The following is a 144,179-nucleotide window of genomic DNA, read 5'->3' on the forward strand; positions in this document are numbered from 1 at the left end:
ACCGACACATCATTGGTGGTCTCGGCCCCTTGAGGAAGCCCGTCGATAGACGGGATATCGACGGGGATGAAGGTGAGATGGGCAGGGAAGTGGTTTTGAGAAGCTAATTTAGATTGGGTTTTAGTTGGGATTAAAAATGAGACAGTATGACCTTTCTCTGCAAGTTTGTTGGCTAATCGAAGGAAGGAGGTTATATGGCCCAGAGCTAGCCATGGGTAAAATGCTATATGCATAATAGAGCTCTCTTTTTGGTAACCCATTTTTGATTTACAACTTTTCTTTGCTTCTTTGGTTTGGTGTTTTTGCCTTCATAACTTAAATAAGGTGAAACATTTGACTAATATATACTCCCTATGAGTATGCCAGAATCATAGCGTGAAAATAAATTATGGTCGGCGTTGTAAAAGTTTTAAAAATAAATAAACTGATATCAAGAAATATCTTATGATTTACAGATATTTGAGCATTATAAAACTGCGCATTACTTCCATTACCGCATCATTGTTCCCTAACCATAATCGCAATTGTTCCAGCATTTATACATGAACTATAAAATAGCTTTGCATGCATGTACATTAAGAAATTATAATAGTGAAAAAATTAAAATAGTGTAGATAAAAATATAGGGAGAAAATGAAAGAAAATATAGGATAAAAATTAAAGAAGGAAGTAAAAATCAATATACCCGAAATACAAAATGTAAATTAAAAAAACGAATTAAAATAAAATTGTTGCATTCTTATTTAAATAGATAGAGTATTAGTTACGATTCTTTTCAGAGTTACAAATTAAATTTGATGGAGTGAACATAAGTGTTTTATCATAAAAATTTCAAGTTTTAAGATCATAGTGTCATACTGTCCTAGTGTCATTGCTAAGTAGTAGATTTTCAGTTATAGGTTGTAACATGACTTATAAATATACGACAATTTTTAGTTATTGGTTGCATACTCTGGGTGGGTGCATAGTACATACTGAGAGTCACATGAGGGAGTAGATATTTTTTTTTTTTTTTAAAAAAAAAAGTAGCAGATTTTTAAAACCAAGCTATGCACAGAGCTGTAGCCTGTATATATTGTCGATGGAATCTTTGATGATGAGGAGTATCCATCAACTAACTTAAAAAAAAAATTTAAGTTAATGGTTAACGCCTCTTTACATGAGAATCGTTTAGATAAAAATGTGGATGAAGTACAGATCTTACTCATACCTAACAATAATATTTCACTTTAAATAAGGAATGGTTGAGATTTAAATCCGTAATCTTTTGTCACTAGAGTTTTTACTATTATGTCAAAAATTCAACTTAAATAAAAGTTTAAACTAATTATTGAAGCACTCGTATGAATCTTGACTTGAGGCGGAGTCCATGAGAAAGCAAATTCAAAACGTTTAACTGAACAAAGAAAAATTGAACAGTCACAACTCACAGCACAATCGGATTTTAGTTTAATTTGATATCTAAATTAGATTAAATTCTAAGTTTCTCTCACAGTCTTATATTTAATTTTATTAGAAAATCAAATTAAAATTTTTTATACCATTCATTCATAAAAGATATAAAATTTCTACTTTGATTAATATATAAAATCTCTTATTTATAACAGTTCGGTGAAGTATAAAATCGCCGCACCATGCATTAACTAACTACTTTTGTGTTCTAATAAATTTATCTCATTTTTTCTTTTTACTTTATCTCATTAGTCATTATAATTGTTTCATTATTATATTTTGCTTATAATTGTTTTTAAAAATTATTACCTATTCATTCGAATTGCCTTCTTTATTTCATCTATATGTTTCCTCTACTATGTATCAAATGCTTATAAAACAAATTTAATGCCAAAAAAAATACTAGGTCACTGATTAGGTCTGTGCTTTCAACATTTTGATTTCTCGATAGATCCACATTCACAATATAATAAAGTATATTTACAAAAATATAATATTAATACTTACTCTTATGTCCCAAAGAAGCTATATTTGACTTTTCAAATTTTTGGGGACAAATGCAGTTTTCATGAATGAAAAGGAGTAATATTTAAATGAGTCGTTATTCTTCTCAGAAATCGTCTCTCGGTAAGAAAACCTTAAATTAAGGAGATATTTGCTAATAATTGTTTTTGTTGCATTATTCAGCATATATATAGATAAGTCTTACCGTAAGACATCTCATATAATAATTTGTATATTTAAATATACTAATATGAATTATTTAATAGAATTATTGTATCATAGGGTGTTTAATTTGTTAATAATATACGATTGGAATATCGTGATCAAATCGAGAGTGTATAGGTATTTTATTATTTTATCATTAACATCAAAGATAAATTAAAATAGTTATGAACAAAACAAAATAATAATAAAATATTATTTTTGATTTTATAGAATCAACAACATCACACAACATAAATAGATATGAGATATTCGTAGTATCATATTTAATACTCCCTTCTATTCTTTTTACTTGGGACATTTTGGTTGGACATGAATATTAAGAGTAGGAGGGGGTCCACCAAAAGGTGGTAGTTGGGGTATTTTAAGTGATGGGATTAATTGTTAATGATTTCCTTCTTTTGTTAAATAAAGTAGATAGAATTGAATTTTGTAAGGAAAATTGGGTTTTACATTTCCAATAAAATTAATTGACAATAATACATTTTCGGGTTTTTTTAATTAGCAAAGCATAAAAGTACTTAACTTAAATTACAAAAAATTACATAAACTAAATTACACATTATAAATTGAAAACATAAACTAAATCTTCAATTCTTGATTTCTTTAACGTTTTTTGAACGGCAACCGAAAATGAACAACCCTCTCGCCACATACGCATATGGATATTAAATCTTTCATTGACTTCAGATTTTAAATAAAAACAAACACGGTATGCATTCAGTGTTCAAAATTGATTAGATAGCTACAAAGAAAATGAACATTTTGATTTTGAAACAAAGTCATCAAACACTGGAATCAGCAATGATACAAAGAACACAACGGATGATTAACATCATAAGGCAGTGAAGAGGCGCCAATTCCAAACAGGAAGCAAGAGTAAACAAAAACCCAAAGTTTAAGGGACTTGAAAAAGCGAAAAAGACAAATCAAACCGTAGTTGCAAGGGCCATGGGGGTTAGCCAAAGGTGGATCAAAGTACATTTGAGGTCATCTTATTTTACTTGGGAATCAAAGATGAACAATTTTTTCATCAACAACAGTTAACAACAGCATCAACAGAAACACCAGCAACAACAGAAACACCAGCACCAACAGAAACAACTGCACCAACAGAAACACTAGCAACAACAGAAACACCAGCACCACATAAACAATAGCACCAATAGAACAAGCAACAGTGGCATACGCATCAACATCAAAACAACCAGCACCAGTAGCATGAACACAAGTATCATGTATATATGACAGATATGAGTATACTTTCGGGTTACATATTTATACTCACTTTTGTGTGAACTATGTTAGGTAAATGTTTAGGTGTAAACATGATGTAGCAAAAAAATCATCAAGTTGTTTAACTATAAACATTTAAATGAAAATGGCAGCTTCAACAGATTATTGATGGCTTCAAAAACAAATTTGAAAAAATTTATCTCAAAGATCAAAATGTTCTCATCACAGATACCCCATAAACCATAGTAATTGCCCCCTGAATCTGGTAAGAATATAGTCTCTTAAACATGATGTTTGGTGGCTTATGAACTGAAAACCCTAGATTGGTGGCAAAATAAGTTGATTTAGGGTTTTTGTAGCTATAATCAAATGTTTACCCTAAAAAATCATAGGGCAAAAAATCAGAATACCAACACAGACATGCATACCATAAAAAACACATACACAAAATCATCATAAGTCAAAAAGGAAAAATGTATCCATACGAGAGAATGGTCCTCCAACATCAAAACCAGATACCAAGTCATCATCATCCTGTGATTCTTCATCTGAGGAAGGGAACAAGTTCTCAATATAAAGATCTTGCGAATCTAATTGTAAATCAAACAAATCCTAAATTTCTTCATCCTCAGAAGTTAAAGTTCTTCTCCAGTTAGGATCCATTTCAATAGAGCTCGTAAGAGATGGAGGAGCTCGATTGTAGAAGTCAAACCAAGGATTAGGATGACCAACTAAATCACTGTCTTGGGATGAAGACAACCACAAAAGACAAGAACTTGGTGACTCCATATTCGAAAACCCAGAAACATACACAAAAAAACCCAAATCTGAAAAAACACCAAACATATTAGGGTTTCAATCGAACACCATATTAGAGAGAAGAGAAAGGGAAAGGGAGATGATAACGGAAAATCGACACACAAAGTGAAGAAGGAGGAAGATGGAGAATCGAGACACATAGTAACAATGGAGATGAAGGAGGAAGATGAAGATGAAGATGAAGATGAGACACACAGGGACGATGAAGATGTAAACTAGGGTATTTAAGTAAAAAAATCAGTGACAAAAAAGAAAATGAGACAAGTAAAGTGACTTTACCCAATAAGAAAATGGGACAAGTAAAAAAAATAGGAGGGAGTAGAATTTATCGTAAATTATATTATGCTCCTTTGAAAAGAAAATACACCTTGTTAATGTTAGTAGTCTTTTAATTATTTTTTAAAGTTCAAGGGTATCACAAAACATTATAAACTCAAGAGGATCTATTTGAAAGGATTATTGTATCATAATTGCAAATGAACATTCTACTAATGAGAAGTTAAGTGATTATTTAATCTTGTAAAATTATAAGTCTTGTATGAGAATGTCTCAGCATGAGACGAACCCATATAAGCAGTCCATTATTAAAAAAACATAAGAAAAATTTGATATCTAAATTAACACTTGTATAAGAAGCAGTTTTTTTAAATAATTTGAGCTACCCAATTAAAGTCGTCTCACTATGAGTCGGCCTCAAGGCCCTCAACAAAGGAGTGATCTTAAATAGGAATCAAATAATGGACTGCTTGAAAGCATAAGAAATAAAGACAAAATGACAAAACAGTAAAAATCATTTAATGAGAAACTAAAAAATGAACATGAGTAACAATAAGCACTCATCATAAAACTCTTTGCAGTACAATACCCCTAACAAATACAAATGCCACCTACTACTAAACTCAATTATCTCAAATCTGGCTACCCAAATCAGCAACCCAAGTCAAGGTCCAAGGGCTTCATCACAAGTTAGGAAACAACGATCAGCTTTCAGGCCCCTGCACGAATAGGGACCTCGAACTTTCATTACGTTTATCTCGAACCTCATTCATCTAACAGGCATTTAAATACACGACACATTGTATTTACAAATCACCCAAACAAGTAGCTTAATGTGTTTTTAATCACTAGTTATCCGCTCGCCAAGTCAATGTCAGTGCAGGGATTCTTTAGATCCAGTCCTTTAGAACAAGGCCATGAGCCAGAGCCACCAACATTTTGATTAGAAGAAGCATCGATCTGTGCTGAAGATTTATCGCTCGAAGGTTGCTCGGATCTCATTTCGTCTTTTGAATCCGATTCCTTGCTCTTTCCCTTTATAGTACCGTAAACAAAACTGAACACCATAACCTGATACAAGACAACGGTAAGCCAGCGTCACGATATCAAACATTCTCTAACTTGCACAAATTTGATAATAATATTGCAATCACGAAAATTAAAATCGATCCGGGTTGCCATTGGCAAGCATGACAAATGAAGCCTTTTTCTGACAATAAAATGAAGATTTAACAAGGTCATAAATCATGTTTTTCATTCACCATAATTCACTACTCCAAAGCCGAAACGACGGTAGTCATTGAAACTAATTTACACTTATGTGCAAGCCTAAATGTGTTGAAACTAGAAACTCATTGTAGTTTTGGATTTTACTAGGTTAGTCCTTATTGAAACTTGAAGACCTATAGGAGAATTGATTGACCAATATTTAATGTCTTTGAAACTTATTATACCCTAAACTCAACTTATTACTAGGTTAGTCCTTTTCAATGTTGGAATATTTATTTCAATGTACAGAACCTCATCTCATAGTGTAAAAAAAGGTCGCATCGCATCGGTTACATTGTAAAGGTTTACAAAACAAACAAATCGATATTTTTCGTGTTGTAAAGGGGTAAAAAACCGCTTTTTGGAACCTCTCAAGAGATATCCTATGCTTCAACCAATATTTGGCTTTACGATAACCGCATCACTCTGGTTTCCGTATCATAGTTATGTTACCGCAATCGTGACTGTTACCGCATTTCTACTTTTCCGTCCAAATCCACTTTCTTTCCCTCTATTTTTTCCAACCAAACATAACATTGGGGTAAAAGGAAGCACCCTTTGCATAAATCACATGATTGTTGAATCCTACACTACAACAGAGATTTTTTATTTTAAATACTCGCAAAAAACAAATTTTGACCAAAATAAGTTCATCTCAGAAACCAATGCATCGACAACATCAACTAACCACTACTAATAGAGGTAAAATAATGGCAAGCCAATCAAATTGTACAATAGAGACACCTATGTTGCCCCCAAGAATCAATGTGCCCAAAGGCATGGCAAGAAAAGTACTCTTTTAAATAGTTACTCCCTCCTATTATAATCATATGTCCCATTTGGTTTTACACATTCGTCAATGCACTCCCTCCTATTATAATCATATATCCCATTTGTCGATGGACTATTTAAAAGTTCATATTAATAAAATTTACATTGAGACAAATCAAATAAGATTACTTGACTATGTTTTAACTTATAGATTGAGAATAAAATATAAACTTAGAGTAATATTGCCATTTGAAAAGAATAAGAGGGAGTAATTAAGTTACCCAGAATAGGAGCATCGACACAAAGATTTTTCTTTACATTATATCGTCTGACTTAGCCATTTGATACCAGGTATAATCTTTGTTAGAGGCTTAAAGGTATCCCTGACTGAATCACTCAATGCAAAAATGATACAAATCCATTTGACAACATTTCACTACCCCCAATGCTATTAAATAACTCCCACCTAAGCTCCCATTTAGACGGGTTTTGGGAAGGATCGTATACACGCAACATTACCCTCGTGATAACAAAGAAGTTATTTCCAATAAACCTTAATGGTAAACATCATCCGCAATTTTACATCAAAGTCAAAATGGTTTAATGAGCAATCAAACTATGGCCAGAAACCAATGAACCAAAAAATCTATCAATCCAAGGAATAAATTCAAAGTACGAGTTGTTGCAAACAATGTTTTGATATAACTTAAAAAGACGATAACTATAACCACACGAGCACAATGCAAGCAAAAAAAATGGTAGAGAAATGTCAAGAGTGTCATCGATACTTAAAAGAAAAGTAAAAGGATAAGATAAAGCAAAAAAAATAACGAACCACTCCGGCAAATTACAAATGACTAATTGGGTGACAATTGTGGAGAGAACATAACCCATACTCAGGTACCCTATAACAAAACACTCCCAATATACACCCCTCTAACAACCAAAGACCCTCTTCTTATGCTTCGTTTATTGATGTCATTTCATGACACCTAAATAAACAATAAAACAAAGCCTCAAACACACCTCTGGTCCCCCCCCAAAAATAATAATAATAAAACTGATAATCAAAGAAAAAAATCATCTGTGTCCTTCTGGTCCACCCAAATCTAGGCACGAGTCAAAAATGTGTTCTTCGTAGAGTCAACTAAAAGTAATGTCTTCAGATTAAACGGATAACATCACAACAGAAACTGCAATCTTAAAGTTAAATTTTTACCTTGACGGCCCTTGAAGCAACAAGCCTTCCACCAATTGCGCCACCAATCACACGCCCATCAGGGCTATAAAGGGAAACATTAACACCACCGATCCGGTTACGAGATCCACCAGTTTCATTAACCAAGTACAAGCCCGCTAAGCATATAATTTCAAAATGGCCCTACAAAGATATCAATACAATTCAGTTAGCTCAGGGCTACTAACAAGTAACAGAAGGTCCTGCACAATATATATGCAAGATCAATATCCAACCTATGAATTCTTCATGATCTCAACTATTGGTAAAGCTTAATTGAGAAGTAATTATGATAGAGCTTCTTGGTTGTGGTAAATTTCATGAATGGATTCATCTCCTATATTGGTAGATACTCCCTTCAACCCTTTCAATTAGCAACACTTGCTTTTTAGGTAAAAATTAGATGAAAGGGGAATTGGGTTGGACTGTTGAAGAATAAGATAAAAAAAAAATAAGTGGATGACAAAAATTAACAATTAAGATGGAGAGAACAAGTTTTTAGGTGAGATCAAAAAAAATGTGGGACCACTGCCAAAAAAGGAAAGGGTGCAATATCAATTGGACGGACTAAAATCAGTTTTACATGATTCATTAAATAATGACATAGGTTGTTTTGAGCTATTTTGGGGCCATTCTTAGCGAATAGCAAAATTCAAAAAGCAAATTTTCTAGAGACAAATAGAAAGTGCTACTAATTAAGAGGGGCAGAGGGAGTATATGTTTCTTTCGACAATTAAGACCTCCAAGTTCATTAATGAATGTAAATATGTAATACAACATTCCATCAATCCAATAATAATAAATACTTTTAAAAAATATACCGAAAATATTCCACAGCGCGATAGTGTACAGCCTATGATAGTATGATGTGGGCAACGACTACACTTTCAAAAAACACTAGACTTTTTAAGCGATGAAAAACATAGGGATCTTACAATAGGGATAAACACCTCTGTAAGATGATTGCTCCTAAGATGTGAAAATGCATAGTTATGATTATAGCTAGAATTGCAAGATGGTAGAAAACTAAAGCAGTTAAATGATATACCTTAGGGATCACATTAATAATTTAAACGTTAGTATGACATTTGAAGTTACCCGGTTACTTGGTTAGCGACACATTAAATACAAGACAAATTTGTAAAGACACTCTACTTTGATCTATAAATAATTGCAATATCAAACTTTTGTTTAATTTGATGATTAATATTGTTAGTTACGCATTACTAAGAATTAAAAGTATAAATTTTAAAAATACTAATCAAGACAAAGCTAACATGATAACATATGATATTAGATTTTTTTTCAATATATACTAACAAAAATTCAGTCAAAAAAAAAATGTATTATAAAACAAGGGAAGTATATCATCAAAATTCTCATAAAACTTGCTCATAATGTTTACCTCAAAAGTGACAGTTCCCGTTGGTGATGCAGGCTTACGTAATGTAACAGAGGAAACACCACCACTTCCAGATATAATACAGAGCGCTCTCGGCCTCTCTTGCGAAAATGAAAGTATTCTGGAGGCAATGTCCTGAAGTTGACACAGTAAACAGCTTTGTATTTTAAATAATAGCTAACCAAAAAGGACGGGATATTAACATAATCACAAAATCTTGCAAAAAAGAACAGTGTTAAGCTCCAAGAACCTAATTTTCAATTACTAATCTATTGCAAAGACATCGAAAGATTGCTACAGTATCCCAAATTCTGATCCACAATTTTTGAAATCACTATACTGGAGTTGTACTTGTTTAGAGTTTGGAACCTTTTGACCTCCCAACTTACAAAACAAAAATCATAAGTAGATGCGGAGGGGGATGAGACTCGTGACTCATGAGAGTGCGCAATATTAATTTAATCATGAAAAAATCTGAGGATCTGTTTTCCTAGACTTATTACAGCTGAACTGAACTTATTAGAGCTTATTGAGTAATTAAAATATGAGTGGAAGTGGTGGGCTAAACTTATTGGAACATGACTGAAAATAGTAGCATGCAACTTGGGCCTAGAAGTGTCCTCTTACTTCAAAGAAAAAATAGAGCCTTTTTTTTTTCCAGTGCTACTGTTCCAATAATCAATCATTTCAGAATGAAAGCATCATTTGCATTATCAGCATATGATAATGATATTAAAGTTATACTATCATTGGAATATATATAAATTTGGACTTTACCATGGATAAGTTGATGATAGTGTCAATTCTTCAGTTAAGAATAAATTACCTTAATGTGATGCAAAGAACTCATTGTGGTTGGCCTAAGTGAAGTACAATGGAAGCTCAATGTTATCTCCTCTAAAGTTGAAGGGAAATTCGGTCGGGAGCCATTAGACAAGTATCACCATAAAGATCGGAATGATGGGCCTTTAAAAGATCATAGTATAGTTGTAGGGATAGGGGTGTTGAGATGCGTATGTTGCAGTGGATGAAAACATTCGAGAAAGGAGTATTTCAGATTCGTATGCAAACATACAAAATAAGATGAAGAAAAATCACCTTCAATGGTTTTAACATGTGCAACGAACACTGAGATAAGCCCATTGAAGAAAGGTGAAAGGTTGGAACGAAAGAGATTTTAAAAGATGAATAGAGACCAAAATGACATGAAAGGAAGACGTGAAAAAAGATTCGAGACATTTAGGCTTAATAATCAATATGATAAGAGACAAGAATGCATATATGAAGAGAATTATATGAACCAAAAGCTAGATTATTGTTTCATGTAGTTGACCCTATTTTATGAGATCAAGACTTCAGGTTGTTATATCTTAAGAAATTAACAAACAAAGCATGTGGCATCTTGTGAGACCAAGAAATGACACAATCAAACAAAATGCACTTACTTTAAAACTTGGACAATCAAAACATTAACGCTTCCAAGACCAAGCATTAAAACAACGCATCTAGTGTCCTTGTTAACATCTAAACCCAAGCCTAAGGACTAAGAAGCATTACATAAAATTATCTTCCATAAACAATATAGATGTTCAAGGAACTTCTATAGAGATAGAATTTTCCACTCACAATGTAGGACTTCTAGTTCAATGTATTATACGTGTCAACAAAATACACGATCATCGTTCACATCAAGTGAACACATATAATATCATATACAATGTCACATACAAGCTTTAAAGCTTTTTAGAAGTTAGCAACTTAGCATACCTCTCCAGCTGCAACGTCAATAACATGAGGTGTAAAAGCAAGGCCAGCTGTATTATTCATCCACTCACCTGAAAGTAGTCATAAAGCAATTTGAATGTAAGTTCCCATGTCATTCTTGACTGATATGAGTTATCAGATTTAGTGAAACAATTACACAAGGAAAAATAAATGAAAATTAATGACTTGATTTATTAGAGTGAACTAATTTGCATGATTCCAGTATCTAAAATTGAGCAAAGATCACAAAAACAGATAGTAAGAGTTACTGAGTTAGACATAAGAAATTCAAACTATGAACACCAAATCAACTAACACTAATTTCAACATATTATTTTCACACAAAACAACACTTACCACATTTCTCCTCTCATCAAAAAAGGTCATTTGGTGAAAGGAGGCATGGCCAAAAATCGATAATCAGGTATGATTCTTAGGTCAGCCTTGGGTTTCAGTCTTTCAGAGCAGCTTACGATGGGAGCTTTTACACTATATATGATATGATATGGTTCTTAGTTTTGAAAAGTGTCCCTCGTTTTGCGAGCACCTCGAGCTCAGGCTCGGCTAAAAACACCTCAGCTAGGTGAGGCAAAACCCACTACAAAAGGCGTGTGCGTTGGGCGCCTCGATGCGCTTCACACTTTGTGCGCCCGGTGCGCCTCCTTGTTGACTAGGTAATTAACTTATGCATGTTTGTTAGAAAAAGAAATAAAACTCGAAACCCAAATTTACTTGAATATGAAGTTCACAAAACCGTTGCTTTAAGAAAAACAAAAGGCATACAAAGAAGAAAATAATTGTGGAAATTCTTTATATTCTCATTATAACAGTTTTGTGCTAAAGTGGTGTTAACCGCAAGAATAATGAATGTTTTCAAACTTATTGATACTCAAATATGAATATCATGTTGTTTGAGGAATTATACATGTTTTAAAATTGATTTTAATGCTAAAGCAAAAAAGTGTGTTTTGCCAACAAAAAGCCCACGCCTCTGCCTTCATTTTGCCCCTAGGCTCTAAAGACCTTTTGCGCCTCGGTGCGCCTTCGCTTTTTAAAACTGAAATATGATTTTTTATTTTTAAAAATGGAGAAATTTTGTCCAAAATTTTAACTAAATTAAGTCACTTTAACAAAGATACAAACTATATATGCTTTAATTCATTCCATGCATATAAAACACATAACATGAAAACAAAATCCATGCAAGCAAAGAAATCATGCCCCCAAAGAGTATCCAATTAATATTTTAAATAATGCAAGACCAAAAATGGTGATTGGTTTATAATATGCAAACAGCAAACAAAGTTAACAGAATACAACTCAATCAGTTATAAATAACCAAACTTTGACAGCAAAAAGGCAATTAAATCAAATATGAACAAACTCAGACAAACAATTAACATTACCAACTGAGGACAATCTTTGCTTCCTCCCAGAGCCACGTGGCCTTCCTCTCTTCTTCTTCTCCCAGGTGGTACCTGAATCCTGGGTGCACGGCGAGAGAGCCAACGACACCGTCCCCGACCCGGAAGCTCCACCCCCTGGGCCAGAACCGTTTGGCCCATATTTTCTAGGCCTACCCCTCTTCTTCTTTACAGGTTCACTCAATGTACCCCCAATAGAGGGCTCATTTATGGTGAATCCTTGAGGCGCATTAGGCTGAGACTCTTCAACATTAAATGTAGGACCCACAGAATTATTTGCCATAACAATTGGCTGAGCAGAAAGATTAGGGTTTGAAGAGAGTCTAAACCCTTGAGGTAGTGTATTCAATCCAGATTGCCCAGCGCCTGACCCAACTGCCCCTGGAAATGTTCTATGCATAAAATAAGGACCTGAACCTTGCAATGTCATACCTTCTCTCCCTTCCATACATTAACTTCACCCAATTCTTCACAAAAATCACTTACTTATCCAACAAATACTAAACCCTTTGAATTTCTGACGAAAAGAAATTAACCCAGATGTCCAAGAACAAGTCACAATACTAAACTAAGATTTCTCAACGGTTTAATGAAGATAAAATGAAACCCTACCACCAAAAGTACTAATCTTTATGCAGGTAAAAATTTTGAAATCCCTAATTACTTCAAAAAAGAAATTTTTAGCCTAATTAGAAATTGAAATACAGAGTTGTACTAGGGTTTTTTAGGGATAAAGAAACCCCAGATCTCAAAGATTGAAACTATCTACCAAGTGTAGTTAGTTCACTCAACAGCAGGCAAAGTTCTTCAAATACCCAGGATGTTGAAAATTAAATAAAAAGTTGAAATCTTTTTTACCCATCCTAATCTCTGGAAAAACAGAAAATGTTGAAAGAAAAAGGAACCCAAGATTTAAATAAAGGAAAGGGGGAAATTGCACTACTAGTTTGGGAGGGAGGACGAAGAGAGTGAAAGTGAGTTCAAAGAAAAGGGAGAGAAAGTCTGCGTCAAAGAAAAATAAATTAAAAAAAAAAATCTAGAATAATCTTATTCTTTTAATAATCTCATCTTGAATAATTCCAACTTTAGATGTATTTGCTTTAAGTAAACTTAAATAAATTGATAATCTGATACAGTAGATAATTCAAAAAAAATAAAATATAAACTGAAAATTAATTTAAAATTATAGAAAAATTTTGAAAATTTTATATAAAAAATTTTGAATAATAAAAAATCATAATTTTTTTAACATTTTAAAACATTTTTTCAATATTTTTATTTTAATTTATCTTTTTTTTAAAATCATAATTTTATTTTTATTTTTAATTTATTTTAATTTTATATTTTTATAGCTAATCAATAGGTGAGATTATTATAGAAAAATCATGAAAAATTTGTATTATTCTAGATAATTTTCCTAAAGAAAAATGGTAAAAGAACCATTCCCTCTTTACGAAAATATTCTCTACCCCTTCTCCGTACAACTACTTCCACAACACTTCGCAAAAAATTATTAAAATAACTCAACTTTTCTTAATCAGGCCGTCTTTTAATAGATTGTGTCTCGTTAAGACGCCTCTCTTAAGCTTCAACTCAATACAAAAATTATCAAAAAAATACGCTTAAATTGCATCCTCAACTAACGGCCATATATATATATATCTCACGAAATTTTTTTTAAAAAACAAAAAAAAAAAAAAACACGTCCAAATTCTGCTTTAAAAAATGAAATCACAAAACTGCAAACAAAATTTCTCTACGATTAATCACAAAACTGAATTTAAGTGGATGAAATAATGCAAGAATATCACGTAATTAAACAATCAATATACAAATGATGATACTGCTATGTTGATTTCTTTTTTCGAATCATAATGTATTTTTTTTTTTGAATATTTTTGAAATAATATTATTGATTAATTTGATTATAAGATTGTGATATATTGGTGAATATTGATGCAGTTTCAATAAGGAAAATTTCACATGGTAGTATCCAATTTATGCACAAACTAATTGCCGTAGCATTTTCCGTTAAGTTCTTGTTAAATTCCGTTTAATTCATCATTTTGTAAGTTTTTTCCACAAGGTAGCATCCAGTTTTTGTTTAATTCACAATTTTAACGTTTAATTCACCAATTTAATGTTTAATTCACCGTTTAATTCATTAACGCCCATAAATGTTGTAATAATTTTGTTTTCATTCAAATTGTTGGCATTATAAAGTTCAAAAGGTAAGTAGCCAAGCACTAATACTAATACATATTTCAAGCAAAATTAGAGATAATTCTAATAATAAAAGCAAGTATTTTCCTGCTAAAAAAGATTTGCTACAAAAAATTTATCTATTTATTTATCTTTTTCTTTACAATTTATGAAAAAAATGTATAAACCAATATTACAAAAAGTTAATGATTAATGCCGTTAACAAACAGGAAAATGGCAAGTAGGATTTGGTGTTGATGGAGACGATGGAACCAGTGTTCATAACCTCTAACAAAACCTTAGCCTTTTATTGTATCCACTTGTGCATCATTTTATTATTATTAGAATTATCTCTAATTTTGCTTGAAGTAAATATGTATTAGTATTAGTGCTTGGCTACTTACCTTTTGAACTTCATAATGCCAACAATTTGAATGAAAACAAAATTATTATAACATTTATGGGTGTTAATGAATTAAACGGTGAATTAAACATTAAATTGGTGAATTAAACGTTAAAATTGTGAATTAAACAAAAACTGAATGCTACATGTGGAAAAAACTTACAAAATGATGAATTAAACGAAATTTAACAAGAACTTAACGGAAAATACTACAGCAATTAGTTTGTGCATAAACTGTATGCTACCATGTGGAATTTTCTTAAAAAAGTGCTGCCACTGTCATTTCATGAAAACTTGATGCTACCATGTGGAATTTTCCTTTCAATAATCGATAATCATATAAAGGAATTTGATAAACAAAATAGCTTTGAACATCAACATGGGAATACAATTAATATTTTTAATTTCTACTTACACTATACTTAATGCCTACTTACAAATCTTTCGTGTCTAATACTTTGTGCATAATTATAATATCTTTAATGCCTACTTACATTATATTAATGCCTACTTACAGTATCCTTAACGCCTACTTGTCGTATCCTTAATGCTTACTTATAATATCCTTAATAACTACTTATAGTTATCCTTAATTAATGCCTACTACATGATTAAATATGCTCAAACACCGACGTGAACGTACATTCTAATGTTTACCTCGTTTACAGGTCGCATGATTAATGCGACTTGACTTAGCCCTCATAATTGAATTTTGAGCCTGATGACTAAATTTGTTGACAAAAATAGAAAAACCATCAAACTTAAACCGTTAAACACTACTAATAACAATGCCAAAACCTCATTCTATTTATACAGACAAATATTACAAGATATTCTATTATAGTACAATACTTAACTGTGAAGTACATAAGTGGAAATAAACTACATTTTTTTGGGAGATACACCTTTAAGCACTTGATCTTGATACATAGAAGAAGCTATATATATCCCTTTGCAAATTCATCAATTTGGCCTTGGTTTTAATGCCTTCTCCTTCCAAAGGTCTCCATAAACCAATCATGATATGGATCAGTTATAAAGATTTTCCCAACGATGAAGCCTACTAAACATCCTGCTATATAGCCTAGTGATGAAATTGTCCAATGAATCAGCTCAGAGTCTTGTTCTGTATCATCAACGGTCTTCTCTGTTGGCGACACTGCATCTGTATCTCCACATTGATTGGATAAAGGAGGTCCACAAAGTGCTAAGTTTCCAAAAAAGGAGCTATTATCAAAAGCATTGAACTGTTCACCTTGAGGTATCGGTCCTTCCAGACGATTATGAGAGACAATAAACATCTCCAAAAATGTTATCTTGCTCAATTGTTGAGGAATTTCTCCTGAGAGCATGTTTTGAGAAAGGTCTAATGCTTCAAGGTCAATCAAATTAGCTAGCGATAAAGGAATTCCACCTGTAAGATGATTATTGGAAAGATTCAGTGTTTGAAGCCCTGTTAGGTTTCCCATAATCTCTGGTATTTCACCAGTGAAATTGTTGCTTGATAAATCAACTGCTCGAAACGCAGAAAAGATCGCTGGGTAAAACCGTTCATTGCCTTTATTTGTTATGGTCATGACGTATGTGTAATTTATTTTTGAATACCGAACCATATGATCAGACTGAGGTGAACCTATTGAAAGGTCTGAGCTAGATGAATATTCTCGATGAAATTCATCTGTAACTCTCATTGCTCGCCAATTTTGAATATATGTGGATGGTAAACTACCAACATGGAAATTATTGGACAGGTCAATCACGCGTAAGCAATTGAAATTGTGACTAGAATCCGAAGCTACTATCGTACCATGAAACTTGTTGTGCCTCAAGACAAGAACTTGCAACTTTTGAAGACTTCCTAACCATAAAGGGAAAGTGTCTCTAAGTTTGTTTCTCCCAAAATCAATCTCTTCAAGAAATCTACAATTGGCTAATGACTTTGGTAATCGACCATTTAACAAATTATCGCTTAAATTAATCATCTTTATTTTGCAACTTTTTGAGAGTGCTTGTGGAATTGGTCCTTCAAGACCATTATCACGCAAATTCAAAACTGATAAACTTGCACTGAGCTGCTGAGCTATACAAACTGGGATCTTCCCACTAATGTTGTTCATGGATAGATCTAAGAAGATCATTGAACTTGCCTTGCAGATATCATTGGGTATAACTCCATTCAGTTTATTACTAGAGATTTGGTAATATTGCAAAGAAGTTGGAGGACTTAGAAGTTTGCCTTGAAAATTATTATCTGAAAGATCAAGTAACTTTAAATTGTACCATGGAAGAAGAGTTTGAGGTTGTTCAAACCCCGTTAAATGGTTGCCAGAAAGGTCCAATACTTGAAGGCTTTTCGTAGTTGTGTTCACAAACCATTGTGGTATGGTGCCCACAATATTGTTTCTTAACATACCTAGGAATTGAAGCTCATTTTGGGAACGCAAAAACTGTGGGAATTCTGTAAGGTTGCAAGATATAAGGTACATCATAACAAATTTGGGGAGGGATAATGCACTGGTGTTTGCTACATTTGGAGGAAATGTAAGATTGATACCATATAACACTAAGGAATTGAGACACGGAAGTTTTAGAAATGTCTCAAACATAGCAATTGAACCATCAGAACTCAGTGAAAGTATCTCAAGATTGACGAGTTGAGAAAACCATTGTGGTATTATAGGAACTTGAAAGTTATTACCAGACAGATCTAAGAAAAATAAAGTTGTTTTATTAGCTAGCCAAACTGGCAAAGAACCTGTTAGCTCGTTCAAACCAAGATCCAACAAACTGAGTCGAGTGAGGTTTGATAAAGAAGTTGGGATTTCACCAGTTAACATTACGTTCCTGAGTCCTAAACGCTGTAGGTTTCTTAGCTTAGGCAACCAATAATTCAGTTTTTGAGAGTGAATATGAACATTTCCAATGTGCAACATTGTGAGTTGTGTGAGATTTGTGATAGATAAAGGCATGTCACCATTAAAATTACACCACATATTTAACAAGGAAAGCTTTGTCAAGTTACCTAGTGAAGACGGGATTGGTCCGGTTAAACCAGTACTCTCAAGGTTCAATTGAGTCAAGTTACCAAGATTTCCAATTGAAGGGGTTATTTCTCCTGAAAATGATGTGTAGGAAATTTCTAACGTTCTGAGAGGACTATTGGGAGGAAACTGGGGGAGATTTCCTTCAAGATCATCGTTTAAGGCCAAAACGATTTCCTCAAGCTTAGGTAGCTGAAAAACCCTTGATGGAAATGTACCAAATAAATGGTTTCCAATGAGTACAAGAGATTGAAGGGAAGTGAAGTTGCTTAAGACAACAGGAACTGGAGATGAGATATTAACATCTTTAAGAACAAGTGTGGTTATATGAGTTAGATTATCAACAAACTTCTCAAAAGTCATTTCATATTGAAGTTCCAACTCATAGTTTTTGGAAAGATCGAGAATTTTCAAGCTAGACAATTTCGAAATTGTTGGAATTGAGCCCATGAAAAAAGACCGAGAGAGGTTGAGCTCTGTCAACTTGGAAAGCCGACCAATGGCAGAAGGAATTTGAGAAAAGTTGAAGTGATTATCAGAAAGATCAAGTTCTCGAAGATGATCAAGGCTAAAGAGGGAAGAGTTGTGAGGCAACGTGCCGTATAGACAGCTGCTACTGAGGTCAAGGCCAATCACATGGCCCGTCTCTTTATTGCACATAACACCATCCCATAGGCAACAATCGTTAGTGTGACTACTACTTCTATTTATTGCCATATCATCAATTTCTGATAAATCGTCCCACCACGATTCCAGCTTTGGGCGTGCAAAGGCAGAGTGAGATGCATGACAATTGATAAGAAAGCTATGCTTGAAGTGAAGCAAGGCTAACTTCTCTTGGTCATGGCAGACGGGCTTAACTTGTTCCATGAAAGCAAAGTTAGAGTTAGAAAGCATAAATAATAAACAGATGATGACAACAACAATAATATGAAAATTTGAAAAAAGCATGCATTTGCTCCACCAATAATTCATCATGTATAAAAATTATTGTATTTCTTTTGTATTATTTGTTATGGGTAAGGTAATGTTGTATGTGGAGAAGTAACTAAAATTGTAATAGTCATTTATAGAATGTTAAAGGTGGGGGGTGTGGGGAAGGACCATTAATGGTGCATGGAAACAAACAAAAACTATTAAACCAAGTGATAATCAAGTGTTGGACATTATAAGAAAAGGCAATATATTTTTACTAGATAATCAAGTCTTGGCCTGAGAAAAGAGGCAGGCAATAGACTTGACCAACTTATGATATACTCTTTACAGGTACCATAAGCTCACCAATTACTATCATAGCTCATAGGATCATGAGCAAGTCCAACTATATAATATACTCCCTTATATTTTTCCATAGTTCGCTATTGGTAGTAAATAGTACTCCATTTAATTCAGGGTAAAACTATTCGTAGATTATTTTTAATTTATATTTTATTTTTAATCTAAATGTCAAAATATAGTCAAATAAAATTTTATTTTATTAGTTAGCTAATTCTACTATTTACTACCAATTAAAAATGATATATATATATATATATATATATATATATATATATATATATATATATATATATATATATATATATATATATATATATATATATATATATATATATATATATATACATATATATATATATACACATATATATACATATATATATATATATATATATATATATATAATATACATATATATATATATATATATATATATACATATATATATACATATATATATATATATATATATATATACATATATATATATATATACATATATATATATACATATATATATATATATACATATATATATATATATACATATATATATATATATACATATATATATATATATATATATATATATATATATATATATATATATATACATATATATATATATATATATATATATATATATATATATATATATATATATATATCAAGTCTGACTTGAGAAAATGCAAAGTTGTAATATACTTTTTACGGGCACCACAAGCTCACCAAATACCATCATAGTTCAGAGGATAGCATGATCAAGTCCAACTATATAAAATACTTCTTTTTATTTTTTTCATTGTTCGCTATACTCCATTCAGTTTTGATTAATTGTCCCATTTGGTTTTTAAAAATAATTTATCGATTATTTTTAATTTGTGTTTTATTTTTAATATAGATGTTCAAATATAATCAAATGTGATATTATTTTATTCGTCTTATAAATTTTATTAATATTAATTTTTATATTTTTTAATTATACATATCTATAGAATATAGATATTTAGAGTTAACCTAATGTAGTGTAGTAAGTGTAAAAGTCTAATATATTGTTATTTTAACATGCTTTATTTGTTCTCATAAAAAATCTTTTTATTTATATTATAAATTTTAGACAAAATTTACCTTGTACTTTCTCAATTTAAGATTTTAACAATGGTTATGGTTCCCACAAATCTTCTATTAACTTCATTTTAACATTTTTATATTGCTTATAGGTACTTTATGTTTTCCAGTAACTCTATAAAAATAATTTTTTTCAAAGTTGTGTTTCTCATTTTTCTATTAACTCTATTAATTATGCACAATTAGACATATTAAGCATTGAAATAGTTCAAAGGCAATGGCGGACAACTTGACCGGCTACCCCAGTTGTGCATTAAAAAGGTGGAGTAGTGAAAGAGCGAAATGTGACATGAACCGGAAAAGCAAATAATTTTGCTCATTTTATCACTGCAAATGCATTCTACAAGACCAGCATGAAGTGCTGCTCCGGCGAAACAAATGAATGAATGGTGACAGGTTTATAAACTCGGTCCTTTTCTTCGCTGTTCTTCTAAATGGTTTCCTATTTCTCCAAAATAACTTGTCTAATCCACTAGACCACAATAAACTCCTACGACTTTCGGAAGCTATGAATGTCTTCCGCTTCGACGACGGTTTCACCCTCTTAGGCCTCCATCTTGACTCTACGTGTCGAGGCGAAGGTGTTTGCGGCTCACTTTCTCGTGGACTCTGGGATCTGTTGAGACAATTAACATTATCAACTGGGGACAATCTTTGCTTCCTCCCAGAGCCACGTGGCCTTCCTCTCTTCTTCTTCTCCGAGGTGGTACCCGAATCCTGGGTGCATGGCGAGAAAGCCAGCGCCACCATCCCCGACCCCGAAGCTCCACCCCCTGGGCCAGAACCGTTTGGCCCATATTTTCTAGGCCTGCCCCTCTTCTTCTTTACAGATTCACTCAACGTACCGCCAATAGAGGGCTCATTTATGGTGAATCCTTGAGGCGCATTAGGCTGAAACTCTTGAACATTAAATGTAGGACCCAATTGCCCCTGGAAATGTTCTATGTATAAAATATAGACATGAAGAGAGTAGAAGTGAGCTCAAAGAAAAGGGAGATAAACGTCAAAGAAAAATAAATTAAAAAAAAAAATAAAAACCTAGAATAATCTTATTCTTTTAATAATCTCATCTTGAATAATTTAACTTTAGGTGTATTTACCTAAAATAAACTTAAATAACTTGATAATTTAATATAGTAGGTAAATTAAAAAAAAACAAAAAGTAAACTAAATTAATTTAAAATTATAGAAAAATTTTGAAAATTTTACAAAATAATAAAAAAAAAATCATAAATTTTTTTAACATTTTAAAACATTTTTTTAATATTTTTATTTTAATTTTTCTTTTTTTAAAGTAAAACTTGTTAAAGCAACTCATCCGATTATCGGGTTTAATCTGAAAAATACACTTTAAAGTTGGGATTATTAATAGTTAATCAATAGGTGGAATTATTATAAAAAATCATGAAATATTTATATTATTGTAGAGAATTTTTCTAAAGTAAAATGGTAAAAAAAACCATATAGAGAGATTTGAGCTTAATTCTCATCCCTCTTTACAGAAATTCTCTACCCCTTCTCCGTACAACTACTTCCACAACACTTTGGTTTCTCAAAAAATTATTAAAATTACACTCAACTTTTCTTAATCACGTTGTCGTTTAATGGATCGTCTCTCAGTAAGACGCTTCTCATAAGGTCCAGCTCAATACAAAAACTAGAAAAAAAAAAACGCTTCAATTGCCTCCTCAACTAACGGCCAAATATATAAATATATCTCACGAATTTTTTTTTAAAAAAAAACCTTTCAAATTCTGCTTTAAAATATGAAATCACAAAACTGCAAACAAAATTTTTCTACGATTAGTCATAAAATTGAATTTAAGTGGACGAAATAATGCAAGAATATGAGCATTTTATATCACGTAATTAAACAATCAATATACAAATGATGATACTGCTATGTTAGATTTCTTTTTTCGAATCATAATGTATTTTTTTTGAATTTTTTTGGAATAGTATTATTGATTAATTTGATCATAAGATTGTGATATATTGATGAATATTGATGCAGTTTCAATAATCGATAATGATATGAAGGAATTTGATAAACAAAATATCATTGAACATCAACATGGGAATACAATTAATATCTTTAATTTCTACTTACACTATACTTAATGCCTACTTACAAATCTTTAGTTTCTACTTACATTATACTTTGTGCATAATTATAATATCTTTGATGCTTACTTACAGCATCCTTAACACCCACTTGTCGTATTCTTAATTCTTACTTACAATATTATTAATACCTACTTACAATTATCCTTAATTAATGCCTACTTACATGGTTAAATATGCTCAAACACCAACGTGAACGTACATTCTAATGTTTACCTCGATTACAGGTCGCATGATTAGTGCGACTTGATTTAGGCCAAGTTGCACATTTTGCGCGACTTATAATTTTTTTCATTAAATCTACGAAATTCAACTGCAAACTTGCAATTAATGTTTACCTCAATTTTTTAGAGTTGAATTCATCGTTCATATTATTTGAATGTTGAAGTTTAGTTGATAGTGAAGTTTAGAGATAAGTTAGAGAGACAGAAGAATGACATGAGTTAAAGGTATTTAAGGAAATTCAATATATAAAATGCTATGATATAATATAAATGGTGGTGACGAATATCAATGCCCTTTTAAAAATGAATTAGGCTCGAATTATATTCAAGATTTCGGGATCCAAATACTCCATAACTACTAGTTTTTAGGTTTTGATATGGAGTAGGCAAGGGAAATTTTTTTTTTTTTTTTTTTTTTTGCAAGTGATGAAAATGGATCTTTTATTATAATGGTAAAGGAAAATACTTTGTTTTCAATTTATATATAAAGTAATAATATATCAACTTATTGATGTTGTGTGTTAACGTTTCTTGCAGTTAGTACAATTTCAATAAGTTTAGAATTTAGACGAAGGAAAAGTGTTACTTTTTTGTTCCTTGAGTTTGTTGTGGTTTAACATAAAATAAATATTAGAAAGTAATTTAATTGTTAGGAGAATAAAGTAATATGGTTGAGTTGCGCATATATTAAAAGAATTGAGAAATATAAATTTATTTAAGAAAGTTTGTGGATTATTTTCATAAAAAAACATGCAAAAAATTGAATAAATTGATAATAACAAACTTAAAAGATTGAGCTCTTTATATTTAAAACATAATGTGTAATAACCCGATTTAATTATAAACTATGTAGAATAAGTCGTTACGAGTTAATATACCCAAAAGAAATTTAATAATCAATCCAAAAATGTCAAATTATTTGCTATTTTACTATTAACTAACACATCTCTTAATTAACAAAATCCATATTCTCAATATCCACTAAATTGAAATATAATCAATACAAGGTGCACATGTATTATTACGAACAATATTTTTATCTAATTCTAGAAGAAAATTAGTTAAATATATGGATGTAATAACTTTTAATAAGGGATTCTAATAATATACTAAAAGAAGAAAGGCTATACCTAATTAACAAGATATGAATTATTTGTAAAAGATTATTTAGTAGAAATTATTTAGTAAACTTTGATGATGAAATTAAAAGCAAGTTGGATATAACATTTGAGAAAAATAAAATATTTTTTTCTTTGTTGAAATTTGGGAATTAAGAACAATTGTTAAAGAATGTAGATTATTTTGGGGCAAAATATAATTGAGTTGAAAAATATATATATATATTCGGTCTAAGTATAAGAATATATATTAACTAATTATCCTTTATTATTTTTTTTATTATATTGTTTTTGTCCAATCCTTTCTTACTTTCCTCCTCTGAAAAAAATCAAGAATTAAGATTTGGGTAAAATAGATTATTGGACAATTTTAATTTGTTTTGATATAATTAGAGGGTTGAGTGGTCAAACCAGTCAAAACTAATATTTTGTTTAGGTGGTTGAAACAGTTTATTTTTATGAAAATAAGCTGTTGTTGAAAAGTTGCTCATATCAACAAGTTCCAAATCAGCTTTCAAACTAATTAATAAACAACCCGTTTTGTATGAGACCGTCTGAGACAACCTTAAAACAAGAAGTCTATTAACTAAAAGTTTCTATTATTGAACTATTTAATCCAAATATAAGCCATGTCTCACAATGAGATCATCTCAAACTATTCTTTCATGGTACAATGTAGAGATACTCGAATCTTCAGATAATAATTTTCAAGGCAAACTTCTAAGTCCTCCAACTTGTTTGCAATATTACCAAGTCTCTAGGAATAATTTGTATGGAGTTATATCCAATGCTATCTGCAAGGCAAGTTCAATGATCTCTTAGATCTATCCATGAACAACTTTAGCGGTTGTGAATTTCACAAATTCTTACTTGACACTAGGGGCGTGCAAAATGAGATCGAACTGACTGTTCGTACCAGAATCGATTGAGACCAGATTGGGCTCCGGATCTTACTTATTCATCATTTCGGGTTTTTGGTCCGGTCCGGTCTAAACCCGGAAAAATTCAGGTTAGACCGGATGCAACCGGATGTACATAAAAGTAATTTTGAGGGGGAATAATATTTACGATTTTTATGTATATACTTATTTAAAGGGCTTTAGATTAATTTTTAACAAACCATCCTTTGCCCTTAGTTAACTGTTAGGGTAAATAAAAATTATGCTGATAGCAAATTAGGGGGAATAAAGTTAGATTATTAAAAAATAATCCAAAAGTGGAATTATTCACAGCGGATAGGTGAAAATTTAGATTACTAATATTAATTTTTCCTTAATAATATGAAGTATAATTTGTTATTTCTCATTTTATCTTGCTTTCTTGCCTCTTTTGCTTTTGTTTTCTATTTTCTACTTTTCCTTTAAAAGTGGAACACACACACAAAGATTAACTTTTAAGAATGAAAATAAGTGTTTATGCAGTGCACAAAGATGTGAACCATATGAATAGTATGATAAATGACACAATGAAATTGAAGGAATTACAAATGGAGATAAAATGGGGAAGAGATGAGCTAATTAGGGGAATAAAATAAGCAAGAAGGAGAGTTGTACAATGAGACTTTTGCTTGCTAACATATGAACTAAAGGGTAGTGTGTTTATAGGAAAAGAAAACGGGCATAAATGACATCTTCCCTCACAACTCTTCCCTTTTTAGTCTTAGCTTGATCTTTCTGATAAACTTACTATTATTTTATTATTTTTGGGGCGACAAAAAGGTACTTTCTATTGTCGCCCATGAAAATTACACGTTAGAGCAATCTTAGTTGCTCTCCAAATCCAACAGCCTTAAAAGGGATTACATCGTGCCCAATACCAATATAATATACCAATCTGTATTATCCCAACAACGAAAAGCTTCGACTTGTTTCCACTTCGAACATAGTAAACGTTAGCCATCGTTTGCTTTAAATATAAAATTTTCGTGTTCATAAAAGTTCCTTCTATGAAAATATACTGTAAAATATTAATTATGACTAATTATGGTAGAAGATCGTCTGAGAAGATTAAATTAGTGCTAATCTAGAAGAGATTATTAAAATTAGCCAGTCATCTGGCAACATATATCTGAGAAGATTAAAAGAACAGTGCACGAGCAGCAGTAATATTAGAGCACGGGGAGCTCACGTGCAAATGGAGAACACTTGTCAATTATAAAAGATACATTATAAACTAATGGGACATATGTCTATAGAAGAAATAAAGAATGCCATGAAAAATAAAGGAATTTTGGAGATTAGAGATGCAGCTGAGGAATGTGGGATATTCTCAATCATGGGTTATAAATACGGATCAAGGAGCAAATAAATGAGTTAGTTGGAAATTAATCGAATTTTACCATTAAGAAGGGAACATAAAAAATTCTCAGTAATTATTACAGGAGAGTTATTACATCAGAATTCGAGAAAAATATTAATTGCATTATTTAATATTAAATACAAGAGACCTCACGTCTAAATAAGTCCTAAGTAGTAACCCCCTTGCAGCCACAGTGCTCTTAGAGGACCTATTAAACATATCATCTTGTAGTGATACTAACTTGGGCGTCGGAGCAGGCTCCCCGAAAAAACATTACGGGCCATGCTAACTGTTTGTAGTCTTTTACAAGAATTCATCTTCACAAGAGAACTTACTTATAACCTGGCGGGATAGCAAAGACAAACTTTCACCAGCACTTAATTTTTGATCAATCACTAATCAGGAGATTAAGTTCTTGAATTAATTGCTGTACATGAACATATACATATCACAAACTACAACACTAGCATATCATATTAGCCCTCATAATTGAATTTTGAGCCTGATGACTAAATTTGTTGACAAAAATAGAACAACCATCAAACTTAAACCGTTAAACACTACTAATAACGATGCCAAAACCTCATTCTATTTATACAGACAAATATTACAAGATATTCTATTATAGTACAATACTTAAATGTGAAGTACATAAGTGGAAATAAACTACATTTTTTTGGGAGATACACCTTTAAGCAATTGATCTTGATACATAGAAGAAGCTATATATATCCCTTTGCAAATTCATCAATTTGGCCTTGGTTTTAATGCCTTCTCCTTCCAAAGGTCTCCATAAACCAATCATGATATGGATTAGTTATAAAGATTTTCCCAACGATGAAGCCTACTAAACATCTTGTTATATAGCCCAGTGATGAAATTGTCCAATGAATCAGCTCAGAGTCTTGTTCTGTTTCATCAACGGTCTTCGTTGTTGGCGACACTGCATCTGTATCTCCACATTGATTGGATAAAGGAGGTCCACAAAGTGCTAAGTTTCCAAAAAAGGAGCTATTATAAAAAGCATTGAACTGTTCACCCTGAGGTATCGGTCCTTCCAGACGATTATGAGAGACATTAAACATCTCCACAAATGTTATCTTGCTCAATTGTTAAGGAATTTCTCCTGAGAGCATGTTTTGAGAAAGGTCTAATGCTTCAAGGTCAATCAAATTAGCTAGCGATAAAGAAATTCCACCAGTAAGATGATTATTGGAAAGATTCAGTGCTTGAAGCCCTGTCAGGTTTCCCATAATCTCTGGTATTTCACCAGTGAAATTGTTGCTTGATAAATCAACTACTCGAAACACAGTCAAGATCTCTGGGTAAAACCTTTCACTGCCTTTATTTGTTATGGTCATGACATATGTATGAATTATTTTATCATTAACCACACCAGAATGAGCTTCATCTGTAACTCTCATTGCTCGCCAATTTTGAATATATGTGGATGGCAAACTACCAACATGGAAATTATTGGACAGGTCAATCACGCGTAAGCAATTGAAATTGTGACTAGAATTCGGAGCTACTATCGTACCATGAAACTTGTTGTGCCTCAAGACAAGAACTTGCAACTTTTGAAGACTTCCTAACCATAAAGGGAAAGTGTCTCTAAGCTCATTTCTCCCAAACTCAATCACTTCAAGAAATCTACAATTGGCTAATGACTTTGGTAATTGACCATTTAACTGATTATCGCTTAAATTAATCATCTTTATTTTGCAATTTTTTGAGAGTGCATGTGGAATTGGTCCTTCAAGATGATTACCACGCAAATTCAAAACTGATAAACTTGCACTGAGCTGCTGAGCTATACAAACTGGGATCTTCCCACTAATGGTGTTCATGGATAGATCTAAGAAGAACATTGAACTTGCCTTGCAGATATCATTGGGTATAACTCCATTCAGTTTATTACTAGAGATCTGGTAATATTGCAAAGAAGTTGGAGGACTTAGAAGTTTGCCTTGAAAATTATTATCTGAAAGATCAAGTAAATTTAAATTGTACCATGGAAGAATAGTTTGAGGTTGTTCAAACCCCGACAAATGGTTGCCAGAAAGGGACAATTCTAGGAGACTTTTCGTAGTTGTGTTCACAAACCATTGTGGTATGGTGCCCACAATATTGTTTCTTGATATATCTAGGAATTGAAGCTCATTTTGGGAACGTAAAAACTGTGGGAATTCTGTAAGGTTGCAAGAGATAAGGTATAACAAATAAAATTTGGGGAGGGATAATGCACTGGTGTTTGCTTCATTTGGAGGAAATGTAAGATTGATACCATCCAACAGTAAGGTATTGAGACACGAAAGTTTTAGAAATGTCTCAAACATAGCAACTGAACCATCAGAACTCAATGCAAGCATCTCAAGATTGACGAGTTGAGAAAACCATTATGGTATTATAGAAACTTGAAAGTTATTACCAAACAGATCCAATAAACCTAAAGTTGTTTTATTAGCTAGCCAAAGTGGCAAAGAACCTGTTAGCTTGTTGAAACTAAGATCCAAAAAATTGAGTCGAGTGAGGTTTGATAAAGAAGTTGGGATTTCACCAGTTAACATTACGTTCTCGAGTGCTAAACCCTGTAGGTTTCTTAGCTTAGGCAACCAATAATTCAGTTTTTGAGAGTGAATATGAACATTTCTCATGTGCGAAATTGTGATTTGTGTGAGATTTGTGATAGATAAAGGCATGTCACCATTAAAATTACACAACATATCTAACACGGAAAGCTTTGTCGAGTTACCTAGTGAAGACGGGATTGGTCCGGTTAAACTAGTACTCTCAAGTTTCAATTGAGTCAAGTTGCCAAGATTTCCAATTGAAGGGGTAATTTCTCCTGAAAATGATGTGTAAGCACTTGCTAACGTTCTGAGAGGACCATTGGGAGGAAACTCGGGGAGATTTCCTTCAAGATCATCGTTTAAGGTCAAATCAATTTCCTCAAGCTTAGGTAGCTGAAAAACCCTTGATGCAAATGAACCAAATAAATGGTTTCCAACGAGTACAAGAGATTGAAGGGAAGTGAAGTTGCTTAAGACAATGGGAACTGGAGATGAGATAATAACATCTTCAAGATGAAGTGTGGTTATATGAGTTAGATTATCAACAAACTTCTCAAAATTCATTTCATGTGGAAGTTCAAACTCATAGTTTTTGGAAAGATCGAGAATTTTCAAGCTAGACAATTTCGAAATTGTTGGAATTGAGCCCGTGAAAGAAGACTGAGAGAGGTAGAGCTCTGTCAACTTGGAAAGCCGACCAATGGCAGAAGGAATTTGAGAAAAGTTGAAGTCATTATCAGAAAGATCGAGCTCTTGAAGATTATCAAGGCTAAAAAGGGAAGAGTTGTGAGGGAAGGTGCCGTATAGAAAGCTGCTACTGAGGTCAAGGCCAATCACATGGCCCGTCTCTTTATTGCACATAACACCATCCCATAGGCAACAATCGTCCCATCACGATTCCAGCTTTGGGCGTGCAGAGGCAGAGTCAGATGCATGACAATTGATTAGAAAGCTATGCTTGAAGTGAAGCAAGGCTAACTTCTCTTGGTCATGGCAGATTGGCTTAACTTGTTCCATGGAAACAAAGTGAGAGTTAGAAAGCATAAATAATAAACAGATGATGACAACAAAAATAATATGAAAATTTGAAAAAAAACATGCATTTGCTCCACCAATAATTCATCATGTATAAAAATTATTGTATTTCTTTTGTATTATTTGTTGTGGGTAAGGTAATGTTGTATATGGAGCAATAACTAACATTGTAAGTCTTTTATAGAATGTTAAAGGTGGGGTGTGTAGGGAAGGACCATTAATGGTGCATGGAAACAAATTAAAATTATTAGCAAAAATTACCTAAAATAATTCAACTTTTTCATGATTTTTTTTACAATAATCTCACTTATTGATTAACCATAAATAATTTCAACTTTAAGGGATATTTCATCATCATACCCAACGTATTCCGCTTATAGGAAAACTATGATTAGGGTCTGACTAGAGTAAACTTGAGTAATCTGATGACCTGCTATAGTAGGTAATTTACCAAAAAGGTAAACTGAAAATTAATTTAAAATTAGAGAAAAATTCTAAATATCTACATAAAAAATTCTAAATAATAAAAAATTATAAATCTTTTTTGAACATTTTTTAAATATTTTTTTCGAAATTTTATTTTAATTTATTTTTTTTCTTTTAAAAATAAAACCTGCTATAACAAGTTATCTGATCACCGGGAAGGGATGGTCATGGGTCCAGGACCCTGTTAGACCCGCCCCGGATCCGCCCCTTTTTTAAGGGTCTGGGTCTTAATTTTTTAGACCCATCGGATTCGGGTCCGGGTCTGGATCCAAAAAAATTTGACGGGTCCGGGTCCGGGTCCTAAGGTGAAGACCCGGACCCGGACCCGGACCCTAAACTTTTAAATTTTATTTTTATTTTTATTTTTTTATTTTTATTTTTGTTAAAATTTTGATGATATTTGCACATTTGTTGTACATGTATAATACTTTGATTGCTCGCCGAGATTAAAGTTTAATTACAGTGTTTATTGTTTAATTCTAATGGTTTTGGAAATTATGGAGGCGGCAATATTTTAATTTTGGTTTGTTTTTAGGTACTGAAATAATTTCATTGCGCATTGAGTTAAAGGTTCAATTATGATGTTTATTGTTTAATTCTAATGGTTTTGGAAGTTTACGGAGTGTGATACTAATTATGGACTTGTTTTCGGGTACTGAAATGAATTGTTAAATTGGTGTATCGATTAATAACTTTCTGTGACAAGTGTTTGTAATACGATAATAAGTTGCTTACAAAAATATAAAAAGACTCGAAAAAGGTTCAATTTTGACAAATCAAAGAAGCTTTGTATAAGACCCATTAAGGACCCTAGACCCTGTCAGATCCGTAGGGTCCGGGTCCGGGTCTAGGTCTGAAAATTTTGGACCCTTAGGGTCCGGATCTGGATCTGGATCCAAAAAAAATAAAAGGGTCCGTGTCCGGGTCTGGCCAGACCCGCTCCAGACCCGCCCCATGACCATCCCTATCACCGGGTTTATTCTAAGAAAATACCCCTCCAAACACTTGATTATTCGTGTTTAATCAATAAGTGAAATTATTGTAGAAAAATCATAAATAAATTGAATTATTTAAGGTAATTTTTACAAACTATTAAACCAAGTGATAGTCAAGTGTTTGGACGATATAACAAAAGACGATTGTTACTATTTTATCAAGTTCTCTATTATGACCGTAATCTAGCTTAAGTCTAGCCTTAAAAAAGGATCAATAGACTTGGCCGATAATCACGTTTATTCAAGGTAATTATTTGCTTTTCCCATTCATGTCACATTTCGCTCTTCCACTACTCTACCTTTTTAGTGCACAACTGGGGTAGCCGGTCAAGTTGTCCGCCATTGCCTTTGAACTTTATCTAATATACTATTTTAACGTTTGATATGTTAAATTGTGCATAATTAATAATTATGTCAGCTTTTGTGAAGTGTTTTTGTGAGATAACCACCACTCGATAGGTGACAAAGGTCCTTAGCCTCATTATATATATATATATATATATATAGGGAGAAGTTCAGGTGAAAACCATAAAAAGGTGTTACTTTTTATATAAAAAGGTGTTACTTTTTTCAGAAAAACGTGTTACTTTGGATTTGTATTATTTTTCCAGACAATTACAGTTTTTTGGTAAAAACTGCCAGATTTTTTAAAAAAGAAAAGTAACACAGTTTTTACGTGAAAGTAGCACATTTTCTGTAAAAAGGTAACACATTTTTTGGTTCTCACGGTTCGCACAGAACCTTGGTTTTCACCTGAACGCGACCATATATATATATATATATATATATATACATATATATATATATACATATATATATATATACATATATATATATATACATATATATATATATATACATATATATATATATACATATATATATATATACAATATATATATATATACATATATATATATATATATATATATATATATATATATATATATATATATACATACATATATATATATATATATATATATATATATATATATATATATATATATATATATATATATATACATATACATATATATATACATATACATATATATATATATATATATATATATATATATATATATACATATACATATATATATATATATATATATATATATATATATATATACATATATATATATATATATATATATATATATATATATATATATATCAACTCTGACTTGAGAAAAGGCAAACTTGTAATATACTTTTTACAGGCACCACAAGCTCACCAAATAGCATGACCAAGTCCAAACTATATAAAATACTTCCTTTTATACTCCTTTCAGTTTTGATTAATTGTCCCATTTGATTTTTAAAAATAATTTATTGATTATTTTTAATTTGTGTTTAATCTTAATATAAATGTTAAAATATTGTCAAGTGTGATATTATTTTATTCGTCTTATAAATCTTATTAATATTAATTTTTTTTTAATTATGCATATCTAAAGATATTTAGAGTTAAACTAATGTATTTTATGAAGTGTAAAAATCTAATATATTGATGTGAATTGGAAGATGTGATATAATGTAAGTGCAAACTTAAAACGAAAGACGGAGTGTAAGAGTTTGTTTTATAACATGTTTTATCTGTTGTCTTATAGTTGCAACACTAGTACTCTCAGTTTTTTTTATTTGTCCACTTTAAGTTTATAAACTTTAAAAATGAGAAATTTCAATTTGATTTTTGAAATATATACTGAAAATAAAATATATTTAGGTGACATTTTGTTAGATTCGTCTTGATGTAAAGTTTTCTAATATATAATTTTTATAATTTTTATAATTGTTTATGATGCGTACTTAGAGATATTAAGACTTAAAATTTGTTAAAAAATGCGTGCAAAAGATAAAATGGACAAACAAAAAGGAACAGAGATAGTATTAAACACAAATATTAAAAAAGTGGGTAGGTGGATACAAAATAACAATATTATTTTTAGGAGCAAGTGGAATATGTATAATACTAACACTAATTCTTGTGAGAGGCGGTCTCTTTCTAATTGGACCGATTTATTATATATTTTTTAACATGCTTTATTTGATCTCATAAAAAATCTTTTTATTTATGTTATAAATTTTAGACAAAATTTACCTTGTACATTCTCAATTAAATATTTTAACAATGGTTATGGTTTCACAAATCTTATAGTCCCTTTATGTTTTCCAGTAACTCTATAAAAATAATTTTTTTAATAGTGTTTCCCATTTCTATACTAACTTTTTTTAATATTTTAACTTTTTTAAATATTTTTAAGTGTTTATAATCCCACTTTTCTCCATCAAATTTACTATTCAATGAATAATATATCTAAGGAATCTAAAAATAGAAATTTTTAGGTCTTTTATTGCCAAATTTTGCAAGTAATGTAAAACATGTGCAAATAAATAGTATTGTAAGTATTATGAAACGGAGGTGGTTGGCTTTCATTGTAAGTTTTTTTATTTGTTGTGCTTTATAAAAGAGATTAGTCCAAGTAAAATTTTTATTTGCTCCAAAATTAAGTTGAAAAAGTTAAATGGGATAATTTCTCTGGTGCCATGCAAAAGAACGGAAGGGAATCCTTAGCCTCATTGGACCTTTGTCACCTATCGAGTGGTGGTTATCTCACAAAAACACTTCACAAAAGCTAGCATAATTATTAATTATGCATAATTAGACATATCAAGCATTGAAATAGTTCAAAGGCAATGGCGGACAACTTGACCGGCTACCCCAGTTGTGAATTAAAAAGGTAGAGTAGTGAAAGAGCGAAATGTGACATGAACGAGAAAAGCAAATAATTTTGCTCATTTTATCACTGCAAATGTGCATTCTACAAGACCAGCATGAAGTGCTGCTCCAGCGGAACAAATGAATGAATGGAATTACATTAGAAACTACACTACTTTCAGTCTATACTCTCTATACCTAATCTTGTAAATTAATGAATGGTGACAGGTTTCTAAACTCGGTCCTTTTCTTCGCTGTTCTTCTAAATGGTTTCCTATTTCTCCAAAATAACTTGTCTAATCCACTAGACCACAATAAACTCCTACGACTTTCGGAAGCTATGAATGTCTTCTGCTTCGACGATGGTTTCACCCTCTTAGGCCTCCATCTTGACTCTACGTGTCGAGGCGAAGGTGTTTGCGGCTCACTTTCTCGTGGACTCTGGGATCTGTTGAGACAAAAGGATTACAACTATCAGTGAATTGTAATTTTCAAATATTTCAACATCTATATGTCCCAAAATAAACCTCAACTTGGGAAGACAATGGCAAATCAGAAACACACTTAGAGCGTGTTAAGCATAGCAGTTTGAATGATTAGTGGTTTAATGAGGCTAAACACTACTTCTAAAAAATATAATTGTTCGGTAAAGTAGCAGTTTAAGAACCGCTTAGTGGTGCAAGTTGATTTCAAAACGTAACTTGTAGCATTTCAAAATCAAAATTAGCATATTAAGATTTTCCCTACATTTTTCTTAGCAAATTATATCTCAACGGTTACCATAACCGCTACTTTTAACAAACAATAATATACCCACAGCTACATGTACTTAGACATCTAACAGCTATCTTACGCCGAGCATACCCTAAAATGCATGAGGTGTGCAAGAGGGGGGTGTAATACTGAAAAATCCACCCATAAGTCGATAATACAATGGTGAAAGATAACCCAACAACGCAGTACTGATGCACATGTTTTAGCGCCATAAGTCAAAACTTTGTGTCGGACTGAAAAAAATATTTTCACTTGGGGAAAAGATAGAAGTTTACCTCTCTTGTTTAACAGATGAGAACAGAGGCATTTTCCCTTCCATAAGAGGTTTACAAGCTGGACAGATGTAGACATCTGGTGTAGACACCACATTGACACAATCAAAATGATACCACTCATCACACTCATCACATGCGATCATTGGCCTCTGATCATATGGCTTCCGACAAATGCAGTATAGCAAGCTTCTTGTTTGCAACAACTGGAAAGAAATAACCATTAGGATAGAATCAAGAGCATCTTACAGGCAAAGAAGGGTATATCCATCTAAAAAGTACCTTTAGCTCCTTCTCAAAGTGGATAGGCAAATTCTCCCCTTTGGCTATGAGCTCGAACACTTTATCCAGCTCTAAATCACCATTATCACTAGCAACCTGCATTGTATTAAAACGTCAAACAGGAGCTACTTTAACAAAGAATGAAAACCAAAAATCATATGGCGAACCTTCTTGGCCCTTTCGGCCCACTGCATTCCAGCTTGCTTCACCTCTACAAGCTTCTGCCTGAAGTAATCTTCTGCCGGGACTTTAATAGCTGATCCCTGAGATAACAGATGAAGATGAGTTAAAACAATGTCCACTTAAAAAAAATAAATGACATTTGAGAGCATCCAAGCAAAGGCAATAATACATGGTAGCAAAAAATATATGCATCTACAAACTCGGAAAAACAAATCAATCATCACTCACTCCACCCACCCCCCCCCCCCCCCCCCCCCCACCACCACCACCACCACCACACACACACAAAAGAAGGTTGAAAAAGCCTCCAAAAACCAACTGTAGTAGAGACTAGTGGACAAATGTTATGGGTACTCTAATAACCTACCTCTTTCAAATGGCGTTGAATCTGTTGCATAGTAGGCTTCTGGAAACCCTCAACCAATTTAGAAGATCTAATTCTCCATGAATTTCGAGCAAGTGCTTGATCAAACTCACGAGTTGCGATCGAATCACTCACTCCAGCCGCATCTAATGCCTGCATACAGGAGATAAGTGTGCACCAAAAACGACATATTTTCACCTGATATATGGAGAGTTGGAGACTAAAATTTCACAGACATGAACCAAGTGTTCAACTCAACTATTTTGAGAAACATTTCCATATTTTGAGTGAAATGTCCCAAGTATTCCATGATTTTCATGTAAGGTGTGTCGAGGACTCAAAACCTCACTTGAGGTGAAATGAAGAGTTCAAGTAACAAGAAGCTAGGTTAAAATACCTTCAAAACAATAGTCAATTTTCCAGAGATGGTTGAGACATCTTTCTCCAAGAAAGCCAGTGAAGAATCCACAATTTCTGACAAGCAGCCTCTACATGCTAGAGCTTGATCGAGAATTTCTTGCAATATGTCCACTTCTTCAAGCCTGTGGAGAGCAGCCAAAATGTATAATTGACCCATGAACAGATCAGACTAATTAAGATTGAATGAAGCAAATTCTTTACTCCTAATCGATTAACTCTAATTCAGGTGAGATAGAACATGGAAGGGGGCAGCCAAGCCTCGGCCACTAACGTTTACTTCCATTTGTGGCTAAATTTTAAAACAACTGAACAACTAATGTGCTTCTATCGCCCTCATCCTCCAAATTCCAAAGAGGGGCAACCAAAAATATTGTAAAGCAGTAATCTGAAAGCATATCTGAAAGAGTTCAGCGCTTCATTATCCTCATCCTTCAACTTTGTAAAAGAATACAAACAAAGATATTACAAAGCATTAATCTGGAAAACCACTACCAATTTCCAGACCTTTAGTAATATTAAAAACCAAGTAGACTCCGAGTACATGCACTACGTATAGCCACCACACAGATCTATGGACCAAACACCAAACTTTCTCTCCCTCCTAGGAGATAAAAGGGCTTGCTCTAAAAGAGCAAACTATAGCTATAGCTTATCATACAAGTTTCATTATGAACAAACTTCTTGAAGATTATGTAATAATACAACTTCATTACACAAAAGAGATGCAGTAGACTCACTACCTTGTAGTAAATTTATTAGCATCAGAATTCAGTTCAGCAAGCTTCTCCAATTCTGGACGCTTTCCTTTATATCTCTGCATTAAGCACACTATACAACTCAACCAAAACTTCAAACCATCAAATATTGATATTATGCAATATATTCAAACAAGTTCCTACCAGAGGGCTTTCTTTACTCCGACATATTGAACCACTGTCAACTAATACACAATAGGGACAGGTATAGCTCTTTCCATTGTTACTAACCATGGACTTGGGTATTAAGCATCTAAGATGATAGCTGCTTATAAAAAGAATAATTTATAGTTAGTTAAGCATATAAATATATGCAAACACAAAGATAAATACACCTCACACCTCACTCCGAAACACGATCAGTTTATCTACATGACAAGCAGAATACAATCCTTTTATCCCAAAATGCCTTAAAACCATCAAATTGGCTAATTCCAAAAGTTTGGGAAAAACAGCACGACAATTTTCTGTATCCTCAATGTTCTGAGATAAACTGATCAATTCTCACCTTACCATACTCAACTTCAATTAGCTTTTTGTGAATACATCCATCAGAAGTAGTATCTTACCAATCCTTGCATGTTGAACAAGTGATAAACTCTTGGTCATCAGAGTTATCAGAGCATCCAATGCAAAAAAATCTCACTTTCCAGCTTCTTGACTTCTCATAGATATACAAAGATCTATGTAATGATTGCTTGATCTGATTACATTAGTAAAAAATTAAAGAAAATATAAAATCAATTAATTCTAAACAGTAGTCATCACAAGGGACAAGTTCACAACAAAGAAATAAATACTAAAAGCTGCTGTGATTTCTAGAACACAGTTGCAACCTTCAAAAGAGAACTTAACAGTGTCACCACATCCCCAGTTGAACAACCAACAACCTCCCTTCCTCGTTGCTTCCATTTTTCTACAAGATCATATTCAGACAAGATCATGTCTAGCTCTAGACAGTTGAAAGCATCCTTTCCCAATTCCTGACACGCGGGTAAAGTAAATTCATAGTCAAATAAAGAATGCTGGATCAATATACATGACCAAATATGTTTTCATTACAGAAAAAACAGCGACAGGTTTTACTTGGGAGTACAACATACAAAGAGTATGTAAATTGCACACTATACCATGCAGAAATATGATGTACATAAACGATAGCATTCAGAGTCAATGCGTACGGCAACGAAAAATTGCAACACTCCTCAAACCACCCTAAAATCAGTCATTTATATGTTGACTGCCAATTTGTTACTCTTTTTCTCTCGATAGGAATTACAAGATTAAGGGCCAACCGGAAACAGCATATTCATTATTAAAGGGTAAGTTATGCGTACATCTATCCCCTCCTCCCAGACCCTACCTAGGTGGAAGCATAGGTGGGACTCACTTAATGGCAACGGGTATTGGAATGGAATTAAATAATAAGATTAAACCAAAGTACGAACATAGAAATACAAAGTGCAGAAGGATTTTCCTTTCATGGAAGGAACTTATAACTTATAAGTGTAAGATTATACACATGATATCCAAGTCGTAGAGGCCCCAAGCTAAGACTTTCAGAACCATTATCAGGATTTGTGCAGCTAGCTATACCCAAAATGCAAAATAATTCAAATTGGTGACATCAACGCTCACCTACGCACTACTTACCAATTGGAGTAATGGCATTTACTAACATGAGCATAGTTGCTTAGCTACTAACATGTTGTGGTTGACAATCAATCCATTTAAATATTCAAGATAATATATAAAAAAAGTGTGTTGTTTTTGTAAATGTTATGACAACAATGCTAGAGCTTAAATCCCCAAAATATTGGAGTTGACTACATGAATTAATATCATTTCCCATGGTCGTCCACATGGATTCTTATTTTCCGATCCTTTTAATTTTTTTTCAATCTCAATTAACTCTAGATCTTACGTATCTCTTTCCACTTCTGCCCTTCAGGTCATATTTCGATCTTCATTGCCCTCTTTTTAAGTTTCCTGAGCACTAACTTTCCATCTTCCCTCCTAGCGCTAGTACCCCATCTTTGCACATGTCCAATCCACCTACGATTCTCATTTATTTTTTCCTGAATATTTGAAACTCCTGAACCCTTTCGTAAACCTTCATTTTGGATTCTACCCCTCAAAGCATGTTGACTCATTCAACAAAGCATTCGCATTTCTTCTACAACCATCTTCCTGCAATGATCCTTTTTAAAAGCCCAACATTTTTATTCATATAGAATTTAAAATAGTCTCAATTATCAATCATATGCAATAAGTAATCCCAAGCATAGTTATCGGAAATCGAAAACTTCCCACCGAATACCGAATCGGAACCTACGTTTTTGAAACTACATTCCCCAATTGTTTTTATATAAGCCCATAACCATATAAGTTACTATAAGCCCTTCTTTACTTTTCTTTTTTTCCTTACCTTCTCTTTTTAATTCTTTTCTTTTCTTACCTTTTTTTACTCATTTCATTTTTAGTTGTACAATATGCATATATATGAATTATGTACACAATATTCACCTTAAGTTGTAACAATCTGTGCCAAGACTGCTGAACATTACTAAAGAAAGCTCGCACTTCTTCTTGCCACATTCTGCACCCATACAACAAGAAACTTTATCAAAGATCAGAGGGAAAACCGAGAGCAAGAAGTTTATCACACAAAGAACAAATGAATAGAAATGAAATAAGATTACAAGAACCAGATTACATGGATCAAAGAAGTAGGAAAAAGCAAGGGGGAAAACATTTCAACAAAGGAGCCAACATTCAAAAATTCTTAACGATTGAATGCATAACTCATCAAATCACTTACCACCTTAAACTTCTCATCTTTCTTTTAAATCAAGTTTGCAGTTGACCAATTTTTAATGTTTGCATTTGAACTAATTTAGTTACATTTCTACAAAAGGCAATAGTGGAATACAGTTCAATTCTAAAGTGAAAAGGAATATGAAGCACAAACGGCTGTAGGCAACAGTAAAAAGGTAGCTAAACAAGCTGGCATATGAAACTATGCTCACACTTTAAGCGAAGGTAAAAGTACATTTTCACATCAAACTAGGGGGAAGCAAGGACATTTTAATTGGGGATAGGGTTATAAAAATCAGAATAAGTCCTTATGCCTGTTAAAAACACAGAAACTAAGATTTGAACCCAAGCCGAACAAGTACTTTTATGCTTGCAACTCCAACTAACATGGCAAGTATTAATTACATATGGTTTTCAAAAGTACACAGAAACTATGCTCACACTTTAAGCGAAGGTAAAAGTACATTTTCACATCAAACTAGGGGGAAGCAAGGACATTTTAATTGGGGGTAGGGTTATAAAAATCAGAATAAGTCCTTATGCCTGTTAAAAACACAGAAACTAAGATTTGAACCCAAGCCGAACAAGTACTTTTATGCTTGCAACTCCAACTAACATGGCAAGTATTAATTACATATGGTTTTCAAAAGTTTAGGAGAGGAGCAAAGGTGGATGTCCACGTGAAAAATAGAGTAGCGGATTCTCCCTATAAGAAATAAAAATAGTGCAAAAGGTGTACGAAAAATGTCAGCGGAAGAATTTACAGACTTGTTGTTTTCAATTGCACGCTCAAGTTGGACAATCAATTCTGGGAAGGTGACCAGTGTTTCCTGTAGAAAGGAAAATATAACATCTCAATTCATGGAAAGCTTTGTATGAAACGACATCCAAATTCCAACATATACTTTCACGAAAAAGGCAAATGATGATGAATCAAATAGCAACAATACAGCACCTGAGATTTCATAAGGATATCTTCAGCATCAGACAAATGGAAACGTTGTACTCCACCATTGCTCGACGCTGATACTATTTCAGAGGCCCCTTTAAGCCAAGAAACTGCATCAATCAAAGAACTGTAGACAAAAGCATTGGTGTATCGCGTTGAAAGGTCTTTCATTTCTTCAATCAAGCTGTCAACACTCTGCATAATGGGGAAATCAATCAATTAAAGAGATTTCACCATTTAACACCACAAAACTAGTTTTTGTATAGTTACCTCAAGTGAAGGAGTTTCAACGCGACATACAAGGACCTTGGAGCACCAACTCAAGGTAGAAGCAGCATTCCGCAGCAGTGGAATTTCAGGAAAGTCAAACCCCAGAGAATGGCCAGTGTTTGCAGCACTTTCAACCTTGGTTCTTAGCTTCTCAATGTCCAATATCATATTACTATGATGTCTATTGAACACATCCCTTCTATTGAACATTTGATCAACATCCTTCAAAGAAGTGCAAGCACAGCATCTCCATTCCTCACACTTCTTCATAATAGTTTCAATCAACGTTTTTTCCACTAAGTTTACTTTCAAGAACTTCGACCGCGACACTTGCTCCTGCAAACACGATACAGCATCAACTCAAGCTACATAAAATATCTGCAAGCACAATGTAGTGAAGACAAATACCAACCTTGAGATCCTCAAACGCTAGAACAGCATCTGAACCCGTTGTAGTTAAAAAAGAAGGCTGCAAAAACGGTTTCGAACTTTCTAACCAGGAATAAGCAGTAGATACAGCATCCTTCAAAGCAGGAAGGGAAGGCAGGATCACAAACAAATCCTTTGAGGCCCTGAATCAAGAAGTTCACATAAATCTATACGTGCTATTTTTTTTTAATTTGTACATGTTACTACTTTTGGAAAATAACAGAAAGGAGATTATAAGAACCTTAAAGCATCCTCAAAATCCTGCAACTTCGACTCAACTTCCAGAATCTCTTTGGAATTTTCTTCCCAAGAAATGGCCGTAGATACCATTTTGGATAGCGAAACAAACATATCTTCCCTTTCAATTTGTAATCTAATAGAAGGAAAAGGAGAAAAAACAACTCATAAGTTAAGAGATTTAAAACAGAAAAGGAATTAGACAAACAATGCCCAAAAAGCTGAAAACATATAATTTCTCCGGTCATATTGGGTTGCAAGCTGCACACTTCTCATATTTGGGTGTTCTCATTTACTTGTACATATCACTTTGGGCCATAAATTTCCACATTTTCCCAGAGCACCCTTACCCATTAAGAAACCTTAGCCCCAAAAATCACCTTCCAAGCTCTCTTTCTTTCTCTCTCTCCGTGCAAGCTCTCTGATTAATATCCTTCACAAGAATATTACCACATCCTACTCCTAAATTAGCCCACCACCAATCAACCAACTATAAAAATCCCAACCATCTACCTTGGAAGTTTTTTTACCATCTAAACCACGTACACCAGAATCCAAAAGTACTCTCGTCACCAAAACAAAGCCACCTGAAAATTTCCCTCCACCAAGTTCACCAACAGACAAATTGACACCGTCCTCGAACCAAACACCACCATAATCACTTGCTTCTAAAATAACTCCACCATCTACAAGAACTCCATAATTCGAAATTGCACGTGCTGAAGCATCTCTTTTTTTAGTTGTCTTTCTCTTTGTAGATCGGAATCCTAGATTTCAAATATGGTTTTTGTTCATAAAAGAACTAACTAACGTTATTATTTTCACAGTGGCCGTAGAAATGGCGGTTAACTACTGAAAAAATTCTGCTGTTTAGGGCGGTAGTGGCATGGGGATTCACAATGGCCGTGGATTGGTAGAATCCTCATCGGCAGTGGTGTGGATATGTCCACAACTCCATTAGTGGTGAGGTTGAGTACGGTGGTAAAACAGATGTTGATGTTCATGTAAGAAACTACTATTGATGTTGGGCAAAACACCATTGGTGGTGAAGCTTCCAGTGGGAACCAGTATGGATGTTGAAGTAATGATGTGGGTGTGTGGGTTGTAAGGGTGAGAGTCCAAGGGAAACCTATATAACTTTAAACCATCCTTGGTCTATGTGCCCCTCCTAATGTTGCAACTAAATACGACCGGAGAGTATAAAGGAGTACGAGGGTCAAAGAATCATACACTGCAGCTTCAGACAACACCTCTTGGACAAAATCTATTGTCACTTTACTTTTACGAACCTGTAAAAACATTACTCCATCAATTTTAAACCATGTGACAAAACATCTTTAGAAGCCTGAAATTCAAAAACTTGAGAAAAGATCATGGAAAAAAAAATGGTTAAGATCTGAAGTTCGAAATCAAATTAACAGTAAGCATGAGATATTTACCTGCAGCGCCTTTTCTCGGCAACGTGCCTTGTGCATTTCAGCCTCAACAAAAACCAACTCATCAACTTTTGAAAAATAACAACCAAATGTCAAAAGCATTCTCATATTAGAAGACTTACCATACAAAAAATTTAAGTCCTATAAGATACAAATAGATTTGTCAGGTAATATGTTGTCACAGAAATGCTAACCTTGAACTCTCAATTCAGAGCCATCTTTTTGAAGGCATTCTAGTTCTTCTACGACATTATCTTGATCCTCCCGTTCATCAATGTTTAACAGTACATTATTAAAACGAGAAATCCATGAAAGAGCATCAACATGAAACTGTTGTAGTAGTTTTAACTCTGGAATGTTGACGACAAGATCCCCAAACTCATCAATCATAGACTCAAGCTTCTGCAGATTGAATACTAAGCCATCTCAGAAAAAAAATTAAAATAATACAAGGCCTAGTAAAAAGATAAAAGTTTCGAGTTTGTATTTAAAGTTTGTAGGCAATATCGTGAGTAACCATTCTTGCCAAAACATAGGGAAAACAGTTTAGAAATTAAAATTTTGTTTTGTGAAACAAAATTCTAGCACAAACCTCCAGAGTTATGGAACCTTTCAGCATTTCAATGCACTGGGCCTGACACAGTTCAGCTTGCTCAATTAAGTCCAAAAGCTTTTTGCTTTCGGGCAAATGAAATGGAAACTCCAACATCTGATACACAAAAAGATACTAAACATGAGAAACTATTCAACAATATTGCTTTGCATAGCATTATTAAGAGATAGCATTGAAGAGGATACAATACCTGTTCTTTCAGATGGCGAAGAAAATCAATATTAATTGCAGCAGGTTTTGTCTCTAAAACACAACTTTTAACTCCATCAAGCCAAACCTAAATATCATTCCAGGAAGCACATAATTAAGACATTTGGGATAGAAAACGGCTCATCAATTAGATAACTAAAAAACTACACAAAAATGCTAAATAAAATAACTTGCATTTAGCATATCTTATGCAATATACGCTCCCAAAGAAACACCAACTATAACAAAAGGAGGCAAAATGCTTTCTCTTTACCTTTTTACAGTTAAAATCTCTAAACATCACTTTCTCAAGATTAGCTAAATGATCAAGGAGAAAAGTTTTAGACAATGGACATGAAAAAGTCAAAGACCTATTTCAGTTGAGTATTTAATATAAATTACTGAGCCAATGGGGCTGTAGCCCGTAAGTTAATATTGGATGAACATTAGAAAACAATGCACTATGGAAGGCAAGTTTCAAGTTCCCCAAGTAATCTTAATGAATGTAGGTTGAATGCAAGAAAAATCAGAAAAAAAAAAATCCTGGTGACATGAGCTTTTTGTTCAAATTCAGGCAAGGCAATATGACAAGTGAAGAAAAGAGTTTCTCCAAACTTTCAAAAATAAAGAAGCTAAAGCCAAAAATGATTACTCTATTCAAACTGAGATTAAATACAAGTTTCTATTTGGCTATATCTAACACCTAATACAGAATACAAGGCAACATGAAAAGGAATGTACCTTCAGAGAAGAAACCATACTTTCCAACCTGTCACTTTCTTTGAAGTAGATTGGGAAGCTGGTAGTTTGGTTGAGCAAGTTCTCTAACTCAGCCATCTAGATGACATCACAATGAGCAAGATATAACATGACCAATTATCACAAAGGGAAACAAAAATAAGTAGGTTCTCTTCCTTCTCACAAAAAAAAAACAGACTCCTTACAGATGATGTCGATTTTGAAAGAACATGGTTTACTTCATCCACCAACAGCCTGGCTGCTTCAGCATACTCCTATAACAAATCAGCTAAAAAAAGTAAAAACAGATGGGGCCAGTGATTTGTCGTTTTTAGTTTCGAAATATTATGGACTATATTTAAATGGCTCATTTAATTATGTGCACTTCTTATTAATGTGTTGTTGCAAATTATATTTGTTACCAAGGGTGAACTGAAAATAAAAATATGTGTGTGTGTGTATATATATATATATATATATATTGGATCTTGTGAAAACCAATTAAAATGGTGAAAACTGAAAACAGGTGTACATAAAAGCTTAAATGGTGTACATATTCTAGTGGCAATTTGTAAATAATTAGACATTTGTTAAAAGGTGTACATACATGCTTAAAAAGTGTACATATTCGAATGACATTTTTGTAAATATAAACTTTTTCCTATACAAAAATATGTATATTTTATAAGAAAGTATGTACACCTGTTACCAAAATATACATTTCAGTTTGGTTTTTCAGTTTTTACCGCTTTAGTGGTTTTCACCTGATCCTGCCCCTATATATATATATATATACACACACGCGCGCATACATTTATAAAGTAAAACAAAAAGATGTCATCAAGTCAACCTTTAGTTTATGATGTCTAGGCTCATTACATGGAACAACATTATGATTCACCAAGCTGTTAATGTGTTCAAGATCCACTTTATTCACATGACAATCACCATTCTTAGACCAACTCTCAATAATTGAGAGAGACTTTCTTATGCTCTCCGCCCAATCCTTCGCTTGAACCAAATTCTTCACCATATCTCGCACCTTAACAGTCATTTGTCAAAACCTTTTAGCTTGTAGAGTAAATAATTGAAATCAAGCAAAAGAAAATAATGATGTAAAATTGTAAACTAGTGAAGAGGGAATGAAGGTAAAAAAAATATATATTTCTTCTTTTAGTTGATTAAAAATAAAACAACACCAATGTCAATTAGAAAATTAATGATGAAATATATTTTGATACTTGATCATCTCAACTAATTAAATCAAGTAATTAAATAAAATTCTCATACAGAGAAAAGGCTTACTTATGGCTTCTCAAATCTCCATTTACTTTTTACTAGCTAATTCAACTATTCATATCCAAGTATTCACAAAAATTATGCCGTACTACTAGAAGTAACTAGAAAAGAAAGCTCACCGGATCCATATCAGGACCAGCCCAAAGGAACTGTTGGGCTTCCTTCAATGCAATGACATATGCACTAGAGGAAAAAGGCTCCTGAAAAATCTTACAATAGCTCAACAACCACTCTTCAGAAAGTTGAGCAAGAGATATTTGTTTACCCTTCACCTATCCAAGTAGAAAAAATATCACTTAGAGACACAAACTCCATTTACATAAAGACACTTGAAGTAAAAACATCGTCATCTTAATAAAACTAAAAGGACAATATTGTCACATTATCACATCATCAAAAGTCAACGAGAAAAAGTCAAAATAAAAAGACAAAGAAACTTGATTTGATTCCAGATACAAAGGTTGCAACAATCTCAATCTGGTCTACGGGAAATATAGTCACAAGAACCTCATCCTTGATCCTATTATCCTATAATGATGTGTTACAAACCCATTTTTAGACTCATACAATCGAACACCGGTATGGAAAAATATTTCCTATAACCTTAGTGGCACACCTCAGTCATATAGTCGCATAATAGTTCCCTCGTAGCTCATCTTGAGCCACCAGCACATGATCTTATACTATACATCCATAGTGCAAAAATACAATAATGGTCATGGTTGCAATAACACGTGATGTTGTAACTGGTAACAAGAATGATAAGGTGGCGTACAACCAAACATGGGCCTAAACCATGAAATATCGCTTGGAACGACCCAAAATGCGAATTTTAACACCTTTACAATGTGGGTAATACCGATTCAGTAAATTTGAAAATCTTTACGACAAGGCCGATAGCCAGATCTATAGCTTCATTTGTAGACCTTCCTAATACAAAATCAATTTAGTTTTCCTTTCATGTAATCTTCTTTCACCTTTCCCATTAATCTATGGTATGGCTTATGAGCTTACTTTTTGGAAAGCTAAAAGATTCCTAAGTATCTCTATAGTATTTGTAGTTATGTACTATACTGCATATCCTAGAGCCTTTGGCCTCTTATTTATCATTCATATTTGGTTAGATATGTTCATTAATCAATTCGATCTTATATGCCTTATCATTTTGTGATACATTAGATGTAAGGGTATTTTAATATGGGTAGTTAGTTATAAAACAGTTACAGGCTTTTAGGATCTTGATTTTATTAGCTTTCTTTATCTTGCTTAAGTATTTTGTATAAATATATAAAGGCCTGTGTAGCCTGGAAAAAGGCAGCTAGTTTGTGAATGAAATATAACACCCTTTTGGAGTCTTGCAGCACTTGAAGTCTTAACATCAGAATCTGCCTTTGCTTACAGATTCCAAAAGCAATCTTGTTTAGACAGAATATTCTGTTCCTTTTGATTCCGTGACAGATTCCAGGTTCAATCTATCACACATCTCCAAGCCTTAGTTGGAATCGACAGTAACCTAGTACTCACAAATTTCTTTTGCGTAAATTTTTTTTTGATTCATTTTCTTCAAATCTTCTTCCATCTCCACTTGTTTATTTTCTCAAAAAACCCATGTTCTCTTCCATCCATTCCATTGAGATGTATCAAGTCGCCCCCTTTAACATCCATTCAACAACTCGTCAAATTACTCCATTCGTCCATATATCATCGATCTATTGACCTTAGACAAAGATGCTCAGTTATACATCCTCAATTCAGTTCACCCTATTAAGATATTTTCCCCATCATAATATTTTACAATCAATTCAATCATGCACAAATTGGGATGGTAGAAAACTGAAATGAATGGAGAAAATAATTCATGTGGACGACCATGAAACTGGTGTATTGGTTCTTGGTTCATGTAATCAATCTCATTCTTTTGGAATTAAGATTTTGGCATTGTTCATATTGTATTCTACACAACTCTACCATATCATTGGCTAACAATTCCCAAGACATGAAATTTGTGCGCATCGTCCAATCGGCTACCCTCAAACAATGGCTCACGACACGACACGAGCTCTCATGCATGGTCATGTCGCTAGCCACCACACAAATTTATTTATTTACTTTCTTTTTTTCCCAAAATTGGTAATAATATAATTGGACGAGATATACATGCTAGTCACTTCCCTTGTCGTGTCAATCTCACAAAACAGTGCCGCACACTCATGGAGTGCTGCTGTTAATGAATTGTATCGTGGCCGTCTTGTCTGCGTGTCGATCTGCCCTAGACAATGTCCATGTACACCATTCACCTATCATAATACCAATTGTGTTTCCTTTCTATCTTGTCTTAACTCTTAAATAACACATGTAACATGTTGCATATATTCTATTTTCTTTTAAATGTATTGGCCTTTTCACTAACCACTTGGTCATTAGATAGAAAGAATGTTGATCTTACATTTTTTGGAAAAATTTAGAAACTCTACATACATTTTTTAAAGAGTTTCAACATTTCAAGATGCTAACTAATGATAGAGTATTAACTCAATTTTTTGCAGAATTCTAGCGAATTATGTTAATATAGTGTAATTCATACAAAAAAAATTCAAAAAAAAACCCTCAAAATCCAAAGGGACAAAAAAGAAATCACATACTTTGTATTATGGAACAAAAACTTAACATAACCAGTAAAAAAAGAAGAAACAAGAATCAAAATACGTTGATGTACCCTTCTTATTACAATCTCTCAAACAAACACCCAACCTTGTAAAAGAAGTTTCCCAAAAGCCTCTAAAAGTGCTTCACCCTTCCATGTGCGATTGTGCATACAAAGCACCACCACCAACGTCATGACAAAGACACTAAATTGAAAATAGATTGAAAACTACTTTTATCGTACACATTTATTGGCACCATACTGCCCCAAAATGATCAGCCATAGTCAACATCTAAATTTTCATCTCACCCATAATGAAATACTTACTCCCATTACCCATTGTGATCTAGTAAGTTTTGAGGATTACCCTACAATTACCTCTCTGCTACTTCTACATGAGAACAAAATTCTAGAATTCTTTTAGTCCAAAGACTTTTAATGGCCTTGCTCATGCTCATTTAGTACTCAAGATTCAAAAATGTTGCGTAAAAACCATTGGCCCTGTTGCACATAAATCCCTCTTCAAATCATTAGAAGAAAAAAATATCTAACTTAGATAAAAGAAACAAGAACATAAGAACATATTCTCTTAATAAGAGCAATAAAAGTCCCAATGAAGCTAATTTTACTAAGATGATTATATAGGCCACAACCTTCAAAAAAAAAGCATCATTCCAAGCTCCCGTTTCAAATTCTCCAACTCCTTAACTCCCTATCTCAATTCCTTCCTAACTATAACAGGTCAGAAATCGATTTTTCTGGAAAAAAAAAAAAAAAAAAAAAAAACAATCACAAGCAAATCAGCCTCTAAACTTGCAACAATAAATATTCCCAATCGCACCCATGGCTTTTAATCACCATTTTCCTACGACTCCCAATCGCAAAATAACCTAGGGTGCACTTCGCCCTCGACCAACTTCCTTATCGAACTATTTCCAACTTTCCATTACAAAAATGAAACCAAAAAAACTCGGTAGTGACATAACATATTAGGGAAGGCCTACAGTGTGGCCAATGTGGACAAATTGACTACATTGCACTCAAGGTAAAATGGTTCTCTTGTTGATACAAATTTATCAGCATATATTGACTTACTCTCTGATGTCATACAACTTTAAATTTTACGTATTACCGCTCTTAGACCCATACAAAACAGGAAATAGCGCATATTTCTGGTGGTATGTGACTTGCACACAACTCATCAAATACCTCAACAAAACCTTGTTACGTGGACTGGAATCCTCAACACAACTGAAATGGTTGTGCACCGCATTATGCATCTATCTAGAGCCACCATCTCCTAATCATTATGGCTTAACATCTCCCCATCCTACAATATGATGCATGGCCCAACTCATAAGAAACAATACCACAAAAAAAAAGGCAGCATGGAGCTCTACTCAGTCACTTAGAAAGCTGATCTAAAATTTTTTCAATTACTAAAACATATCATTGCTAAAACCGAATCAGCACCCAAGCACTCCTCCATACTAATACCAATGCAAGGAACCCACCTTTTTTTCCTTTACACCAGGTGACCTGTAAACCTCTTCATTTTCTGCTGCACAGATTTTCCTAACCAAATGGAATGTGAACAATACCTATTATATTAGCCTATGCAAGATTAAGTGATTAGCATCACAAATGTCCTATCAAGTTCCTCTGCCCCTTTCCTTGAATCATTAAATTGATTGTCAATAACAAAACCATTTGGGGGACAAATCAAGGCTTTTCTATTGATAAAATATTTTGTAGGGTGTGCAGTAGGGCACAATAAGGTGGAACATACAGGTTAGAAAACATTCATAGTTTTGCTCCGTATCAAAATTGTAAAGCATTTGTCGAATATCAAAATCATTTTAAAGAAATGTGAAGCTATTGTAGGGGACATCTTCACCAAGATATATCACTTAGCATTTCAAGCACGTGGATCCAAACCCTTTGAATAACAGAATTAAGGCCAAAAACCTAGCAGGACAAATCATTACGTTTGGCAAGAGGGGGAGGGGGAAATCGTAATAGAAATTAGAGTTATAGACAGAGAAAAACCCAGCCAAGATAGAAATAATATAAATAGGTAGGATGAGTCATGTTAGTGGGCAAGAAGGAGCCCGATATTACCTTCTTTTTCAAAGTGTCCGAGTCAATGGAGCATACGTTCTTCCCAGGCAAATCCTTATTTTGAGGATAGTCATTAGGACCAGAAACAAAATTATCTGTCATGACTAACAGCTCATTCAATTCAGCTAAAGAGTAGCGATATAGGAGGCGCCGTTTCCTTGGATTACATTCACAAAGACGTTCCCAGTGCTGCATGACAAAAAAAAAGAGCCAGGCTGGTAAATATCTATTCCAAGACAGCTTTTCAACACAACTCCAGAAACTCCAACTCTATATATTGTACAAGAGCCACAAACATGGCTTTATCAATACAATTCCATTGCTACAAGCAACAAAAACTGTTGTGATCAGACAAAAGGAATAAGAGAATACATACAAAATTGTAAACAATGATAATGAGCTAGGAAAACTTGTTATATAGCATAATACTACATAAGCAAAAAAATGCAACCATTAAAAGAGTATAAACAAATAAAGTGCAAGTCACAAAAAATAATGGGATTTCACATAAACAAATCACAAAGAAAAATCTACTATAAGATTTTCCAAGTTCCATGTGCATTAATAATGCATATGATCAATAAAATAGTAAATCAAAAGGTACTTTAAACTTTAAAGAGTGTTAAGATTCAAATACCTCCAAGCACACAAAAGTAGATGGTCTGCAGCGACAAACTACAGCTGAAAGATACAAATATTGCTGGCAGATTATGCAAGTGGGATCCTGCAACAACATACATATATCAAGGTACATAACCAAATATGATTAAACACGAAGTCAAATAAATCACATCATAAATTATATGCTGTAGAGCACAATATACTTCCTCAGTCCCAACGTAATCAGGATGCTTCTTGGGTGGCATTATAGATGTTTTGACAAGGCCCTTCTGCCAAAGCTGTACTCTCCAAACCTTTTCCTTGGAAAACACTCTCAGCAACTCTTTGTTCATAAACGAAGCTACCTCAGCATCACAACCAATCTGTTCGCATCACAATAAAATTATAAGAAGATGACCAGAAAGACTACATAGTTGCTATTTACCAAATTAAATACATGCCCAAGAAACGGGATACATCGGTTTACCAACATTTTCCTGGGAATTGGTCTGCAAACTAATGAAACTAAAGAACATGCATGTTAACTTAAGTATAAAAAATAATAAGAAAAAATTCACAGCAACTACCCAGAGAAAAACCAGTCCTATAGAATATGAGAAATATGCTCACAAAGCTTTTGCAAATAATGACCAAATTCCCAAGTATAACAGTTGAACATGGGTTGCACCTAAAGAATCCCAAAATTATACTGCCCTTGACGAGAAAAGAACTCGTGTGAAGAAAAGGATATTGACAAGGAGGGAGTTAGTGGCAGAGAAGAAACCTTCACATAACTCGTAGAAAAAACCCAGATGAATGTATTCCAACAAAAGAACACTCCTGAACTCAAAAAACTATCAAAAGGAATGCCCACAGTCCATATTTTTTCCTACTCCTTATATACCAGGTAAACGGAAACAAGACTTAAACTCATAAATAATTAACTAGTTTTTATTGATGTATCAGTAATCCCATTTAAACTTTCAGTATTATATTAAGAAAACAGACATTATTCTGTCACTGGGAAAAAAGATTGAAATATCACGAGAATGGACACAAAAAGGGGGTCCTTCACAGTACATATCAAACAATATTCTTGACTGCATCACGTATCAAATTAGAACTGTACACGATACATTTGCATCACAGAAACTAAAAATTGCGTTTGAAGCCATTGAACAACTCAACCTTCACAGCCACACAAAGCAGCTCCTCATGAGAAAGTACAGCAGGCTTATGGTACAGCTTGTAGAGCTCTGACCCAAACCCTCCATGAGGTAACCAGTCAGCAGGAGCAAAATTAACAGCTTCAGCACAGTTCAATCCTGAAATATCAAAAAAAAAAAATAATCCCACATCAACATGATAGAAAAGTAAAAAATCCTAGCTTGATCATGTAAATCTTACAGCAATTTCTTACCAAGATTGAAACCTCCATGATAAGATCTAGGAAAGGTAATCACAAAATTTCCTGGTTCCTTATGGGATGAAGCACCGACGAAAAACAGAAATAAAAGGCAGTTTAGCGCATAAGCAAGCCACATATATGAAAAAGAAATGGTACAAGTAATGAATAGAGCTCAAAAAGAAGAATCAGAACCACAGAAGAAACCGGCATCAGAAAAAGCTGACAATTAATTAAAGCAAAATTTTAAAAAAAAAAATTTGGTTCGTTGATTTCTGTACACAAGGATAATAACTTATAGAAAATAATGCTTAGCAATTCAGTAAGGTTAAAAATTTATATCAACTTAGACACCAATAACCGGTCACTATTTTTAATACCCGGTACTCTTATCTCAAAAATCCTTCAAACCCATTGATCCATTCTGGCAAAAGAAACAACGAAGTTTCCATCAATTTCATAAGCTCTTTGAATACAAGACTTGCACCACATAAATGAAATAAAACAATAAACACAATCAAAAATCAGCTTCCAACAGAATACTCAAAGCATCAATGATAGATTTTGTTTACGATTTGCATTCACCAATACGTTCACCAAAATGTATTGTTTAACCCCAACCAATGACATTATCAGCAGTAAACGCTAAGCATGATTAAAAGTGGATGTGAACATATCAAAAACACAGCCCATAGACCACAAACACCTTTTCATGGCTACCAGAATACACTGTTCTTTCAATCACCCATAGTAGGATTCAAGCGAGCTGAGTTAATTGACAAGGGAAATCTAGAAGAACTACCAGCTTAAGACTAACAACTAGAAATCCAACTTTCATACAGCAGCAATACCAATACAAAAGCCACCATGCACCCTCCCCACAGGCCACCCTACTCTTAGTGCTGAAGATTAAATCGCAATAAACAATAACCATATTTATTATCAGGTCACTACATTTTGTTGCTTCCCCTTGAAAGAAATATTCAACAGTATGTTGATTATCAGTGTCACTAGCAGCCGAGCAATTTTTCAATAATTTTAAGGAGATGTTTGAATAACTATTTCTACAATTTAAGGAGATGTTACAAGAATTTTTCTATAACCCCTTCTCAACAAATAGCATTCTAAAGGGCATTAGACATTAGAAAACGGTCAGTGCAGATTTTGAAAGTTCACGAGAATATAGCAAGATTTAGTGCCGCGGCAACTTTCAAATATGTTATTTTTTCTGGAGAGCTTTTATTCCATACTCTAGCTAAAATTTTCTATTCACATAAGACTCAACGTAAAAAAATCCCACTCTAATAAGCACCCAGTCGACATGGATGACACTCTACAAGTTGTTCCAATAGATGACCGTAATACTTGGTCAGTGAAAAAAAACAAAAGCAAAACCAAACATCAAAAAATAGATATACAGGAATCACAGCACATCCCACATGTATTACCCAGTTTGAAAAACCCATGCTTCCTTGACCCATAATAACATAATACCTGCAGAACAGTATAAACAGGAACTCCATTTTCTTGTAAAACAGAGGGGTTCAACATTGTGACAAGCTGGAAGAGCAAATCTGGTTGTGCATCAAAGAGATCAGGCAAGCAGCTACGCATAACCTGCAGGAAATAATAATTTCTTGTTATTATTTGTGTTTACACAAGATATGAATATAATACGAAGGGAATCTCAAAAGATCTCAGCATAAAAGACTCGAGCAAACTGTCCATAAAGTTAAGCATAAAAACTACTTAATAGTTGCTTTCTTTAGATATACAAAATAATCCAACAAGGGGGCTAAAAAACTACAATATTCAATTATCCCAATGTCATTAAGTGACTACTACCTAGGTGGCTTTGGGCTAGGTTGGTTCTAACCTCGTAAAAAAAAAGACATTGTCTCTGATTGAAACAACTTCACATTAAGAAGTGCACATCATATAACGAGTTAGTTTAATATCATTCATTATAATCTGAGACAAAAAAACTAAAAATCTTTGGCTTCATCAAGAATGGACACATACTGGTAAAATGAAGTGGTTATAGGAAACTTAATGAAGTACTACAAATATAAACAGTAAAGTGAGTTATCTGCTAAATAAACGCACACAAAATACTAAATAAATGGAAACCAGACCCAGTATCTAATATCTATACCCACTCACCCACAACCCTGTAACATACATACACAACAAGGGTGAAGTAGAGGTGATACATAAACCAGTCAATAATTTTAACTTTCTAACATCTTATCTATCATTTGTACCTTACATAATTTCCCGAACCAGTACTCCACTTCTTTACCAAATGATTGTAAAGCCCCAAAGAGTATAGCCTCAGCAAACGATTGATCAGTACATAGATGGGAAAGATATTCAATGGAGCATAAAGATCACAAACTAACCTTCTCAAACGCAGAGGCTTCACTACCAGGAACGCTGTACCAGCACTTAGGTTCTCCCCTGGTGAACCAAAAGAATTACCACATATCAGCACATAAAAAATCTATAACGGAGAATGAAGCATCGGGTAAAATATTAACAACCCAGCACATACAAACCCGTCAGCAAATTATGACGGGTATGTCAGTGGCAGAAAATGATAAGCACAATTCACGTAAGGGGGCATAAAAGTCATAATCAAATTATGACAAAGGAATGGTCAGGAGACCATTAAATGGAAACAAATTCACCCCAATACCCAAGCCCCATAGCTAGGGCTTCAAACCCAAACAATAAATCTGACTAGCTCCTCGTGAAAACAGAAGATTGTAAAAAATATTCATTTAGGTTTAATACATTATAACACAATGTATAAACTACCCTACCTCCCATTATACACCTTTTGAAGCTTTACTCGGAATCTCGGATATCAGAGTATCCAATACAGAGAACATCCAACTGATGATGGTATCTATTATTGTTTACCAGAATGCAAAACGGTACAGGACTTAGGACGTGGGACGAAAATGAAAACGGATGATGATATTTGAAATGAATCAAGAACAATGGTACGAGTAGCTATTTATGTTCTATAAATACTCCAAAAATTTTGTAAGTACAAATTAAATACATATATCATAGAGAAGTCCTAATGAAAGATAGTTGTAAAATAAAGAATTGGGAGTGAAACATCTAAATAAAAAAGGAGTTCAAAAGGAGTGGCAATTAAAAGGGAGTGGGGATTGGACAGCGGAGACCTCAGTAGAAGAAAAAAATAGTTGCTCTTTCTTTTAAATAAGTAGAGCCACGTGAAAGGGTATGAAAAGAAGTAAGAATGATGGTAAGAAAAGGAAAAAAAAAAAAAGAAAGCGCATTGTCTACTTCCTCCTCCATCAACTCATCCACCAACATGATGTATGTTTTTTCTTTGACAACATGAGTTTCTCTATCCTTTTTCTCTCCTTTTGCCAATGAAAAACAGAGTAATACCTAGGTCCCATAAGGTAATATGACTTGACGAACTAGTTACCCCACCCACAACGATCTGAGTCGGTTGAAGATTACCTGCTAGGTTCGTTTCACAATCTGGGATACTATGCTAGCTATACAACATGTCATTACCCCAATGTGAAATAACTCCGGCCTCAGTTTAGGACGTCATATATGTACCCTTAGACTTGTAGTAATAATAAGGTTGAAACTGATTAACCCTTAATTGCAAACAACATGTGCAACTTCACATATATAAAAAGCGTAAAGAGTCATATTACTACGACCCATTGCAATATGAAACCAAAGAACTTCAATCTTTGATTTCCATTGAGTACAATGTTTGTACTTTTAAAAATATTTAATTAAATTCTGTTAAAACAAAACCGTAGTTTTTATTCTTTTATCTATCCTGTTTTCAAATGTTACTTCATATATAAAAATCTATTTATAGGATTAAAGGCTACGGGATCATTATTGCTTCAATTTAATATACAACTTCCTCAATTCATAACTAAAAAATATACAAGGAATCCCTTTAAAATATATCTCTTTGAGACACTGACTAGTCTTTTCAGCACCATAAGTGTTGGTGGATATGTTCCCTTCTCATTCTAGAAGGTTCCAAATACAACGCGATGACCCTTTTCTCTCGGCAAATAGATTATCAACAACCACAACAAACATTGCCTCTCTTAAATTTGTAGTCCCTTGCTTGTAAACAAATTATATCCATGGATTTAATTGTAAGCCCTAATTATAAACAAATAACTGAAGTAATCATCCAAAACAAAAATGAAAACCCTATCATACAAATCAACCGAAGGTAAACTATACCACTTCTTTTTTACTAGCACACTTTTTTTTCCCTTTCCAGGTAGTTATCAAATACTAATATTTGCAACAAATCTGTTTTTGGTTTGGGTTCTACCTAGTCTCTATCTCTCCTTTAATCAAATAAACCACTTTCTTCTCACTCAATTTCCGTCACCTACGAATTTCATGTAATAATAGTTGTGCCCTTTTCTTAATACAGTTTCCCATTAATATTGTGTCGAGAAAGGCAAATTGGCAAGCGAAGGAGTCATTGAGGATGAAAATAACCACCGTATAACCAAGCCAAGCATAAAATTTTCCCTTTTGTTCCCTTAATACTTGTGCATTTATAATTTTCAGTCTTCAAGCAGCAACAAAAGGCCCAAGTAATATTCACTCCCATGAAGAAAAACTAATTGCAAGAAAGAGCGCAATAAATTAGTTCCCTTTTTATGAACCTTGATGCGACCCATGCCATTGGTTATTCAGTCAATGGAATATGACATAATATTCATCGCTCACAAATATGTAAGAATATGTAACCAGAATCAAAAGCATCAAACAGACGAGAAAGGGAACATGAAGTCACGTACCAGTGATGGTAGTTCATCGAATAGAAGCAGTGATCTTCAAAATGCCAACAGAATGCAGAAAAGAGCATACCAATATACAGCCAAGGAACCATAACACCAGCAATACTGTGATGAACTGCCCGAAGCATTGAACCCCTCAACTTTGGCAAATTATTGAGATTCCAAGGGCTATTACAATATTCATTCCACACTTCTTCATCAACTGATTCCGGTATGTTGTCATTTAAACGTGGAAACCCGCTTCCATAAATAGACGTATCTAAATCGCTACCATACATGACTTCAACCTCACCTAATGATCCCTCTACAATTTCCCAAAACTTTTTCTCTAATTGAGATCTTGAGCATGAAGCATTTCCAAACCACTTTTTCTTGGTCCGATCAGCAATCTTTCTAAAAGCTTCCAAAGAAAAGCATTTTCCCGGAACAAAACCAAAACTGTCTTCATCAGAATTCAGACATTCAAGACAATACCAATTTCCCAGCGGAATTGAATCCAAAGGAGGTGATAGGCAATAAATATGCCACCCCTTGTTACATCGATCACATAAAAGCATAACCTCCCCATGCAAACCACTTCTACATTGTTCACATATCTGATCATGCACCTCTTCCTTCGATGATTTACATATCTTAACAGCCTCCCCACTATTAATCTTATGTCTTTTCTTCATCCCACCTGAATCCGACCTTTGGTCTCTTTTCTTATCATTAATATGCAACCCTCTCTTGCATCCCTTCAATTTCCCCTTGCTTAATTTAATGTAATACTCTTCATAATCATACAAATGTTCCAAGTACAACTGACCAAGAACATGCTTAGCACACTCAGAAATCTTTGTTTTCGGTCTCACAAACCTAAAAACCTCACCCCATTTCTTTTTCTTAGCAACATTATCATACCCACCAAACCTCTTAACCGCATTAAATAACTTACACAAATCCAACTCCTCCTCTTCAAAAATAGCCTTCCTCTTCAACTTCCTCCCCCCGCATTGATCCTTAAGAAACCTATCATATTCCAACTCAAAAGTTTTCGGATCACACCCCGCAGGCCTCACCTGCAACTGGTGAATAGCCTGAGTCTTGGTAGGAAACGAAAACGAATTCAAATCCAAAGCAAAAGGAGGTTTCCAATTGCTTGGTGGAACAATTTTACAAATCCCATAAGGCTCAGCTTCAACCCTAATTTTATAAATAAATTCCAAAGGATCCCTAAATTCTTCCTCTGTTGGATAATAAACTGGAGCAGAATCTATATTCATAGAACCATTTGTACTTGCACAATTTTTCCCTTTTTCAACTGCCCTAGGTCTACCTTTCCCCATTATCCTTCATCCAATGCATCAATCAAATCATAAATAAATCACATTCCCAATTCTAATCAAACCAAACCCTAACTCACATTCAATCAATAAATCATAATCAAAAACCAACTAAAAATCACAATAACAATCAAATTAAATTAAATCAAAATTTCTAGGGTTATTCCAACTTCGAAACGTACCTCTTTCTTTCAGCAAAAAAATAAAAGTAAATATCAAGAAGATCCGAATCCTTAGATGAATTGAAATCAAAGGAGTAATTTTCGTGGGAGATTTGGTTAAGTTGGTTAGAGAAGAGAGAGAGAAAAAAAAAGTTGTAGGTTTTTGGTTACTGAATATTTTAGGTCTAGAAATTGGGACTTATTACAATAAATTGACACTAGGGTTTTTCGATTGATATTATTTTTCCCAATTTGATTAATTTTGGTTTCTTTTGCCCCGTGCGGTTTGGGATAAGAATACATAAAGTCACGTGATCAAAAGTTTGTCAATTTTACGCGCTTACTGTATAAAATATTAACGGCTGAGATGTTTGCGTATAATGTACGGAATACTGCAGAGAGTGTTAAAAATAAAGTTTTTGGAATTGAGTTGAAGAACCAACCGCCCACTGTTTTGCTTGTGGGTTATGCTTGGATGCGCTTTTCATAGTAGCACTACAATTAGGTTTTTGACATTTCTTAGAGAAAATAAAATAAAATATAAATTTATTTTTTTTATCAAAGATCAGTATGCAAACTGCTAAGAGCCTAAGGCGGGTGTTAGCATAAGGGAATGGGACCTGTGAAATTTAGAGATAAAAAAGTCTCATTTTTTGATTGGCATGTTAGTGACTTGGAAGAAAAAGATAAAAATAAAAGTCTCAACTAAATATCTATTCTCCCCCAAGATATTTTTCTTAGGGACTTTCTCTTTCTTTAGTTTCATTCCCTATTTCTATTATCTTTAGATAAATGAAAAACTACTTGAATAATTCAATTTTTTATGATTTTCCTATGATAATCTTACCTATTAATTAACCATGCATAATCCCAACTTTAGAAAGTATTTGCTTAAAGTAAACTTAGGTAACCCGTTAAAATGCTATAATAAGTTTTATTTTTTTAAAAAAAAAGATAAATTAAAATAAAATGTAGAAAAAATATTAAATAAAGTTTTCTAATTTTTTTTTTCATTCAAAATTTTTTATGTAAATTTTAAATTTCCTCTAATTTTACATTAATTTTCAATTTACTTTTTTGATAATTTACCTACTATAGCATGTCAATGATTACCTTAAAGGCCACTCTAGGCAAATACCCCCTAAAGTTGAGATTATTCGTTGTTAATCAATAGGTGGGATTGTTATATAAAAATCATAAAAAGATTGAATTATTCTAGGTAAATTTTCCTCAGACAAACAAGAACTTGGACTTTGTTTTTTGAGATAATACATTACCTTCCTCAAATTCCACTAGCCAAACACCCCCTAAGAGTAGGGAGGATTAAATGAGAATCAAACATATAACCTTATTGGAGGAAAGTGGTACTTAATTGTGTCTATTTGCGTTGGATTGGTTTAACAAGGTTTTTGGACATTAAGTTTAAATTCAGGTCAAAATTAGGTTCAATTACAAAGTTCAAATATTGAATCATTGACTCGTTGGATCTGTTTTAAACACTTTTAGCTTTCTATGTATATTTTTTTATTATAGTATACGTAAAAACACATATTCAACAACTTAACAAACATTTGTTTCCATTTGGTAAGATATTACTTTTTATAAATATAAAATATATTTGTTCTCATACATATATATTTAAGAATAATATAATTTGGTTAATCTATAAGAAGCTAATAATAATGGTTGAATTAAGATTTTTTTTTTACTTTTATGGGGAGTTAAGTTAGTTAATTTCCAAGTTGAATGCATTTGTTTCAACACAAAATTTTATTTAGTATAACAAAACGAATGATCCTTTTAACATAAAAAAGATCATTACATTTAATTGTAGTCATGTAAAAACGATTAAGATAAACAAAAATAAAGATATATCCTTTTAAACGAAGAGGACTATAAAATAGGTGGTATCATTATTCCAATTTATCTCAATTATCCGTTACCTTTTCTTTTTGGCATATCATCATTCACATATGCTATATTATATCAAAGCATGATGATTGTTTATTTAGAAAACAAATATATACATTTTTGCACCCCATTTAAACGAACATTTTTAACTTGTCATTTGGGAAAAAAAAACATAAGCAACCATGACAAACAAAACAAGACAGCCATTATTTAAACAAGCTAATTCATAAGTAATACGTTGAATATTATATTATATTATATATATGCAAAAGGGGTTAGGTTAAAACCTCATAAGTTGGTACAAATTGCAAATGGTGGTGCATATTATGCTTTAATTTGGAGGTGACATTTTGGTAAATGTCTCTAACTTTGAAATATGGGTAAAGATTCTGCTTTGGGGTGACATATGTTTAAATGACGATTTTTAACTTTAAAAACACGTATATCCCTTTAACAAGATATATAATCTTTTTAACAAAATATATCTTAGTTCTTTTTATATTGTTAGTACCAGTTTAGATCTTTTTACGAGATATGAAGATGATCATGTGAAATCCAATAAAAGAAGATTAATTCCATTTCCTTGTTCAAAGATTTTCTAGACTAAATTCAAATAAAAGAAGTGTGGATTTACTACATTCATTGTTTAGACTACATTATTTTATTGAAGTCTAAAACTTTTTAATTATGTATGTATAACTTTTCATTTTAATTTATCTTTCTGATTTAACACCATTTTGTTTTTCTTGTAATAATCTTATTTTTTTCTTCAAATATGATACATAAATTTATTAGCTAACTTACTCTCTATCCTACTCCTTTTTATGGATCATTTAACACTATATTTAGATAATAACTTTGATTAAACAAAGAATGAAAGAAAGAAAGGAGGGAAGGAAAATAAATGAAAGATAAATGGAGGAAAAATAACTCTGAATATTTGTTTAGAAAAAAGAAAAAAAAAAAGATGAAAATTTACTTTTAAATCTTTTCAATTTTAAAAATATTAATACTATACCAAAAATTTACCAAAAAATCATTCATTCAATCCTTTTAAACCTCTTCCCTTATAATCCAAATAAAAAAATATTTCATCTCTCCAAATCCTTTTCCTTCAATTTATTTATCCAACCAAATTCCCTTCACCAAATTTGAACAAAGGTATAAGTACAACGTAGTCGAAAAGCACATCTTATACTTTCAAGTCTCAACCCATCATCATTTAAACTAAAAAAACTAAATCCTTAAACTTCGCCACCCTTTTTATTATATTGCCACCTCTTTTTTAATAAAATTACTAAAATGCCCTTAAATTTACTTTTAATTATAAAATCAACCATTATTATTACTGAACTAAATTTATTAATAATAATTAAATTAAAATAAAAAATATAAATTTTAAAAAAGAAAATAATTTTTTAAAATCGGAAAATAAACCTAATCACATGTTTTGTGTTGAAATTTGATACATAATCACTTTTTTGGCCGAAACTTTTGATAGGAAAATCACATTACTGCAATATTTGCAGCATTAAAACCTAGACTTCGAGATCTTTTCAATGATATATTACACGCCCAATTCCGATAACCGAGTGAGAAATGATGATCGTTTAAAATTTGCTCGTATTAATATTTGATATATGTTCAATCTTTTAGGCATAATATTTTATATAAAAATAGTATTAATGCAAGGTTTATAGAATTAGAAACTACACTTCAAGCGCTTTCCAACGACATATTATATGCACAATTCTGACAATCGAGCAAGAAATGACGACCGTTTAAAGTTTGCAGTGATTTCTAACATTCAGTCGCGCACGACCGAACCACGGTATAGTCGCGTAAAACGCGCGACTAGACCGCGGTGGAGTCGCGCGTTTTACGCGACCATACCGCGGTTCGGTCGCGCATTTTACGCGGCCATACCGCTGTCCAGATGCGCGTTTTACGCGACTATACCGTGGTCCGGTCGCGCGCGACTGAATGTTAGAAACCACTCCAAACTTTAAATGGTCATTATTTCTCACTCGATTGTCAGAATTTGGCATATAATATGTCGTTGGAAAGCTCTTGAAGTATACTTTCTAATGCGCAAACCTTGTATTAATACGATTTTTTTATAAAAATTTATGCTCAAAAGATTGAATATGCATCAAATTATAACACAAGCAAATTTTAAACGATCGTCATTTCTTGCTCGGTTATCGGAATTGGGCATGTAATATATCATTGGAAAGATCTTGAAGTCTAGATTCTAATTCCGCAAACATTGCAATTATATGATTTTCCTATTGAAAGTTATAGCTAAAAGAGTAAGCATATATCAAATTTTAACACAATCATATTGATTCTGCAATCATATTGATGCTCATTTTCGTTGGCCATTGTAATTCGATTTTTAGTTTTAGCTTGTTTTAGTTCAATGAGTGTTCGGAGAGAGTTTTTAAAGAGATGTTAGATATTGAAGGTTTGAAAAGTAATAAGGGGCAATCTTGAAAATTTAATATTTAAGGGGTGACGATAAAATGAAAAAATAGCTAAGTTTAATAATAACGGGCGTCCCACTTAAAACTTGTGCCAATTTTCTAACTTGCTATATAAGATTTTGATCAAGCATAGGTTTAATTGAAGTGGGTATATAGTAAAAGAAGCATCTTTGAAGTTTTTGCTCCTTTTCTTGTTGGGGTTTTAACTTTCAACTTTAAACTTTCATGGTGTGAATTTGAGGTAATGGTTACTATTTTGCTGTAGTAAGAAAACATCATTGAATTTGAATAGTTAATGGTTAAATTTATAGTTCTAGTTATTTTTTTCTTTATGACTCTACTTTTAAGAAATTTGTTTGACTCATGATTGTCACCTGACTATTAAGTAATCATACTGTGTAAAATGGAATGTCTTGTGATCGTTGTCCAATTTCTACCCCTTTTTGGGGGTAATTGAATCCATTGGGTTAATTTTGAATTTCATTTGTTCAATTGGAATTTTATAAAGGTTTATTTTCTGTATTTATAAGAACATTCCCATGTAAACTTTATTCACCTGTTATTTAATGTGAAATTCATGTAGTTTTATCCTATTTTGCAGTGTGCAGAAAGTAAATGAACTGTTGAATTTCTCAAGGTGTGAACTTGCCAGTTATTAGAATTCATTACTTCATGAAATTACGGTGATTGAATTTGTAGATTGATCTTGAAGTATTACCTAGTAGTTGGTTATGTGTATATAAATTGTGGCGCGAGTCAAATTGTTGAAATCAGTGGTAGTCTGCATTTTGCTCTTGTTGGGATGTAATGGGTTGTCAGTGCTCAAAACTATCAGTTTGTTGTTGGGATCCTGGGCATGATGCAGCAATATCAGAACCTGTTAAATGTATTTTTTTGGTGACTTGTGGATAGTGATTGAACATGGTAATTGCTATGTTACTTGGACTCGAGTTCTGATGTCCGATACTGGTACGTGTCCAAGTGTCGGATACGTTTAAATATTCAATGTTTATCCCTAAATGAAGTGTCTAAGTGTCATACCAATGTCTGAGCATATTGGACACGGGTACATAAAGCAAAATGAAGAGTCTGAGTAACATAAGGTAATTGTAGTCTGAAATTGAATGTTGAAAGGTGTTTTAGTATTATTTCATGGTGTTTGCTGCTTTGTTTATCAGAGGATGAGCAGAAGGGTGAGCTAGGTGATCTGCCTGCGTTTCGTGAGTACAGCATTGAACAACTTAGGATAGCAACGTCTAGCTTTGCGGTTGAAAATATAGTTTCTGAACACGGGGCACCTAATGTTGTGTTTAAAGGGAAGTTGGAAAACCAAAAGAAGATCGCTGTAAAACGTTTCAACAGGTCTGCTTGGCCTGATGCTCGGCAGTTCTTGGTATGAGATACTCTTATTCTTGCAATTTTTGTAAGATTTAAGGTCTGTCTCATGAAAGTTGCTACATTTGTTATCGTACAATACGTGCTTGCTTATGTCAGAGGTTGATTATGCTGTGTTGTCATGCTTTAGTTTTTCATTTGCTTGCCTGGTCTATTCATTTTCGACTTTATGTAAAAAGAGGTTAAAGGTTATCAACCAATGAACTTATCAAAGTTGAGTGTTTCTATTGGTGATGTAGCAACGAGGATCAATAGCACTTAATTTCATGATGTTTATCATTTGCTAGTGAGTTGTTGATAAAGCAGCAATAATAGCAAGTAGATTAGTCTATTGATTCCTATTCAAGATCTAAATTTCTCTCATCTAATTTTTCAACATAGGAAGAAGCGAAATCAGTAGGTCAGCTGCGAAGCAATAGATTAGCCAATTTGCTTGGTTGTTGTTGTGAAGGTGATGAGAGACTACTTGTTGCAGAGTTCATGCCGAATGAAACACTTGCGAGGCATCTATTCCATTGTGAGTTATTTTATATGTACATATTTTTTATTTTTAAAACTTTGTTTTGTAATCAATGACATAAAAAGTGACAACGAGCTCACTACAGAAAAAGTAATCTTTACAACTTTGCATTTTCTCCTTTCATATTTTTCAAGTAACAATTTGTATTGCCTTGGGCCTTGGGATGTAAATGCTTTTCTTCTAAAATTGTCCATTTCTTTTGTTCTAAAATCTCAATGTCGAATCAGTTTCTAATGGGTTTTTCAGCTGTCATTTCCTTTCCTTGAATCATATAGGTTAAGCGGCCCATAGCGTAAAAATGAGGTAACAGTCGTGATCGTGGTAAAAGAACGGTGATGCGGTTATCAAATACTGAAATGTCAGTCGAATCATAAGATTTCCCTTGATATGGTTTAAAATGCGTTTTTTTGCAGCTTTACGACGCGGAAGATAGCAATTGTTTTGAAAACCTTTATAATGCGTCCGATGCGGTGTGATGTGGGCTTGTTTTTACTCCTACGGTTAAGCCTGTGTACTTCTTCACTTCTGTACTGTGGTATTACCTCAACAGTTTGCATTTTGTGTGGCTGTTGTATTAATCATTAAGATGGGAGTTTTTTTTGTCAATTTTAGAGTATCGTTCAGTGTTTTTTCTTTAAAATGAAATTGTAATTGTCACAGGGGAAGCACATCCTATGAAGTGACCAATGCGGTTAAGGGTTGCATTGTATTACCAGTAAGGGACGCGCTCTATATCAGGATCTCAATGCTTATAGGGTTTTGTTTGATGAGGTACCTTTCCATTTTGTCCCTCTCTATAATTAGGCCATTCATTTCATATCTGTTCTTTTCACTTCTTTTGTTTCTCATTACATGGCAATAAATAATGTAGTTGGCAAATTCTCTGCGAAAAAAAAAAGATGTTATATTTCATGAAACTTTATACTGTTATTAATTAAAATTTGATTGAACTTTTAAATAGTTGTCTAAGATTATTAATTAAGAAAAATATTTCGTTGGGAAATGACAAACGACAAACTCTAAGAGGCCCTGGCAAATGGCTGCCTTTCATTGGCTGTGATTTGCATCTAGTTTGTCACGCATTGGCTGTGATTTGCATCTAGTTTGTCACGCATCACCTAAAAAATCGTGAAAATATATGAATTAGATTTGGAATATTCATAAATTAGATAAGCTTTTAAATTGATGCAAAAAATTCAAGAATATTATAATTTTTTATTTGATTGAGATTTAGTGAACGACTGATATGTTAATAATTTATGCGTATTTTTAAATTAATAAAGATGAAAATTGCCAATTTAATTCTTTGATGACAATATTCAGAATGATATTAGCATGATTCATTCCATAATAATGTGCGCGCATTAGTAGTTTAGTATTTTTTTTATTTAATAAATATGAAAATTACTAGCTTAATTAATATTTTGTTATTTGTTTTTTTAAAATTACTAGCTAAATTATTTGATTGAAATGTAATTAGCTTGACAACTAAACTAAAGAATGAAGATAATATTCCAATTTAATCATGAAGACGTATAAAATAGCGATTAGCTATTATTATGGAAAATGGGAATTTTTATATGGACTTGAGCACTAAAGTAGGAGAATTTAAATGTGATTAGCTATTATTATGATTATGGCTGATTAATTTTTTCGATTTATTAGTTATAAATAAATTATTAATCTAAGCAATTTTTGTAATTTGGCTAATTGATTCATTAGAGTATAAAGATATTTTGATATAGCGAAGCTAACGACTTTAAGTACTTATTACTCAACAAATGGTGTTGTAGACTTTGTGGTTAACATATTAGTAAACTTATGTGGTCTATAGAAGTTTCAGAAACAGTAGCTTATGGGTTATACTAGTAAGATTGCGTACATTTGGAGCTCTTAACCTGCCTGCATGAGATTTATATTTGTGTTGCTCTGATAACCTTTTGGTACAAAGAAAAGCTCCTTGCTTGTTGTTGGACACGTTAATTTTGAGATTTGAGTCTTGATACTGGGAGAACATGCTTGTTTTTAGTTTATTAGTGGATTAATTGACTTATAAATAGCAGATGGAACTGAAATTAATAAAGTGCATCATACTTTATTCTGGTTCTAGTTTCCTAGTTTATCATTATTTGAAAGGAACCAACTTAAAGTATACTTTTTTCCCAAGAAAATGGATTTGCTATTAACTTTTCAGTTTCCTTGCTCTTTATTGCTGTTTCAGGGAGGTGAACCTCGACTTTCCTGCTTTGGCTTAATGAAAAATAGTAGAGACAGGAAAAGCTACGATACCAACTTGGCTTTTACTCCACGTGAATATTTGAGGACTGGTAAGTGGTGTGACAACCTGCAATATTTGAAACCATTTATGCATAGATTTTCACAGAAATCTTTTGTGATAAGGCTCCACTTGGATCCTTAACTTTAGTCAATCATGTAATTTAGCCCCCTATCTCATTTCTTGAGCAATTTATCCCTTTCTTTTAGGTTATAAAGAACCAATTTGACAATCTTTCTACAACATAACATTCCATTACGCCAATGCTGTTAAGAGGCTCCTTATGGGGGTTTTGGGGGTCGGATGTATGCAACCTTACCCTTGTTAATCACAACAAAGAGGTTATCTCCGATTGACCCTTGGTAAAAAACATCATTGACAACTTCATATAAATGAGAAGTGCACATAATTTAGTGAGCGATCTTTTTGACTTCAGATTTTCTTTATTTATCACCCTAAAAGGTTATAAAGAATATAACCTATACATCTTGTATATGGTATTGACACTTTACTTCACATGTTCTTTTGCATACTTTCCTTTTCCCTCTCTTTATTTTACATTCCATTGCTGTACCTCCCTATCCTGTTATAATCATGAAATGCTTAGTAGTTTTAAAAATGCTGGAGTGAGAGCTCTGTCGCTGCTAAATTTGAAAATACATGTTGACCAGACTACTAAAAGTTTCGCCATCCAAGAGTTTTGAGTTATAGGCTATCATCACAACATCAATTATTCAAGTTTAACAGCAAAGAACAAATTCATTCTAGTAGTCCTAATTCAATTTTCTGTTTTTGTACCTACTTTCTGCTTACTTGGTTATCATTGGATGAGTGCATTTGCTTTCTTTGCTTCTGATGGATGTGTGATGCTACGCCTAATAGGTAGGGTGACTCCAGAGAGTGTTACATATAGTTTTGGGACTCTTTTGCTTGATTTATTGAGTGGAAAGCACATCCCTCCAAGCCATGTAAGTCTCTTGTTTAACATTATTTATCTTTAGTTGTTAAATATATTATTTCCCTAATCTTTTGGGGTTAAGGTTTTAGCGTTCTTGTTGATGTGTATACTTAAGAAGACAAAAAAATGTGAAATGTAAAATAAGGTATACTTGATTGCTATTCAGCACATTTCTTTAGGAACGTATGTGTATCATCAATTGCTATTGAGATTGTATGTTGTGTATTGATAGTCCTTTTAAGATGTTATAACATATAAGGTCCATGCAGAAATTGCTTGTTTATTTAGACATTGCGCAGATCTCTTTTCTGTCATTCAGGCGCTGTTTATTGTTTGTTAATAGGTACATATATGAATAAGATTATGCAGTTTGAGACCATGTGTTTTCTAAAAACATGACAAGTAGTGATTCAAGAAACTGAGGCTTAAATCATGATGTAGTTGTAATTTGGACTTGCACTATTGCTCCGTCAATCTTTAATTTACTTAACTCTTATATGTTGCTCTAATAAACCTGTGATATTGTCTGAATTTGTCTCGTTTCCCCTTTCATCTTATAATGATTCGGTACAAACCCATGTAAAAGCGGTCTTGCCATGAAGCCTTGAACCTTTGTTCTCATCAAACACTCATCAGCAACGGAATCCTTTTGATTTGTAGCACACATGTTTATATTAGTGACAATGTCTGAATTGTAGAACGGTTGAAATCTTGAAATATGTATGACTCTGATGTTCGTGAAGTAATCTATAGTTTTAGTGTCATCCTGTAGACCTGTACTTGCTATAAGAGTTTATCTGAACGTAAGTTAACAATTTTCAGGCTCTTGATCTGATTCGTGACAGGAACATTCAAACTTTGATAGATTCTTGCTTGGAAGGTCAGTTTTCAAATGATGATGGGACTGAGCTAGTACGTTTAGCTTCAAGGTGTTTGCAATATGAGCCACGTGAACGGCCGAATCCAAAATCAGTAGTAGCTGCGTTGGTTTCTCTTCAGAAGGAAACAGAGGTATGCACGTTTTCTCTTTCTTTTGATTCCTTTCATTTTGATTGTTACTAATTCTTAATAGCCACAGCTATGCTTTGTTCATTTTTGGTATAGAGACAAACAAAAATTATTGCTGCTAATTACAATGGTATGTGACAGGTTATCATGTAATTATGATATATGTCTATAGAGGTAGTGTGTCAAGTAGACTTTATTAAAGCTCGAAGTTTTAAGTTGCAAGTTTTTTCAATTTTTTGGTTGCTTGAGAGTGAATGTATTAATCATTAGTAATGTTAAGTAGACTTCAATCAAGGTGTTTGAAGTTGGAAGTTGTTTTGACTTCTCAAATTTTGGGTTGTTTGAGAGTGGGGAGAATCTAGCCCGAACCTGCCTAGGCTATGACCCAGGTCATTTGATTGAAATCCTATTAATATTGAATTGTGTAACACCTAGAAATAGTATTGGAGTAGGATCACATGAGTGTTCAGCCCATCGGGCCCATCCTATACTAGTATCTTGGATTCTCCCTTGTGAGAGTGGGGTTTACTATTTTTATAGAATATGGAAACCCATAATTTATAAGATAACTATTACATCTTCAATACAAAAATTTGGTGACTAAATAGGAGAAAAACTTCCCTCATGTTTATCATGGTGCATAGGGGGTTCAAGAGAAGATGTGGGCGGTGAACCGACTGGACCCTTGAGCTCATTCTCATAATTTGAGATCAGTCTCAGTGAGTGCAGAAACTCTTACCAATTAGTTACTTCATTTCAAGATGGTTGTCAAGCCCTAGCATATGAAGTTCTAACAAGTGCTTCCACCCCCCTTTTTTTCTTTCGGTTTTAGAGAGGGGAAGACTCCTTGGTTGCTTCTACTGAATACTGTTGGTTTTGGTAGTTCAGTGTCAGATTTCCTTAAGATTCTGAGCTTGATGAAATTCGAATTTTGAGATTCTGCTATCCTATCTGCAGGTTCCATCTCATGTTTTAATGGGCATACCTCATAGTGCAGCAGATTTACCCCTTTCCCCTCTAGGGGAAGCTTGCTCAAGAAAAGGTCTGACTGCCATACACGAAGTATTACAAAGTGTTGGATATAATGATGATGAAGGAGCTGCTACCGAGGTTTGTATCTAAATCTTTAGACTGAAGACATTGTTTATTATTAAATCATAGCCATGAGTTTAAAAAGGCGTTTGGCGGTCTTTTCTTCTAGTGTTACAATTAGAGGTGTTCATTCGGGTCACTGGATTGATTTCAGTTTAGGTGTTTCAGGTTGGTTTGAAATTGGGTTTTGTGTCCATATTGGTTTTTACATAAAGGTAAATCATTTTTGAAGACTGGTCAAATCCCGTTTGGTTATAATGTCGGGTAAATTTCGGATCATCAGGTCTATTTTGAACACCTCTAGCTACAATAAATATTGTCTGGCAGTTGTTTTACCTCCCTAATCTTATGCTAATGTATTGGCATTACTCTAATCTTCTGCCTAATGGAAGTATGAAACTTACTGTTTCTTTGATCATGGCAGCTTTCGTTTCAAATGTGGACCAGTCAAATGCAGGATACTCTGACCACCAAGAAGAAGGGCGATGTTGCCTTTCGGCAAAAGGATTTCAAGACTGCATTAGAATGCTACAGTCAAGTATGTCTTTTAGTACATAATCTTTTCGTTTGTTGAATATTTTACTCGATATATTCCGGCCCCTTAACTTTTATTTCCAAACTTCCCCGTGGTTGTAGTTGAGGAACCCGGATGGAGATTGAGTTAACAATGTTTTCGTGTTTACCTTTTTTCCAGTTTATTGATGTCGGAACCATGCTTTCACCAACAGCTTTTGCACGACGTAGTCTATGTTATCTCATGAGTGACATGCCACAAGAAGCGCTAGATGATGCATCACAAGCACAAGTCATATCTCCGGTATGACATATTGCTTCTTATTTACAGGCTGCTGCTTTATTTGCTCTCGGCAGAGATAACAAAGCGCAGCTTGCTCTGAAAGAGGGATCATGCCTTGAGAAGAAGCGAAATGGTACGTGATAGTAAATTTTAAGTAATGACTCTTTGTATTGCATATTGCTATTCTAGCACAATGTATATGGAGTTACTGAAGGATTGAAAAAGCCGTTTTTTTTGTAATCATCATTCTTCAACACACTTGACGGGTTTTTTGGTTTAACGGTTTGCTTTAGCGAGTAAATGAGTGCGTTTTTGCATTTTAAAGAGCGACTTTTTGATTTCCGCATAGAATCAGGTATTGAAGACTGTATTTGAAATATAAAATCCTCTAAGAGGTTCAACAATGAAAAACAAATGAAAAATATAATGCAAAGATGAACACAAGTGTATATTAGGTATCCTGGATACCTCCCCCTTAAATGTAGTTTATTATATTGAATTCAACAATTACAATGTAATAAATCTCCCCTTATCTTGAGAACAACCTCTCAAGATTATAAATACTAAAGCAAAGTAAGAACGCTCTCAAGTTTCTAACAATGCAATAGCTCTCTCAACAATATGTGTGTTTGTGGTGAATGTTAGTATGAGTGATGAATTCTATTTATGGGCAAGGTATTCATTAATCTTAGTATTCCCTCATAAATCACCATAAACTCACATATAACACCTCAATTGACTATGTTAATAACCATAGTAATAAACATCACAATAAACATTACATTAAACAAGAAAGTAATGCACTTATTCAGTGACTACACAAAAAATTTTGACCAAAACAGAATCCTATGTAGTCTGCTCAACTACCGCTCGATCGAGCCACTACCTCGCTCGGTCGAACGAGCTTCCAGTGAAGCTACTGTTTGTTTCTGCACCATTCGCTCGACCCACTCACTCCCGCTCGACCGGTCGAGCAGCCCACATTTGGTCGAGCGACTATCAGACTTCCTTGCCACTTGTTGCCTTGATCAAGCAACCCTCATCAATCGTTTCAAACTTCAAACCATTCACATACGACACACCTTTATCGACCCTCTCTAAAGTCCAAGACAAAGCATGTTCGATTATATATTTAAAGTTAACGTCATCATTAAGATTATTGACACTTGCTTTAACAATATTGTATAGGTAACGGGTGAATAACATTCACATATTACTGCTATTTTGTTGTAGTATCCATTTGTTTCGGTTTTAGTTTTATCCGTCTCGATCAGATTGCTACATTTGCTGCTAAAAAGCTCACGCAACTCGCGAAAGAGAGAGAAATGTACCAATATGTAGGAAGGAAAAGTTAGCATAAATTGTCTCAGTCAAACTTGCTATATTTAGTAATAATGTAATTATTAATTAATTACATAAAAATAAAAGCGCAAGTAAATTAAACAAGTTCAATTCCTTGTACAAAAATAAGAATCTCCCCTCTTCCCTCTTGCTAGTAAATGCATCACTTGAAAAAGAATAAACTCTTATTCTCCTCCTTAATTAGTTTATAATTAAGCGTCTTCATTCTCGTACTCCTCCTCAAGTTCCACACCGGCTTCCTGATACTGCTGATACTCGGACACCAAATCATTCATATTACTCTCAGCTTCGGTGAATTCCATCTCGTCCATACCCTCACCGGTGTACCAATGCAAGAAAGCCTTCCTCCTAAACATGACCGTAAACTGCTCTGATACCCTTCGGAACATCTCTTGAATGGAAGTCGAGTTTCCAATAAAAGTCGAGGACATAGAAAGTCCGGTTGGTGGGATGTCGCACACGCTAGACTTAACATTGTTGGGGATCCACTCTACAAAATAAGATGTATTTTTGTTCTGAACATTAGTCATTTGTTGGTCTACTTCTTTTGTGCTCATTTTTCCTCGAAACATTGCTGATGCTGTAAGGTACCTTCCATGACGAGGGTCTGCTGCACACATCATGTTCTTCGCATCCCACATTTGTTGGGTGAGTTCAGGGATGGACAAGGATCGGTACTGCTGAGAACCGAGGGAGGTCAAGGGAGCAAACCCAACCATGAAGAAGTGAAGTCGAGGGAAGGGAATCAAGTTCACTGCCAACTTTCTGAGATCGGAGTTAAGTTGTCCAGGGAAACGAAGACAGCATGTTATACCACTCATTGTTCCCGAGATCAGGTGGTTTAGATCACCAACTGCAATTTATTAGCAAAAGTTTTTTACTTTAATTGACTTGGACAAACGATTGCACATCGCATAACCCATCAGTTTATCAAAGAACCAACTCGACCAAAAGCTTAAGCTGGTGGTTGAACTCTATGATATGTTATATGCGCCCTTACATGAAAACCCATTTTACGCTAGAAGAAGAAAACATATGAAACAGACAAGAGAAAGATATAGAAACCGAAACACAATTACAGTAACATACAGCGCGGGTTGCTGAGCTTGAGTGTGCGTAAGCAGATGTCATAAAGGGCTTCATTGTCAAGCACCATGCACTCATCAGCATTCTCCACCAGCTGGTGGACGGATAGAGTGGCGTTGTAAGGCTCCACCACCGTGTCAGACACCTTTGGAGACGGAAACACAGAGAAGGTCATCATCATACGATCAGGATACTCCTCCTTAATCTTTGATAATAGCAAGGTCCCCATTCCTGATCCTGTTCCTCCTCCTAGAGAATGGCATATTTGAAAACCTACCAAGGGTTTTTGCCATATTATTAGAAGATTGAAGAAAGTAAGCTATATCTGACAAATTTGCATAGCAGAGCTGTGTACTGATATGTGATCTGATTTTTTTTTTCAAATAATCTCCATTTCTCTTTTTTTGATCGGGATAAGTTGGAGAATCTCGTACAAACAAAGGGAAGGGGAATTGATTTTTATTGATGAGGTAAGAATCAAACTCTGGTCATTATTAAAAACTCTCAAATAGAAAAAGAAAACTCCAAACGGATTAAATAGGTTGAAATTAGGTCCGCGTGGTTATTTTTGACCCGATGAAGTAAACGGTTACGTTCGGGTCATAGGGTTTTTTATTGTTTATATATGACTTGAACACAAATCCAACACGGCATAATTTGTTTGACAGGCCAAATCTCAATGCGAGCGATAGGCCTGGTAAAAGCTAGCCCGACTTGAACCTAAACCAAAATAAGTAGGTTTGGGTTGAGACTTTTGACCCAATTAATTAAATAATTCGATTCGACTTGATCTGTTTATTTAATGGGTTGAGACTTTTAACCTAATTAATTAAATGAGTTGAACAATACCCATGTTGACTTTCATATGGGCGGAGTTATAATAGGTAGGTTGAATATAAGCAACTTTACGCTCGTTAACACGAAGATAGTGAAGACATAGAGAGAAATACCTTGCAAGGAATCAGAATTCTCAGCCTCTTTACGAACAACATCAAGAACAGAATCAATCAATTCAGCACCTTCAGTATAATGTCCTTTAGCCCAATTATTACCAGCACCATTTTGTGCAAACACAAAGTTATCAGGCCTAAAAATGTTACCATAAGGACTAGCTTTAAGGGAATCCATGGTGCCTGGCTCAAGGTCTATCATCACTGCTCTCGGCACATACCGCCCACCACTCACCTCATTGTAGTAAACATCGGATCGTTCGAGTTGTAACGGCGAATCTCCGACGTACTTCCCGCTAAAATCAATGCCATGTTCATTGCAAACAACCTCCCAAAATTGTGCACCAATTTGGTTACCACATTGTCCTGCTTGAATATGAAGGATTTCTCTCATGATTTTTTAGGAGGTGTTCTTCAATGAAATGGGATTATCCCTTATTATTAATTATTAGTATTATTATTAATAAACAAGAGGTGATCAAGAGGGGGATTTTGTTTGAATAATTTTCTTTTTTACTAATAAGATTTTGTTGGTTTTTGATCAATAGGATATGCTACAATATTGGGTTTTGTAGGGTGGTAAATTAAATGTGAAAGATAAGGAATACTAAATTTGTCTTAATTATTTTTATGTCAAAGGAAACATGACAGAGAGATTAATAATAATAAATATATTGTTCTATATTTAATAACTTTATTTTTAAACTTACTTGTAACGTGTAACATTTAATGTTTGTTTGATTCATTTTATTTTTAATATCGTCAACATTTTATTTTATTGATGATAATTAATTTATACTTCTACTTCATAATTTTTTAAGAGTACAATTTTTTTTAGAGAAATGTCCAAATTTTAAAAATAGATTATATATATATATATATATATATATATATATATATATATATATATATATATATATATATATATATATAATTCCATTTAAACGAATAATAATATAAAGGTAATTAATTAGATCCAATGTAATGTAACAATTGAAGGTAATAAAGTCGTTATAAACTTCAAATTGAATAACGTTAGTTCTCAAGATAGCCAAGTATTTTTTTTATAATTCCATTAGCACTTGAAAATGTATTAACATGCATATTTTGAGAAGTACTACGAGTATAAAGAAACAAAAGAGATACAAGGTTAAGTGAGCAAATATGTTTTCTCAAAAAAAAAAAAAAAGTGAGCTAATACGTTTTTTATAATGCAACATTTCATTCATATTGAGTAGGGTTTTGCAGAGTCAAATACACGCAAACTTCCTTTATTATGATAAATTAACAAAAAGTTTGTTTTTCAATTAAACTTTGATAGTAAACATCATGTGCAATTTTTCATAAACAAAAAATCATTTAACGGAATTTTTCATAATGCAGACCTTTAATATATCAACTTTTTCTAATTTTATGTATAAATAATAAAATATAGAAACAATCATTTTCATTATGAACAATGTCAATAGAGGCGTTTTATTTTTCTATTTAGAAAGTTATTCATAATTCATATTTTTAAACATAACTTTTATCCCTAATTTACATATTTAACATTTGTGTAAAAGTAAATAAAACATTTATTCTGAAACAGAGAGACTGCTATTATAGATCAAAATGGTGCATACCATCAAGGGCGGACCTAGCAAGCTCTGGCGTCCGCAAGTAACCTCACTGACATTTTAAAAAAATTAAAATATTGCAATAGCAGCTGCCAAGAGAGTTGGAACATGCGACCTGTGTGCTTCTACATACACTGAGCAGAGAGCACTGTTGTGCCTCCGCTACCATCTGAGACGCGTGGCCTTAGTGGCAATTTATATAATTAGTTTTATATAAACTCTGTTTAATGCAAAATCTATGAATACAGTGCCAACTGCAGTATTTAAGCTTTGTTCACTATTCACAAACTCAGTAAAAGAATAGCATTAGGGCATAAACCAAACACCAATTACTACTGTGCATCCAGGGGCTTGCCGTCTCAGTCTACCACCATGAACCGCCAATTTTCGGTTTCCACCAGCCAAATCGCCCATCTAATTCTTTAAATTATAATCAACTATGATAATCTAATCTTAATTAATTATAATTACTATCAATTTTTTGAATAAATAGTATATATATTGTTGATTAGTTGATTACTGTTCTCGAGTACTTTCAATTATTATCAATTTTTTAAATTAGTTGTATATATGTTCTTGATTAATTGTTTGGTTATTATAAAATATTTTTTTTATAGGATTAAATTGAAAACAATATTTTTTTTGTATTAAAGATTTTTATTTATTAAATTTCTACATTGTGGATTGTGCTCTCACTAATCCTAGGTCCACCACTGCATACCATAGTATAGAAAAGAAGTATGTATTATTAATTGGGTAAACGAGCTGAGGCCGAGTTAAGTCAGCATACAACATTGTTCAGAATCATGCCCAGACACTTACAGTAAAGACAACCAACTGACAATCAAAGATCTTACATCAATGGCAAGTCCTTCAAATCTCTAGAGTAATGAAGACAGGATGAACAAGCTAGTTAGATGATTCAATTATTGGAGAAAAAAACTGTCTCAGTCTGCTTGACGTCTCGCTTGTTTAGTGAACAAAATCTCTTACACTCATATTTGGGTTGGAGTATTAGACGATTGATTATGTGCGGTTTGCCCATGAGATCTAATGTTCTTCTGAGTCATAGACAAAAAAAAAAAAAAAGAAAATGTTCAGCCCCGCGGATACTATGATCACATGCCATATTAGATAAAAAACCATGATTTCCCATTGCTAAATCAAATAAGAATACCCAAAAAAAACGAGGCCATGACCAGAACTTGAGGAAATGCATGGCTGTGGAATATAAAATAGCTGAATACCATGTAATTTTTTTGTTGAAATTTAAAAATAATTTGAATATTATATTGGGACAAAAACAACTTTTCAAGTCATAGTTTTGCAATATTCACTCAAATGATAAAAACTGACGAAATAATAGTAGGTTACAGCTCGAAAGTATTAATGTAAAACTCAAAAATTCACCATTTTTAGGAAAACGGGTCAGGTCTTGTTAGAGTTGGTTCAAAATTCGACATGTCTAACCCAAACAATCCACAAAGATAAAGATTACCTTAATAAAGAAGCTCCTCAAAAACAGGATCCACATTTTGTCCCCATTTTCCATGGTACATCTCCAAGAGCCTCTCAGCTGGGGTCACACCTGCAATATAGAAGCCATTCAGCACAAAATACCAAACTGCGGCATCGACAACAACTATATTTTTCTTTCAAAACAAGCTTATTAAAGAGAAAAAGAGAGGTGGTGACCTAACATTTCAATATATATGAAGTTTTCAACTCGAAATGCTAAAAAACAAAAGGTCGTAAAATTGGAATCGCATAAAATTTCATTTGAAAGTAATTATCCCAAATTCTATGAAGGAAACGACAAAAAAAAACACATTTATACATTTTCACAAGTTAAATACCTGTTCTGACCACTTCGGCCACTTCATTTAAAAAGCCAACCTCCTTGAAGCCCCTTCTTTCTAAACCATCCTGAGGAAAAATTCAAAACAGTAAAGAAGGGTACATGTACAGTAAAACGCGGACAAAAATAATGTAGCTAGCTTACCTTTGCCAATTGTAAAACATCCTCTGCAATGTGTTTTACATAACCATCTCGGAACGGAGTCTTGAGACCAAGTTTTGGTACCTAAGCAGTAGAGTCATAACTCAGGCTTATGATCTTAATCATTATCATTATATATTCTATTATATAACTACTAATCCAACATTATTTGCCACATGACATCTTTCAAAGAAAAAATTTGCCGCCAAAGTAAAACTTTTGAAAAGGAAATAATTGTATAGCATAATAAAGTACTATTATTTTGTTGATATAATAGAAGTAATAAATATCATTATTTATATATAGTTAAAATCAATGAGTTTTTATTTTATATTCCGTGCTAGGCACTAGAAAATTTCATAATACAAAAGCAGCTTTCTACATCTAGCTGCAAAGGCACAAGCAAAATGAGTTCTCAGCCCTTACTTACTCAACGCATTATTTATATATGATCTAAAAGAACCACAAGGATGTTGAAGGACACCGGCTTACGTGACTGAAATTTAATCAGAAGGATTAATGATGAATTACACATGAAATTTTTGTCCTGATACTTGAGTTAAAACCAGTATTGGATATTAGGTTGAATTGTAATTGTCTGGGACCTACAGATTTCATGATAAGCAGAAGTGCATAACAAGTTCTGTAACTTTTTCAAACTCTAAATTGGACAGAGTGCGAGGTACAAGAGAAAGCATCAAGAAAAAGGTCGTGGAATTTTTAAAAGTCCCAAACATCATTTAGCATGGATACTAAGATCTCAAAAAGAAAAATGAAATTAATTAGAAAGACTAGTAGACATGGCAGATGACTGGTAGCCTCAAACTTACCTACTGGCGAAATACTGGGCCATCATTTGTAAATGGGATAAGGATCAAGTATTCAAGTTGTAGGGAACAGAAAAAGAATGGTCCAGAAAGAATGGGTATAATGTGCATCCACCTGTACTTAAAAGAAGAAAGCACTCATACTATCACTTGAATTTAGTATACTGAGGGGTCTGTATACTGTAGTCTGTAGATTACAATAACAGACACATAAGACTGAGAAGCCTTTTAAATAGTGGTAACAAAAAAAAATCTGGGAACCCTACTCCCTGCCTTATGCAACTATTGCAGTTAACACTGGAACGGAACTCAAGATTCAATCTCTAACTAACAAATTTATGAATTTTAGTGGGGAAGTTGTAGTGTTCCAAATACCTTTTTCTCATACTTACTATCCTACATAGAGACTTTCAACATCTTGTTTCCAAAACAACAATAGTGTTAAATGAAACTCAGATATGTCGCGCAATAGATAATGGTGGTACCTTATTTCTTAGCATGTCTCTTTCCTCTTTGGTCCAATCAAAAGTCATGTCTAGAACACTTTGTAATGAGTCCTTATCATATAATAAACCCACCTGAAATTCATAAATGTTAAAGATCATTAGAGCTGCTACCTCAAGAATCTGCAAAGAAAACTTAATGGCAATTCACAGAAGCAAACAGATATAGTCCATTCAAGAAAACCTTATAATAAAAATTTATCAGTCTGTTGTTTCCTAGGGTACACAAGTTCATAGAACCAAATGTATACTCCGTCTGTCCCATTGAGAATGCAACATCTAAAAAGCTTTGAAATTGGGAACTTAAATGTCGCATACTCAATGGGACAGAGGGAGTATATTATTATTGTACTTTTAAGAAGTATATCAATAGAATACATAAAAAGGTATACTATGCATTAGGACAAAAACAAACAAATCATTAACATAAAACTTTTGGAGGACAAATTGAAATGGTAGTAATAAACCTTATTTTAATAATGGTATTTGGGCGTCTAAATTTTTTTTAGATAGTGATATTCATTAATAAATTTGTTACAAAAAATTCAAAACTTGTTAAGTTACACATAAGTTGAAAATCGTAAAGATTCAATTATACTTTGGAGATAATACTTAAAGTTAAGCAACAACCCACAAAACATGAAGTACATATAATTACTTATTTAATTTATTGTTTCATGATAGGATAAGTTAAATATTTCATTCACTTGAAATTCAATCAGGCAACATGTCATCTAAACTAGTACCATGTACAACAAATTATACCCAAACCTTATACTATCTTAGATCAACCTTTCCTACACAATATTAAACAAGTAGAAGGACAAAAATCCCCCAAAGATTCCCCATACAACCAGCCAAACCCACCTCCCAAAGCTATCTTTGGCTACTTACACACTCAAACAAGCATCTCTAACCAAAGTGTTTTTTGTTCTTCTCCAATTTGTAATGATTCAAGCATGCAATATTCAAATTAAAAAGAGCACAACACCACCCCCATGGCTGTCCATTTTCAACAGCCCCTACACACCAACATCACTATATATTCTCCATCTCCAAACATACAAACATTCATCCTGAGTTCAAGTACTAAAAATAAATTCTTTTTCTCATCAAATCTCTTTCAAAAACCAACTATAAACTATAAAAGTATAGAAGTTGCATAGTTATGAATGCAAAAGGCAATGGTCAATAGTGGCTAAGCTAGATATATAAAAACTATAAAAGTTGCATAGCTATGAATAGAAAAAATCATCATAATATGGTATGGCTATAGTTTATTAAGTCAATAAATGATGGAATATACCCAACATTCCAGTAATGCACATAGTTTGGAAATTATAAATGATGGAACATACCCAAAATGCTGGTAATGCACACAATCTCCTCCATGGTCCTCCATCAGCACCTCGCATCTCCAAATACCTCTTTAGCCTTACCTGAAAACAAAATTGAAGTTTAAACACATAAAATACAGGTACATGATAAATATATTATTAATGGTTGAAAACAAGTAGCATAAAATCAATATTCTGAATGCATGTGACAAACCTCGGGAAATATTGTTGTCAGATGATTCTCCCAATCATTCAGCGTCGGATATTCACCAGGAAGAACTGAAAGTTTCCCTTCCATGAAGTCCTATAATTATGATAAAACAAAATACCATTTAGATAAGACGTATGTATAAGACACTCTATAATTCAACCAAAAATCAACTAAGAAAAAAGATCCAAATCATCAGTTTGTATTTGCATTCCATAACCCAACCCACTCCCGCCCCTTTTATCTCAAAATAAAAAAAAAATGAAACACTTTTCTGTGTTTGCTAATGGGAGGCAGGCAATTTGAGATCTGGAATACTGACTAGATAACTTTATTCAAGCTTTTAAGGGAAGAAGATTACCCGGAAGGAAAGCCCACTGCAGTCAACATATTTCTTGTTTCGATAAACAAAGTACATTGGCACATCAAGAGCATAATCCACATACTGCTCAAACCTGCATGAATTACAAGAATAACTACATAAGTAAATATTTTACAAACCACATAATGGAACCCTTTACAAAGAAGAAAAGGAAGACGAAACAAATGCAAATATATAACTGCAACACATTGACAGAACAGTTCAACCTTCTAGCACAAAGCATCAAGCACTAGAAAGCAATGTTCAAAAAGTCTCAAGGTGCACCAAGGCGATACGGGTTCTAGAACCTAGAAGCAAAGCGCTAAGCAAGAGGTGCATGCATCTTCGAACCGAGGCACAATCCTCCAATTTAAAAGATTTTGTATGCAATTATTTCAGGTTGCTGTCTTCTACTTCCATGATGAATTTACGTGGTTGAAAGGGGTTAGTCTACTGATAATCATGGTTGGCATCAGTTTATTTGATTGGTTCAAGTATAGCCAATATGTTTCTGTTTGGCTTGCTGCAATAATTGATTGTTGGTTTCTTTAGTGAAATGATTGTCACATCTTTGTTATTACTTGCACTAGACATTCCTAATATTTTTTGCACTAATGTCATAATATGCATTCCCAATAGAGCCAAATATCATCTTTGGTTTCAGATTATATTATATTATAGTAAAATTACTCATTGAATCATTTGTGCTTCTAATATATTAAGTTGCAAATGATCAAGGGTCAATCAAAAATAACCCATTTGTTATTACAAGGGTAAGGCTATATACTGACATTCGACCCCCAAATCCCACCAGGCATGTTGTTTAGTTACCAAAATAGAAATGCTTCAAAGTAAAAAGGCAGACCAAAATATAAATATTGGCAAACTCATCGGGACAGAGGGAGTATTCCATTATTATGCTCCTAAAAGACAAGAATTAGCTAGACAAGTTTGTACCAAATTACATAGATATCAACTTATCAAAAAGACTCCAAAAGGGAAATCAATTCTCAGAAATTTACGATGGAATGAGTACTCACCCGAAAGTGTCATCAAATACAAAGGGAAGCATCCCAGTACGATTCTTATCCGTATCAGACCAAATATGACTGGTAAAAGAATGAAACAAAATTAAATTAAGAATGAAACAAGAAAATAAATCGAACAAATCAACTTGTCTCAGAGGTATATTAAGAACCTTCTCATACTGAGATACCCATTGGGCTTTCCTTCCTTGAAAGGAGAATTAGCAAATAGCGCAGTTGCAATCTGTTTCATTTAATTCAATTGTCAGACAAAGGGCTGAGAAATCTTTCAACATCTCAAATAAAAGTTACAAGACTTCACTCACAGGTTGTAATGCAAGACCAGCACGGAATTTTCTAATCATGTCAGCTTCAGAACTGAAATCCAAGTTCACCTGAAACGCACAAAACACATCTAAGTAAGCTACTGTGATGGTTCATAATTATCAACTCCTACTGTCCGAAAACATGGTAAAATCTTAATTTACAAGTTCCAAAGACTGGCTAAAAAAACCTTAGAAATTTGCTAGGAAACAACCTTAGGAATGACAAAGAATACAACAAGGATGTCTTAAAGCAACAAACTGGTTAAGTGGACAAATAATAAAAAAAAAATGTATATAGTAATAGGTGAAGTGTGAACCATCAACGCAACCTCATTACTGAAAGAATAACCATTTACGAGTTTATTCTCCACCACATCACCCGCAAAATGTAATAAAAAGTAGCAATTTTACGAGCTTCTATTCTACACCACCCCCAGGTCCCAAAATAGGGGGAAAAAGGAGCTAAAATATTTTTTGTAACAGAAACACATTTTCAATATAAGCAGCAATGCAGATTGCAGAAAAGAAACAGCAGTTACCTGGACAGTGCATGTCCTGAACATCATATCAAGTCCAAGTGAGCCAACTTTAGGCATGTAGTTCCTCATAATCTCATATCTACCCTGATTGCAGCAAATTGTCACTAGTTTGTAACAGAAACACCAATATATGTATAAAAAAAAACACAGAAGCATGATTCATACGTAGAATACATAGCTACAAGAAACCATCTGAAATCTGGGAACCAAATATGAGTAATAATACTCCCTCCAACTCAATTTAGTTGTCCCATACTCCCATTTCATTTTGCACACATGTTGATGCACTTCTCTAAGACTTAATATCTCTAATTTAACATAATTAAAAATTATAAAAAGTTGACATTAGTAATCTTTACATTGAGACTAATCAAATAAGATCTCACTTAACTATGTTTAAATTTATAGATAGAGAATAAAATACAAATTAAGAATGATCGATAAAATGTGCTAAAAAACAAATGGGCAACTGAATTGAGTTGAAAGGAGTAACAAATTTTGAAGCTGTTAACAATCACCAATGTAGACACCTGTCATAGATATGATGTAAGCACTCAACAAATCACATTGTTGAATTTGAATGTCTACAACATTTTATGGAATTAACGAAAATACAAAAGAAAAGACGCTACTAATAGGTAAGATAGCTTTAAAAAAAGGCAAAATTATAGAAATTGTAGTCATTGGTGACTTGGTTTACCCAAGGTTTGACTTAATTTAACTAAGCTTTGACTCTTCTAATCGTAGTCAAGTAGTATGCAAAGAAGAGATTAATTTGCAATAGTTTGTCTTGACCAAATTAAGCTAAGCCTTTGGGAATCATCAAAGAAGGTTTGTCTCCATTAACTTGGAGTTTCATGGCATGTGATTGTGTAGCTTGGGAATATTAGACATGGTGGGAAGTGTTTCGAGAATGGAAGTTTCCATTTCAATTCAAGGCTTGGGAACTTGGTGTGGTTTGAAAGAAAGTGCAAAAAAACATTGAAAAAGTGTCACGTGAAGCATGGCTTGATCGAGCACTCATGTTCAATCAGACGCATAAGCATTCAAAGTACCAGTTTCCTCCGCCTTCTTCGCTTGATCAATCGAGCTAGAGGGCTCGGTGAAGCAAAGGTCTAGCTCACCAAATGTATTGTGCACACCTTTTCTTATAGCTTTGGGCTTTTGGATTTCTTAGCCCTCTCTATACAAAGATGAAATGTTAGTCTTTCATAAGTATATTCTAACCCTTAAAAACAAACAAATTAGCCTCTAGAATACTCCATGCATTCTCTTCCCTACTCTCTTAATTGCTCAACCATTGCAATTTCTTCAGATTTGTGAGCTTATTCTCTTGTTCTTTGAACACATAATCAAACACTAGTCTAAGTGAAGACATAGCCATAGTATGATGACCTCGTAAATTTGTTGTTTGTTTTGCTTGGTTATTGCTCATTTCATTACAATTACTTGAACAATAGTTCAAGTTCATTAATTGCATCAACCAATATATTACTCAATGTTTCAAACCTGTATTCTTTTCTTCCCTTGGTAGTATATCGATCATTTCAGATACAAATAAAGAAGGAAAAGCAAACAGATGATATTTACTTTTTAACATCATTATGTATCATAAAGGAGATAGCAGGTAAGGTAATGGTTTTTCTGATGTCAATGATTTGAAAAAATTCGAGTTACCTTGGGCATTACTGGGATGTCCAGGAGACCCCATTTGGGCTGGAAACCAATCCCTAGAAATCCAATTCCCATTTCTTCTGCAACAGCTTTGACCTGCCAGAAGAACGATAACATCAAGGACCTCATTGTATAGTCATTCATGAGAATATCAACAAAACAAAGATGTTGTTATCTATTATATAGAAAAATTTTAAAAACAATATTTGTCTTCCCCAATATTCTAGAGTACAAGCATTGCGCCATTCCACATTAGGACTTGTCACAAAGCCAAGACTTCAGAAACAACAGTAAAATACAGGCGTTCAGCCATGCTTCATCAATCTGTCTAACAGACAATCTCAAAATCGATCCAAGTCATGGACTAGAATTATCAAGCAAATAGTGTTGTTCGAACTATCAATAGAAGTCCCTAACAATACAAGTATACAAACCCAAGCCGGCATGAGAAAGGCCCTCTTATGGTTCAACCAATTCAACGATCAATGAAGAATGAACGATGAAAAATGAACAAGGACTAATGATCAATGAACAATGAACGATGAAGAATGAACAAGGATCAATGATCATTGAAGAATGAACGATGAAGAATGAACAAGGATCAATGATCAATAATGAAAGAACGATGAAGAATGAACAAGGATCAATGATCAATGAACAATAAACGATGAACAATGAACAAGGATTAATGATCAATGAACAATGAACGATGAAGAATGAACAAGGATCAATGATCATTGAAGAATGAACAAGGATTAATGATCAATGAACAATAAACGATGAAGAATGAACAAGGATCAATGATCATTGAAGAATGAACGATGAAGAATTCTTCATTGATCATGGATCCTTGTTCATTCTTCATCGTTCATTCTTCATTGATCATTGATCCTTGTTCAGTCTGCATCGTTCATTCTTCAATGATCATTGATCCTTGTTCATTCTTCATCGTTCATTCTTCATTGATCATTGATCCTTATTCAGTCTGCATCGTTCATTCTTCAATGATCATTGATCCTTGTTCATTCTTCATCGTTCATTCTTCATTGATCATTGATCCTTGTTCATTCTTCAATGATCATTGATCCTTGTTTATTCTTCATCGTTCATTCTTCATTAATCATTGATCCTTGTTCATTCTTCGTTGATCATTGATCCTTGTTCATATTGATCCTTGTTCATTGTTCATCGTTTATTGTTCATTGACCATTGATCCTTGTGCATTCTTCAACGTTCATTCTTCATTGATCATTGATCCTTGTTCATTCTTCATCGTTCCTTCTTCATTGATCATTGATCCTTGTTCATTCTTCATCGTTCATTCTTCATTGATTATTGATCCTTGTTCATTCTTCATCGTTCATTCTTCATTGATCATTGATCCTTGTTCATTCTTCATCGTTCATTCTTCATTGATCATTGATCCTTGTTCATTCTGTATCGATCATTCTTCAATGATCATTGATCGTTGATACCCAAATAATATAAAACAGATCCTGAATACTAAGAAGGCCAAAAGGAATAGCACTATATCTCGCCATCTGCCAAACATTTTAAATGTGTCTTCCAGCAAGCCGATAAATTATTAAGAAAACTCCAAAAAAGAAGAAAGCACTTCCTCTGTTTCTAATTAGCCATTTGGTTGCATCACTTCCCATTAGAAAATACTTCCTCCGTGCATTTGAAATTAACACGCTTTTCTCAAAAAGCTCTCACGTCGATTTTTGAAACGTGTTAAAACTCAAAGGGATAGTCAGTAACATTAGTATTTTAGGTATGCTGCCCCACATTCGCATCTTTTCCTCTCCCTTCCCACATGCTCTCTCATCTACATGCACTTGCATCTCTTCCAGTTGCCTCAATTCATTCCCCCCTCTCCAATTTTCTTAATTTGCGTTAAAAATTCTCAATAACTATATTGTGAAATGGATGAAGTAAAATGGCAAAATTGTAATCAGTAAAACATACGTTCATATAACTGACATACTGGTCCAAAAGTATCCTCCTTGTACATCACTTATTCTATGTGCATCTACACATGCTATATCCTTCGGAAACATCTCAGTAAATGTCATAATGTCATATCCATATAAGTGATCATAACAATCTAAATTGCACAACAAAGACCCCCTTTTTGACATCTCATCACAAGACATTAATTTATATATAAATACTAAAACAAGAACCGGAAAAGCCAGAATCTACTACACAGCATTAGAGCATTGATCCTACAATAATACTTAATACTTATACTTAAATTAAAAAATACGAGTTGTAAACTGATCATGATTTATCAAACTAAAGATACAGATGTACTGCAAGTATAAGATTTATTCAAACATAGAGTTCAAAAGTTTTGAAATGATAGCTAAACAAAACATTGATGTTTTTACATCCTTAAACATTATACATATTTAACCGTCCTTCATAATCTGTTCACTCTATGTACGTCTCCAACTCTGGAAAATAAACAAATCTAAGCTACTAGGTACTTGCTTCAAATATAAAAACGTCATAAATACTACAAAAATTATTCCAAATATTGTGTACTCCAACCACATTCCCTATATATTTTATAAGCTTAAGTTGTATCTACAGAGTATCATATCCAAAAAAATTGTTTTGACTTATTTTATCCTTATTGAATTTATGTATTAAAATATCTTTTAAGTAACAACCATGCATCGTATGGGCTCCAAATTAGTTCTTTAATCAAGACAAGCTGGTAACAAATTTATACACTTACAGCTTAACAAACCTAGAAAAAATTGAAACATGCTGTATATATACTTTTATAAGTCAAGAGATGAAAAATGGGACAAAGTTTCAACCGCCATGAAAGAAATATCACATATAAGCTCCAAGTTAAGGTCAAGACAATAATCACCTAAACTAACCTGGTATAGATGCGAATTGACTTCAGCACAAGTCTGATGTAATGTTTCTAGAGGAGCACCACTAAGTTCAAATTGACCACCAGGTTCTAGTGATATGCTTTGCTTCCCCTGACAAGTAACAACACAACAACAAACACATCATGTTATATTGACACCAGCAGCAAACATCAATATCCAAACAAGTCAACAAGATTAAAATTGAAATACATATGATGGTCAATTATCAATAGTAACAAACTTCCCACAAAAAGAAAGGGTTACGTTGAGAGTAACATTTTGTTAATGGGGTATATCAGTATATGGAAACAGAAACCTCAACCTCAGTTGGCGAATATGAGAGTGTATTCTCATTCCAATCGGCACTGCTAGGCGCTAGCCAACTTAAAGTTTACTGCAAAGCAATCTAATTATTTTGTATCACTCACATTTCCACCCAATTCAGCTTTTCTTCGTTTAATCACCCAGTCAACTGATCCATGCCCTTTATTCACTCTCTAACAAATGTAGCATGCAAATTGATGGTTTCGGGTACGGTTGCAGTGGTACAACAGTACAACTAAATAGACTACCCAAAAGCCATCCAATATTGCAACGTTCTTGCGGAGACTTCAAGCTAAAACAAGAGGAAAGAAGAAAGATAAAATTACCTACGACTATAGCATCGAGCAAACAAAAAGTTTTACCTGCTTAAGTCCAATTATATAGTCACCCTCCATTTCTTTATCCCAGTCAAATCTCTCAGCAATACCATTGAGCAACTCAGATATCTGTTCATATTTCATAGGGCGTAATGTGCCAATTTCAAAGCCAAACTTCTCATGTTCTGTGCCTATTCTGCAGGTATAATAAACACGTGCAATATTAAGAACCATACTCGAAAAAAATGGGGAGGGAACATGTTACTGCATCCAATCATAAATATCAATAAAGAAAATAATATCAGACACCAAAACTCACGCAAGTCTCAAGCTGACAGTTGTCTGCCCAGTTCAAATTTTTTTCATATCTATGAAGCCACATACAGCATGCATAACACCTACCAAAAGAAAATGAGGTCTTGATGTAAAAATAGCTTAATTATAGGTGTGAAGTCACAGGTTAAACCATTGTACAATAAAAGGTGGCATTGTACCGTAAAGGTGTAAGCTTTACATTTTAGGCCGGTTCAACCCCCCTTACCACATCAACATGAATGTTACCGCAATCACAACCAAAACCACTTTTTTAACCATAAGTTTAGCAGCTCATTGCCCCTCCACACACACACGGTTGGCGGCACAGCACCAACGTCAAGTCCTTTTCTTCATTTCAACAGTAAAGGGCATGCTAAGCAATAGGTTTCTTGCAAACACTAAGAAGGTCGTAATCTCGTATGTAGAAATAAACAGTGACAAACTAGTGTGACACCTGTGCGCATGTGCCACATAATTTTTTTCTATAATAGTTTTAATTATTATAATATAAAAAAGGATATAACAAATTTAAAGAAGTGATAAGATACATATTAATAAATCATTAAACAAGTAAAACGAAAAATATTAATTGTATTTTGCAAACAATTATCAAATTTTAATACTTACAAAGTTAAGGCATGATAGCATGGCCTAAGCCATCATGACAGAAATTTCTACTTAACAATGACACAAAACATTTATGATTTACCCATTTTGCGACTTCAAGAATTCCAATGTATCCTCCCTTAGGTAGATTGCAAGGCAAAATAGTGTTTCCATATGTGTGTAGGCATAGAATTGGAATTAGGAAACTAAGTAACAATTTCATGCAAACACCTATGAGTTGATTCACGGTAATGTAACTTAGTATTTTGTTAGTTTTCTTGCTTTTATTCATTTAATTAGCAAAAAATAATGAGCTACGGTTTTGAGGGTGTTTTACAAATGGCTTTTTGTTTTGCTTTTTGTGGGTGGTCGAACAACCAAAAAAAGAAGTGTTTAATAAAGGGTTTTTGAGCCAACTAAAAGTATTTCATTTTAGGCCAAAATCAAAAGGCTATTCATAACAACTTTTATTATTGGATTTTGGCTTTTTAGCCACTCTTTTTTGTAATAAACGGCAACAATAAATTTTTACCAAAATCCATGGCCATGGCCAAAATCTTCTAGGAAGCATGGAGCATAAAGGCCCACAATCGTCCCAAGCCCGACCATTAACCCATGGCCATAAAACACTTGATAACATGTTCAAATATCTCAACAAAAAGTGCCAAAATGAGGTCGATTGTGGATTTGCAGAAATGGTCATAGTGATGCGGTAGCAAGAGTGATGACTAATGTGTTTCCGTACCTCCATATCCCTTTAACCGTCCCAAAACACGATATTTACACCTTTACGATGCGGATGGTATCACTTTGGTAGTTTTGAATACCATTATGAATTGGCGAATACGATACAATACGATATGTTGCAGCCTTGTTTTTGCACTATAGCTAATACTTCATATCCATGCTTTATAAGAGAAAGAAAGATCGGGGTTCTTGCAACTCCAAAACCATCTTGGAAAACCAAACCCCCAGTTTCCTATAAACCCAAACCCCCACCCCCTCTAGAATCACAAAAATTTATGAAATATCTCATTTTGAGCTAATAATCACATTCAATAGAGGTATTTTTTATATATTAATGATCACTATAAAAATTGAAAGCAACATCAAGCAACATAACTTAGGGGAGGTGCCCAATTTTCAATTGGCACATATAAACTCACCTCCAGTTCTCTTTAGGTTTGCATCCAGACATAAGATATCCCACAAGGTCCTCTTTAGTGAGAGGCTCTGCAGCAACCACTGGATCGTCTATAGGAGGACTTGCAGCAAAAATGGTACAAAGCCTACGAGAACGTTCACTTTTCACGATGTCTGAGCACAAAAAGCTTGTTTTCTTAACAGAATTCCTTGACGCTAAAGAGAAATTGCTACAGCTCTCCTTCCATACAGCTTCACACCGGCCTGTCTCGGTACGCATGGATAACGGCACAGCCGCATTATAGACAAGTGTCATGATATCCCCTACAAAAGTGAGCAACGGCATCTCATCAGCAGACAAACTAGCAGCTGTCACTCACATTTAACTAGATAACAAACAATAAAACCTTCAAATCAATGGCAAGTGCAACTTCAATTTTCTAAGACAGGAAACTTCTGATATCAAATAGCTAGTTGACCACACTCTAAACAGCAGAAAAGATCCTTCTATTATGCAAAAACTACAACATTTATCGATAAACAGTTCAACAGAAGTAGAAATCAAAGCCAAACACTATCCCAAAATAAGCAACCCGTGCAATTGAGTTTCTCATTGTGCCCCATGCACCATAGATCAATCAAAAACCGACTTATTCGATAATCGATTATCACAATTGACTCTTAACAGGTAGCATTAAGTATACAGAAAGCACAATTATCCAGTCATTAGCGGTCTAATTTGAGTATCACCCAAAGTGAAGTCCAAAAATTCCCAACAAATGACACTGAAACTCCATTTGGCAATTCGCCCAACACTAAAAATTAAAAACAACAGCACCCAGAAATGCAAACAACTAATCTGATACTTAAAAAATAAAATTAACTATGACCTACGGGATGCGCATGAAGCAAACATCATCGAGTTTGTAAATTGTAATGCATGATGTAACAGAGTGAGAATAACAAAAACCCATATATGTAATTACAAAAATTCAGTAAAAATTGAATAGAAAAAAGAAATGGGTTATGATATGAAATTACCTGGGATTTGATTGAGTTCAGGTGAAGGGAATAAAGTATGGATTTGGCTTTGCTTAGTACAATAACAATGACAGGAGAGGTAGAGAGAAAAGGAGAGGTGGAGTTGAAATCAAATTGGAATTTCAATTCCTAAAAGTGAGCGATAAAGAATGGCCGAAGGGGTAGTACTGGGAACTGGGAAGGTTCATCTGCCCTTAAAGTTTTATCAAAAAAAGTTTCAAATCATTAATCCCACTATTAATCATTCACTAATCCTTTACCGTTGTTCCCACAAAAATATTTACGAAATTGAAAATAAAATTTTTTAGATAATAAATATATTATTTTATTAATTATATAATAGAATAAAATTGAAAATTATAAGCATTAAAAATATTAAAATAAAGTTATTGGATGATAAGATGGAGACCACAGCTATTTAAGAAATGTTTTAGCAAAAATAGTGGAAAATATGTGAGAAGTATAAGCATTATTGAAATATTTAAATAAGAATGAACAAGATTAATTATATTCAAATTTTATAATATAAATAAAAAGATATTTTTTGGAAACTAGAAATGAAACAACCCAAAACGACAATTAAGAACAACTCTGAAAAACGGAGAGAATAGTATATATAGTTTAGGAGTAGAGCGTACATATGTCGAATTTTAATCTGACTCAACTGATTGACCTGACACCTGACCCTGTAGGTATTAGGAAGGTTCATCTACCCTTTATTAAAGTTCAATAAAAAGTTTTACATGAACTAATTTTTTTTAGTTGTAATCTATGATTTTGTGATTTTTTTATTTGAGTTTAATATTGGATAACAACTTGAAGAGTTGTTTATAACCAAATATAATAAGAAAAATTATTCTTAGAATTTTAACTGAAAAAAAAAATCAAAGTTTTTAGCTATTTTATAGCAATTGAAATAAAATAATAATAAATTTATAACTTATTGGGTCGAATTCGATTGACCAAAAACCAATCAGATTAATTACTTTGGCAGGTTTAATTAGGAGTTTAAACTGCTAAATTGTGAACTTCCTCATAATTTGATTTAAATCTAATTAGTCCAATTCGGTAAATTACGAATCGACTTGGTAGTTAATGACTTTCTCTACATCTTTTATGATACGAGTTTAATATGATGATTCGAAGTATCATTAAAGAAAAAGCTTTTACATTGTGATTTAAAATGTACAAAATGAGTGCAACGGAGAAGTATCATTTAGATAGAATCTTCTATGAAATGTACAATGGTTTCTTGAATGATTTAACATTGAAAAATCTCAATGTGGTAATAAAACCGTTTGTGTGTTTGATTGGGTTACTTAGCAATGATTGTGGTTGTAACTAAAATTACGATCACCATAAGCTCCATAACTTATAGTAAGCAAATCAACAAGAAGAGTTTTGATTGTCATGGGTGTAACAAAGTACACAATAATATTTTTAAGACTTTGATTATTTTACATTTTAAAAAAAAATATACGGCTTAAAACAAGTAATTAAACTGAAACAAAAGCAATAAAAGTTAATATTTACTAATATATAAGACCTCTAAATTTAGGAGTCATATAGAGTCGATGAGTCGAGAACCTTGTGCATAATCATAACCTTGTACATAAAGAATATTCTTTGCAACATCAAGCATCCATTATTAATCTTCACAAACAATGTTCACCAACTCTTTAGCCTAAATTGCCTATATAAGACATGATATAATTTGTTAATTTTGAAATTTGGTAATAATAATAATATATATAATATATTTATTACTATCATTTTATTGATCTAGAATTCATGTGGACGACTATTAAAATTGATATATTAATTTATGTAGTCGACTCCAATATTTTAGGATTAAGATTTTGACTGTTGTTTTCCAAAAGTGCTATGTGATAATTGAGGTTTTAGCTGAATGAAAAACAATGACTAAATAATGATAATAATGCCACTCCCATTGCATTCCTTAAGGAATTAAGTGAAGAAATAGGTATCTGTTGGTAAACACAATTGACATGAGATTTTCTAGCAGGTGAAACCAAAGACATAACAAGATCTAAATGGAAAATTATTTAAAACAATTATAAGTTTGGTGAAACTTAATTCTCTCCTAATCCTTGATCATTCTTTTCGCTTTTTTGCACTTTCTTAATGCTTAATTAATCCCATAATTTCTCTACTTAAACCCCAACATTAAACTTCTCTAGATCACCCATTAGTTTGTTCATTGTTGCAGTATTTTGTAGCAAATTATTCGAATGGCGGGAAGCATCGACATGAATATACACTCGGTTGAATCAAACGGCATCAAAGATCAGAGCTTTCAAAAACCGGGAGTCGATTCAAGAGGACTTATTATCCCCTCAAAGATACCAAAAGCTATGCACTTGATTGTCCCACCGGCTAATGGAGAGCCCACCCGAAGGCCCCGTGGCAGGCCTGCTGGGTCGAAGAACAAGCCCAAACCGCCCATTATCATCACAAGGGAGAGCCCAAACACACTAAGTGCCCATGCCATGGAGGTGAGCTCGGGATGTGATGTAAACGAAAGCTTGATCACATTTGCGAGGAAGAAGCAAAAAGGAGTGTCCATACTCAGTTGTACAGGATATGTAACCAATGTCACTCTAAGGCACCCGACCTCCTCAGGCCCGAATGCCATTGTGACTCTTCATGGTCGATTCGAGATTCTGTCTCTCCTCGGATCAATTCTTCCACCACCAGGAGTTACGGGACTTACACTTTACTTGGCGGGCCCTCAGGGACAGGTTGTCGGTGGGGGAGTGGTTGGTGCCCTCATTGCCTCTGGTCCTGTGGTTATTATGGCTGCTACTTTTATGAATGCTTCTTTTGATCGTTTACCGATTTGTGAGGAGGATAATGAAGCTGCAGCTCAGAACCAATGTTACCCGAATAATCGTCGTCATCACTACCAACATCTCGATGTATCTGACATATGTGGCGTTCCCCAGAATTATATAGCCAATGGAAGGGCTTTGAATCCTGAAGTTTACTCCTGGGCATCTGGAAGAACATTGGCAAAGACCTGAAGCTGGAAATAGAAGGTTTACTACTTCACATGTCATTGGTTTCAGATCTTTTACTAGGAAGAGTCTATTCCAAGAAGTTTATGACTTAATTATAACTTTATCCCTGATGTAATGATTCAACATTTTCAGAGATGGCATAATTATTGAGATTAAATTTTGCAGCTGTTTTTTATAATTCAACAATTCTTGCACAATCCACATTCAAAATAAGGGACAAACAAAATCCACATAAAAAATTCTTGTATGAGATGGTCTCACCGTGAGACATGCCTCATACTTGGGTTAAAAAGCCCAATAATAGAAACTTTTAGCTTATGGGCTTATTGTTTTGAGGTTGTTTCACCGTAAGACGGTCTCATACAAGACGGCATGAATCAACATAGGATGACAGTCGATATAACAAAGATGTTGTTTCCAATTGACCCTTAATAGCAAACATCAATAATACATTATAATCCAAAACCAAATAACTACAAACCTTCGGCTCCGTTCTCGACCGACAACAAATATAGAAAGAAATGAAGATGTTAATTGTTAATACTGCCAAAACTTTCCATTATTGGACTACACCTTCAGTACTTAACTCTCAAAATAAACTACAGTCCATTGAAACTTCTTGTTGATTTTGTTTAGAGATGAAGATTACTAATATTTCCTTATCCTTAAAAATTAAAAAACAACAAGAAGATAGTTCAGGAAGCAGATAATATTATGAATAGGCAAATGAAGCAATAAACTTGTATATTGAACAGAAGCCACATACATAAGAATAACAAAGATAGTCAATGTAGTTATATAGACCATCCCAATTTCTGCTTTTTTGGTCCTAATTTATACACAAAAGGAAAAAAAAATAACATTTTTACCAACAAACAGAAGACAACATACTGTACAATTTGGGTGTGCTACCAGAAGTTATCTTCCACTCCTGTTGTTGTCGATGAAAACCGTTCTTCTTCAAATTCTTCCTCCATCTCCAACTCCGGTTCTTGAAATTCAGGTGATTCTACCGCAGCAAGGTTCTTTAAATCCACAACTGAAAGCTCGTCTAAATGCCTGACAACCAAATCAGCAGCTCCAAGCTCATAAACCGGATGCTTGCTAGCAACGGCAACACACTTCATTCGGGCATCGTGCGCTGCTTCCACTGTCTGGTTCGAGTTTCCAAATACAATGCACCTTTCGGGTATAAATTTCAGAAGTTGTGCTGCATAAATGAACATCTCAGGATCAGGCTTACCCCTGTGAACGTCCTCAGCTGCAACAATCACACTAAACACCCCTTCGATTCCAATATCTCCAATTGCAGCCTCCAAGTTTTTTCGTGGGCGGGTAGATACAAGTGCCATAGGAATCTCATACGCCATCAAAACATCCACGAATTCCCGAGACCCAGATCTCAATCTGTAAATACCACCTTGTAACCTTTGATATATCTCCTCCTTCCTAGAACCCAACCTCCTCAATTCAGCCGGATCTCTAGACCAACAAAGAACTTCAGAAATCGCTTGTTCGTTTTTCATTCCTTCTATCCTTTTCAAAAGGAAAGTCGGTGGAGGCGACTTTCCTTCTTCTTGAGAAAGAGTTAACCAAGCTTGTTTCTCAAGATCAGGATTATCATCTACTACAACTCCTTCCCACTCAAATATAGCACCTAACCACCCACAACCCATCCTTTCTAGCCTAAGTAAAGGATTATGTAAAGACGGATTATCCGCCTTGTTATTAGGCGGCCATACACCCGGCCTTAGATCGGTATCAGCTTCAAGGCTGTAGTTCCACGAGCGTGGTATTCGATCCTTCTTTTTATCCAAGTAAGCCTCCTTTGTCAACTCCATTGCAAGAGCTTTGATCAAACCTCTTGACCCCATATCAATCCTCTCAACTCTCTTTTTGCACAAACATTCATTCCCAGCAATTTTTCTACCTACAAATCTAGCAACCGAAAATCGGCAATTCCCAAGAGATCTTTTCATGTAACCAGCATCCCCAAGAGCCCGGCAACCATAAGGTAGCCGGCACCCAATAAAAGAGGTGGTTGTAATTGCCTCAACCATCTCCACCAATTAACAATTCAATTATTTCACAACCTATATTTTATCTCCCTGTAAAACACAAATTCCTCTCTTCCCTCCCAGACCAAGCTTAATTCACCTTGACCAATTTATACAAAACAAGCAAATCCCTTATATTATTTATTCCTAATACAAGTTCCAACAAATTAAGCTCCAAACTTTAAGCATACAATAAGTAAACCCTAGTCAGAAAGGAAAATATATCAAAGACCCATAAAACCCATTAATCTAATTGATCTAAAAAGCTTCAACTAGATTATGGGTAGCTCAAATATCTCAATTTTAATAAACCCTCGAAATAAACACCACAAATTTACAGGTACATATTGATTTATACATACATATTATCCAGAAACGGAATCTATGGACCTATTATTATTATTTATATATATTTATCCAAAAATTAAAATTAGAAGATATTTATTTACAAAAAGATAGGAGTGACAGAGAGGAACCTGCTACAGGACGGCTTTTACTAAAAATTTGGAGAAGCTTTGAGAATTATTGAGAGAGAGATTGAGATTCTTCCGGCCATATAAAGGAAAGAATTTAGTTTATTTTAGCTTCAGGGAAAAATAAATTTGTGGTTTATAACAGCAGCCATTATTTAATTAGATGGATGTAATTATTATTATTACGACACCTACCGGTGACCCTAAAATTGGGCTTTGGTAATTGACAAATGACACGTGTTTATTCTTGAGCGTTTATCTCTCCTTGTTGATTGTTGATGACTAGTCGTAGTCATTTATGTTTCGATCTCAATTCTTAATATCTCTAATTAAATACTTCTTCCATTTCATAATACCCGTTACATTTTTATTTTTGGCAATTTCATATTACTTGCTATATTTTCGTTTTTAGTAATAAAACAATCATTTAAAGTTCTACCTACCCCTATTTATATCCTACTCTATACCCTATACTCTATAATAAAATACTATACTATACTCCCTCCGTTCCTATTTGTTTTTCCACTTTGGGTATTTCACGGGAATTAAGAAAATTAGAATCTTTGGTGATAGTGGATATTATTTTAATATATAATAGTGGGAAGTAATAATTGTATTGGAATAATGAGAGAGAAATTAATTGTAGGTATAATTAAATAATTAAAAAAAAATCTGATTTTATTGTAGAGAGAGAATTTACATGGAGGGAAAGTAACCACTTTCCAAATTGGGAAAGTTTACATTTTTGGTTCTAAAAAAAGGAGGGAAAAATTAGAAGTACATGGACCAAATACAAAATTTCCAGCCATCCAAAACAGCATAATTTGGCCTTGCATTGGCCAAATTAGAAATACATGGATTAATATAATGAAGAATTACAAATACAATCTCCAAAAAAATGACCTTACAAATTCCTAATGATCTATTTAAGCATAAAACAGCAGCCTCACAGCACTTGTCCAGCAAACAGTATCAAAAGTCCAGCAAACAGCATCACAGCAACTTTATTAAACCCAAACAGCAGCCTCACTCCCACCGAAAACAACTTTTCAGCAACATCATTAGCCTTGTAATGGCTTCAAATGATGAAGATGAGGTAGAGGGGGCTTGGTATTTTTGATCAAATGCATACGATCCAGAGTCAAGCTCCAGTTCCGACGAGGAACCACAAGATAATGATGCACAACAAATAGAACAACAACATCAACGTAAAACAAGGCTTACAAACGACATGAGGCATCTCATTTTACATGAAATGTTGTCACTTAAAGTAAGTGACTCACTCCCACATGGTACATTCGTACGAATAGCAAACAAATACGGTTACACACCAAGAACAATTCGAAACATATGGAAACGTGCAATTGAAACCAGAGAAGAAAGCAAGCCTTATGTTGTCGATTCAAAGTACAAGAATTGTGGAAGAAAAAGAGTTCAAGTGCCACCAAACGTACTTGAATCAAAACCAATGGGTGAACGTACATGCATAAGAGATGTTGCAACATGCTTAGACTTGGCACCAACAACGGTTTGGCGATTGATACGAAGGGGGGAGATTAAGGCACATTCAAATCCATTACACCCTTATTTAACAAATGCAAACAAGGCAAGAAGGGTTGAGTGGATTTTAAGTCTCATTCAAGAAGATACAATTCATCATCATCCAATGTATAAAGGTATGTATGACTTCATACATATTGATGAAAAATGGTTTTACTTAACCAAGAAGACACAAAGAGTTTATCTAGCACACAAAGAAAATATTCTATATAGGGCGGGAAAGTCATCAAAATTCATTCCAAAAGCCATGTTTTTAGGGGCGGTTGCAAGGCCTAGATGGAATAAATATGGCCAATGCACATTTGATGGGAAAATCGAAATTTTCCCTTTCATAAGTAGGGTTGCAGCACAAAGAAATTCAATTAACCGTCCAAGGGGGTCTATAGAAATTAAACCAACTGACTCGGTTACTCAGGAAGTTTATAGGAGCATGCTCATTGAACAATTAATTCCAGCAATTCTTAGAAAATGGCCAAGTGATGGTCCATCGATAATTTTCATCCAACAAGATAATGCAAGGGTTCACATAACAAATGATGATCCAATTAGGCAACAAAACAACAGGCAAGGGGGCTTAACATTCATTCTAACTCAACAACCACCAAATAGTCCCGATTGTAATATTCTAGATTTGGGTTTTTTTAGGAGCATACAATCACTTATGCATAAGAAATGCCAAAGAACATGAATGAGTTAATAAAAGCAGTGGAAGATGCATTCGAACAGTTACATCCAAAGACTTTAACCAATGTATGGATTTCATTACAACACCACTTAAATGAAATCCTAAAGGTTAAAGGGTCTAATGACTATGTTCAGCCACACCTAGGGAAGAAAGTTCAAGAAGACAATGGAAGGTTACGAATACAAGTGCGAGTACCATCACAATTGGTTAGGGAATGTGTACGTTTCCTTAACCCAAGCACAAATCAGCAAGGCACACAAACAGAAAATGAAGATGCTGGACAACTTAATCAACAAATACTTGAAGCATATGATGAAGCAGTGGAAGAATCTCAAAGATGATTATAAATTACAGCCCCTCAGTTTATTTTTTTTCATCATTAAAATTGTTTCTATAAAACTTAGGAGCAACTAATTATGAAATCAACATCAAAATGGAAATTTAAGATCATGTATATGTATTTACGTCATTATATAATGATCATTTCAGTTTTTTTGCCCCCTGATTCATCATTGAGGTCTTTGAACCTCTCAGCTTTTTAAAATTTCAACAAGAAATGACGCAAATTACTGTACATGAAAAAAAATATCATATGATGTGTTGATTGTACACAATTGCTACTCAACCAAGTAATTATAGATAATTTTTCAGATTATAAGTCAAGTAATTGCATAAACACATCACAGGAGTTTTTAAAAAAATTTCAAGAACAGACTTCCAAAAAAAATAAGACGAAATCAAAAAGGTTCAGAAAAAATCCAACATCAAACATCACAAAATGAAACAAATCCAACAGCAAACATCACCAGCACTTATCATGAGTGTACAATGAAAAGGAAATTCAAGAAAAAATTACATAATTCACGTGCGTTTTTTAGGGTTTTTTTTACCCCTTGCGGCAATAACTTCCTCAGGAGTGTCAGGGACAACCAAATTAACTTGGTCTTCATGAATCTTTGATGGAGTTGAAGGATGAACATGAGATGGAGACTTTTGATATGCCTCAAGATCTTCTTCTTCTTCTTCAACATTAGGAGAAGGGGTAGAATCACGAAACCTAGATGTAGCATCATCCTCCATCGCCTTTTGATATGCCTCAAGATCTTTTTTAGTCCATTTAAGAATTTCATTTGAATAAGAGTGTGACCTCCCATTAATGGAACAAGAACAAAATTCTCCACGATCACACAAACCGTCAAAAAGGTATGATGGTATGGTCGAATCACTCTTAGATTCGACGGTTGTCATGGACAAACAAAGGCTTCAAACAGTAACAATGGAAGTCGAAGAAGAAAGCAAAACAGAGGGCTTGAAAAAAAAAACTCAACCAAAATGCACAAAACGAACATCAAAATGAAGACCAAATTCCGATCTACATTTTAATGCAGTAAAAATGGAGTAAAAAAGAGGAATGAACAGGGGATAAAAGCTAAGAAAGCCATGGAAGAAACTCAAGGAAGAGAGAGAAAGCAACGTGGGGAGAGGAAGCAGAAAATGATGATGGTGTTAAATGAAGGAGGCTGCACAGTTACCGTAAATGAATCCAACCTTTAAAATAATAATATATAGGGTAAAAGAGGGTATTTGAGGGGAATAAATGGGAAAAAAAACTTTCCAAAAATGGAAAGTATTCTAAAGTGGAAAAACTTATGGAACTACCCGTTTTAGTAATGTGGAAAAACAAAAAGGAACAGAGGGAGTACTCTATAAAGTAACCTAACAACCTATTTTTTCTTTTTCTTTTTCAATTAATAATAATAAAATATTATACTCTATAAAGTAAACAATCAACTACAGTGTAGGTCAATCACTTTTCTTAATTTCCGTGCCCATGCAAATATAGCAACAATATCAGAACGGAGGAAGTACATTCTTTTTTTTTTAAATAATAGATATTATTTGCATGTTGTGATTTCTTATGGAGCACTAAAGGAAAATAAGAGATCTTGTAAAGAATAATAATATTAATATTGTTCTTTTTACCTTTTAAACTATTATAAAGGTAACTAAATATAACTTTGGTTTAAAAATATATGAATTATACAACATAAATATCATATTGAAATCAATCAGTTTAATTTATTTAGAAAATGGAGAATGTTATTAAAATATGCAATATACATTTTATTATAAAAAATTTTGCGATAAATACTGTAGGTATAATCTCTAAGAAAAATGTTTATATTCATTGAAAACTATAATGTAACAATTTTCTCTTTCTTTAGTTTTTTTTAGAAAACCCCATATGGCATTATTATAATTTTAATATTAGACTATTATGCAATCTATTAGATGTTAATTGTTAATATCTTACGATTTACGATTGATAATATTTTAATTTTTATGGAATAAACTTACTTGACCCTAGGCAAACTACCCACTATTAATAAACAAATAAAATATTTTTTATTAATGAGTTGGATTTCACTATTCTTGGTATCTAAAAGTGGTGGATAGATTACCCGATTAATATATAAATATAAGTAAGCTCGTCTTTCATATAAAATGCTTAAACTTTTGCAAATATCTATCAGATTTCCAATCACGAATTTATATTTCTAGTAAACAATTATAATCATACTTCTATTTTTCACGATAATATTGTTACATTGTTGAGTATTCACTAAATTTATATAATTAATATGACTATTCCAATATAGTATAATATAAAGATTAAAATAGTTAATGAGATGTAACAAATATTTCAATATATGCATGTCAAACATTTACATTCTTCCATACTTTCCTTATCTTATTAACTAATATATTTCCTTTTATATTCTTATGAGTTTTTGTAATAATTTATTCCTTTAACTTATTTAATTGATTGATATTGTTGTAAACTACTCCCTTTGTTTCTTTTTGTTTGTCCATTTTATCTTTTACACGTATTTTTTAGCAAATTTTAAGCTTTAATATCTCTAAGTAGGCATCATAAAAAATTATAAAAATTATATATTAAAAAACTTTACATCAAGATGAATCAAACAAGATCTTACATGAATATATTTTATTTTTAGTATACACTTCAAAAATCGAATTGAAATTTTTCTCTCTTAAAGTGGACAAATAAAAAAGAACTGAGGGTGTATATGTGTAACACCCCGCCCCCTTGGACCGCTGGTGACTACTCATGGAGACTGTAGACTGGCCCCACAAACCAACACAAGTCTTTCCAACGCACTTTGGTCTCACTCGTGCGCACCCCGGAAACACTTCCCAGGAGGTCACTCATCCTAAGATTGCTCCCCACCAAGCACACTTAACTGTGGAGTTTTTAGCAAATGGGCTCCCTAGAAAAGAAGATGCACCTTGTTGATATGAGTAGTCTATCAATCTTTTTTCAAACTAAATCTAGGGTATTACAATATGTCTAAATATGAAGTTTATTTTATTAGCAGAATTTAATGATGCAATCGTCTATTATAGCCATATTATTTAGGTAGGAGATTAAATCTTCAACCATAGCTTGACATGTGTCAATAAAATACTTTTTCGTTTTCTCTTTTATTATATTAGTATAGTATAGATAAATAGATTGATATAGAAGTGTTTTATTACAATTATTTTTAATTAAGTAGAAGAGAAAAGTTAAACGATAATAGTTATATTTTGATCTAGAGATGTTCATGGATGGATTATCAGTCAAGCTCGACCCATCGAACTTGATAAACGGGCAAACTTGAACATCAGTTTTTCAAATATTTGGACAACATATACTTACCTACTAAGGTAAACGGGAAGAATAACGGCACAAAAAGAATCCTTATCAGTAAATCCATCCACTCACTTATTTTATAAATATATAAAACTTTTTAATTTTTTTTAAAAATTATATCAACAGGTAGCCATGTATGATACTCCAAGAGCACAGATTCTAAGTACATAGCTTTTACTTTGATAATCCGACAATGTGGACTTTTAGGTCTTTTACTTCATCGTCTTATGTACCCCTTCTGCATTATTTAGTGTTTCGACTTTTTAAGAATACATAAGTATTTAAAATATTTTAGATAATTCATTGTAGTTTGCATTGATGTTGGGACTTAACCTTGTATTGTGATTATATCCTTTGTGTAAAATGTTTGTTTGGATTTTTTTATATTGTTCTTGTCCGTTCACCTACTAAGCATGTCGGCTAAGAAAAAAGATAAATAGCGGCAAAAAAATGAGATTTGTAACGGTAGAATAGCTTTTAAAAATTCAAATTCAAGGATAAATTTTTATAAACATGATTTGCTATCCGGTCAAATCCGCCAATAAGCACCCCATCTTGAATGGATATTAATAAAAAATTTCAAAAAAAAAGGAAATGAAATTTTATTGTTGTTTTAAACAGCATTGGCAACGCTCTAAAACATTACCTATGTCGTCTTTTCTCTTGTTCGCATTCTCTCTTCCTCTGCTCTACGTTTTCTTTATTTATTGAAGACAATCACATTAGAGTAGAGCAGTTCTATAAAAATGGTGGCAAAAAGGGCGTCAAAGAAGAGTAGATGTTCGGAAAGTGACGATGATTTCAGTGTTAAACCCACCAAAAAGATTAAGATTAAACTACTTGATCAAATTCAGGAACCCACTGTTCATCATCAACAACAACTTGAGAGTGATTATAATCAGAATGACGAAGAAGAAGGAGAAGAAGATGGTGAACCAATTCCTATTGGCGATGTTATTAGGGTTTCCGGTGACGTGATTCACAAAAAGATGCATTTTGAAGCTTTTGAGTTTGATGGCATTTGCTACCAACTTGTAAGTTCCTTCTTTAATTTACTGTAATGTATTTCTTTTTGGTAGGATGGAATTGGGATTTTAATGATTAGAATGAGTTAAATTCAAATTTGGATTTGTAGAATAAATGATTGTTGTTATGAATGAAATTTCTTGTTTTTGAATTTGTTTCATACAATGACATAGTTTAGAATAGGTTAGTTTGTTCTGAAATTGATTTGTTTTGTAGTTTGAACTGACTACACACAATAACAATGCTAAGTTAATCCTGAAAGATTAGGGTTGTGTACATAGCTTAAATTGATTGCTTTTTTTAAATTAATTTGTGACAATTATGACGGAACTCGTGGAAGTATTGAATTTTGGGAAACAAAAGAGTTAGGGTGAGGGAGAGAGTGTGGATTATCAAGGGTTCAAGAGGAGTATCAATGGTTTTTTTGTTCTGATGTTAATGAGAGTTTTCTTTTTGAAGGAATGTACTTCCTGACTTCCATGGTAATGTGAGTTTGAAACTTCGGTTTGCAGGAGGATACTATACTTGTCGCCCCAGAAGAAGGAAAAGTTAAGCCTTCTGTCTCAATTATCAAGGTAAACATACCTTGCATATATTTTAGATGTGATTGATTTCATTTTAGATATTTAAAATATTTGATATCAGAATCAACCTCTTTGTTATCACTAACAAGGATAAGGTCTTGTCATAGTGTAAAAACAAGGCCTCATAGCATCGGCCGCATCGTAAAGGTTTTCAAAATAAACAAACCGATATTTCCTGCACCGTAAAGGTGTAAATAAATCTTGTTTTGGGCGGTCGTATCAAGGGATATCTTATGGTTTCAACCGATATTTAAGCGTTATGATAACCGCATCACTCACGTTACTGCATTACTGTTTCGTTAATGCGATCGTGACTGTTACCGTATTTTTACACTATGGGTCTTGTACATTCGACCCTTAGTGATGTTGGGGTAACTCTGTACAGTTGGACTGAATATCTAAATCTCCGTTTGTGATTTCTGCTAATCTTTTCATGAAGCATGTTATTAGTTTGGATGTAGTGAGAACTGGTTGCATATTGATGCAAGATTCACGAGCAAAGGGTTCTTATTTAAGAATGTTTTGATGAGTAAGAGGGTTATAAGCTGAAAATACTAGTTTTGTTTTCTTTTTTTATAGGAATACTAGAATATGTTTTTGCCTTGTTTGTATCTTGTTTATATGCTATGATACTATTTTTTCTGGAATTTTATGTATTTTTTTAGTAGTTTCTTAGTTTAACATTGTGTAGGCTCTATACCATTTCATCCATACTCCCGTGTCCATCAGGATTGTAGCAAAAGAGAAAGTGGGAGTTTTTTTAAGAAAATGGTGGATAATGATAATAACCGAAGAGAGAGAATAAATTGTGTGGATGAAATTAAAAGAGTGTTAAAATGTATGGATGAGTTTAAAAGGAAGTGGTGGGCCATTATCCAAAAATAGAAATGATGCAAATTAAGTGTGACGGACCAAAATGTCAAATGATGCAAATTAAGTGGGACGGAGGGAGTACTTAATAATTCTCAATTTTTAGTTATTATTTATGGTTCCTCAACTTTTAAGTATTAATGTATGTTGGACGTTGGAATGTTTTTTTTTCAACTTATAACAATTTGGATTACATGTCATTAAGCAATTTTTGTGAACATTATTTTAACCTTAGAAACTGTGGGTTTCACACTGCTGTTGACCTGTTGTTACTAATGTTATGCACTTTGATTTTCTAAGAAATAAACAAATTTTAGCTGTGTGGGGAGCGATCCTTCTCATAGTGTCTTTTAGTTCTGACTTCACAGTTCATAGTAGCGTAGGCCGTAGTGGGACAAGTTTGTTACTTATATTTAGTGTCTTGCCTGTCTCTGGACAGCTTGACAAGGATGAGAGTGTCTTGTGTGTAAAGTCACTTACAATGAGATTCACCATGCTTCTATCAACCACAAGACACAAGAGGGGGCTTTGGAGATTGCCAATGTGCTTCTGACCAACTTGCTATAGATTTGTTATTAGTGAAGAGACTAATAGCTCCTTCAATGAGTGGTAATATGTATGAATGGATTTACAAGACTTGATATTACTCAATTTGGATCAAACCTAGTCAGTTAATGGGTCCTGTATCCCTAATTTCATTACGAATTATTTTCATGTGTTTGAAGTTTGAATACATAGTTTGATAAGTTCTGCTCCCAAGTATTTTAATGACTTGTCTTTGCACTTCTGTCCAAATTGCATCGTACAATGTAGCCATGTTAATTTGAGCCTTTGTGATTTCGGCAAATAGATACATCCCTATTATCGACTCTGTATACCCTAGTATATGTAAAAATTTCTAAGGTTACCAAAAATTTACATGATAAAGTATATTGCTTACTAAAGAATCATGATAAAGATTTACAAACACCTGAACCATGTACTTTAGGAAGGGCTAATACTTCATAGTTCATACCAAGACTGTTCATATGCAATAGGTGATTAGGTAAAGCTTTTCTGGACAGTACAGGCAACAATGATAAACAATGTCCTTGTAACTACCAACCAAGGGCTCTCTTTATTTGCGAATCTTCCCCGATTTCTTTGCATCTAGATCTGATATGTAGCTTCAACCAAGGCTTCTGATAAGCGACGTATCCAAAATGTTTTGTCAAATATTTGTGGACAATTTTAGAACAAGTGCGTAAGCTGCAAACTTTTTACAGTGAACCTTCTACAGAGGTAGCTTGGCTTTTATGTAGTTTGTATTTTGTATTTTTTAGACAAAAATTGTTTCCTTTCCCCTTTTTTGCATTTTGGTTGACCCAAGAATGCAAGTTTCATTTATCTTCTGGTGCTTTGCATAATCATAGGACATTTTCCAGACTAAAGATGGAAGTTTGATGGTAAGTGCACATCGATTTTACCGTCCTGATGAAGCTAAGAAAAAAGGAGGTGGAACCTGGGAAGCACGGGATGAAAGAGAGCTTTTCTACAGTTGTCACCTCGATGAATTCTCTGCTAATAACGTGATGCACAAGTGTGTGATACATGTTGTGCCTCTTTACAAGCCATTGCCTGATCGTAAAAAGGACCCTGGTTTCATCGTACAGAAGCGATACGACTATGTACAAAAGAAAGTACGTAATCTTACCGACAATGATGCTAAATGTATCTTGCCTCAGTCAGAAGCAGCTCCGAAAGAGTCGATACATTTTACTTAAGTCTTGAAGAAAATAGCTGGTATATTGATATGGTGTAAATGTACTAGGACGGAAAATCTAGGAATTTTTGGTTCTTAAGTTGTCATTGTGAAGCTTGGCCATTGCAATCTGTAATTACTAGTAGTGACTAGTGATTAGGCTTCAATCAATGGAATACGGTTAAATTATTAGTACAAGTAGATCATTGATTTTTCATATACAATGGCTGCCGTATCTATGGCTTGTAAAACCTTTTTGTTATCGTAAAGGTAAAGTTGCATACTTGCATATAATGAAGGAATTAGGCAGTCGACCACGTTTTGCAAACAATCCGACTTTCTGATTCTCTCTTTCACAGTATTTACATTGTCATTTCTTTTAGTTTTGAGTTATTTTCTAGTTAAATTACATTCTCTTGAAATCGCACATGTTACGCGACGTTTGTTACTAAGGGTCATTTATTTATCCAATTCATTTTTTGCCCTAATTTCTTATTTTATTTATCCAATCTATGTTTTGGTCTAATTTGTTATTTGTATAGACTTTTTATTTATGTGAAATCGCACATGTTACATGATGTTTGTTACCAAGGGTCATTCAAAAACTTTTTGTTAGTTTAATTATTAATAAGGGTAAAGTTATATACGTCCGCCCCTCTTAAATTCCATCCTGAATAGGAGTCACTTAATGGTATTGACGTAATAGAATGTAGTTGTGTACATATTGATATATAATACTCCACTAGCGTGTTAATATGTATATAAGGAGTGTGTTCTTGTCTACTATTACCTTGCGTTTCTGCCTCTTGTTTGTATGGTTCAAACTCTACCAGTCACCACAATAAAAAGTAAAAACTAGTGAAAATACTCGAGCTTTTTCAGGTCTAACTTGTATTTTACTCGAGAAATATTTATAATAAGTTAGTATTATTGGTACAATTAATTTATCGGTTAATAAAAGTAGCGATAAATATAAAAATATAAATAAATTAACGTTATTATGGATGATTGAATCTATTTCTTGATAATATATTGTAATTACATATTACAATATTCTATCATATCATATTACTCCCTCTGTTTACTAATGTTCTTCCCGTTTAGAATATTTAATTTTGCAGAGAGAAATTTGATTAAAATTTTTAAGACGTATATAGATGATAAAATATATGTATGTGGGATCTCGTTAGGTTCGTCTTAAAGAATACTTTTTGTACATATATTTTTTATAATTTTTAATGATGCGTATTTAGAGATATTGAGACTAGAAAATTATTTTAAAAACTGTGCAAAAAGTAAATGGGAAGAATAAAAAAGAACGAAGGGAGTATAAAATAGTAAATACAAAGTAACAAATGACATTCTGATAATCAATCTTAAGTTTTTAGCTTTAAAGCAACCAACTAGAATAACAACCTAATCCTTTTAATAAAGCCAAATTTTCCAAATGAATTAATTTAAATCATCAAACTAATGCATGCATGCATTGTAAGAGATATATAATAATAGAAATATATACATACATCATTTTATAAACTTAAATTTATATGTATTATATGCATTTTTATTACTAGTTTTATGTAATAATTAAAAAAAGATAATATTAACAAGTAAATAAGAGTATTAAAAGAGAATTGAAATATACGGATAAAAATTTTGAGATTAAATTAAAAAAATATATGCAAAATGTGTGGGATATGTTAAAATAAAAAAAAATAAATTAATGGTTATTTGATTTGATGAAAATAAACTTTTATTTTCAGCCATTATACCAATAGATAAATTTATTTACATGAAATATTGTGATAAGCTGTATCTTCAAGAGACACATTATACATATGGGTTAAATAACCTAATTAACATAATTTTAAAAGAAATAAGAATATAAGTTTCGCATTTTAAAAACATCTCTCTAAGATTCGAGTTTATTAGTTGATTTTAAAAGATAGTGAGTTTATTTTTAGCGAAACGATCATAATTATTTATATGACTTGATAAAAAAGATGTAAATTGACTGGGAGGAGGTATTTATCATCGTCCTCGACACCTAAACCCCGTAGAAAAAGCGCGGGCTCTCCCTTTCGACGAGCAAAATATGACGCGAAGAATAGCGCAGGTTTTTACAAGAGACGACGGAGCACCGAAACCTTCGAGCAGCGAAGACGATGATATCCCTAACATTCGTAATCGCCGCCGGAGAAATCGCACAAGCAGCCGCCGTGAACCGCCGCCTCCACCTCCGAAACGACGCAAAAAAGTTCAAATTCTCGATGATGACGACGACGAAGAGTTTGAACTGGAACAAGTTGAAGAAGAGAATGAAGTAAATCAAGAGGATGAAGAGGAGGAGGAAGAAGAAGAGGAGGAAGAGGAGCCTGTTCAAGAAGATGCTAAACCTATTGGTGATGTTATTAGGGTTTCCGGTAAAGGTCGAGGTTATAAGAAGCATTATAAAGAGTTTGAATTTGATGGTAATCGTTTTGAGCTTGTAAGTTTTCTAATGTTTTTTAAAATTACATTTTGATTTTTATATTTGATTTGATGTTTGCAATGGGGATGTTTGAGTGATTGTTGAATTGATTAGTGGCTTGAGTTATGGGTGTTGCTTTACGGAGGAATTGAAAAAGTGTCATGATTTGAGAGGGTTTTAGGTCTAGGCTTTTTTAGGTTTTTGTGGATTTGAACTATAATTAGTAATACATATTTTTTGCTGTTCTGAAAATTTGATAGTGTTTTTTACAAGTCTTAATTGTATGATGATGGAACATATTAGGCGAATTTCTGCCCTGTACAGTTCTGGAATTGCAATATGAAAGCTTGGTTTCAAATAGGAAAGATTAAGGAATTATTTGGTGAAAAGGAATATGATTGAAGTTCTAATCAACGATCTGTTGTTTATTCCACATTTGCAATTTTGGCGTGGACACTTGAAAGTCTGTTCTAAATCTACATGGTCTTCTTTCACAACATGATGTAGGTGGAAGCTTAAACAAAATCCAGTCCTCATGTAATTTGATTTTTTTTTTTTTTTTTTTTTTTTTTTTTTTTTTTTGCAGGAGGATCCTGTGCTGTTGACGCCAGAAGATAAGAGTCAGAAGCCCTATGTTGCAATTATTAAGGTAACTTTCCATTAGTGCATAATAATAGCATTGCATTACCTTGTTTGTGAGGAGGGGTGGTAAGGGGTTAAACATGTATTTGCCATCATCTCTTGATTGCGAATTCCTAAAATATCATATGTTTCAAAGACTTCTTATACTTTAGTTCAATATAATTTAAAGCCAAAAAATTGTGGTACTTTTTGAAATATGGTACTTTGGAACCAACATTAGTGCGAAAGGATTTTCATGCCACCAAATATTGGCCGAAACCACAAGATATCTCTTGAACATATTTGAAATGAGCTTTTTACTCCTTTCGATGCATGTAAAACCTTTACCACTCGTCGAATTCAATACGATGCGGCCTTGTTTTTGCACCATGTATTTGATCTTTTTTCTAGGTTGAAATAGTATTAACCTTGTAACTTGTTAGTTCTAACACAAAAAATTTATTAATTAAGCTTTTTATTTTTTCGTGAGATTTGTGGAATTGAATCAGACTTGGATTCTCTAGTGTTAAGAATTTTGTTTGGTTCTCAAAGTACCCTTTTTTCTTGGCAGACTTGAAAGTTGTAATTTATCTTTAGCAAAAGGATAAATATGTTTTGCGTCTTGGCTACTAAATCAGCCTGTGCTTGTAAGATGTGTGATGCCGATTGACCTTCTGCCTTTCAAATTCTTGTAACAGAAGGTGGCTGCACTTATTTACATTTCAAAATATCACCTGCACGGAATTGTGTCTAATATGATATTGAGTTTGCTGTTTCTTCCATATGCTTTTAGTTTAAACAGCACTCTGTGTAATTTATGACTAATTATGTCAAAACAGTGCAATTTCTGGATGTCTTTGTTGTAAAATAGATGGCTTGGAGATCCTTTGTTACTTTCGTTTGCTTTTATGGTTCAGTATTAATTGCATAGTTGCAGAATCTTGGGAGGTCTAGATGTATGCAACTTGACCCCTTACTATTTCGATGAATATTACAAAGGCTTTACACTTTTGGTTCTGTTGTGGAAGTGATAACTGTGGGAGTTTCTCCTTTTAATGTTTTATGAAGCATAAAGGATGGAAACATGTTTAGTGTATCTACTATATTTTCCATTACTCGCAAGTGCTTTCAGCACAAGCAAATGATGCGGGCAATTTTCTGATCCCATCGCACGAACTATCTTATTGGTCTTTTTATTGTTTTAATTAATTAAGGTCAAGGCTTGTCAAACCTTGTTTCCTATATCCTGCTGAGGGCATGCTGTATTTGTGAAATTGTTTGTTACTTGGCATTTGGCATTTAGATTTAACATACCAGAGCATTTGTGTTCTGATTGTTCACCTAGATTTTTCATCGTTGAGGTGATCCATAATCTTTTACTGAGGGCTCTCATTTTGACTGAATCTAAATCATCAGTGATTTCGATATGACGTAGGACCTTATTGATATTTCTACATCTATACCTGTTTGTCTGCATATAGAATTTTGTTAAAATTGTTGATTCTGAGAGATTTCTAGGGTTTTATCTTCAGACTCTGGTGATTAGATACCTTTTTTCCTCATTCTGTGTCCTATATTCCTAAGTCTTGTCATAAGTTTCTACACCTCAAATTCTGAATTCTTCCTGGCTGCCTTCATTTTTTACTTCATTGAGCCAATGATGTGTTAACATCTGAAGGGATTTGAATAAATGGGGTGCTATATTTTCAACCCTTAGAACTCCTTATACCTGATTCTGTAGGTCTCACCCTTTATCTGTCCTTTAGCATTCTAGATTATTGCTTTTAGTATTCTACAAATTAATCTAAGATGTCGAGTACTTGTATTGTTTGGTTTTGTCTGGTTCCCTATATACTTGATTTGTTGAATATATTGTACCTCTTAATTGTATTATTGCTATAGGATATAACTCAGAACCAGAAGGGGAACCTGATGGTCACTGGACAATGGTTCTATCGTCCCGAGGAAGCTGACAGGAAAGGTGGTGGGAGCTGGCAATCTCATGATACAAGAGAGCTTTTTTATAGTTTCCACCGTGATGATGTTCCTGCAGAGTCTGTGATGCACAAGTGTGTTGTACACTTTGTACCATTGAACAAGCAGTTGCCAATTCGCAAACAGAACCCTGGTTTCATTGTTCAGAAGGTTTATGATACTGTGGAGAAGAAGCTATGGAAACTCACTGATAAAGATTACGAGGATGGAAAGCAGGAGGAGATTGATGTCCTGGTGCAGAAAACAATATCCCGTCTTGGAGATCTTCCAGATCTTGAGTCAGAGGATACTCCTACTGTTCAGTTAGAGGAGTTGGTAAGAAACAAGAGAATGTTAAGGAAACGCCACATTTCTCCACTTGATGTGTCAAGGGAGGATGAAGGGACCCCAAAATCACCTAGAGTGGAGACGCCAGGAAGCTGTGCTACCAATACATCCAAACACTTCATCATCTTATCTGAAGCAAAGGCACTAACAAAGGAAACACATCGAGATAGATGGATGGAGAAGCTTCTCCAAGGAGTTGAATCTGTGTGTTCTGCGACTAATAATGTGCAAGCAGAGAGTAACGGAACAAATGGAGCTACTATCATCAACCAATCTAGCATTGACCAGGATTCTCAAGAAGAGTGTTTGAAGGTAAGTTGAATTGTTTTTAATTTGTAATGGTGAAGATTTGAGCCAAATATTACATTTGTAAAGTAGAGATTTGAGAGATAAGGTAGATTGAGTAGGAGAAAGAGGCAGGGGAAGTAAAGGAGAGAAAAGAGAGATAAGGCAAGTACAACGTATACAATGGTCCTTCCAAATAGTCTCATCTTTTTCTTTGGTAATTCGAATTCCAGCTTTATTCACACCCTGTTAATCCAGCTATAGTCAAACAAACGCCCGTTCAATCTATATGGTTCATAGTTGTACACTTATGCTAATGGTTTGACATTTTATTAAGCACATTTTCAAGCTATATCATTGTGCTTGAGTCATACTCATTTCATTCTAATTAATAGATGTATTAAAGAGTGCTTCTGAGCTTCTCATGTTGAGTTGCGCTAGCCTTAAGCTGTGCTCGAATTTGTATCTAGCTCACTTGAGTGAATTTTAATTTTGTGCTGATCTCTGCACCAAGGTAACATACTTATTACCTCTACTACTAGTATTGACTATTGAGGAGTCCCAATTTGTATTTTACAGGATAGCAACAATCTTTCTTGGCCAGATTCTGCTATTTCAGCCATTGTGGCCTTGGAGAAGGCCACTCATGAGGCATTTTCTTCTGATTTTAGCAAGTATAACCAGAAGATGAGGCAACTGTCTTTTAATCTCAAGGTTAGTGCCAACTTCCAACATGTATGCGTTATTTCTCACCTTATTTAATTGTTATAATAGGATGAAATTTGGTGGTTTGTATTCCTGTTTATTGGAACTAATTCTTCCTTTGTTGTCTCAATCTTAGGGTAAACTAGCCCGACGGCTGTTGAGTGGAGAATTAGAACCTTCAAAGATTCTAAACATGTCACCAAATGAATTGAAGGTAGGTGTCGATTTTCTTATGTAAAATTTACTCTTATGTATGCAATTATTTTCACAACCTTGCTTTGGATTGATCATGAGATTTGATAAATCCAAATATTTCTTTGTTGGATAGATGCATAATTTTTCTCCATGAAGTATTGAACTAGGGTGCAAGTCTGTCATAGACCAAATATGAGAGTTAATTGCAGAAAACTATTTTACTAGGTGAGAAAGGCCACTTCATCTGTAAACCAATATGTGACGAGTAAATTCATTACAATTGTTCCCCCAATAAGGCCCAACATTCTCTTTGGTAACAACATTGGTTGTGGTTGGCTTAACCTATACCATCACTCTATGGGTCACCACTTTGAGCTGGCTTTGATATCGATGTTATAGACCAAACGGTAGAGCTTATCTGAATAAATTAGCCTAGTAGCTGAGGAAGCTCATGTGATTTAGAAACCCGTCATAGTTGCTTACACAACCTAAGTGGGACAAGTCCCATTACTTGCAATGGCTCAAAACTATTTAAAAGTTAATAATTTTTTCCAAGAGTTTTTATTGTTTGCTGTTGATGGAGTTTTTTTTAACGCCCATGCATGTTAAGGGTAAATATTCTCACGTGTCCTTTTTAATCATATTTCTACTTCATGTAGTCCTTACAATTATGTTTGATGAATCCCATGATGGTTCTGTTCTTTGTCTGATTGGTGGGATGAACTTGTGATATTGAGGACAGAACTTGTGTTGAAGATGGTAAAATAAGACTTTAGGTTGGGCCTTCCATCCTTTGCGTGGCTCCTTTACTCTACATGACTAATCTCTCACTCATTTTGAATAGGATCATTTCTAAGCTCATTCTTGACCTTACATATTTTTTAGTGAAGCAATTTCACAACGTGAGCAGTTAATTTCAAAAGGCAAATCCTTTCTAAATTTTTCCCCTTGAATGCATAATATTGAATTTTATCCTGCATTCTTTAGTAGATCTGTCCCTCTAATATTCTCCCATTGAGTGCAAAAGTGACTCACAAGCTCATAGAGATGGATGGATGAAGTATGAGTCTGCCATTGCAGTAGCATCCTCAATGAGTCTTGCTGATTGATAAAGTTTCAATTTTTGTTACTTGTTTGGTTTAAGTCATGTAAACATGAGCTAAGAATATTTGAAGATGGTTATTTTACAGAATACACATTTAAGGAGACCTGCATTATGGTTTCTTTTACTCTCATGATATTTTATTTACCAATATCTTATTTGATTGCAGGAGGGTTTAACTGCAGAGGAAATATCTCAAAATCAGCCTGAAGAGGCAGCAAAAATGCAGGTCAATTTCTAATGTGCCAGCAATAAATCGACTTTTTTAATCTCCTGTGACATTTCCAGTTATTTTATTATTACAATTTTAATATTGCCACAACTTGTGAATTTGCAGATGACTGATGCTCTATGCAAAAGGTGCAATGAGAGAAAAGTTGGTCTTGTAGATATTATACAAGCAGGTCATGGTGATCGTTATCAGGTCTGTATGATTTATTACTAATCAATTAATCAAATTTAATCAGATGGAAGAGTAACATAATATACTTGCTCTTTTTGTTGCAATAGTTTCACTTTGATATCTGAACTTATCTACGAGTTTTTAAAATAAAAGTGATATCTTGTCTATATCCTTAGAGTTAATTACTTCATTAAAATAGTGTACCTACGTAATAGATTTGGTCTAATTGGAATATGTTAGTATGCAAATAAGTGTTGCAGTGCAACTTCCAAAACAAGGTATTATATTTTACCCTTGCATGACCAAGTAATATTACTCTTGTGTGACCAATTGTTTGCACTTGCTGTTCCTTGTTATGGGCTTATGGCTGTACAGAACCATCTAATAGTGCCCTAACTGGTAGAGGAAATTATCCTTGAATCTATAACATAATATTTTTCAATATTCGGTTGCTTTTTTCTTTTGATTAATTGTTAGAGTTCTAGAGGATAGACAATCATTAATATCAAAATTACAATTGATCAAGAAACAGTCAGTTGGACTCCAGAGTTTATCTTTGTGGGAGGAGCGATTTGGGGGAGGGTTACAGTAGGGATTGTGCTGTTTTTTCTGCATGTTAATTTTCTATAGAAATCTAAATACCTAACTTGACACACCAGCTTCTGAACTAACTGGACCTGTTAATACCTTTTACTGGAAATGTGACTTCTATTGTCACTGTTGAAGGCCAAATATTTTTATTAATTTTGAACCACACCTGAAAGGCTGAAACAAATCGAAAGCGTATTTGTGTAATTGAAAGAGCGTTTCTAATTTTTTTCAATATTTCCTTGTTAGGTTTTTTAAATGTTTTGATATTTATTTCCTTCTTAAGGACAGACCAACTTCTATCTGACACACTTATAACAAAAAATTCCATGTGGTCTCACTTATTCTGTATAAATGCCCTTGATTTGATAGCAAACCATAAACTTTACGTACTGAAATTTTCGCAGTGGATTTATTGCTAACATTCCTTGATGACTTGCAGTTGGAGTGCATTGCTTGTGGTAATACATGGTATGCTTCTAGAGATGAGGCAGCTATGATGACGATAGATGGTCCCAGTACTGGACCAAATGTTGGTACCGCACCATGGGCTACGGCCAAATTTGAAAACGTAGAGAAAAAAAAGTTGCTTAGTCCTCGTGATACAGACAAGGCAGATGCGGCAAAGAAAAACATTGAAGGTTCTATGCCAGTGTTGGAGACTCAAAAATCTTTCAGTAAGTCCAAAACTGAAAACATAATATCTCTTAAAAATCTCGAGTGATTGGTTGGATGAGATTGTAGCTTAGATCATAAACTTAATGTGTTGTATATACAGTCATAATTAGAAGATGGTTCACATACAGATCCGTAGTTAAACTAGCTGTAGAGTGGAAAAGGAAAATTTGCAACTTCGGGTTTGCTTTTGCCTGTTTCAACTTGCAAAGGTAATGACCTTTAGAGGCATTAATAAAGATTCTTGTTTGGGGATTAGACACAAGGTTTAGTAGTATTTATTCTATTGTCTTCTTAGTTATGGTGCTGCGCATTTTTGTACAAAACTCAATTAAGTAGGGCTTGAATTAAGCTGAAGTTTGCAGGGAGTATAATGCAAGCCTTTACTTTTCGGCCTTCAAGTTTCAACCATATATCATACTCTGCAAATAATTAGTGTGAAATCAAAGCATTTTAACTTAAGTTAGCAATTGGTTTGACTTTTGAGCGCCACCTATTGAGTAATTCAGCAATCACATTCAGCAAGAGCACAATCATTACAAAAACAATTCAGGAAAAATACTTTTATATAAAATCATAAATATATATATATATATTAAAAATTATTATTTTCAATTCGACCCTAAAAAATAATGTTCTATAATAAAGACTTCAATACAAAAGGTCTTAGAATTAAATTCTACAAACTATAAATTTTTTATAAAATTCAGTGTTCGATGTGCAAGCATAGGATCTAATAGAATTTCCCCATGGTTGTAAGAGGTCTTAGTTTGTGACTACCCTGCTATAATTGTTGTGAAATTGTCTTACTACATTTTATGAAGAACATGAAAAGCTCTTAAAAGACATATAAACTCAAAGTATGCCAAAATTAAAAGGTTTATAAAGTACTATTACTTCAGGTTGGAATTAGTTGTTGCACTTGCATAGAAAGAGTAACTATTAGTCATCAATTGATATTATTTTACTACATTTTATTCTTCATGCTTAAGAAACAAATTTAGTGAAGTTAAATCTTATATGATCCGTCTGAATGTATATTTTTATAATATCAATATTTTATAATTTTAATTCATCTGTTACTAATAATATTAAAAATTAAAATAATACATAGAATATAGCATATGAAAATGTGTAGCAATTAATTCCAAGAAAAAGAAATGCTATATACAGTAAGAATTTTGTGGAAGAGAAAAAAAAGGAAGTAAAAGCAAACAATTAAGCATCAATTATAATGGGGCTTTCAAAATGGTCCCATGAGTAGAGGCAGGTGATCCGAATATAAGGTACTTGACTTTTGACTATCCTTCTTCTCTTCCACTGTCTAGTTGTCCAGGAGTGATGGGACTTTAATTGAAATCCTATCAACGTTGAAATATAATACATCTTTTTTAAGATATATACTTCTTCCGTTCCATAATTGTTGCTACATTTGCATGGGCACGAAAATTAAGAAAAGTGATTGACCTACACTGTAGCTGATTGTTTACTTTATAGAGTATAGTATTTTATTATTGTTAATTGAAAAAGAATAAGGAAAAATAGGTTGCTAGGTTACTTTATAGAGTATAGTATATATTTTATTATAGAGTATAGAGTATAGAGTAGGATAAAAATAGGGGTAGATAGAACTTTAAATGATTGTTTTATTACTAAAAACGAAAATGTAGCAAGTAATATGAAATTGCCAAAAATAGAAAATGTAGCAAGTATTATGGAACGGAGGAAGTATATGAATATTTGGTAAATCATAAAGAGATACTAAATTGTGAAGATAAAATTAAAATTAACGTTTAAATGTATTGATAAAATAAAAAGAAAATGATGAGTTATTATGTAAAATAAAAATGATGCAAAATGAGTAAAAGGATCATACCAATACATGATGATAAATGAGTGAGACGGAGGGAAGTACTTGTGTTGATGAGCTTTTAATTTGCTACTTAACTTACTTTTAACGTCCAACTAGAAATCTAATATCAATTGCAGTCTTAAAGAAAAAGTATTACTTTGCTAAGTAAAATTCTGAGTTCGATTTTTTATATCTCTTCTTTTCACTTGGCCTATTATATAATAAAAAACTTCCAACTATAATTACATCTCAAGGGTTAGGAATTTGGTATACAATAATTATGAATTTCTAACTTATCTTCAATGGTTCACTAATTCTTATTTTCCGTATCTGGATTTACTCTTATAAATGGATTCCACAAGTTAATCCATATTGCTGACACATACTTGGATTATGTTCCAAAGTGGAGGATTTGATTTTGATTTCTCAGCAATGCTATTATCAATTATTATCGATGTGTTTTATTTTTTTTAACATTATTTATTAATCATTCTTAATTTGTATTTTTGGGTCTCATAATAATCGTTTTATTTACTTGTTAATGTGACATTTTAAAGAAAAATATAGTAATTTCTATGGGATAGATCATACGAGTATTTTGCTCTTAATTTATAAATTAAAATATATGCAAGTGAAATCGTGTTTGATTCGTTTCAATAGAAATTTCTTAAAATTAATTTTTTAGAATTTTAATTATGTTAAATTAGAGCTTTTAAAGCTTAAATGAGTATATTGACATGTGTATGCTAGATGAAATACATAAGAAGGAATGCATATGGATTAAATAAAGAATCAAAAGTATTATTGTTAATTGTTATTAGCGGGAATTAATATGGTGAATACGAATCCGCTAATTATCATCAAATCACATGGTCTGATTCTGACATGTGTCGGTGATTAATGGAAGTAAACACAGAAGAAGCATGAAGTAAATACGAATCCTGCAGATTGCTGATTACCAAATGCATTCACCCTCTTAATAATTCTTGCAATAATTCCAAAATTAAATCCCAACAATTAATAAAATCAATTCATGTCCTTCAGGTCGTTCTAATTGTTGATTAGAGTAGTTGATTCCGAGTACTTCGAAGGTAACATATAATGTAAAATCTCTAAAAATAAACCGTTTCAAATATTAATGTACACTTTTTCGGTCTCTTGTGAGAAAGTACTCAAAATATTTTGGATGAAATTTAGTAGAAAGGTGAATTGGATTAGAGAATAAAAAAAAATAAGTGAATAATAAAAATAACTAATTAAGATGGAAATAGATAATAGGTTAGTAAATAAATTAAAAGAATAGAGTGGAATCATAGGCAAAAAAAAAAAAGAAAAATTGTGCAAAATGAATGGACAAACTAAAATGAAAAATAGTGCAAATTGAGGGGCACAAAAGAAGTATTAGTTTAATTGAGATTTCTAATGTTAGGTGAATAGATTTAGACAATAAATTAGATAATTATTTTAAATTTAATAAAAGATATCTTTTAAAATAGATAAATATAATAATATTGGTGAATAATGTCGAAAAACAAATGATACATTTAATTAATATAAAAGAGAGTATACTATAGTGATATATAAAAACAGATAAATTTGCTCAATTATTTCTAATAATTCGATTCAGTTTTTAACATTTCCAATTAAATGAATTTTTAAGTTAAAAATATTTGTGTATAATACCAAACCAATAATCAACAGGTATATCTTCATTTCAATTGATTTTTGATGAAATAAATTTGTCAATAAAATATAAAGTACATATTAGAATTTAATATTCTGTGCACTAATTAACTTTTTAATACTAGTTGATTTTACAGAAGAAATATGCATTTATTGTATTGACATTTATAAATGATAATTACTCCCTGTATTGTAATTTGAATGTTGACCTTGGCTATAATTTCTTGCATAGATATTTTAGCGTATTGCACTTCAACCGTTTTGAGTGTTTTTTTTGTAAATAGTGATATATTGTGAAGAAAAATTTTCTTTTTAGTAGCAAAGACTATAAAAGTAGGTGACTTCAAACAACGGAGGAATATTCAGTCACGTTGTCAATTAGAGTACTACTTGTAAAATCGTAAATTATATCTGACAAACACCCATTAAAGTCCGAAATCAACCCTTAATAGAAAGTGTGTATTTGTTTCATTTTGCATAAAACCCATAAAATATAAAGAACGACACTGCAATGAGAACCGACAAACAAATCCAGCCATAGACACCATAACTTCAATCAAAAGCTCAAAACTAAAGAAAAAAATAAAGATAGAAACCAAAGCAACAAAATTTCTATGATCTGATTTCTTATGGGTAGTTTCAATTGTAAGATATTTTCATATAATACAGATTTCACTCACATATAAATATATATTAAAAATAATTACATCAATATAAAATTCAAGCTTTTCTCAATCTGCAGTTTAGAAATGATTATTAAAAATAACTTTTTTGAAAAATTTAATAGATGAAGTCAAATAGTTTTTAGTTACATCTTAAAACTTAGAAAGAGAACAAATATAAGAGTAATTGGTAATTAGTAATCCAAAGCATATAAAAATATATTTATAGGATCACAGGATCCTGCGATACAATTTAACCGACTTCGATCCTACCCCTCAATAATCCTAGGTAGAATTTCAATTCTAATAATCTTAAAGACACTTTTTTAAAACCCAACAACCAAAACATCAATAATATTGGTGGTTTTATTTTATCTGCTCCATAAAAAACAATCTCATACAAAATTTTTTAAAAAAAAATAAAAAAAGGTCTTAAATGGAAATTTTAGATTATTAAATGATTACTTTAGGCGAAGTTTAAGAAATTTATAAATAATAAGATTTTAAACAAAATTTATGAATGAGCCGTAAAAGACAGTAGCTGTTAGGTTCATAATATAGTAGTGGAATTTATAGGAGTAGTAGAGTAGTCAGTAGTGTCGATATACTTTATTTTAATTTTTATGAGACAACTCACAACTACATATCCAAATGCAACACCTTAAAAACGGAGGCAAAACGGTATTTCAAAGCAAAGATCTACAATTCCCTATTGAAACTAAAATAATTAATTAATTATTTTGCACACATTAAAAAATGCGTAGAATTTTTAGGTGTAGATAATTAAAATAAGAGATTAAAATGGATAGAATATATATTTGTGGATTGAGATTTACGCTTTGTTTGGATAGACGGAAATAGAGAAAAAAGGGGGAAAATGATTTAGAAGGATGAAAGATCCCTTATTTGAATAAGAAATTGAGTGGAAAAAGATTTAAAATGATTGAATGGATGATTTTTTATTAAGGTATCAATCTTTTCAAAATTAAAAAGATTTAAAAGGAAACTCTTATCTCCATTTCTTTCTCGTTCCTTTCCCCCTAAACAAATAAGAATTACTTTATTTTCATTTCTCCTTCCTTCCTCCCCCCATTCTCTTTCTTTTTTTCTTTAAAATTGTTATTTAAACATAGTGTAGAAAAAGAAGACTATGATCATTGTAAAAAAAAAAAAAAAACTAAAATCAGTAAGACAAATTCAAATGAAAAGTATGTAAACTCAGAGAGTAGGGAAAGTACTTCTTTATCCTAAAAATGAGCCTCAATTCATGTTTTTGCCTATATTATTAATATGTTTTATTTCTATTTTTGACTATAATTTTTATTTTCTCATTAATTTCTCATCTGCACATTTAATTTATATTTTTATTTTATTTATACTTTTCTCACACTTTCTCATAATATGCTTTTCTATTTCATTACACTTGCTATGTTTTTTTACGCAATTCAACGCATTATTTTGATAATTTATAAGTATATTGCATTATGCATGACAAAAATTATAAAATGTTAGTATTATGAAATTATGCAAATACACGATATAAATAAAATCTCATTTGACTAGATTTTTCTTACGCATTAGCTGCAATATATAAAATAAGTTTGAATGATAAACATTCTCAATAATTATAAAATAACGAGTATTTCAAAGCCAACTATGTATACAGCATACACTTACTTTTTAATTTTAGTTTTTTCACTCAATTTTTTTATTTTCAATTATTTCTAGTTGAGACAATTTCTTTGAAAGTGAGTGAGTAACACTATTGAAAAATAATGATGAAGCCCAAAAATTAATAATATGTGTCATTAATAATAATTGTCTCAATAGTCACAAAACTAATAATATAATCAGCATTTGCAGTAATTGCCCCCCTAAAATATTCAAAGACGTCCTCTCTTGCTTGGATTTGGTTTCACTTAAAATTATTCTTTTGCCCTTCAGATCCAATCAAGAATTCAACATATTACTAATTCATTAACTTGGGTAATTTAGATATTATAGTGTTAGGTTAGGATTAATTTTCAAATAGCTTGCATATTGGTCAAATGATCATCGAAATTTTCAAGTTATTTTATTTAAGCTAAATTATAGAATTTTCAAAAATAGCAAGAAAAAGATAATTCATTCTTTCTGTAAGTATAGGGATAAAGAAAAGATAATATTATCGTTATTATACTTAGTGTATTCTGCCTATAGAAAATTATAATCGACCTGTGAAGAAAAAAAAAAAAAAAACTTATACCATGAACATTTTTTATTAAATAAAAACTTAACACAAATCTTTACACGTACATTAAAATTGATACTATAAAGATAACATTTTTAATTGATCATTCACTTCAAACATATATCGACCACAATGTTAAGTGTCCTTATCAACACTATCGTAGAGATCAAATGAGAAAATTGACATCTAAGTTATTGAACACACAAACGAACAATGCTAAACCCTAAACCAAAATTATACATGTTATGGGGTTAAATAAGTAAACCCATAATTTATCGAGTCAAATCCTAAATCATCTATCTTGGTCTATTAACTTCCTAAAAAAAACTACCCACTTCTCAATGTTACTTACCATTACCACTCATTATGTCTATGATGTCCCTTAATTCACTAATTAAACTCCATTCTACCATTATAAATACATGTTGCAAACATCATTTGCAAAAAAAGCTTTCATTTACTTACCGTTACTCTGCCCAAATTTACATTGACTTACCCAATCACATATTTCTACCATCTCCAAACCTTCTGATAATCATTAATATTGCATTCATTATATTATCATTCCTTGATTTCTGTCTCCACAACTGACTTGAGCGTCGATTAGACTTTTCGGGAGGTCGTCCCTCGAACAAGGCTAACGTGTTGTGGTGCAGGGATTGCAGTTATATCTGCGGAAAGATTACGTCACACTTTCAAATCGTGGACAATTAACTTTTACAATGCTTCATCTTTAGGTGTTATTATAGTGTATTGTACAATCTAGTTTCTTAACCCAAACAATACATAATCCCTAAATCACATAGTTAACCATCTAAATAACAATAAACAATAAACAATAAACGACATAACATGTATATAAGTAAACTTGTACCATTTCAACCCAAATTAGAAAGATCTTAACAACTAAACCCTAAACAACATAGTTAACCATCTAAATAAAACAATGTAGATAAATAAAATTGGCAAGAACAATAATTTATAGCTCTATCATTATAATGTAGTAACAAACAAAGTTGGTTCAATTAGCCTAAAATTCAAACCAAAGTTCAACATGTAATCCTGAAAATCAGGCATAGAACTAAAAAAAATCATACAATCTACAACCCACGGGTCAAAAGCGTTGACTTGCACATATACTTTGTGAGGTTCATTATTTTCAAAACCATATAGTAGTAGGTGGATTAACTCACCAAATATATATGCAAGTCCACAACCCACTATTTTATCGATGTGGGATCTTGTCTCGCATATAAAGTATTTCCAACACTCCCCCTCACACGTGAGCCACATCATACCAGGAACCACCTTCAGCTCTGATACCATATTAGCCCATGACAATTCGTCACATAATCTCACCGTAGCCCACGCATGTGGACACGAGACACCTGTGGGCTTGGGCCCACAAACCCACGGGCCAAGAGCGTTGACTTGCTCATACACTTGGTGAAGTTTATTGTTTTCCAAAACCATATGGTAGTAGGAGGATTAACTCGCCCAATATATATACAAGTCTACAATACAATATATTATCGATGTTTATTTCACATTTAATGTATTTCCCAACATTTTCATGTCAATAATTGTTCAATTCATTATATCGTTGGTGGCAATTTTAGGTGTAAATAATTTGAGAACTAAAATTTAAGTAGTATTGGTTAAGGAATTTGAGTTTATTACCATATACTTTGACAAAAAAAATTATATGTTCCTTTAAATTTAATATGTTAAGTCAACACTATAAATAATAGTGACAATTGTAACGTTTAAGGTATCAATATCATGTTTTATCAAATATTACCAAAACATTTTGGTGACACTTATAGAATGTATTTAAATTAAAATTGAAATATTAGGATAATACTCTAATAATAATGACATTTTAATAAAGTGTCAAAAATATAGTACGTCACAAAACTTTTTTATATTGCAAATTCAATAAAACAATATTTTTTGATAATATACTTCTAGACGGTTCCGTTAAAATTGCTATATTTAAGTCTTAGTATCACAATGTATTTTATTTGCGGAATATAGCAATATGGGGTAAAATTGTCTTTTTATCCGAAAGTGTCCACTACCCCACACTACAGTACTGGTTGAATGTGCCCAGGGTCCAAGACTATACCCAAAAAAATAGCATCTTTGATTCTTGAAAGAAGAGAATTGCCCAAAATATTTTATAAAAAAGGAAAGAAAATTTTAAAGTGAAAAAAGAGGGTAATAACTAATAAGTGCCAAAAACATCACCATTAGCAAATACTAGCAAAATGATGAATTTGAATGGCATGGTTACTTACTTACTTTAATGGACATCAACTGAACCCACAGCTGCTCTATTGTCCCTCTTTCTCTCTCTAAATCTCCACTCTTTATTGGTATTTTCTCTCTCTTCCTTATTACAAGGCATGCTCTTCCTCTCTCTACCTTTCTTTCATTTGTTTCTCCCTCAAAAAACTCACCTTTTTGGGTCAAATTATTGCTATAGATTAGTACTACTACTCCTTTTCCTGCTTGCCTGTGTAATGTTCTTCTGATGAAATATATACAGTTTTTGGGAGCTTTGTTGATTGGTTACTCAAGTGGGTTCTCTTGTTGATTAATCTTACAAGGGTATTTAGAATACTTAATAATGGCTTGAAGCTCAAGATATTGAATGAAATTATTTTATTTATTGGTGCTTTTGTTGGGTTTTTCTTTTGGTTCACTTCTGTGGAGTGTGAGATCTAAGGTGGGGTATACACTGTTGTTGAAAGCACATAATGGGACTCTTTTTTCTGGCTTGGAATGCAAGTGTAATTAAAGGTAATCCCTTTTGATTTGTGCTAATGTTTGTTTGCTAAGATTTATTAAGTGAGTCCTTGTAGATTGTAAAAACCCTTAAAGATCATTTCTTTTTAGATTCATTGATCTAGCTTAATCATTGTTCCTACTCTGAAGATTGAATTTTTTTATCTAATGGAAGCTCTGAGTTAAAATTGGTGTCTGGCATTTTCTATTTGTTTCTGGGTTCTTGAGAAAAAATGAGTCTTGGATTGTTTGTTTCACAAATGGAGCATACAATGGTACTGTAAGTTTAAGTGAAGGGTTGTTTGCAAAATCTTCTGTCTTTGCATGATGCTGGTGTTTTCTTGGTTGCTTGATTTTTGCTTGTTTAGGGCATTACCTCAGTAAGAGAAAAGTAAATGCATTTTCACTTGAATAAGGGTAATTATTCTCTCAAATGAAAAGTATATAAATGATAATAGACAATCCATAATTTACTCTTGTTTACTTTGGGGATTTTGGCAAAATAGTTTGTTGAGCAATGTTAGCATATTTAGCTATTGATAGATTGGTTGGGTGTGGTAAATAGCTGGTTGAAACAGTTTGTTGTTATGAATCAAGTCAATCAACTAATTGACAAGTTGCTCGCATCAGCGTGTTCAAAATAAAATTGTCAAATAAGTTGGTAAAATCAACTGCTTTAATCAGCTATTAGCTAAGAGTCGTTTGCCCAACACTCCTTTTGTTTCAATGTTATTTTGGCAAAGTAGTTTGTTGAGCAATGTTAGCTTATTTAGCCACAGATAGATTGGTTGGGTGTGGTAAATAGCTGGTTGAAACAACTTGTCATTATAAATCAACTAATTTACAATAAGTTGCTCCCATCGGCGTGTTCAAAATCAGATTATCAAATTAGTTGGTAAAATCAGCCACTCCAATAAGCTATTAGCTAAGAGCGGTTTGCCAAACACCCATTTGTTTCAATGTTATTGATTATAATGTGCCCACAAAATTTGTCAGTTTTACTGCAGATTCTGGATCCTAGTGTGCATTTTAACTGATTCTGATTGTGAATTTATTTTTTCTTGCAGAATTTTAGTTGTCTTAATGGGTGTAAATATGGAGTTGGAATTTGATAAATACTGCAAAGTAGGTCGAAGTCCTCGAACCGTTCTATCCGTACCACATCCTGAGAAAAAAGGCGAGCGTAGGAGTAGAAAAGGAAGACACAGTTCCAAGAATGATGGTTATGATTTAATAAGTTTGGAAGGAGAAGGATTTACCGAAATTAAGTTTCGGAATTATCGAAGTGTTTCCTGTAAGAATCTTCCATCGGAGAATGTTGAATTAGAATGCAATGAAGTCCCGAGGAGACGTGGTTCTGTTTATCAGAGCACCACTGAGAGGAATTCTAGAAGGTCAGAAACTCGTGGTGGTAGAAAAAAAGTCGAGTTTTCACTCGATAGTGAGGCACCCTTTTCTTTTAGTATTCTTGATTCGATTTGTGGGTCGGATGAGGAAGCTGAGCTCGATCAAAAGAGATCATCAATAATGTCTTCTGACGCAGTTTCTTCCACGAAGCTTCCTAAACAGCCGTGTAGTATGGATTTGAAAGAAAGGCCAACCAATTGTGGATCGTCTGCTGAGAGAGATTTGATGGATAATCGGAAGTTCATTTGTGAACAAGTTAAGGGTCCGTCAAATAACGGTAATGTCCTCAAGGAGAGAGATTCACTCGCCTTAAACAAGTCTCTATCTGCTAAGCTTGCAATTCCACATTCCCCGACTCATTCAGAAGGGGATAGTACGAAAGGAAGCCCTAAAACCCGTTTGAAAAAAATGTTCGATCCTTTTACGAAATCTAAATCTCAGCGAACGCCTTCAAATGATGCCAAATCATTGAGCCTAGGAGATATGGGGAAAACTAAAACTCTACGAAAATCCTTGTTACATGATTTTTCAAGTGTTGTACCAAATGTAGAGATTGGAACCCTTCCTTTGACAAAAGTGCGACAGCAGGCTGTCGAGCCATGCTCACCTGCCCATCTTAGAGGCAATCTCAAGATGGAACAGAAGCATGGAGTGCCATATTTCGAGTTCTCGATGGCACACTTGGAAGATTTGTTTGTGGCCAAAACATGGAAGGCCGAAAATGCACTTAATTGGGTGTATACTTTTCATTCTGTTCAAGGAAGGAAGAGAAGTAATGCAAGTGGGTGGGGAATGAAGTACATTGATAAAGATTCTCTAATGGTTGGGCAAATGCAGGTTTCATGCTATCTTTGTTCAGAGATTAGAGGTGGCGGTGATTTTAGTAACTCGATGATGACCGAGTTTGTGTTGTACGATATTGGTCATGCAAGAAGAAATATTACTGCTGATGAAGATACTAACTGCAACGAAAATCCTCCCAAGGTTTTCGATGCTTCAAATGATAGGTCGTCAGAAGGAAACATCGAGTTGGATGATTTATTTGATCTTTCAAAGCCGAAACAGCCTACAACGAGTGACCATCATGGTTTGGATAACTCGTCACCTTACCCATGGGCACCGAATGATTTGCGACCGAGCTTTGAAGCTGCAGCTGTTGTGGTTCAAGCTCCTTTTGAGAAAAGGGAAAGCTTAAAGTACAGAAAAGGGGATAAGCTTAGTGAGCAGGTTACGAAGGACACACGTGACGATAGTAACCAAGTTAAGATCAATGTAGTGACCCCAATGGGAAACCATGGGTTGCCGACTAGTGGTGAAAGTAGAGGACCTTCTCCGTTGCTCGATAGATGGAGGCTCGGTGGAGGGTGTGATTGCGGTGGATGGGATATTGGTTGCCCACTTCTTGTCTTTGGGAATCCAACGAAATGCACGGATGAGCATTCCCATTTGAAAAAGGATGACCCTCTAAAACTTTATGTTCAGGTATAATTTTCTCTTATGGAAAAAACTTGGGACTTCTCTCAGTTCATAGTATATTGTTACAAGTCTTTCATTGGCTTTTTACTTGCTATAGTAGATCTTTAAAAGTGATTTTAATTTTTGCCCTTTAAATTTGATGAGGGCATCCAAAATACCCTTGTGTAGATCTTAGTTTAAAAAGTGCGCCTCGCTTTGCGCCTTGTGCGCCTCGAGCTCAGTCTCGGCTGAAAATGCCTCCACTAGGTGAGGCAAAGGCCACTACAAGAGGTGTGTGCTTTGGGGGCCTCAATGCGCTTCACACCTTGTGCGTCTGGTGCGCCTCCTTGTTGGGTTCGGTTATTAACTTATGCTTGTTCGTTTTAAAAAAGAAGTAATATCGAAACCCAAATTTACTTGATTATGGAGTTTAAAAAACCGTTGCTTTAAGAAAAACAAAAAGCATTTAAAGAAGAAAATGACTTTTGCAATTCTTTGTACTCTTATTGTAACAGTTTTGTGTTAAAGTGGTATTTACCGCAAGATTAATAAATGTTTTCAAGCTTGTTGATACTAAAATATGAATATCATGTTGTTTGATTTATGTTTTAAAATTGATTTTTAAGCTTTAGCGAAAAAGTACGCTTCACATACAAAAAGCTTACGCCTTCGCCTTGCGCTTTGCGCCTAGGCGTTAAGGGCCTTTAGCAACTCGGTGCACCTTGCGCTTTTTAAAATTAAGGTGTAGATCACCACAAAAGTGGCGTACTTTCTCCCTTGATAAATGTAAGAAGAGTATTCCTTCACTAGTGAATTTTTTTGGCCAAGCATAAGCATTGATTAGCCGAAAGAAAGATGGATGGAGTACATAGATATAATGTATAGCTGAATCACGGATACCTTAGTTGTTTTTGTTTCACTTTGATGTCGTTTAATCAAATTCAATTTTCGTTTTATAGGGAGGAAAAGAAAACATGCCAGCTTTGACGATATCAATCACCGAGAAAGGGAAATATGCTGTCGACTTCCATGCACAACTATCCGTTTTACAGGCTTTTGCTGTCTGTGTTGCTATTATGCACACAACAGACGCTTCAAGCCTGGTCGAGCAAGAGAAAAGCAAGGAGTTGTTGCAATGTAGCTCCGTAAAAGTCCTGGTTGAGGATGAAGTGAAAATATTGATAGAAGCTGTTACGGAGGAGGAAAAGAAGAAAGCTGCGAAGCGAGCAGGACAAAATCAGCCATCTTTTGTGCTCAATCCACCCTTTTCTCCTATTGCCCGAGTTTAGCTCAGCCAGTTTTATCGGCGAAACTCCAAGTAGTTTGATATTGGATGAACGGTAAAACTCCAACGATCAACTGAAAGCGGAGAATAAGAGTCGAAAAAGAAACATTCTGTCCATATTTGGTAGTTCATAGCAGGGGTTAGCATCGTGTGATCGGTTTAGGTGCAGAATAGCAAGGTTTTTGCTGTTTTGGACTCTTTTTTTGCATCTGTTCATCATTTACATTCAATTTTTGTAATTTATATGGGAAGCTAGAGGGAGAGATTAGTTAAATGTAGCTAAAACAAAAACTTTTGTATTTTAGCAAATCTGTATTGCAAATAATATAATAAAATCTTCTAGTGAAGTAATTTCATGCACAGTGAATTCTGCTTTGAGTCCTTGATCATGCCATTATGGCTTCCTTCTGCTTTTTTCTCTTCTGTATGTATGATGGATGCATGGTGTCGAGTCCAATCTCTCGGGATTAAGGTTCCTGACTCCCGAGTTTTAACCATAGTGAGAAAACGCGGTAACGGTGGCGATTACAGTAACGAAACGATGATGCGGTAACAAGAGTGATGCGGTTATCGTAACGCCTAAATATCAGTCGTATTATAAGATATCCTTTGATACGGTCCAAAATGAGGTTTTTAACACCTTTACAACGCAAGAAATATCAGTTCATTTGTTTTGAAAACCGACGCGATACGTTCTTATTTTTACACAGGTCTTGACTTTCTTTTCGTGACTTGGAAGCAAAACTGATGTTACATCAGCTGCAAGTTTGATTTGTTGGTGGGTTTCAAGTACTTCTTTAACAAAGGTGAATTTCTTATTAAATAGTCATATTTTATTTATCCTATTTTATATTTCTCTTTGTTTTCTATTTGGAAGGAGTACGAGTATGATACATCCGCTATCTTCTTCCCTTTTTAGATTTCGACTTATGAAAAATATTGAGTTGATGACTATAACTATGATTATATTCCTTAACCTTAAAAATATTTGGTGATAAAATGAGTTCCTGATTTTTTATTTTCTTTTTTGTTGTTTGTTTTAAGAAGAGTATTAAAATAGAAAATTCGTGTCAATGATTTTCATCATTTTTTAAACATTTTTCTTCAAAACTAGAAGAAAACCAAATTTCCTTGTACTCACAAGTGAAGATAATATAAAATTAGCATTTTTCATTGAATAATTTTCATGAAAAATAGTTAAGAAAATAATATTTTTCATACCAAACAACCTCTAAAGTGAACATGAATTGCTGAATCTCGCATACACAACCAAAATGGTTAAATTACCGTAAATATAGCTAAAAAGCATATCAAAAATCAAAATGAGCCTAAATGTTTCATTTTGCAAAATAGATTTAAATATTATAATAGAAGTTATTTTAGGGGAAGTAATATACTATGATTATTTAAAAGATAAGCAGTCTATTATCTATGTGGAAGAAGATTTCATTACCTGCCCAGATTAGTATTTTGATCAAGAATTAAACGAAGGTAATGCAACTCGACAGAATTGCAACTAATCGAACACATAAAACTCAATCCGTCTTTCGTCAAAAAATATAAGTGCGATACCTCTAATTAAGCTTTTAGAAAAAAAGATTGATAGACTACTCATATCAACAATGTACATCTTTTCATAGGAGCCCATTTGCTAAGAACTTTACAGTTAAGCGTGTTTGGTGGGGAGCGATCTTAAGATGGCTGTCCTCCTGGGAAGTTTTTCCAGGCGCGCACGAGTGAGGTTAAAGTGCGCAGGAAAGACTTGTGTTGATCTGTAGGGCCAGTCTACAGTTTTCATTAGTAGTCACCGGTGGTCCGTTGGGCCGGGATGTTACAATAAGTGTATAAGCCGAGTTCTCAGAGTTATACACTTTGTAAAGAATCTACTTATATACAGTAAAATAGCTTAGGATATATTTGTGAGTTGAAGTACATGTATAAGCAAAAAAGAGTGTACAACGCTCCTAAACAAAATAATCGAACGAATAGATAGACAAATCTTGTAAAACTAATCTATAATTGATAATAATGGATCATCTTCACTGTCCTGTTTATGATGCAGCGTCTCGGCTTTACGTTGGCGAAGCTCCAATGATAAGAAACTCTTGAAAAATTCGTATGACGCAAAAAACAATGCTCCTTGGGACATACACATAGCAAGTCGGGGAATCAAACCCCTAATAACAAAAATGGTAATATTTGATCAGAAATTTCCAATCAATCTATTTATTTATATCTATTACTAAAACAAAACACGAATGACATCATCACTTTTTAAAATTGCTTAGATGTCACAACTTCAACAAAAGTTTTCCCTCTAAAACTCAATAATGATGTCATTGTAATTATGACTAATATTTATATCTTTAACTTTACTACTTTGTAATTATGACTATAATATTATTCATATTGATTGATTTTTTACTTTTTAGGTTAAATACGTATATTATTTAATGTATTAGAAAACCATCTATTTTATTTCTTTTTTTTCAATTATTTATAAAATCTTTTCAATTTTATTATTAAATGATTACAAAATCTTAGTTTATACAAATATGTTAGAAATTTTAATAAAACCGTACATCACACGAGCATTATCTAGTAATAAACAAATTTTAAAGTCAAGAGTAGAGAATTATGGGTTGGCCTAGTGGTTGAAGGCTTTCGTTTTCACTAGAGGTGTTCAAAACAGACCCAACAACCCGATATTCACCCAACTTCGTAACTGAGACCCCACATAAAAATGGATTTACAATTACGTAAAAACCAATATGAACACCAAACCCGATTTTGAACCGACCCGAAGCGCATGATCTGAAATCAACCCGATGACCCTAATGAATACCTCTAACTTTCACCCTTGTAATTAAAGTTTGATTCTCACTACTTTCAAGAAAAATTAATATCCCATTCCCCTTGCCTGTAGGGGATTCTCCACCTTATCCGAAAAAAAGCCAAGAGAGAAAGGTTGAGTTTCTAAAGCAAAGAAACCTCTCCAACATCTTATAGGTACGTACTTTTCTTTAGGTTGTGCTATTTTGTGTTTCTACTTTGTATAGACAATAGCCACTAACTTAAGCACATAATGGTTTTGCTTATTCTACAAGTCAAAGTTTTGAAATTAAAAATAATTAACCTACAAAAGCTAAGGAATGAAAAGATTCAACATAACATCTGTGAATAGGACAATTAGATTGTTAAATAAATTAATCTGTGCTTTTTGAGCATGATTAATGATTATTAAAACACTAAATAGGACACTCAAAAGGTTGAGCCCACCACAAGACGATCCATTTCCTCTTTAAACCCTTACAAGTTGCCAAAAAGAAAATTGTTCAGAAAACAGTACCTGTAAAGACCTCTAATACCTTCATGCTCTTGTATATCTTGAAGGGCGTTAAGAATGCTATCATATCTTCGTATAGAACCAGGCATCTGCTTCAATAAATTTATACGTCACAACTCACAACCCAATGGATTATAGTATAAAGTACCACAAGAGTACAAGGAAAACAATCAAAGTATCATACAGGTTGTTTTAGTTACATGGAGAGAGTAGAGAAAGTTTAAAACACAACTTCATGAGCCCAAAAAGTTGCACATATTGCCCATTAGCCTTATTTTAATATTTTATGCAGTGAAGTGTGTTGTGAACATAGAAAAAAAATCATCAATGCCGTAGCGATTGCATTTACAGCCCGTTTGGTTAATGGTACCAAATGGTGGTAATGGAAATGATTTATAGTGTAAAATCTCTTAAAAGTTCCATGTCATTCCCGTAGTGATGAAATTTTGGTCAAAAAAAAGTTTTTTATTCACAAATTTCCATTACCACTTAATACCACCTCCCCCAATGGTAATGCATTGGAATGAAATTTATGAAGAAAATAAGATAACCGAAGTTGGACAAGCATGACCATCAAAATAGCCAAGAGATTTTTCAACCAAAATTACACTAGTTTCCATTCTCATTACCACCGTTTATTACCACCTACCAAACGGTCCGTAACAGTCGCCACACCTCGCAAGGTAGCGGTTTCTGCGTTACCGGCTAGGTTATAAGATGAAAGGTTGCCCAACTGTTCTGTCTTGTGCCATAGACTAAAAGAAGTTATCACTACTAAAATAGTCGTACTGGACAATAGGATCCAAACCCACATCAGATACCCGTACCCGACTCCAAGTAACATAGCAAAAAACATAAATAGTCAACAAACCTGAGTCTGTAACTTTGTTTTCACAACATCAAATGGAGTAGAAAACAAAGCAGCAGTAGATCCAGCCAGTCCTCCACATAACAGCTATATAAGGTTTTCAGAACGAAGAAGTTAATGAACCATCAACCACGTACATATTATACGAACAGAAATAGGTAGAGCGTTTTCATAGCTAATGTATTGATACTCTTGATCAAATGTAACTGTTCAAAAACACTATTCAAGTTTACTGAACACTAAAAAGCAATGCGCTTAAGAAGCTTCACAAGGACATCATATTTATACATGCAAACAGATAAAAACAAACCGTTTGCAAAGTGCTCGGCTGGTCATCAGGAGATTGTGAAGACATGAGCATGCGCTTCAAGCTTTCATATGTGTAGAACTGCAAAGAGAAGCATAAAACCATTTATGAGTTGACTTCTTAGAGTTTAAACCTTGTATAACTGAAGCGTAAATTGTAAGAAATTTTGAGTTGACAAAAGGTCTAACTTTGATGATCGAATGTGGTACATTCCTGCAGAGTACAGCTCCCCAACCCGCATAAAGAGATCGTAGACCTCCCACCTCAGTAATTCTCTGCACTGCACTCCTGGAAATAACCATACAGCATATAAGTTTTATTTTCCAAAATTCAGGTTCTGAGATGTACAAACCAAACACGAACATCTTGGATAACAGTTACTTGTGTTGCTTTAAACTTTCAAAGTGCTTCATTGCAACTAGAGCAACAGAAGTACAGAACTCAAAGCTTTGAATACTGCCTGACCCGATTACAACTTCCACTCCACTCTTTGGGATCTTCCAGTTGTCCAAAAATGAAATAAGATATGTATGAGGATTGAGGAAGTACAAAATAACGTTAGGACATGTAGGGGAGCGTCTAGAGATTTTCCGATCACGATTGGTTTTTATGGTGCATGTTGTTTGGTGATGATATCATATTAATGGACGAAACTAGAGATATGGGTTCAATGCTAAGTAAGAGATGCGAAAGAAGACATCATCATCAAAAGATTTAAACTAAGTCGAAGTAAGACAATGTATATAGAATGTTGTTTAGGCACGGAATATTATAGTCGAGGCGCTGTAAAGCAAGATAGGAAGGAGTTCATTCCAAGTGACTGTTTCAACTTTCAAGTATATTGGATCAAATTTTCACAAGAGCGAAAATATTGACAAAATTTTCACACTAACGAAAATATTTATCAAGCCGTAATGCATGAATTTAGTGCAGGTAGTTCAAGTGGAAAGTTGCAACAGAAATATTATGCAACTGCGGTGTGTCACTAAGGTTGAAGAGAAAATTCTATCAAGTGCCATTAAAGCAACACTATTATACACATCATGGATTTATATATCGTTGTACGAAAATGGAGTTCATTGCGATATGTATGTTAAAATGGAAGGGTGGACATACCCTAATAGATATAATTTGAAATGAAAACATCAGGAAGGGTCTTGAAACCGTAAACAATAAAACGAAGATGAGAGAAAATTTGAGTCGGTTTGATCATGTACAAAGAAGACTGAAAAAACAAGTTAGAAAAATGGAAGGTCGGAACTTCAAAGAGCTTACAAAACGAAGAGGTATGCCGAAAATTTTTTTGATAACAGGAGGAAAATAAAAGAATGCAATTTGCAAGGGCATATGATAATAGATAGTAATGAATAGAAAAGAAGAATACAAGTGGATGATCATTGGATGCGAATTCTTGGTTGTAGATTAATAGGAGTATTAGATATTGAAAAATAAAGTATAATCTTTGTTAGCGACGTATATCTCTCACATTGATTTAGTTTGATTTATATAGTCAAACTCACATTGGTGGGATAATAAGGCTTTTGAAGTGTCGTATTGCTTCACCCTTTGCAAAATTCATTAATGTGTTTGGAACCTAAAGAAAGGTCTTGAAGTCGTTGATATTAAGACAATGAGAGAACATAATTTGAGTTGGTCGAGTGCAAAGAAGACGGCGAAATACACCAATTAGAGGACTAGAAAGGTTGGAACATTGAGTAACTTGGAAGAAGAAGTGGTAGGTCAACGATGACATGGATAACTTGAATGAGAATGACATGAAAGATAACAATATATAGAAGTATAAGACATAAATAGGAATGAATGGACAAGTGGAATATATTCGGGTAATCATTCAAATTGATTTTCTAAGTTATTCGATAGGATTGTAAAGTATGATCTTTGTTAACGATGATCTTTCACATTGATTTGTTTTGGTTCATGTAACCGGCCATATATGTCGGGATTAAAACTATGACATTGTTGTGTGTGAAACTCTAAGGATTAAATTGAATGGAAGATGATAGATGTACAAATGTACAAGCTCAGCAATGAACCATGTATTTGATTTATATAACGGGACAAGGTAAATACGACAAAATATGCCCAATAATTATATTTTTGTAGTAGATATTACTTTTCACTTCAGATAAGCTATTAAAGCATCACTGAATCGTACGTCAAGCAACCAAATGCACAGTGCTTTTGGAAACCCCAAGATCAAGACTAAAGGAGCAAATAAATTAAAACAGAAACACAAGACAGGAACAGTTGTAGAATACCAGCAGTTTCGATACTCTGAATTGACTTGCATCTGCTGCTTAATACGCTCACTCGGAGTGAACACAAATGATGTAGCAATACTAGCACAAGCACCAGCAGTGCAATGTGCAACAGAGTAATATTCCTGCTAGCAATAAATTAGTGGAGTTTACATGAGAAAACTACGATAAGAAACCATTATTGTAAATGACGCTCGTATAGCATTGAAGTGAACACACAAGGCTAAAATTTTCTGTCGAACTCAAGGCACAGTATGCTATAGAGAGGAAACAAAACGATTCATACCAGAGGCTGCGAATTTTAAGCAGACAGAACTTTAATTCTCATTGAAATTGAACATATATTGAAATTCATGGAGGTACAAACCTTTCTAAGAGATGGAAGCAAGAATTCTTTCACAGATTCATATGTGAAGGTATAGATAGCTGAAATAGGAGCAGATGTCGTGATGTTGCTAGTTATTCCACGATATAGTCCAGGTAATCCTGAAATAGATTCAGACCCATATGAGAGGCCATAATTTTGACGTAACAAAAAAGTGAAAGACTACCAAAGCTATATGCTTCCAAAAATCCACCCATGGCTGAACCAAAACCTCACCTAAAACCTATGTTACTCGGACTCTTCATTTTGCTTCACGTACCTGTGTCCGATTCTTTATCCTTGGACATTGGTATGGCACTTAGACACTTCATTTTAGGCGTAAAATTGAATATTTATACGTCCGACACTTGGACACATACCAATCACCAACATCAGTACCCGAGTCCAAGTAACACAGCCTAAAACAAATGGACATAACAACGCAACAAAGGTGCATTTAAACTATGTACCTCTCTCAGAAAGTACTGATTGCCATATGTAACAAATAGGCTTTTGCCCAAGTCGACAAGATTGAACAATAGTTTTGACTGTATCTATTGGATGTAAGCACAGACTAACAAATATGCCAGCTAAGGCTCCAGAAACAGCATGCTCTTGTTTGGCTAGTACAGGATCCGGTTTGTTTGTTATAGATGAGCAGTTCTCACTTTGAAGTTGATCTTCAACATGAAATTTCTCTGATTGCCTCAATTCATTATGCAACCGATGATCAGCGTCCACATCGAATTGATTTGGCTCATGAATACAGTCTGGCACCGCAATTTCCACATGACCATCCAGATGACGTTCCAAACTCGTAGTTGTAGACAGACTAGCCGCAAAATCATTATGCCGCATCTCATAAAGAAAACTAGCCCTATACAAAAAGGATTGAGATATTTTTCTTGGTAAAATAACCTTATCAATTCCATCAGAGATTAGATCCTTCAAGTTGGGTGTATCAACGCACATATCAAAATTTCCAGGCCTGACATTGCTTAGACTCATTTCATGGTGACAAGCAGCAGCCTTGGAGATGAAGGCATCGACAGTATTCGTGGCCTCGCTGGATTCTGACATACGATGCTTCGGCCAAACTGAAATTTGGCTCATCCACCCATAACTACTCAGTAAGCTACAAATATTTTCTAGATTAACATGATTCTTCTCCTTCAACCAGATATCGTTCTTGATGAAACTATCATCTTCCTTTTGCCATAAGAAATTCTCAATCAAATGATCATTGTATGGGCTATATTGCACCCTTCGAACTGCTCTTTGGAATTTCAAACTGTGTTGCATGATGCATGAAAAACAGCTAGATGGGTTTACGTCAACATGAAAATATCCTCTGTCTATGAAATCGATTACGCCAAAACTATCATTCCGAACTAAATAATGTGCACCATTATCCTTAACACTGACAGTTCCTGAGGAGCCGAAGCTTTCTTTAGGTTGAAAACGTGAAAGAGAGCGACTAGCACAATCCAATATTTGCCCGACTGTTGATATGAGATCTCTTGTGCTCATAATCTTAGGAGACAGCGATGATAAGTTTTCTCTTTCATGTTTGTTATCGTTTGATGAACTGTTATCAAAACTTCCACCAGAAAAATCAGCAATCTCAAAATAAGGACCTTCAAGTGATTTAGCTCTGAATTTTACTGGTTTTTGGTTGTGAGTGGAAGACTTATTACACTTCACCATGACTTCAACTTTGAAGCAACTGCAAAGGCTCTTTGGCAAGAGAAAACAGAGTATTATGAATAATGATTACAGAAAAAAGGTGCATTACACAGTAAATTACAGGAGTACACGTGTCAAAAATATTTTCTCCTAGATCTTAAAACATCATCGTAATAAACTAAAATAATATACCTTGTCATTATAAACTCAAAAGGATATACAGCATAGCTAACTAATCTCAAACACAACAAATGGGATATGAGAAGACGAGATATCTTGAAGAGCCAAGATGAAGCGTAATAACTTATTATCATGCTCTCATAGAAAACCCTTCTTCCAAAAACCCTCTAGAGCCTCTCCATTGACAAGCCTCCAATTGAATTTCAAACCCATCTTAACGACTTAATTACTTCTTTGCATTCAATGATGAGACTCAACGTCAAGCATAGTGACAAAACAAGACCGCTTCGTATTGTATCGAGTAGTAAAGGTTCAAATTTAGAATAAAATAAGAACCACATCGTAATGATGAAAAAAAATCGTGTTTTAGGTCAGTTCAATCTGTATCACAACGTCTAATTAATATTTGAAAGTACTACAAATGCATCACCAAGACTGTTGTCGGGATCATGACCAAAACTGCATTTACAAACTAAGACATCCACTGCAAAATTTGAGAATCATATCCAATCATCTCAAATTATTCTACATTTTGTAAATTAATTTTCTTTCTCCAATAGAAGTGGGTTCTATATTTGGAACTCACTCTCCCTTTTGAGTACTTCCTACATTGTTGGGACTCCATTATGAGACCCTTTCTATCCTCTTTGGCACTCGTTGGATGTCACATTCACGCCAATAAAGTGGTTCAAACTAATGCCAAAACATGCTTGATGTATGAATGGAAACAAAAAAAGACAGAAGTCTAAGACTTCAGTTAAACACCAATGGCAGTTCGTGTGCCATACAAATATTGAGAAAAACACCGTTAAGAAGCTTAATGTAAAGACTATAGAGGTATAAATTGAACAGCACAAAGTGGCATTCTTTAAGAAAATCCAAGAGAAAGAATAACATAACCATTTTAAGTCTCAAACATGAAAACTTGATATACTAATCAAAACATATTTCTTCCTTGTCCTCTTGATGTACAACTTAAATACTATGTTTAAGAATTTCAGATGGAAACAAAAAAAAAGGGAAGGAGAAGGGATGGAAGGGGAAGGAAGGGGATAAATGATAAGAAAAACTCCCCTTGAGGGAGAGGAAGAGAAAACCTATTTTCTATCAAAATCTATCCACTTTTGACGAGATTTGGTCATCAACAAACTTAAGGGAACTAATCTCTTAAATTCTTTCCTTACAAATTTCACCCCTTCAAATTTGTTATACAAAACAAAGAAAAATATATCCCTACAAATCCCTCACTTTCTTTTTGTTTCAATTCCTTTCGATCCAAACAAAGTGTAAAAGTAACTAGCAACTCCTCTGTCCTATCAGTTTGCTACATTAGGAAAACCAATGTAAGAGCTTTTTATTCAACAAATGTAGCAAAGTGAGAGGGATTGCGGAGTACATTATTCTTGAAGAAGGATATCTCAAACCTTTAATAAATTTGTAGAGAAATTTTGTCAAGTCTAAACTTCAATTCCAACAGGCAAATGAATTTGAAAACCACATGAAAAACACGTTTGACCAAATGCAAACCAGAACTCAAAACAGAGAGAAAGAATAATCAAAAAGTTAAAGTCTTTAATTATCAGAATCATAAATTCACAACTTGAGTTACCTCTCACTCCAATCCCAACTATCAGCATTGATGCAGCAAACCCATCACTGAAATTAGCACCCTGATATAAAGAAATAAATAAACACAAAATCTTCAGACTTCATATTTGCCAAAAAAAAGGAAAACCTTTTGCACCAAATATATAATAGTATAAGAACCCCAATGCCATTTAAACATTACTCCCCCGAGATTGCTAGAATTTGACCTCACAAACTCTCACATTCATATCATAATGTAGTAATCTTGGGTGGATAGAGGAGTACTTATATTTACAGCAACCAAACAAGCCCACCAACACCATATCACAGAAATAGCTAAAAACCAAAAGATTTAAATCAATAACTTGTTGCAAAACATTGTGGCTAGGGGCGTTCAATCGGGTCATCGGGTTGATTTCGGGTCAGTTTGAAATCGAATTTGTGACCATAATTTTCTACATAATTGTAAATCATTCTTGAAGCAGTGTCAAATCTGGTTCCGTAATCGTGTCTGTTTTGAACACTCTCTCATTCATAACACTTGTAAGTTACAAGTACCAATAACATTGTCAAAATGAATAATCTACTAAAATGAATATATTAGTTATTATGAACTTCAAATGCATTAATGTCAGATGATGAGATTTAACAATTTAATTGTATTCAGATAAAGGAATGTAAAAGTTCAAACCTGAATGAAATTGAGTTGCCAGTAGTATTAGAAAGCATCTGCATGATAATGTTGAAACCCATTTCGTTTACTCGGAAATTTTTGGTGGGTTTATGTTAGGGTTCTAAAGAAATAATAATTGAGAAATTGGGCTTGATTAATTGAAAGTGCTGAATAATGGGGAATTTTTTATTTGTGGTATTTGGAATTTTTTTTTGTTTTTCTTTTAGCGGTGGCAAATGGCAATCTACATTATTAAACTTCGTCATTCTTTTTATTTTATCGTCATCTCTTATATATTGAACCTTTAAGATTGTTTCTGATTACTTTTCAAACCTTCAATCTCTAATATTTCTCTACAAATTCTCTCCGAACACTCATTGAACTAAAACAAGCTAAAACTAAAAATCGAATTATAATAGCCAACTAAAATGAGCATCAATATGATTGCAGAATCAATATGATTGTGTTAAAATTTGATACATGTTTACTCTTTTGGTTATATCAAATAGAAAAAACATATAATTCCAATATTTGCGGCATTAAAACCTAGACTTCAAGATCTTTCCAATGATATGTTACATGCCCAATTTCGATAACCGAGCGAAAAATAACGATCGTTTAAAGTTTGTTTGTACTGAAATTTGATACATGTTCAATATTTTGGGCATAACTTTTTATAAAAAAAATCGTATTAATGCAAAGTTTGCGGAATTAGAAATTAGATTTCAAGAGCTTTCCAACGATATATTATATGCCCATTTCTGATAATTAAGCGAGAAATGACAACCGTTTAAAATTTGCAGTGATTTCTAACATTCAGTCGCGTGCGAACGAACCACAGTATGGTCACGTAAAACGCGCGACTCTACCGCGGTCCGGCCGCGCTCGACTGAATGTTAGAATTCACTACAAATTTAAAATAGTCGTCATTTCTCGCTCGATTGTCAGAATTGAGCATATAATATGTCGTTGAAAATTTCTTTAAGTCTACTTTCTAATGCCGCAAACCTTGCATTAATAAGATTTTTCTATAAAACGTTATTGCCAAAAGATTGAACATGTATCAAATTTCAGCACAAACAAACTTTAAATGATCGTCATTTCTCGCTCGGTTATCGGAGTTGGGCATATAATATATCATTGGAAAGATATTGAAGTCTAGGTTCTAATGCCGCAAATATTGCAGTAATGCGATTTTCCTATCAAAAGTTTCACCCAAAAGAGTGATTATGTATCAAATTTCAACACAATACGTCTGATTAGGTTTATTTTTCGATTTCAAAAAAATCATTTTCTTTTTTAATATAAATATTTTTTATTTTAATTTAATTTTTATTAAAATATTTAATTTAGTAATAATAATGGTTGATTTTATAATTAAAAATAGATTTAAGGCATTTTAGTAATTTTATTAAGAAAAGGATGACAATATAATAAAAAGGATGGCAAAGTTTAAAAATTAGGCAAAATGGTTAACCTCACTTACCCTATGTCATCTTCATGATCTGTGACTAAATTATACTCTTGATGTCCCATAGAATTTTCTAACAGGTACAATTGTTATTTAAGGTTTGGGAAAGAGTATTAAAAAAAATTGTCAATTTTTTTTTATTTTCCTATAATCTCACATATTGATTCACCATAAATAATCTCAAATTTAGGGGTATAGTAAATTGGGGTAACCGAATGATCAACTATAGTAGATAACCTAAAAAGTAAATTGAAAATTAATGTAAAATTAGACAATAATTTAAAAAATTTAGGTAAAAAATTTTGAATGATAAAGAATAAAAAAAATTAATATTTTTTTTGACATTTTATTTTAATTAATTTTTTTTAAAAAATAAAATTTACTATAACAAGTCATCTAATTACTAAAGTTACTCTAAACAAACACACCCTAAAGTTACCATATGAAAATTCAAAAAAAAAAAAAAAAAAGAAGTGTGAATAGGATCAAAAGATAATTAAATATGGTAAATACTAGAAAAATAACGTGGTTTGAGTGACATTAATGTATTGTACTTTTGTGCGAGGGACGAAAGAAATCAAAATTCTAACAGTCTTTTGGTAAGTAAAATTTATATAGAAGCAAATCAAGCAAAACACAATTTGATTTTATTTGAATTTATAAATTGAAAATAAAATGCGACCGAGAGCGATTGGTACATTATTTTAAAAAAGGATGTGTCAGATTCACATAAAATGGGTCGGAATTGGTTTCAAACAAAAATAAAACGGAGTTAAATTAGACCTTATCATGGGTGGGCCGGCCCGATTTGGCCTGAAAAAGTGAGGGTTTGGGGCACCAAAATATGGCCCGATTGGCGGGTTTTGGCAGAAAGTAAGTGGCCCGAATTTTTTTGGGCCGGGTTTGTGA

General features: G+C 33.3%; 13 protein-coding genes and 1 pseudogene across 20 annotated transcripts; 6 read left to right on the forward strand and 8 right to left on the reverse strand.

Annotated features, from left to right (window-relative positions):
• Nucleotides 1–4,960: 4,960 nt before the first annotated feature.
• Nucleotides 4,961–13,376, reverse strand: LOC130804850 (AT-hook motif nuclear-localized protein 5-like). The gene is made up of 5 exons (XM_057669469.1): nucleotides 12,359–13,376; nucleotides 10,956–11,023; nucleotides 9,192–9,323; nucleotides 7,769–7,930; nucleotides 4,961–5,580 (listed from the first exon to the last, which is right to left on the reverse strand). Exons 1-5 carry the CDS (start codon nucleotides 12,822–12,824, stop codon nucleotides 5,362–5,364), a joined length of 1,047 nt encoding a protein of 348 aa, XP_057525452.1. The 5' UTR covers nucleotides 12,825–13,376; the 3' UTR covers nucleotides 4,961–5,361.
• A 2,585-nt stretch (nucleotides 13,377–15,961) lies between these two features.
• Nucleotides 15,962–18,892, reverse strand: LOC130803750 (receptor-like protein 6). The gene has a single exon (XM_057667950.1). It carries the CDS (start codon nucleotides 18,890–18,892, stop codon nucleotides 15,962–15,964), a length of 2,931 nt encoding a protein of 976 aa, XP_057523933.1.
• Nucleotides 18,893–27,304: 8,412 nt separating this feature from the next.
• On the reverse strand, nucleotides 27,305–29,626 carry LOC130803751 (receptor-like protein 7). Its single transcript, XM_057667951.1, has 2 exons — nucleotides 28,624–29,626; nucleotides 27,305–28,536 (listed from the first exon to the last, which is right to left on the reverse strand). Exons 1-2 carry the CDS (start codon nucleotides 29,624–29,626, stop codon nucleotides 27,305–27,307), a joined length of 2,235 nt encoding a protein of 744 aa, XP_057523934.1.
• Nucleotides 29,627–34,057: 4,431 nt separating this feature from the next.
• On the reverse strand, nucleotides 34,058–59,345 carry LOC130804851 (lysine-specific demethylase JMJ17). Of its 4 annotated transcripts, XM_057669471.1 has the most exons (34): nucleotides 59,149–59,345; nucleotides 57,642–59,037; nucleotides 55,206–55,263; nucleotides 54,298–54,420; nucleotides 52,819–52,876; nucleotides 52,587–52,723; nucleotides 51,623–51,781; nucleotides 51,436–51,522; nucleotides 50,799–50,987; nucleotides 46,153–46,305; nucleotides 45,585–45,776; nucleotides 44,941–45,009; nucleotides 44,738–44,833; nucleotides 43,998–44,084; nucleotides 43,787–43,903; nucleotides 43,389–43,596; nucleotides 43,198–43,262; nucleotides 42,989–43,047; nucleotides 41,763–41,894; nucleotides 41,505–41,664; nucleotides 41,093–41,428; nucleotides 40,829–41,017; nucleotides 40,642–40,703; nucleotides 39,583–39,655; nucleotides 37,893–38,039; nucleotides 37,626–37,759; nucleotides 37,201–37,321; nucleotides 37,042–37,115; nucleotides 36,279–36,423; nucleotides 35,885–36,034; nucleotides 35,502–35,597; nucleotides 35,335–35,430; nucleotides 35,056–35,258; nucleotides 34,058–34,454 (listed from the first exon to the last, which is right to left on the reverse strand). In XM_057669471.1, the coding sequence occupies exons 2-34, from the start codon at nucleotides 58,967–58,969 to the stop codon at nucleotides 34,205–34,207; spliced, it is 5,553 nt and encodes a 1,850-aa protein (XP_057525454.1). In that variant the 5' UTR covers nucleotides 58,970–59,037; nucleotides 59,149–59,345; the 3' UTR covers nucleotides 34,058–34,204. The 4 variants fall into 4 exon arrangements, with proteins under 4 accessions (XP_057525454.1, XP_057525453.1, XP_057525455.1 ...); XM_057669470.1 differs by having other exon boundaries at nucleotides 57,642–59,345; XM_057669472.1 differs by lacking the exon at nucleotides 57,642–59,037 and having other exon boundaries at nucleotides 59,149–59,331.
• Nucleotides 59,346–63,773: 4,428 nt separating this feature from the next.
• LOC130804853 (serine/threonine-protein kinase BSK7-like) lies at nucleotides 63,774–71,892 on the forward strand (annotated as a pseudogene).
• Nucleotides 71,893–72,919: 1,027 nt separating this feature from the next.
• On the reverse strand, nucleotides 72,920–75,497 carry LOC130804852 (tubulin beta chain-like). The gene is made up of 3 exons (XM_057669474.1): nucleotides 74,967–75,497; nucleotides 74,020–74,289; nucleotides 72,920–73,783 (listed from the first exon to the last, which is right to left on the reverse strand). The coding sequence occupies exons 1-3, from the start codon at nucleotides 75,358–75,360 to the stop codon at nucleotides 73,122–73,124; spliced, it is 1,326 nt and encodes a 441-aa protein (XP_057525457.1). The 5' UTR covers nucleotides 75,361–75,497; the 3' UTR covers nucleotides 72,920–73,121.
• Nucleotides 75,498–77,273: 1,776 nt separating this feature from the next.
• LOC130804855 (glutamate--cysteine ligase, chloroplastic) lies at nucleotides 77,274–92,215 on the reverse strand. 2 transcript variants are annotated; one of them, XM_057669476.1, is made up of 17 exons: nucleotides 92,025–92,215; nucleotides 91,007–91,307; nucleotides 88,965–89,115; nucleotides 88,282–88,389; nucleotides 85,388–85,480; nucleotides 83,711–83,794; nucleotides 83,172–83,240; nucleotides 83,019–83,089; nucleotides 82,861–82,929; nucleotides 81,821–81,914; nucleotides 81,466–81,555; nucleotides 81,273–81,353; nucleotides 79,897–79,989; nucleotides 78,588–78,668; nucleotides 78,442–78,511; nucleotides 78,084–78,173; nucleotides 77,274–77,643 (listed from the first exon to the last, which is right to left on the reverse strand). In XM_057669476.1, the coding sequence occupies exons 2-16, from the start codon at nucleotides 91,297–91,299 to the stop codon at nucleotides 78,085–78,087; spliced, it is 1,536 nt and encodes a 511-aa protein (XP_057525459.1). In that variant the 5' UTR covers nucleotides 91,300–91,307; nucleotides 92,025–92,215; the 3' UTR covers nucleotides 77,274–77,643; nucleotide 78,084. The 2 variants fall into 2 exon arrangements, with proteins under 2 accessions (XP_057525459.1, XP_057525458.1); XM_057669475.1 differs by having other exon boundaries at nucleotides 77,279–77,646; nucleotides 92,025–92,214.
• Nucleotides 92,216–93,903: 1,688 nt separating this feature from the next.
• On the forward strand, nucleotides 93,904–95,414 carry LOC130804857 (AT-hook motif nuclear-localized protein 16-like). The gene has a single exon (XM_057669479.1). The coding sequence runs from the start codon at nucleotides 94,277–94,279 to the stop codon at nucleotides 95,066–95,068; it is 792 nt and encodes a 263-aa protein (XP_057525462.1). The 5' UTR covers nucleotides 93,904–94,276; the 3' UTR covers nucleotides 95,069–95,414.
• Nucleotides 95,415–95,792: 378 nt separating this feature from the next.
• Nucleotides 95,793–97,734, reverse strand: LOC130804856 (5-amino-6-(5-phospho-D-ribitylamino)uracil phosphatase, chloroplastic-like). The gene has a single exon (XM_057669477.1). It carries the CDS (start codon nucleotides 97,123–97,125, stop codon nucleotides 95,974–95,976), a length of 1,152 nt encoding a protein of 383 aa, XP_057525460.1. The 5' UTR covers nucleotides 97,126–97,734; the 3' UTR covers nucleotides 95,793–95,973.
• Nucleotides 97,735–98,493: 759 nt separating this feature from the next.
• On the forward strand, nucleotides 98,494–99,843 carry LOC130803752 (uncharacterized). Its single transcript, XM_057667952.1, has 2 exons — nucleotides 98,494–98,705; nucleotides 98,748–99,843. The coding sequence occupies exons 1-2, from the start codon at nucleotides 98,494–98,496 to the stop codon at nucleotides 99,841–99,843; spliced, it is 1,308 nt and encodes a 435-aa protein (XP_057523935.1).
• A 4,294-nt stretch (nucleotides 99,844–104,137) lies between these two features.
• Nucleotides 104,138–108,115, forward strand: LOC130804858 (uncharacterized). 2 transcript variants are annotated; one of them, XM_057669480.1, is made up of 3 exons: nucleotides 104,145–104,592; nucleotides 105,097–105,159; nucleotides 107,451–108,115. In XM_057669480.1, exons 1-3 carry the CDS (start codon nucleotides 104,305–104,307, stop codon nucleotides 107,799–107,801), a joined length of 702 nt encoding a protein of 233 aa, XP_057525463.1. In that variant the 5' UTR covers nucleotides 104,145–104,304; the 3' UTR covers nucleotides 107,802–108,115. The 2 variants fall into 2 exon arrangements, with proteins under 2 accessions (XP_057525464.1, XP_057525463.1); XM_057669481.1 differs by lacking the exon at nucleotides 105,097–105,159 and having other exon boundaries at nucleotides 104,138–104,592; nucleotides 107,451–108,107.
• A 1,649-nt stretch (nucleotides 108,116–109,764) lies between these two features.
• Nucleotides 109,765–117,546, forward strand: LOC130804859 (uncharacterized). Its single transcript, XM_057669482.1, has 8 exons — nucleotides 109,765–110,267; nucleotides 110,836–110,898; nucleotides 112,773–113,504; nucleotides 114,057–114,191; nucleotides 114,319–114,396; nucleotides 115,649–115,708; nucleotides 115,817–115,903; nucleotides 116,913–117,546. Exons 1-8 carry the CDS (start codon nucleotides 109,875–109,877, stop codon nucleotides 117,192–117,194), a joined length of 1,830 nt encoding a protein of 609 aa, XP_057525465.1. The 5' UTR covers nucleotides 109,765–109,874; the 3' UTR covers nucleotides 117,195–117,546.
• Nucleotides 117,547–125,755: 8,209 nt separating this feature from the next.
• Nucleotides 125,756–130,876, forward strand: LOC130804860 (uncharacterized). Its single transcript, XM_057669483.1, has 3 exons — nucleotides 125,756–126,377; nucleotides 127,430–129,251; nucleotides 130,184–130,876. Exons 2-3 carry the CDS (start codon nucleotides 127,446–127,448, stop codon nucleotides 130,511–130,513), a joined length of 2,136 nt encoding a protein of 711 aa, XP_057525466.1. The 5' UTR covers nucleotides 125,756–126,377; nucleotides 127,430–127,445; the 3' UTR covers nucleotides 130,514–130,876.
• Nucleotides 130,877–132,380: 1,504 nt separating this feature from the next.
• Nucleotides 132,381–142,047, reverse strand: LOC130804861 (uncharacterized). 3 transcript variants are annotated; one of them, XM_057669484.1, is made up of 10 exons: nucleotides 141,818–142,047; nucleotides 141,149–141,209; nucleotides 138,144–139,410; nucleotides 137,677–137,795; nucleotides 137,310–137,434; nucleotides 135,219–135,318; nucleotides 135,034–135,111; nucleotides 134,727–134,810; nucleotides 133,859–133,944; nucleotides 132,381–132,686 (listed from the first exon to the last, which is right to left on the reverse strand). In XM_057669484.1, exons 3-10 carry the CDS (start codon nucleotides 139,378–139,380, stop codon nucleotides 132,518–132,520), a joined length of 1,998 nt encoding a protein of 665 aa, XP_057525467.1. In that variant the 5' UTR covers nucleotides 139,381–139,410; nucleotides 141,149–141,209; nucleotides 141,818–142,047; the 3' UTR covers nucleotides 132,381–132,517. The 3 variants fall into 3 exon arrangements, with proteins under 3 accessions (XP_057525467.1, XP_057525468.1, XP_057525469.1); XM_057669485.1 differs by having other exon boundaries at nucleotides 138,144–139,399; nucleotides 141,818–141,987; XM_057669486.1 differs by lacking the exons at nucleotides 132,381–132,686; nucleotides 133,859–133,944; nucleotides 134,727–134,810 and adding an exon at nucleotides 134,849–134,929 and having other exon boundaries at nucleotides 141,818–141,989.
• Nucleotides 142,048–144,179: the final 2,132 nt, after the last annotated feature.

This window comes from Amaranthus tricolor, chromosome 17 (genome assembly GCF_026212465.1).
Source record: "Amaranthus tricolor cultivar Red isolate AtriRed21 chromosome 17, ASM2621246v1, whole genome shotgun sequence".
Taxonomy (NCBI): Eukaryota; Viridiplantae; Streptophyta; class Magnoliopsida; order Caryophyllales; family Amaranthaceae; genus Amaranthus; species Amaranthus tricolor.

What these genes read in the sequence shown, in the direction of transcription:
- LOC130804850 (XM_057669469.1), bottom strand. Translation starts at nt 12,824, where the DNA reads ATGGAAGGGAGAGAAGGTATGACATTGCAAGGTTCAGGTCCTTATTTT. An exon ending in GCAAAGATTGTCCTCAGTTG is followed by an intron (nt 11,024 to 12,358) that starts GTAATGTTAATT and finishes GACTACTTTCAG; the next exon opens with GTGAGTGGATGAATAATACA. An exon ending in TTGACGTTGCAGCTGGAGAG is followed by an intron (nt 9,324 to 10,955) that starts GTATGCTAAGTT and finishes TGTCAACTTCAG; the next exon opens with GACATTGCCTCCAGAATACT.
- LOC130803750 (XM_057667950.1), bottom strand. Translation starts at nt 18,892, where the DNA reads ATGGAACAAGTTAAGCCCGTCTGCCATGACCAAGAGAAGTTAGCCTTG.
- LOC130803751 (XM_057667951.1), bottom strand. Translation starts at nt 29,626, where the DNA reads ATGTGCAATAAAGAGACGGGCCATGTGATTGGCCTTGACCTCAGTAGC. An exon ending in AGGTTTATTGGATCTGTTTG is followed by an intron (nt 28,537 to 28,623) that starts GTAATAACTTTC and finishes CTGATGGTTCAG; the next exon opens with TTGCTATGTTTGAGACATTT.
- LOC130804851 (XM_057669471.1), bottom strand. Translation starts at nt 58,969, where the DNA reads ATGGGGAAAGGTAGACCTAGGGCAGTTGAAAAAGGGAAAAATTGTGCA. An exon ending in GTGTTGTCTGAAGCTGCAGT is followed by an intron (nt 41,895 to 42,988) that starts GTATGATTCTTT and finishes TCCTTCTATTAG; the next exon opens with ATTACAAATTGAAAGGGAAG. An exon ending in GGAGTAAAGAAAGCCCTCTG is followed by an intron (nt 37,116 to 37,200) that starts GTAGGAACTTGT and finishes TGCTTAATGCAG; the next exon opens with AGATATAAAGGAAAGCGTCC.
- LOC130804852 (XM_057669474.1), bottom strand. Translation starts at nt 75,360, where the DNA reads ATGAGAGAAATCCTTCATATTCAAGCAGGACAATGTGGTAACCAAATT. An exon ending in GAATTCTGATTCCTTGCAAG is followed by an intron (nt 74,290 to 74,966) that starts GTATTTCTCTCT and finishes AACCCTTGGTAG; the next exon opens with GTTTTCAAATATGCCATTCT. An exon ending in CAAGCTCAGCAACCCGCGCT is followed by an intron (nt 73,784 to 74,019) that starts GTATGTTACTGT and finishes AATAAATTGCAG; the next exon opens with TTGGTGATCTAAACCACCTG.
- LOC130804855 (XM_057669476.1), bottom strand. Translation starts at nt 91,299, where the DNA reads ATGACACTTGTCTATAATGCGGCTGTGCCGTTATCCATGCGTACCGAG. An exon ending in TCAATTCGCATCTATACCAG is followed by an intron (nt 85,481 to 88,281) that starts GTTAGTTTAGGT and finishes TTCTTCTGGCAG; the next exon opens with GTCAAAGCTGTTGCAGAAGA. An exon ending in GCAGTGGGCTTTCCTTCCGG is followed by an intron (nt 81,556 to 81,820) that starts GTAATCTTCTTC and finishes TCATAATTATAG; the next exon opens with GACTTCATGGAAGGGAAACT.
- LOC130804857 (XM_057669479.1), top strand. Translation starts at nt 94,277, where the DNA reads ATGGCGGGAAGCATCGACATGAATATACACTCGGTTGAATCAAACGGC.
- LOC130804856 (XM_057669477.1), bottom strand. Translation starts at nt 97,125, where the DNA reads ATGGTTGAGGCAATTACAACCACCTCTTTTATTGGGTGCCGGCTACCT.
- LOC130803752 (XM_057667952.1), top strand. Translation starts at nt 98,494, where the DNA reads ATGACCTTACAAATTCCTAATGATCTATTTAAGCATAAAACAGCAGCC. An exon ending in GATGAGGTAGAGGGGGCTTG is followed by an intron (nt 98,706 to 98,747) that starts GTATTTTTGATC and finishes GTCAAGCTCCAG; the next exon opens with TTCCGACGAGGAACCACAAG.
- LOC130804858 (XM_057669480.1), top strand. Translation starts at nt 104,305, where the DNA reads ATGGTGGCAAAAAGGGCGTCAAAGAAGAGTAGATGTTCGGAAAGTGAC. An exon ending in ATGGCATTTGCTACCAACTT is followed by an intron (nt 104,593 to 105,096) that starts GTAAGTTCCTTC and finishes TTCGGTTTGCAG; the next exon opens with GAGGATACTATACTTGTCGC. An exon ending in CTTCTGTCTCAATTATCAAG is followed by an intron (nt 105,160 to 107,450) that starts GTAAACATACCT and finishes GCATAATCATAG; the next exon opens with GACATTTTCCAGACTAAAGA.
- LOC130804859 (XM_057669482.1), top strand. Translation starts at nt 109,875, where the DNA reads ATGACGCGAAGAATAGCGCAGGTTTTTACAAGAGACGACGGAGCACCG. An exon ending in ATGGTAATCGTTTTGAGCTT is followed by an intron (nt 110,268 to 110,835) that starts GTAAGTTTTCTA and finishes TTTTTTTTGCAG; the next exon opens with GAGGATCCTGTGCTGTTGAC. An exon ending in AAGAGGCAGCAAAAATGCAG is followed by an intron (nt 115,709 to 115,816) that starts GTCAATTTCTAA and finishes GTGAATTTGCAG; the next exon opens with ATGACTGATGCTCTATGCAA.
- LOC130804860 (XM_057669483.1), top strand. Translation starts at nt 127,446, where the DNA reads ATGGGTGTAAATATGGAGTTGGAATTTGATAAATACTGCAAAGTAGGT. An exon ending in CTCTAAAACTTTATGTTCAG is followed by an intron (nt 129,252 to 130,183) that starts GTATAATTTTCT and finishes TTCGTTTTATAG; the next exon opens with GGAGGAAAAGAAAACATGCC.
- LOC130804861 (XM_057669484.1), bottom strand. Translation starts at nt 139,380, where the DNA reads ATGGTGAAGTGTAATAAGTCTTCCACTCACAACCAAAAACCAGTAAAA. An exon ending in TGCTTCCATCTCTTAGAAAG is followed by an intron (nt 137,435 to 137,676) that starts GTTTGTACCTCC and finishes TATTGCTAGCAG; the next exon opens with GAATATTACTCTGTTGCACA. An exon ending in GGTATTAGAGGTCTTTACAG is followed by an intron (nt 132,687 to 133,858) that starts GTACTGTTTTCT and finishes TTTTGTTATTAG; the next exon opens with GGGTTTGATTCCCCGACTTG.